The following is a 144,179-nucleotide window of genomic DNA, read 5'->3' on the forward strand; positions in this document are numbered from 1 at the left end:
TGAAAACACATTTTTTCAAAGCTTATTAAGGTGAATCCTAGAGTCTCATCCATATACAAGTATGAAGCAGACATTTACTGGACTGAAATTTAAATGGTTAGTGTCTTTAGATAAATTCTTGAAAATATGTTGAGTGGAACTATATTTTCCAGAGAACTATTGCATTCAAAACATAATTAAGTCATAAATGCATGCAAGGTTCATTTTTTTCAAACCAAATTGAAATACATACTTATGTATGTACCATACATGAGTACACACATGAACATCTGCTTCTGCTAGGCAGAAGAAAATGTCAGCTCTTCACTCTGAAGAATCAATCTAGAAAATCTAAGGCTAAAATATTAACCTAAAGCATGTCATGCTACATATTAGTGTTATAAGAAAATATGCTGAATCATAGTATGGTTCTGAACTGTAAGAGTATTTGGGGGGGTTATGTATGTTACACTATTTAAAAAATCAAATTTGTACTCTAAATACAATTTCAAGTGCACCCCTAGCATATAAAATCCTCTTTCTTTCATAATCAATTGCTTTCTTAAGAAGAAGATAAGAGAAGATCACTGGCAAGAAATGCTTACCCCAGGCAGAGGATGGGTCAGTGTTTAGTTGCTGACGATGTTTGTTGAAGCACTTACTATATTACTTCAGGGTTTGAGTGTGATCCTCTCTTTTACGGCAAAGCTAGGTGTGTTAATATACCCTGCAGTGATGTTAAAAGGTTTAAAGTGGTGATGCTGTCAAACTAGCTGTGTCACCACTTTCAAAGCTTTAAAACACAGTTACAGCTTGAAAAATGTTTATAAAACCCCCATATTCATAACCAGTAGATCTAATCCCCATATGTACATTATGTATATCTGCTTATTTTACTGAATAAAACAAAGGTTTTGTAATAGTACTGCACAACCAAGACAGTACTCAAAAGATTGCATGGGATTTAACTCTGGTTCATATATTGCCTCCAGACTTGACAGATGAATTCCAGCTGAAGAATATTTATTACTGATGATGATGCAGAAGAGAGGAAGTGCAGAATCCTAGTTTAATTAGGATTCTATAGACAGTTATAAAAATTAATCTTTTGACTCTCACATACACGCAGAAACCTTAAACAAATCAAAGTAAACAAAACCCCCCAAAATCAAAGAAAGAAATCAAGGAATCATTATGAGACAATGGAGAATATTTATCCCACTAATTTTGCTCTTGAATGTCAGATTTATTCAGAAGAATAAAGCAGGGAGCTCAAGCTCTCTCTCAGTCAATGACAGATTCACAGAATCATACAGAAACACTAGGCTGGAAGAGACCTTCAAGATCACTGAGTACAACCCATCCCCTAACACCTCAACTAAACTATGGCACTAAGTACCACATCCAGTCTTTTTTTAAACACATCCAGGGATGGTGACTCCACTACCTTCCTGGGCAGACTATTCCAGAACTTTATCACTCTTTCTGTACAAAACTTTTTACTAATATCTGACCTATATTTCCCTTGATGCAGCTTAAGACTGTGTCCTCTCATTCTGTCAGTTGCTGTTTGGAGAAAGAGACTAACCCCCACCTGACTACAACCACCTTTCAGGAAGTTGTAGACAGCAATAAGGTCACCTCTGACTTTCCTTTTCTCCAGGCTAAACACCCCCAGCTCCCTCAGTCGTTCCTCACAGGGCTTGCGTTCTAAGCCCCTCACCAGCCTCGTTGGCCTCCTCTGGACGCGCTCAAGTATCTCAACGTCCTTCCCAAACTGAGGGCGCAGAACTGGAGAAAAGGTAGTTGTCTGTCTCTGAAAAATATCCAATGTGTGTGTATTGTAAATGTGAATTTCCAGTTAGATATTTATACGGACCTAAAATGTGGGATGTGAATTTATATCAACGCTACTCTCCATCACTTCAACAGTCTTTTTGTGAAGTTCCAACACTGTTATGAATATACACAGGGGAAATTTCTCAAGTATAACCTTCCATACCAAGAGAACCGACACTTTTTTGGTATACTTAATGACATTTGTTTCTGGAGCTTTTTTTCATGCAGTAGCAAGTATTATTTCAATAACTAACCATCTACTTACCTACCAACCTACCTGTAATTTGCAATTCCTTCTCAGAACCTGTATCAGGCAAAAGCACCCTGCCATAATGGTTTTACTGGAGTTAAGAATGTTTATTACTCTTGCCTGTTTGTTCCTGCATGTTGAACACCATGGCCAGGTAAAAAGAGATAAAGGATATGGATGCTGTGCATGTCCATATGCAGCTATTTCTGAAACTCTGGGCAACAATGTACAATGCAAGTCTCAATACATGTTTGTGTAGGTTCCTCAAATTTGGGACCTCAGTGCACTGTACACTGGCTTTTTTTCATTTTGAACTATACCTCTGTACATTAAAAGAACCTTGATATATTTCATTGTCAAGAATCATGGCAAATCAGTAGCTCACTGTAGTCAAAAAAAACTTAAGTTATATGTATACAGTCTGCTCTGCAACCCTCCCTAATGTGATAAAGTGCAGCAAGTCTTTTCTTGGACTGATGCAATCCACAGCTGAGACCCAAGGACTTATTTTCTTCAAGTTACTTGATTTCTAACCAGTACCACTAATTGTGATATGAATGAGATTAGGTAAGAAAGCTACATAAGGCAATGACTCTTCCTTTTCTCTTTACAGTCATAAAAGAGATGCAATTTCTCAGTATAAACTTCTCTCTCTTAAGAACTTAAGAACACATCAAATTTCAATCTCAGAAGAAATAAAGTGCACAAAAAAGGCTGTGGACAACCAACGTTAGGAAGAAACCATGGTGCATCCTTAATCAGCATCAATTGCTTTATTTCATACTGTTTCCATGAAGATGTAATTCCAGCATCTGGAATTCAGTCTGAAATCTGCTGGTCTTTGGAGGGCTTTGTGAGATCAAATCTATTTCCCAGACATCAGTTCTCACAGTGACAGCAAGATCCCAGCAATAATGTTTTCCCACTAGAACTAATAAATTTGCTGTGCTGCAGGAAGAGGTTTGTGAATATGGATCACAGAATTTGCACAGGTGCTTGGCTGAGAAATGACCTTTTATTGCTTTCAGCACTAAATACAAAATTCATTTCTTTCAGCTGACACTAAATACAAAATTCATTTCTTTCAGCTGAGCTTTCTTCCATCAATTCTTCACACATGTAAATCTAATAACCCCTACCCCTTAGCTCCAAAGAGAATCAATCTTTTTTTCCCAAAGGATATAAAATAAAAAGGATTGTTCATTTCTGTTTTAAAATATTAGGAAGGTTTTACAGGGATCAGGACTCAAAAAGCATGAAGATTAAAAGAAAAAAAAGACACTGAAGCAAAGGCTAGAATCATCCACAAAATTTAGATGGAACTATATGTTTTCACAATGAAAAACAGAAAAGAAAAAGTGGTTGATGATTATTCAATGATTTTTATTTCTTCCTTTTCATTTTTCTTTGGTAAGCATCTGACTTTTCTACTCCCATTTTATAGATAAACAATGCACAATGTGATACATGAGGGGAATTCAGTGATTTATCTCTGGAAACCTGTCAGATCACACTTGACCTAAAGTCCAGTAAAATTAAAAAAAAACCAAACCAAAAAAACCCCAAATTTCAAAATGCAAAGCCTATTTCTTACTGTCCAAATTGGCTATTTCAGGACAATAGAGAATCTTGTGGGTCTGAATATGTGCTAGACACATGAAAAAAATCAGAAATAGTGTTCACACAATTCAATTTGGAAAAAAAGGTCAAAAATGTTTCCAGCAAGATGACATTACTGAGAAGTTGATACTAAATCCCATGTACAAGCTACATCACACCTTTCTTTCTGAGGTCTATTTCTCTGTTTTTGATTCACTTGCCCCAAAGCATCCATTTTGTATGGCACCATCCCTTAGACGAAAAGGCATGATTGTTTTGCTATGGGTGTCCTAATTTCGAAGTACATTCTGAAGCTACAGAAGGGCTTATCTAGAAAACATAAGGCAATCTGTAGAAAATTTAAGGAGAAGATTCTCCTTTCTTAGTGGCTCTGAAACTAATGGAGTGGATGACTGGTGATACCAGATGATGCTGAGATTTTACCAACTCCTGCAGCCACCATATAATTTGTCATTGCTAAAATCGACAGTTAGGAGCTTGACCCTTAATTTTAAAAAAAATTATCTTGTATTTGGGCAGAATTACCAGTAAAAAAAGTTAAGGTCATAATTTTTCTTAAGTTTTTGAGGATAATAATAATTGACAGCACAGTTAACTTCATTTTCATATTAGTTTGTATGCATATTCCCCACCTATGCCATGTTAAAAACACCCCCAGTGTCAGAAAATAAAAGTAAATGACAGACATGCAGAAAAAGTCACCTCTGCAGTGTTAATTCAGTGTTGTGCTTTTATTACTTGGCCAGTCCTTATACATGACCCCAGTTTTTCCTCTGTAAAAGGATGGATTACATTCAGGAAAGTAATGAGGTGCTCAATTTATTTTTCTCTTCTTTTTCTGTAAAGTATGCCCTTAGGTCTTGTTTGCACTGCATTATTCAAACTCTCCTTTGAGGCCATTTGTTTAGACTTCTCTGTGGTGCCCGTGACTATATTTTATGAACGGCAATGCCTTTAGTTTTACAACTGCCCATAAAGTATGACTGCAATATTATCCTCATTTTACACTGGGTAGCTAGAGCACCAAGGTTGAGAACCACTGATTTGGAGAACTCACTGTCTGGGATGACTCTGACTTGGTTGTTCTGACTTCTTAGATCTCACCTCCCAAAAACTGCAGCCTCCACATCAGTCCATCAATACCAGCTGCTTTGCCATTTGGGGAGCTCCTACCACCAAGTATCAAAATCAGGTCTTAAAGAAATGGGAAAGGTTATTAGTCAGCACTGTAAAAAATGTATTTTAAGCAGCTTGCCTAGCATCAGGCAAAAGTTCTGCAGCAGTGTCAGGGACAGAAATAGAAATCAGCTTTTCAATGACCTCATCAGGAGGTAACCTTTGTAGCCTTGCCTCATGCATGGTACAAGTTCCAGCTTCTGTGAGACAGAGGCAGGGGGCCCTGCGGAAGTAGCCTCCCTCATGCTCCAAGGCATTTCATTCCCAATTTTCAGTCTGCCCTCTCTGAGATTGAAGTTGGGTCCTGTGGTATCAAAGAGCACAGAGATGTGTCATTAAGTGCATAATGGGACCTGTGCTGGAACGGACCAAAGGTCACTCAGTGTCATGTCTAACAATGGTTAATAGAGGTTACTTAGAGGAAAACTGTAAGAAAATGTTGAAATATGGACTGACACGACTTTCTACCTTGCAAAAATAAGAAGCTTACGGTTTCTCTCGCTCATACACTCTTCTTTTTATTTTCAAGGCAGAAGTTGCATCCACGTTAGTGTATTTAATAGCCACCAATGAACATTCATTACATAGAGCTGCCTAATTAACTTATAAACAGTTTTGTTTCCTGCACAATATCTTACAACAAAAACCTTCAGAACTATAAAATAAATTTATCCAAAATAACCTGCAGACTTGTTTAGCACATCGTCCTTGTGGAGCAGAACCAAACATTTGAAACCCTTGGGTTCAGAAGTGAAATTATCCTGAATCCTGTGCATTAAAGGATGAGTGCTTTAACCCAAAATGTGCAAATCAAGATAGTGATTGCCATGTGTAACCTAAGACAGTGAATGTGTCAGGAAAGCTGTTTGAATGTATAGACTGTTCTGGCACCCCAACTGCTGTTAAAGGGGGGAGTTTCTCTGGTATACACTGTCTACAGGAATAACTCTTGATTAATGTCTTTTAGAGTTCCCAGCTAATACAAACACAAGGTGTTCACAAATATTCAAGAGGAATTACAGACTTGAAAGCAGATGATATCAAGAAAGCTTTGTTGATATTGTTTAATACACCTGAATGCCCAGTACAAATAGTCCTACCTACTTTCTCCCCTTGCATATATATACACAGAAATTTCATGGTCATTTTAATACTAAAGAATTAGTGATTTTGTCTCTGAAACAAAACTGGAAGATGTTAAAAAATCTTTAAAAATAATCTGTATTTTGTCAGTCTCCTCTGCAAATACTCTAGATACCACCATTTCACCATATGAGGAAATGTTGAGAGCTTCACCTTAAATTTCTTTTATGGAGTCCATGGAGGTTGCTAAAACACCAAACTCCAAACAGCTTAGGAATATTCAACTCATATGATTAGAAAGGTTCAGAATGTAACCTTGAAACAATTATAACTTGCTGGTAGATCACAGTAGTAGCCACATACCAAAACCATACAGATATCAGTTAAATGAACTACAAATCAAGGAAATTATAAATGACTGACCTTTGCCAGGTAGCCATAAAAAGGAAGAGCAATTATACATCACCCCCAAAATCTTTGTTTTAAAATTTAAGACACTGTTCAGTCCACCATAATTATCCTAACTTATAAGCAGCAAAATGATCAGTGGGACAACTTAGGGAAGCAGAATCTATGAGACAAATTATGCAGTTAATGGAGAATTGCTCAAGTTATAATTTACTAAATATTGTTCTAGATTCCTTGTGTCAAGCTGCAATAAAAAGAAAATGTTACTAAATTAATTTATATTGGTTTATTAACTCCTACAAAATAACTAACTATACTTTTATGCAACGCAAATCCAATATTTTAAGCCAGACACCTGAGATTAAACATCCAAAATCTCATAGTACCAGCTGTTGTACAGATCTTTAGCTTATGCATTGACTTAAATGGCTGAAAGCAGACAGACACATTTGAATATTGCTTTGTCACAACACTGCTGTACTGATTCAACAATTACTACAATTTTTTACTGCATTCTGATTGGTCCTTGTGTGTCTGACATACTTGCTAAAAAATTTGGTCCCTGAAAAATGAAAGAAAGGATGAAAAATGAAAACTGGGCTATATATGGGTTATTATAAACACTGCCCAAGAGTAAAGAGGAGCACAGTGAGTAGTTATTTATTTGAGTGGCACATATTTACTTGAGAGTGCTGGACATTCTTCAATAATGCATATCACCTCAAGCTATGAAAATGTGACTAGCTAAAGGCAGGGATGCAAATGATGCTGTGTAAGCTTTTTCTACCTTTCTTCAGTCTTTTATTTGCAGTGAGGAGGGGGGCAGAGAGAGGTGGGTGGAAAGAATTTATAAGAAAAGGCTTGGTGTGCTACATTTGCTGTCTGGACTTGCTCCTGCTGTTTGCCTTTAAAGTGGTCTTACATGGCTGTTGCTCTAAGAATAAATAAATAAAAATAAGTTTAAAAAGGCCACGTTTTCAAAGAATTTGTTTTGTGAAAGACCTCGACAGATTTTTAAAGCTACTATGGAAAAGCAGCAGGAAAAAAATCACACCTGCACCCCAGATTCAAAGAGAATCCGAACCAAATTATAGTTAATAGCTGAAAAGGTCAGTTTTATTTTTTGTTGGTATTTTTTTTTTTTTGGGCATTCATTTTCCTGTTCATTTTCCTTCCGAATTTTTGAAGAAAAAAGTCCCTGAAAAAGATATTATTTGAAATCCTGCAGGTAATTGTCTGTCCTAGTGCATTTTTAATAGTAAGACTCTACAAGATACAAACTAAAGCAACTCACTGAAGCTGACAGGCCTGAAGACAGACATCACTTAAGGTTTTTTTATGTTGTTCCTCTGACATATGGCATTCCCAGGAAGGGCAGTACCATGCCAGAAAACCTTACTTAGACCCTGACATTACAACATCACTCTCAGAGGAACTGGGCACAAAAAGTAATGACACAGTGCTACAGCAAGCAGGACATTTTAGTGAGTGACCACTGATAAGTTACACTTAGGACCAATACATTAGCTTTCATTTGTGAATTCCAGAGTCCTTTGGACAGAGTTAATATCTTTGACTCAAATCTCGATAAAGGACTTCTAATTCTATGCAGCATTCCCAATGCAGGGAAAGCCAATCCCAGAACAAGGATAAGAGCTGAGCTCTTCTCAATTTATGCCTGATAGGATTTAACCAGCTGGCTGGACTGTAGGGTTTTGTCAAAACACTATAAAACTTAATTTTCTTCTCCCCTAGTTCACTAGGGGAGAAGAAATTCACATTCTTGGTTGCTGTTTCCTCATACTTGCTGGGCATTTCAGATCAATTTAAGAAAGGGTAACACTGGGGTGGAGGCTGGCCCTTTATTTTCTTTGTTGTTCAGTGATAGAGCAAAAAATCTGTATGATTTCACAAAAGCCTTCACTAGTCACAGTGTTAAAATCACCCTGCTCTCTGCTCTCGATCCTTCCTGTGAGGTGCTGGTGGAAGGCATTTCTCTGCAAGCGCCACTTTGTGGCTTTCCAGGACAAGGATGGAGCCATCTTTTTCGTAAAGCAAAGGTAGTTGCTGCTGCTGGGCAACTTTTAACTTCCTTATTGCTCTTCACAGTACCTGCAGAAATGAGACCAATGTGTTCAGAAGAAAAGTCCATCTTTCTTTATTTTGTGCTTTCACAGTCCTTTACAATTTACTAAATGCTCCCTGGGGGTCAACTTGTGTAGCAGTGCTGTGCATTATGTGGTAACTGCCGTGGCAGTACTTACACCAGCACTGGAGAGAATTACACCTGAAACGCTCCCTTTGGTTTTATAGTACAGAGCAGTGCCCTCTGCAATGCCTCCAACTTTACAGTACAAAGAGCTAGAATGACTCACTGTCCTACTTCAGATTCAAGAGAAAGCAGACTTTGCCTTGCTATTAAGGAAAGAGAGAAAAAAAGAGGCTTTTAGACATCTCTTGTTGCAGCTGTAAAGATGTGGCAGGCAATGTAAATTGAGCATTCTTGGCAGGTAGCTTCTTCCTAATGTTTATGGGTCGGGTTGTCAGACATGAACAGCAGGGTCAGCCAACTTCTTTCCTACAATAAGTGACACATATTTTTACTTGTAGAGATCTAAGTGATTTTCTGCTCTGGCCACCTTTTCCCTGTTTTTGTTTACCAAGCAAAATTTTAAATGAACTTTTAAATTATATTTTAAATTACCTTCAATCAGATGGGTGTTTAGATGCAAAAGACATTTTATTTTATTTTTTTCTGCTTCAGGTACTGTGCCAATAATTTGTATTTTTTTAGCATTACTATATAATAACACAAACCAGCTACCACCAAATATATTTACTTCTTGTGTATGTAATTGAAAACAATTAAAACAATTAAAAGCATTAAGGGTAATGGAGTTTCTGAGGAGCCTGTATAGAGGTGTGAAATCAAAGTTCATTTTTTTTTCCTTCGACTAGAATTTTTTTTCTTCAGTTTCTTCTGAAATTATAGGATCAGGCTCTTAAGAGTGCAAGACACCCCTAGCATTCATAGAGAAACACCAATGATATGACAACTCTCCCAGCACCAAGAGGCAAACCTTTTTAAAGTTTAAAGAGATAACTTTTTCATCAAAAAACCTACCAAAATCTTCCTGAGAAAAATAATTTTTATTTTTTTAATCCAAGAGAGATGTCAGGTAGTATCACTTGATCTCAGTAACAGAAGAATCACTTTCCCAAAGCTTTCCTCTGTTACCAAAGCTTAATATCAAGCATTTATGAGAGAACCAACATCATTCTCAGAAAATATTATTTCCATAAGGATTTTTTCTTATTTTTCATAGATTTCTGTATCTGTATTTCATCTTATGTTTTTTTCATCCTTTTAAGTGATTATATTAGCAGAGATAAATGTTCATGTCTTTCTCTTGGACATTTATTTTATGGAAGAATGGACAGAACCATGGAAAACTTATGAGTGCATTGGTTGCCTCAGCATATGTGCTTTGTGCCTAAGTGGCAACTTAAAATATTCTAACTCGTGTCTAGTTGCACTCTTAAACAGATGTAGTTGTGAAACTGCTAACCTTATGCCAACACCTGGAATACTCTAGGAAACCTAATAACGCCAGTAGACACCTTTAGGATATGCAGCTGCATTGCTCTCCTGTTTCAAAGAAGTGTTAAAGAACCCAAGTATTGCCAGTAAAACATGCCTTAAGAGTCGTTACTTTCATAACCCTTGCTTGTACCTAGAGTGCAATGGCAGAAACAAGGATGAAGCTCAAAACACCTTCTGTTTGTCCTTTTAAAATCCATCTCACGTAGTCAGAGGAAAGCCCACTGCGACACAAGCTAGGTTCCAGAATTAGAGAATTATCTTGGACAGACATCTTTTCACTCTTCCAAATGCTGTATTAATTAAATTCTCTTGTAATCTTCTGGAGTGGCAGCAAAAAGCTGCTGTTGTGGCAACCCTAGAGCTGTCCCTCATGAACAGGCTCGTACTGAAAAATTCAGTTTAAAATATTTTCTCCTAATAGCTCAGATACTTGGCTTTAACTGGTATTGCAGTTTTCAGAGTAATTGTGACATTTTATTTGTATGACTACAGAAAAAAATATAAGTATTTCAACAGAGGGAGGGAGCCAGTTTCCATTTAGATCAATTAATAGTCTCAGGTTATTCTTCTGAAATTTTACCAAGCCCTTAATAAATAAAATTTTATTTTACTTAAATAGAATATGGAATGGTAGTATTCTACAGAAGGTAGAAGTGGTCCTTTTGTGTTAAAATGTCTGTATCTGCAATTTTCTTCAATTTTCAACAGATGCATTAGCTTCACATTTCTACTTTGTACTATTTTGTATTATGTCATAATATGATATTAAAAATCCCAGCCCTGGTTTCTCATTTGGCTGAGCTTTGCTAGCGTAATTATTCTTCAGGTTTCACTTAATTATATGCCCCACCATGTCCTACTTTTCAGCATCCTAAGTGGTACCACCTTACAGGTAGGAATATTAAACAATGAAAGGAACACGCTTTTGTTTGGTTACACAGCATGCTGTGTCTGACTTCAGTCTCCTCTTATAGATCCACCCCCCCTCCCCCGCCCCGAGTCTTCTGAATTATATCCTTTACAAGGATTCAAAGAAGAGGTCTTCAAGTCATACTTGCTCTAAAATGTTAGGGTTTGTGTGTGGCTTTTTGCATTTACTGTATCTCAGATATTACCCAGTTTTTCAGATCCAAATTTAGGAATTAAAAAAAAAAAAAAAAGAAGAATGAAAAAAACAAAGCAAGAATCTACAGCATTTCTGAAGTTTTATTTCAGGTAATTTTTTTTCTTACCCTCTCAAAATGACAAGCTAGCAATCATGGTAAAAAATAAAGCATTCAAAAAACTACTTATCTGCAAATGGTGTTTCTTAGATACATAACATTGTGTTTACCTTAAAGACTGGAAATACTTTAGAATAAATTAAAAAAAAAAAACCACCCCAGAGAGTGATTAAAAAGATATCAAAGTTCTTGATCCAGTTAAATTGAATCATATAATCACAGAATCAAGTAAGTTGGAAAAGAACTCTACGATCTGAGTGTAATCTAAGACCTAACACCTTCAAGTCAACTAAACCATGGTAGTAAATGAGATATCCAGTCTTTCCTTAAACACCTCCAGTCCCTCCAATGTTGGATGAGAGTTCTAATCAAGATTTTTACATCCCCAAAGTTTTTAAATTATAATCCAAAACCACAGAACCTTTTGCCACACAAGTGCTAAACATTAACAGTTTGCCTAACGAACCCAGAAATGCTATTTTTAAACGTGTTTTTTTCTGAAAATAATTTTAAAGAGTTTGACTTCAAGAAACATACTGACAATGTCTAAGTAAGTGAAACAAATGGAATTTTTGTATAGTCAACACTCTTCTATATCATGCAGAGAAGCTGTGAACCCTAGGCCACTGAAGTAACAAAAGTCTCCCATTAGTTAAATAATTGGCTTTTTTGTCAAAGTGAAAATGAGGAGGTATTAGGAACATCACAAAGACAGAAAGCTATTTTAATAGATTAGCCCAAATAAAGTTAATTTTGCTTTAGTTTGTGGCTTATTTTCTTTCACAACATTCCAAGTCATAATTCTAAAATATAACCTCTCAAAAAAACAAACAAAAAGAGAAAACCAACCAACTAAAAATCAAAAGCTCAAATTAAATCTTATTGATAAATCATCCTGAAAAACAAAGTAACTTGTCAATCATTTCCAATCAACAAATCTTAATATTCAATCACAAGCATATTCACACTTCAACATGGACCCACTTCTGTCCTTAAGCTTCTAATTAATAATTGTGTTGTCAAAATGCAGAATCATGGATAGTCCTTAAGGCTTTTCCTGTACAGAACATGATGAATACTTGTACTTAGCCAATCAAAAGTTCATTTAGTTGTTAAAGAATATTTGTCTTTAAAGTAAAATAATTTAATTATAAAATTATTATGATTGGAAAAAGCCTTTAAGATCATAGAGTCCAACTGTTAATCCAATCCTGCCAAGTCCACTAAACCATACCCCCAAGTAGGTTCAAACATTCAAAACATTCATGCCTCTTTTGCCATTTTAAATATAATTTTGAATGTTAAAGAAAGTTAATATCTAATTAATGATTATTGAAAAAGGCACTTCTCTCTAGGCTGTGGACTACTGTTCCATGTATCTTACTTAGTACAATGAATTTATTGTACCAGGCTGGATACTATGGGGCAAATTATGTCACCCATACTGATACTACATATCAAGGATGTCATTTTTTCTACAGAGTATAGATGCATGAAAAAATAGTGGAACAAGTTCTTTTCATAAAAAAATCCTTTTCTCAGTTTCACAAAACTGATTCACTGAATAATGACGAGAGAGAGAGAAAGAGATAAAAAAGAGATTGTTTCTACAGTGAGTATGTCTAATACTGGACAGTTCCTTTCTGCTAAAGCTCAGATGAAAATTAGTCTTGGATGGATTTCTGCTTACCAGCTACCTTTGAAAGAAAAGCTTTCCCATTTTGCAATGATCTCTGGAACTTCCAATTCCCTCTTGGCTTCTTGGTCCTGCATTGTTAAGGACCTCCCAGTTATCAAATTTACTTGAAAACTATTGTCTCATAGGCAGACAAATGCGGTAAAATAATGACCGAAGAAAAATGCTGACTCTTGCTTTTTGCCTCTCCAGAAAATTCCTTTCACAGGCTGAAACTGCTATGTTAGCTGTTTCATTGATCTATATAAAAATTAAAGCAAAGGAAATACCTGTAGTTAAAATTATGAAAGCTAATTTATTTACTCATAAAAATGGAATAATTTGGTATGTAAATATCTGAATCTTTGCCAGTGTTTTTCATCCTCTCCACTCTGAAGTTTTCCAATGTGTTGAAAAGGCACTATAGTAGGCATTTTGCATTGTCACTGGCTTACCTCAAAGGGATATGCAATATCCATTGTTGACTAAACAACCTATTTTATTTTGAAATTCTTATATTTGATCGCATCAGCAGCATAATGAAAGATTACAGTTTTATGAAATCAGAGCTCTCTCCCTTTTCGAGTTAAAGGTACTACACTACATTGGTTTATGAAGCATGTCTTTTTTTGTTTGTTTTTTTTAGAATTTAAAAAAGTGCATAAAGGTCTTTGGGGAATAGCTAAAAGGAATTGAATTATTTAGCTGAAAAGGTTTGTACATGTCTCATGTTTTCCTGGATAAATAATCAGGAATGGCAATCTTGTACTAGCTGATCACAGACAGATAATGATCAAATGGTACTTTTCACAGACTGTCATGTTTAAGAATTGCACTGATTGTCTCAGTTTCCAGTTTCCCAGTTTGCTGAGAAAAGTTGCAGTAATCTGTTCCTATCCTCAGCTTTCTCCTTCCTTAAAGAACTGTCCACAAGAGGGCTAGGCATAGCATAGACTAAAAACACAAAACTAAATTCCTTAAAAATTTAATGAAGACAGCAGTCATAATTTAATCTTGATATGGACTGAGATTTTTCTGAAATGCAACAGTTATAGTAGACAGAAATTCATAAGACTGTAATATGGTTAAATGTCGATAACTTGTGGATGATCATAAAGCTTAACTGACAATTGAAAATTACAACAAAGCAAAAATGACCATAGAGCATTGTTCATAAAGACTTATTTGACAAAGATTTTGTTCCAAAACCAAACAATCAGATGACAGATACTATGAAACAACAGAAGAATTTTCAAGTGCTAAATAAGGAACTTGTCTTGCAAGAAAACAGTTTTCCCTAAGGCTACTCTCTACCTTCATGATTTATTGTAAACCTTCACAATTGGAAGAAAACAACAACAACAAACAAACAAACAAAAAACAAAAAAAAACCCAAACCAAACCAAAACCACAAAAAAACTCCCAAAACCCACAACCAAAAAACCTCAAACAATGAACCCAAAAATACAAAGCCACTAAAAAAAAAATCAATAACCCCAATGTAACATCTCTTCTGCTTTCTTTGCTGCTTTTTCAGTGTGCACTTATACCAACATGCCCATGCCAGTGAAGACAGGGAAAGAAGGGGAAATTAACAATGTGAAAAATATAAATTCACCAGTGAAAAATATAAATTCTCCAGGGAAATTAGCAATGTGAAAAATATTAATTCATCCAGTTGTTACTCCTTTAAGGAAACTAAATATGCTATTTGAGCCCTATGACAACACTTTTTTCTTCATCAAACTGACAGGTTTTCCTAGGGTGACTTTATGACAATTTTATTTTTTTAATTTTTTTCAAAATGTAAAAATTTGTAAATCTGTAAATTTCCTCTCAAATTTGCTATAAACCAGGACACAACTGTTAAGGAATCAAGAAAATTTTGGAGCCAACTCTATACAAAAAAGAAAGTATAATTCTTTCATGGACAGAATGATGACAGTTTGCTTTAGTACTGTTCAAAGAAGTGGATGAATTTTTCTATCTGGCCAGCATGATAGTTGTCTCCTGCCCTTCTCATTTTTTTGGACATGGTGGGGACATCCCTCACCAACAGTGCTATAAATAGCAAGGACAAAACAGCCTAGTTATTGTCCTGCTCTCCAATGTGCCTTTCTTCCAAGTAATACCCCAAACCTCTATTTTGTTTGGGATACACCCTCAGAGAAACAAGAGCTAAAAAAGAAGGAAATCAAACTGAAATATCAGTTGAATTCGGAAAAATTGCGGTTAATACACATAATTCAGGCAATATAAAATCTTAACCAAACATTTCTGTATTTTTTTTAATTTGGTTTACTAAAAAGTTCTGTTCATACGATTCTAAACAACTTAGGAACTTCAGGTTTCAAAAATTTTCTTAAGTCAAAATGGATATATCCTACCTCTAAGATACTTCTACATTATTCTGGGTATGAAACTCCTGGCAAAAAAAAAAAAAAAAAAAAAAGTTGAAAAAAGTCCCTCACCAACAGTGCTATAAATAACATGGACAAAACAGCCTAGTTACTGTCCTGCTCTCCAATGTGCCTTTCTTCCAAGTAATACCCCAAACCTCTATTTTGTTTGGGATACACCCTCAGAGAAACAAGAGCTAAAAAAGAAGGAAATCAAACTGAAATATCAGTTGAATTTGGAAAAATTGCAGTTAATACGCATAATTCAGGCAATATAAAATCTTAACCAAACATTTCTGTATTTTTTTTAATTTGGTTTACTAAAAAGTTCTGTTCATACGATTCTAAACAACTTAGGAACTTCAGGTTTCAAAAATTTTCTTAAGTCAAAATGGATATATCCTACCTCTAAGATACTTCTACATTATTCTGGGTATGAAACTCCTGGCAAAAAAAAAAAAAAAAAAAAAGTTAAAAAAAAAAAAAAAAAAAAAAAAAAGTTGAAAAAAGTTTCACATGTTTTCTATAAACTCAGTGTACAGACTATGCTTAAAACAATTTTTTTTTTTTTTTGCTTTTCTCTTATAAAAGCTAAGAAAAACCAGGAAAGAGCATTTGGATTGATGCCTAAAGTCTCATTTTAAGGTTCTGTGAGCTTTTTTCCCAGCTGCCTAATGGTAGAGAGACAATGGTAGAGAGAGAGCTATAAAATGTTTTGCTATACGTAAAAAGCTGTAAGACTGAAAAGACCATTTTTAAAGTTTCAAATTCAGTACTCAAGAGACAGCAAAGCAAGAATTAACTCTCTCTCTTCATATTCAAAAGCAATGTAGTCTTTAAATATACCATGACACAGGGATTTTTTTCTCAATCCTTCCCCCACCTCATTATGGGTATGTGAAAAATGGAATTAAAATAATCAGCAGGTCTTCAACATTTGGCTTATTTTTATTTTTCACTGTGTGTCCCTAGGCCTCACCCATGCACACCACTCAAACACTGAGTTGAAGACAGAATTATTCATTCCCTTCTGGGCTTCCCTATGGTGCTCATCATGCAACACTCTGAGAGCTTCCTGAAGGTTAATTTATCTTAAAAAAACCTCTCCGAAGTGACAAGGTAATATATTCCACTTTACAGACAGGCAGCAGAGGCATACACAACAGCTAGTGCTGAGCTACCCAGGGTCCAAGTTGTGGGATTTTGTCACATTTTATAATAATCTGCATCTTCAGTCATGACATCCATTCACTTTAATTGCAACTGTGACTGCTCTATGCTTCTTCGTCTGAGCCATCAGGGTCCTGAGGTGGGCATTCAGAAATGAAAAGCACACTGTTATTGACCTTATATGAAATGTCTGATGTAAGGGACTGCGGAGAGTTCCTCAGGAACTCTGATGGCCAGAGACACACTCTGCTTCTAGGCAGAACTTAACTGTCCTGAGAGGAAGGCATTCATTCTCTTCCAATACTTATAAAGTATAAGTACCACATAAGACAGCATCCTTTACTTTTCAGGCCTAAGCAAGAATCCATTCTTAGAGTAGCAGAACTTTGTCTAATGAGTGAAGTATGAATCCAGGTTAAAAATGGGAGGAGTTCACTTGAAGTAATCATAATTGCCTGTAATGAAAGGAATGGATTAAGATAAAGACAAGCTATACATATGTTATTTTCTAACTTTCAACCTTTCTAACTTTCAACCCTTTCATTGATGCCTCATTTTGTTGTAGAATCTTTATTTTCTCTTACTTTTCTGTTTCTCCAGATACTAATTGCAGGGGGGATTGTGCAGCTAGTCCCTTTGCATGTCTGTTGACTCTGTGAAAATGTCATATATGCTCTCAGTCAGCATTCAGGGCTCTGAGGAATTTAGGCACCATGAATGAATACTGACTTCTAAGGGATGTGAGCTACTATTGAGCATATGCAATCCATTTTTGTTCACATTTTTGATAATGGCCAAATGCGCAGGAATTTTCACAAGAGTGAAATGTCCAAATACAAATGATACCTCTGTAAAATATTGTGTTTCTGATTTGAGGAGGAAGAGTGCAAGAGTATTTTAAATCAAAGATCTTTAAAGTAAAATAAAACTAATTTCTAACATTTTTCTAATCCTCTCCTCTTCCACTGCTGATTTCACAGATAGTTGATATACATTTGAATAAGTGGAGAAAACCCAAAGGTAACAACCACCACTTGAAACCCTGAAAGACAAAGCTAGAACAGAAACATTGCAACCCAAATGTATAGTTTCACAAAGTCCAGCCCTATAAACTATGAGTATGGCTTGTGTTTATGCAGAACATTAATCAGAACAAGCAGTCTCACAGAAGTAACAAAAAGCATCACTTGGCAAGTGCTTTTCAAACAGGCAATTGTCTCAAATGCTACTAGTTTTGAAGGATTCTACATTTATTCTAGGTCATGAGTAAGGTTATGATGCTGCTTTCATCATGAAATAGCAGTCAACTGTATTAAATTTCAGAGAGCCCACAGTGACATCATATATAAATGTGAGAAATTCTAGTCCCCAAAGAACTTTAGACAAAAATTTGTTTAGATTTTCTCTCTTTAATGATCACAAATTCCCTGAGCATAGACAAGGTTCTCGTTAGTTTGGGTACTAAGGATTCTATGTGTGTGTTATCTCCTTTAACTGAATAAATATTCAATTGTGCAAGAGGTCCCTGATACTATCAGGTTTGATAGTCAACCCTGCACAAGCTCTTTTCCAAATTATTACCAAAATAATTACTACTGAGTTATGGTGCTACTTCTGATATATAATTACATACTGTTGAAAAGAAGCAACAATGACATGCTGGGAGAGCTTTATATGAGCACTTGGGTTAACAAAACCAAAGAGCAATCCCCAGTGAGGAGAACCAGCCTCCATTTCAACTTTTATAAGTCACAAATTTAATCAGAAAATTAAAAAAAATGCCTTGAAACTGTAAAGAAATCATTGAAATAATGACGGAAGAGCTGAAAATATCAAACAGTCAACAAAAAAATAATATAAAAAATAATTTAATTTAGCTTGTTGGATAGCAACACAGTCATGGTCTCAAACATCAGCTGATCAGTTTCCTGCAGGGCAAAGCAGCTCATATCAGTCCATGTCTTTATGGGACCAAAGCACTCCAACCTTGTTGCTGATTAGCCAAACAGTAACTTTCATTTCTAAGCTTTACTGATCTTGGAATCTCCCCCTCTATAACCACTTTTTTCTTTAAGAGATGAATACACCTGGGATCTGTAAGCTGGGCAGAGTGACAAACATGCAGAGCAATTAATGATTTTGAAGGAGCATTTGATCTGGAATATGTATTGCAGTCGTAATAAGATACAAAATAGATCTACATAATTCAGCTCCAAGGCATTATAAATGGGTCTTCCATTTTTACATTTCATTGGCATGTTTGAAAAGTAATTCCACTGTGCATGGACATTTTTTTTCTGACCTGGGAGGATGTCCTGTTATGTCTCATCTGTTAAAATCATTAAGAGGGAGAAAAAAAGGCATCAGGAAGCTCACATGAACCATATCATTCATGTCATAAAGCACAACTGGTACTTCTCACTTAAGTTAGTTAAGTTACATTAAAAGTCTTTCTACAGCACAAAAGGCAGACCTTTCACACAAGGTAACTAGACAAATTCACTGTCCAGACTCATACAGCTTAGTTGATTGTGGAGAAGTCACACCCTCAGGATGAATTTTAACACTGATAATACTAGGTGGATTATTTCTTCTTTCTGTTTAAAGTATTTCTTAGAATCATATGGCTTGCTGCAGCACATGAATAAAATAAAAATAAAAAACATGTAACCAAGTTAAATCCATTGCCTACTAAATCCTCTGTTCTGATATTTTAATAACTATATATATTATTTTGTATGTCCCTGGGACATTAGGATTTCATTAGTTCCATTGACTACAAGTTATTTGAGAGAATTATTCTTCCTCTTAAATTAAAAATTGATAAAATTAAATTTATCTATAATGTGTCTTGAATTGGAAGAAGCAAATAAAAGAGAAAAAAGTGATCTGTTTTTGTTTTCTGCTTTTCTTCTAAACCAGGTGATACTGCTTAGATACTTTTTCCTCCTGTCTAATTTACATTTAACTTGGCTGCTGATAATATGTCTCTAATTTGTAATTTCAACTGATTACTGATGACGTACATGGGTTTGAAGTGAATCCTATAATCAGCCTTCCTTTTCAGGAGTGACTTAGGATTTTGGCTGCCCATCTGAAAAGGAACTGAGTTCTTTTATAGAAATTATTGAAACATTCACTACCTGAACGTGTAAAGATGTCTATTGTGTGCATTTAATCATTGAATAACTGACAAACCTTGACTATTTCAGATAATTTAGGTCTACCACCTTTAAAGACTGGTGCTTCTCTTTTGTTAAACAGGCTTTCTTTGGTTTTGAATATATCCATCATGACCTCCTTTAAAGTAATTAAATCTCTGTGCTAATAGGAAATCTTTCAAGTAACACAATTGTTTTCCCATTTGGGATAAATGTTAATAATTTAAATTATATTGGATTTATTGTATTATTTTTTTTCCTCAGAATTATTGCTAAGCTTAAGTTATAACATGAATGGAATAGGCTACTGCCATGGAGAAATGGCTCCCTTATTTTCATGAATAAAAATGGGAACTCACACAATTATGAAAAAGAAAAAAGAAAAAGCTAAAATTTAGACAAAAAGATTGTTCTCCAATCAGATATCATTAGTCCTGTGAAAGAGATCTCTGCAGCTATGTCAGATGTTTTGTATGCATGCAATAATTTGGCTAGTGCAGTGAGTAAGGTGAAAGTTGCATTTTGTGCCATTGTGCAACTGCTGCACTCCCATTGCCAGGAATGACAGAACTTGTCCTGTTCCAGAAAAACCTACTGCCTGTGCAGATAAAATTGTCTTAATTTGGTACCATCTTGTAGCTTTTTTTAGTTTGTGATTAGCAGTTAAGTTCAGCTATTTGGCTGTCTGGAGTGATTATCAGGTGCCCTTTTCAGTTTCTATTTAATCTTTGTCTCAGCCTTCAGAAGGTATTTGGTGATTGCTTAGTGCAACAAGCACTTTCTAGATGGCTCCTTACTGCAAGCAGCAGGGCGATTTCAGCCAGAGAACTTCTCTCAGTGCAGATGTGTTTCAGGGTGTTTTGAATACCTAACACAGTCAAGGTTAGTGTCGTATCTGAACATTATTAATATACATAGGCAGAAAACAGGGAGCAAGGAAGAAAAGATTCACAGCAGGAGGAAGCTTTCTTTAATATACTGTAAACACCTTCTCTGGTGTACATAAATATATACATTAATGTCAGTAATCTGTAAGATATTACAATCCATTTTTATCTAGTTAAATATTTTTCTGTAGAAATGAGTATAAAGCAACCTAAGCACACTCTAAGTATCATCCTCTTTATCTGCCTTTGAAGACAAAATGAAGTAATTTTAATGTAAGATGCTAGAAGCATAGTTATTTGGAGCAGGCAATAGCAAGTGCGACAGGATTACTGAGTAACAATTTTCTTCTCAGATCCTGTAAGAGGGACAGAAAAAGGAGAAAACAGAAACAGCTTAACTCACCAAAAATCAAACCACTGCATTGCCCTCTTAGCCACTGAGTGTTTTGGGATGAAAGACCGAAGATTACATCAGTACAATAAAAGCTCCCTCTGTCATAAGCAGTGCCCAAAGAAATAATAAAAAAAAACCAAACCCACCAAAAAACCTGCAGATTTAGCCCAGCATCAGAGGCAGTAGAAGTTAGAACAGGTAGAGGGGTAGAGTATGAGGAGGGAGAGTGAAGGGTTAAAGGCATTATCGCAGCCATTAGAAGGAAAAGTTGTAGCAATACAAGCACAGTAGACTTCTCTTTCCCCCCTGCCCCCCTCCTTTTCCTTCCCCTACTCCTCTCTTCCCAAGCTGGATCAGTGTGTAGGGAGGGCAGTCATCACGCCATCCTGAGCAGCAAGAGCTGACGTTGGACGAAGCTGCCAGGTAGCTGAAAAAAGGCACAGAAGGCAGCTGATACCCACTTTTCAACGGTTTGTGTTTTTTTTAGTCTGTATCTGGACTTCAAGCAACACAGCGCCTGAGACAGCTCATCTGAACCACGCTGTATTGCAATACTCGCTCTTCTCAAAGAAAAAGACTCCACTGAGCAGCAGAATGCTGCCAGTGTCGCAGCCAGGTCTACAATACAGAGCCTTTTTGTAACATTGCAAATTTCTTTCTGTTCAGATATTTGAAACACACATATACACTTATATATCAGTTCTTTGTTTTCTGAGGACACCTTTGGATTTTTTTATTTTTTTTCCCTGATGTGACTTTTTCATCTTGGAATGATGGGGATCTTTCTAGCTTATATTGGATTCATTTTCTTTTCAGTTATGTATATTCAACAAGGACTTTCTACCCAAGGTAAGATCACTTATTGTCAATATGTGTCTGTCTGGTTTTCTATGTTAGAACAGACTGAGAACAGGATTGGGGGGGAGGGGGGGGGGAAGGAAGAAAGGGGGAAAGAAGGAAAACAATGAAAATGTGTACGAGATGAGGACACCAAGCATCAGGTTTAGTTTGTACAGACAAAACTGTCTGTAAATAGGAAAAGAAGTGAGAAGTTTCCCCAAAGTAGAAATATAAAAGGCTTTCTTTACGCAAATGCAAAGAGGGAACCTTGCAGAAGAGTAAAGGGGTGCTGGGGAATGGACATGCATGTGTTTGAGTTGTGCATGCTGTTAGAGGGGCATGTTTGCATACAATAAACACCTACCCGTGCATGCATAATTATTGCATTCAGACCAAGTACCGGCTGGCTAAACCTACTGCTTCTCTTAAAATATTGAAGTCTGTGCTGCTTTCCCTTTCCTCTCTTATTATCCTGCAACGTTCACAGTCAGACCTTCATTCCTATTCCCTGACTGTGTGCATTTCTACCACTCTCCCCCCACCAAAAAAAAAAAAAAAAGCAGAAAAAGAGAAAATCGACTTCTTTGAATAGCTCCCCCACCCCCGTCGCCTTCCTCCCTCCCTCTCCGCCGAACGGCGCGCTTTGCATTCCAAGCAGCCCCGGCGCTGCAGGAGCCGGGTGTCCGGGACCCCGAGGCTGCGGCGGAGCCGTCAGCACCACGGACAGATCGCTCCCCCTGCCCCCGCCGGTCCGAGCCCGCCGTCCCCTCCCTCCGCCCCGTGCCCGCCGCCCCTGCCCTGCTCGCCCTCCCCTGCCCGCAGCTCCCCGCGGCTTGGCGCTTGGCCGTGCACCGGGGGGATGCCGGCAGCGCTCCCCTCCCGCTCCCCACGCCGCTCACGCGTACTGGCCAGGAGGGGAGGGAAGGAGCAAATCGAAAAGAAGCCCCAAAACAAACTTACTAGCACCGAACGCGCAAAATGCACGGTCCTTTTGGCAGTTTAAGTCGGTGACTAGCAATGGCTGGCTGGTGGGGGGTGGGGGTCTGAAAAAGGGGCACCGTGGAATATAAAGCTATCAGCTTTGAAAGTATTTGCCTCCAGGCACAGAGGCAAGGGTAAAGAGAAGTAACACTGGTTACCAAATTATCCCACCAATTCCAGGTTGGCTAGGAAGACTGTATAAAGAGAGGGGAAGGGGGGAGGAGACAATGAGCAATATTTCTTTCACATCACATTTCCTTCAGATCATAATGTGCTCTAGTCAATCTGTAGCAATTCATAACAGAAAGCGACATTGCAGAGTCTTTCCAATTTTTCCTCTTCTTGAAACACAGCATTTATTTATTAGATTGTTTTTCTGCAGTCCTCCTCACTTGACTATCATAATTCATTATGTTGCACAATTTTAAAGTGAGTGATAGGAAGGATGAGAAGGAAGTAAAGACTTAGCCTTAAAGAATCACTGATACCTTACACAATGTCTATCAGCATTAGCTCTTATACCTTGCAGTGGTGAAATGAAATGGGCAGATCTTGTTGAAGGACTGAGATACAAATATGAAGGTTAGTTCTAGAAAGTGTCTGCTGGGACTGAGAAACAGAAGGTGAATTGATTTTTGGTCCAATTATGCAAGTAGAGGTTCTCAGAATCTGAGTAACTAAGTCAGGTAAAGCCTTTGAAAAGGAAATTTGAGGAGTGATTGTAACACTGACTCAGAACAGTACCCAGAGGTGCTTGTGCCAACAGCTGCTTCTGCTGGCACTGGAAGTTTAACAATTTACAGGTCTACAGCCCAGCCCTACAAAATGCAAGAAATAAGTCTGATTTTTTCCTCTCCTAAAATGGTCTTGTACAAAATCCCTGTGTGTCTGGTGAAATACTGCATTCTGCCCAAGGGTATTTGGATCTAATTATGTGAAACTTCACCAGCTCATGGGAGCAAGCAGGGGGATCTATAACATTTCCCATGAGCAGAATTGAGAGTGTAAAGGATGGATTTGTGCATAGGGGAGGAAAAACATACCTGGATGTGAGAAAAATTGGGGGAGATAATGTGTGGGACACTTGGGAGAAAAAAAAATGAAAATAGTGGGAATAAGAAAAGAAAACAGAGAATTTAAAGGGGGGGGTGGGGGAGGAAACAAACAAACAGAAAAAAAACAAGAGTGGGAATAAGAAAAGAAAACTGAGAATTTAAAGGGGGTGGGGGAGGAAACAAACAAACAGAAAAAAAACAACACAAGAATCATTATTATGATTAGAAGGTAGCAATATGTTATGCATTTGTTTTGCAGCAAAATTCACAGAGTTTCCCCGAAATGTCACGGCCACTGAAGGGCAGAATGTGGAGATGTCTTGTGCTTTCCAAAGTGGCTCTACTTCGGTGTACCTTGAAATCCAGTGGTGGTTTCTGAGGGCAGCTGAGGACCAAGACGCTGGTGCTGAGGTGACAGGCACTCAGGTACTGATCCTCTTCCATGGAGTCTTAAAACCATCTGGGGAATGCTACAGAAAGGATGGGGAGGAAAGGGAGAAGGAAAGATAGGAAAAGCAGAAGGAAGGAGCAGAGAGAGGTTCTGCATCTCCCTAGGGACTTAATTTGAACTATGAAATGACAGAGCAGGAACCTGCAGAGAAAAATGCCCACCTCAGGGGTTGGTGCCTTTGGTGTCTGTCACTTCCACTATGCAGCTAGGTCTGTTCACATAACCATACAGGGTTTCCGAAGTCTATTTCCCCTTCCCCCTTTTTATTTATATGCATTATTATTAATATTATTATTGCTTTTCCTTATTTCATTTTCCCTTGGAAAGCAGCTGTTCAAAGATTGCTCCTCGTGAGAATCTTTTTATTTCCCATGTGGCAAGATCCTTCACGTGCCTTGCAATTTCCATCTAGCGCAGCCGAGTTGGCAGCCCTAACTCCGTAAGCAGCTGCCACAGGAGGGCACACGCAGGAGGGGGCGGGGGAGGCAGGGGGGAACCAATGCCCCATAGGAACTAAAAACCCAAAATCAGTCAACAGCGTGATTTCATCCTTCTGACTGGGACAGGAACAGCCATGTCCACTCACACTGCCATTCGGGAACGCCCTTCTACGGCCGCTGCTATCTCCCCACCGGGCGCGGCAAAAGGCGCCCATAGGAGGCAGGAGGGCGGAGGGTCCGCGGGTCCGCGTTCCTCGGCCGCCCGTGCCGGCTGTCCCCGGCTGTTCCCGGCTGTTCCCCGGCTGTTCCCGGTTGTTCCCGGCTGTTCCCGGCTGTCCCCGGCGCGGCCCGCAGGTGGCAGGCGCGGCGCGCCGCTCCAGGGGCTGCGCGGCGGGAGCGGGAGCGGGCGCGGAGCGGGGCGAGGCGAGGGCCGGAGACCCACGGCGGCGCTCCTTTCCCTGCAGGTGGAGTTCCTGCCCGAGCGGGACCTGGACAGCGACGGCACGAAGATCAGCGTAAGTGTCGCCGCAGGGCGCGGGCAGTCCCCGCCGGCCGGGGGTCCCTTCCCCAGGGAGCGTCTCCCCGCCTCCGAGCGCCGGGCCAGGTCCTGCCCCGCATCTCCTCCCCGTCCGCACCGCGGACTGCGGGTAGCTGGCAGCCTGCAGCTCAGCGGTTGGACTCGATGAGCTTAGAGGTCTTCTCCCACCTAAGTAGTTGATTCTATCATTCTGTGACCACTTCCTACTTACTTCCTTGACCGCCCTGGCAAAGGGTGTCAGGACAGCCTTTCCCCATGCAGCCCCCCACACCCTTGGACATGGAGGCATCGAGCAGTATGGTCGAGGCAAAGTCCATTGGCAGACCCTGCTTATACCCTGTGAAGAATTCAGCCTGCACCCATCGTTGCATTTCTTGTTTTATTTACCATGGGCAACTGCTGAGTCTGCCTTAGCACTCCAAAGTTGGTTTTAAGGCTAAAATTTGTCCATGAAGCTGCACTTTCCTTTAGCATGGTGTGCAGCTGCTTAAATGGGTGTTTTCTCAGGTCCATACATGCTGGCAGAAAGAAAGCTGGGAAAGGCTTTGCACAAAACCTCCCCATTGGGAGTAATCTCAACTCTTGACCACAGAGACTCAGTTTTACAAAAGTGAGATTCTGACACCAGTTACCAATCTGCTGCTTGGAGATTAAACCAGAATCTTATCTCAACAGAATTATAAAGCAGCGGTGCTCTATTCCCCCTGCAGCTGTTCTCTGCAGGGAGAAAATGCCTTCCACAGCCGACTCATGTCCTGAGTCAGGCCCAGCCAGAAGGCTGCTACTGACCTCAGAATAGGTCACATCCTCCTCCCTCAGCATCCCAAGAAATGTATGGTGGTTGGATGATGGTGTGGTGCTCACTGCAGTGGAAAGACACAGATACTTAGCAGATACTGCAGCGGGAATATTCCCTTTGAGCCTAGAGGGGTTTTCCCTTTCTCTGGCATAATCGCTTTGGAAGTGTTTTTTTAGCTGCAGACAAGGCTTTAAGTACCAGCAAAGCTTAAAACAGCGACAAATAAAGGACAATAATTTCTGACAAATCCTTTACTCTGCTGTTTTTTGATGCCTACAAATAAAAAACCAGATAATACATCAGGTCAAAGTATACATAAGTGTAGCTGAAGAGCATTTATAAATGAGGACTCAGGTACGTTGTGTTCAATACAATACATATTCTAGCCATACTTACATTTTCTGTGATAACTCTTACCATTGACTAGAAAGGATTTGTGTCATGGACCATATCTTCAGTTGCATTTGTAGACTATCTTACAAGTGAGGTTCACATGTGGTCCTTGGATACTATTCTGCTAGACATAGGGCTAGCAGATAATTCATTCCTTATCAGTACTGGCTCATTTGAAATCCCTGAAGTAATCCATAAGAACTGAGACACAATATAGACTGTAAAGTTTGTCTCATCTTTGAAGTTACAAATCTCTTTCATTATGTATAATAATAATTCATGAGAAGGTACGTATAGTGCTCCTATAAGCTTGCATAAAACATTTCTTTGCTATTTGTAATAAAAATAATCAACATTATTTAGATGTCTAAATCTACTTTGTATCTACTTTTTAGAAATGTAGCCTTTTTTTTAAGGGATACACAGCTCCATTAGTACTAACATAAATTATCATAATGAAGAGAAAACTAAAGTACATTTAATAAATATTTTTTAAAATGCTGGATGTGGGCTGAAATACACCATTTCTATCTGTTCTAAATGATAAAGTAGCACAAACTGAAAACATGCATATGTGTTCCCCGCAAGAATTTATAAATTTCAAATGCAAAAGTCAAAAACAATTCTGTTTTTCACCAGGGATATGCAATACTGTTAATTTTCTGGCTCTTGCATAGGAACAAATGAAGTAACAATATGACCTACCAATCCTCTTTCCATTCATATGAATCTTCTTTAATCCTTTTGCTGAACATTAATTGTTCAGTAGAGATATATATTGTTATTGAATATGATTTAAATAACTATCCAGCACTTTCTGTGCAATTAATATTGCATACATTATGTCTGTAAGTACATAATCTATACTTTCAGCTCAGTTTGCCAAGTATAAATTCAGATCTGGGTACAACACATCAGGCTATAAAGTCCATCCAGTACCTTGAAGCAATGACATATTCATGAGTATTGCTCTTCAATTTATCAAGAAGGCATAAAGGTGCCTTGCCAACACTGGTTACTACAGTAGGCCAAGCTGTCAGAAACAATATATTGTACAGTCCCCAGTAACATGTGTCTAGCTTCAGTCTAGTGGTTCACTATTCTTTTGATCTACCATGTATTTATTCATCATCTTGAGGTCTCCTTATTGTCACTGATACAACACAAAGCAACCTTTGCATCCATGTTTGTGCAATGATGGAAGCAAACCAGGTTCAGAAGTTCTTCAAAGCTGAAGATTTATATCCTGTGGAATACCTTCTAACTGGCTTCCTGTGGGGCACCAGATATTAATTCAGATAGAGAGTAATAGAAAATTAATTAAATATAAATTCTCTGCAGTGATGAACATACAGAAAGGAAACTGTGTTAACTTTTCCCAATGCATCTTAATACTGATTACACATTTCTGGATGTATAATTTACTCATGTGTGTTTTAATTATCAGAAATAAAAATATGTTATGTTGCCCTCAGATATTAGAACTAATTAAAAATAAATCAGGAGTCTTAATTTAGCTGATAACTTTAAAAAAAAATTCTGAACATGTGCTTCTAATAAATACACAGATAAACAAGACAAAAGAAACAACCTGACACAATATGTCTTGTTATCATTAACAGAAAAAAATACCAAAAATTTTGACACACTTGAAGGAGACAAACTGAATGTAAAATACAATTTCAATATAGTAAAGAGTACAAGCTAATCTAATAAAAAGTTATTTTTACATAGTTTAAATCTTCATCTCTAACAAAATTGTTAATGCACTAGTTCAGAAACTGAATTATTCAATAAAGCCAACTAACTGGAAAGGTTTAACCAATAAAGTACACAGATACTAGGTTTACATAAGAAAGCTCATTAAGAATGTTCATGATCTTAAGCAATTAATTGGAATGAACATGGTAGTTTGGGGTTTTTTTCTGAAGCTAATTAAATTTCAGAGCAAACTATCTAAGCAGACTTGCAAAGAAGATGTCAGGCATCCTTATAGACACAATTAGCCATACTCATCCTTGATGTAACTTCCCTGCAGTAAGCACAATCACACTATTGAGTAAATTGGTGCTATACCCATAGAATTTTTCATAAGAAAGAAGAATTCATGACAATGTTTTTTTTCTCTATTTTTTCCTGGAAAATTTGCAGACAGTGAAAGTACAAGGGAATGACATCTCCCACAAGCTGCAGATATCAAAAGTGAGGAAAAAGGATGAAGGCTTGTATGAGTGCAGGGTGACCGATGCCAACTATGGAGACCTTCAGGAATACAAGGCCCAGGCATTTCTCAAAGTCAATGCTAACAGCCACTCTCGGCGAATGCAAGCCTTTGAAGCATCCCCAATGTGGTTGCAAGACATGAAACCTCGTAAAAACATCTCAGCAGCTGTCCCAAGTAGCATCCACAATTCTGCCAATCAGCGTGTACGTGCCACCTCCAGCCCCGAAGCAGCAGCCAAAATCCCCAAACAAAGTCCACAATCAGGTATGGTAAAGCATTTTGAGCTTTCATTTGATTGCTTACCAGCATGTAAAAAGGAGGCTAAATCAACAAGGTAACCAGGAATTGTGACTAGGAAGAGTGTGGTGCTCATTTGTTCCTCCTTCTCTCTGGTTCTATTCTTCCTGCTATCTCTTTACTTCCTGAAATCTGAAAAAAAAAAGTTTCTGAGCAGAAGAAGCAAAAAACCTTAAACTTCTATACGTGGATTTTATCTCTACCAGTTTTACCCACCTAAGGCTAGCTCTCGAATCAAAGCTTAGTTTTCCCTGTAGTGTGTGTGGAGAGACAGGGGCATGTCACTGAATGACTCATCTCATTTTAAGATGTCTGTGCATGATAAATTAAATAAAACACTCATCCAGATGTGTTTCTTCCTAAGTTGTTTTACACCAGTCACCTAACTTATATCTTCAACATTTGTTAAAATTAATCTACTTTCACTGACAATCCTATTTTCATGAGTGACTTGATTTCTAAATCTAAACGGACCTTAGAGACACCAGATAGTTTCTCTGTTGTGTAGGCTTTAGAAAGACCATGGGTGTATCAGAGATTGTGTGTTTGTCATCTTCAAGTGCTTGATCACTGGCTTTGAATCAAGGATTAAAATGGCAGTGCTTTCATTTTCTGTCATGTAGAAATTAACATTTTATACATATTGTTGGGGGGATTTTGGTCACCACTGCAAACATAGCCTGTAATGAATATCAGCCTTAATTTTCTACATTGATACCATAAAATTCACAGTTATTCAAAAGGACATGAATATACAGGAGGTGCAGTTCTATATGATGGAAATAGAGAAATGGACAAGATAAAAAAATGATATGTAAATTATTAAATATTCTCTGGAAAACAAACTGTTCAAGTTTAAGGGTTTCTGAGTTGCTTCTGTTTAAACTGAGGGCCAATGTAAGGAGCAAAATCACAGCATACCTTAAAATATGTAATGGAAGCTAACTCTGATGCATCATTTTTCTGCTAGTATGTTGTTGAATCAAAAACTGTGATTACAACAAATTTCACAGCACACCTAATGTGAAATCACTTAAAAGTTACAGGTAAGAAAAGTTAAAGACTTTTTAATGAGGAAAATGCATTTCCTTACAGATTGGAACAATATGATTATTCATATAAATTCATAAGAATTCTTATTGCTGCTAAAAAAGGTGATGCATATACTATCAATATTTTACCTCTGTATACACTTTTTAAAATTTATGTAAGTTATATTCAGTTGTCTTTTCCTGAAATGGAGCCACTTTCATTTTTAAGCTCTTCCAAAAATATCTGAGCTCTTACAAGAAAATAAATATTTCACTTGATTTAAAACCACAATCTATCATAGCTTTCCATTCAGATAAACGTACACACTTCTTATTTTCCATTGGACTCTTACACTTCAAAGCAGCAGACTTTTCCATAAATAGAAAATTTTGCTTTCTATTCCATCCTATGTGAAATTAATTAAAATTAATTTATGAAATATGTAGTAACAGACTATACTGCATTGCAGCCGATGTGTGCACAAAACAGCTAATACACTAAATCATTTTGGATATATAATTTTCTCTGTAGTATTGTGTATGTCCTTAGTCCAAGCAATGTCTTGACTGATTACTGGACATTTCTTATTTGAGATCTTATAGGTGATTACATGGAAAGGCCCTTGTTAGAGAAAAAGAAATCTTTAATTTTTTACTTGAGCAAAGATTAATGCACACCAAGTACAGACAATCCTAATCAAAAGTAATTTAAAAATGAACAGATAAAATATAATTTAGTTTATTAGTTCATTTTTTATGACACAGCACAGAGAAGTGCTACATTCATCAGAGGTATAGTTTGTAGACTGAAGAAATAAAAGTGTACCAGGAATCACTCATATGCTTAATTTCAATTTAATTGTCACTTGCTACACAAATTATTTGTGTAGCATCAGATTGTATATTTTTGACATCAGATTTTAAACATCAGTTAAACTGTTGAGAACCAAGATTTGCTTTCCTTTACTTGAGAATATCTTGGCCTGGCCTGGAATATCTTCCAGCTGGGATGAGATTTGGATTTTCATTCCATTTTATAGTTATTCTACAGAAATAGAAATGCCCACAGGAGCACAAGGAAGTGGGGAGTTTTAGCTTTATCTAACTTAGAGGAGCAACTTCAGCTGAGGGAAGGGATATGTCAGTTTATGAGACCTCAAATAAAGCAGAAATGAGGTTTCATAGGTGTTGATAGTCTATCTTTTTATGATACAGAATCAACACAACTTCCTCACTTTATCAGAGTCTTCTCCTCTTTAACATCATGCTAACCATATTTATGCATGCACAAGATTGCTGTGTGATTACATTATATGTAAGCAATGTATTCATCCAGTCTAGAACTTCAAAACACGTTTGAATACAAATGTATCATAATGAGGTACATATTTGTACTTGAAAGACGTACAGGTTGTGATATTTGTTCATGTTGAGTAAAACATTGACTTCAGCACTAATGCGAGAAAAGTGCTACTAACCCTAGGTAATTTTATCAAATATTCTTCAGTATAAAGAGCTGCTATGTAGTTATTGGCAAACTAACAAAATAAATTTTACTGCCATCCTCACAGATTATTGTGAAATACATTTACAACAATAGGAAACATGTTGTAAATGTATTTCACATTTGTAAATGTCAAATTATTGGGAATTCTGTATTCAGCTACTGCTTAAGAACTTGACTACTAATATATGAAAAATTGACTCTGATTATATGACTATTTTGTCCCTAAGAATTCTTTTTAAAAGGAAGATAACACTGTACTCGACTTCTTCTATCCTGAAGTACACTGCAGAATTTATTTCTTAACAATAGATATTTACTGTGCAGCTCTGTAAAAACATTTTACAGTCACTACTATTTTAAAACATCAGCACTTCCCAACTGTACAGATATTTCTGCTATTCTCTTACTCTGTTCAAGAGTGAGAACATCAGTGATAACTGTCAGGGAGCTATATAGCCACAGCTGACAAATTAAAGTGCTACGAGGCCCATTCACTATTTTGCACTGCTCTGAAAAATATTATGTGAGTGTAAGAAATATATATATTTATTACTGTAAGCATAATGGAGATTCAATACAGGAAGAAATAGGTAATGAGAACATCTCACACAGAGTCTTCATAAAATATACTAAGAAGCACTAAATAACTATCTCAAAGTCAAAAAGGTCAGGCAAGCAGAAGGCAAAGCCAACACAGATTGACCCTTTCATTTCATAATTATGGGCTGCAGCAAATGAAGTAACCCATCACAGCTTAATAGGAATCTGAGTAATTTGACAGAGTAATCTGCATACATCCAAAAAATGTCCTGTGCAGGTGGAGTGACAGACATATTTTTTCCTGAATTATTCATAACAATCTATCTTAGTCCAAAGGTAAAAGCACAGAGTTATGACAAAGCTTTGCAATTCTAAGGAATTAAGTGGGGTCCAAGAGCTAAAATGAATTCAGGTGAAAGGAAGCTAAATAATCTCTAAGCTGCAGTAAATGTCATTGTTTCATGGATGGAACTAACTGCTGTCTGCATTCAAATCAGTCAACATTTATAGCAGCAAAACCAGATGAAGAATTTGTTGTGCTGAGAATGAGTATATCTCCCAAGGTCTTCCTGTTCTGCTGATACTCTGTTAAAGAACTCAAAGCCATTAGTTGCTTTTCAAACTCAAGAGGATCAGCCTCAGAGAATTACAAATTAAATCACAATTAGGTCAATTTTTTGCCTGCTTATATACAGACTCTGCACATTTCTAGCAACTTTTTGTTCTTTCGTGAAGTAACAAATTCATCTATTAAGCTATCTACATGACACAACTTCCTGTGGTAATGGCGGTGTTCCAACTAATGACTTGAAAAGTAACTCAAAGGAGAAGGTGGTACTTACCTAGGCAGAATGACCTGGATTCTTGGCATCATAAATCACCCTGAGAAGCTTATGATCAGGCATGAATGCAAAAAAAAAGAGGATAATTTTTTTTCTTCAGTCTGTTCATACTGATAAACTGAGGACATTTCTTCCTATCTCCACTTTTATCTAGAGAATCTAGGAAACTTTTGTCATCAACCTATTTTAAGCACTAATTTTATGTCCAGTTTGGAATCTTCTAGGATATAAACCAGTTTCCATGTTCGGGTTTTTTATTCTTTTTAATTTATGCTCCATCTCCTCTCAAAGCAAAGGAACAACATGTCTGCTCTAGCCTTCACCAAGGTGACAGCCACCATTACTGCTTTCTTCCCTCAAAGAATCCTTTGGCTTTCATAGTTACTGTTTTAGAAACTGAGTACCTGTAAGTCTGGGAAGCACCAACCATTACTGTGATTGTGGCATAGCAAAAAGTAATGTCTCTTTCCTTTGGACTTCATGAAAGCAAAAACTCAATGACAGTTTTGTTCTTCTTGTTCTGAACCTTATTCAGCTGTTCTCAGAAATGCTTGCAAAAACACAATTCCAATTTACACCTCTATACACTGCAAGCTCTGTTTTTACCTGAAATATACACTTTGATTCCCTCTTCATGAAAAGATGCTGCTCTACTTCTTTTTGCTTCTGAAAATAATGGAATCAATTCAAACCATGTTAGTTGATGTAACCCTAATAACTAGTTAGCTCTTGACCTTGAAACTGTAAACATCTTTTAGAAGTGCTAATGTGCTCTGAATAAATTAACTGACAAAGCAACACCTTTAAGGCAGCTAACCCTCCACCCTTTGAGTTTTTTTAAGGCCAGAATTTCCAATGCAAAATCAACTCAATAATGCCTTATGTTTCTTTTAAAAAACCCACATATTAATTTCTTATATGTGTGCTTATTGATAGAACAAAATGGATACAAGTACTTAAAATCCTGTTCCTAATGCTTAGTTCACCTAGACCCAGAAACAAACTCTTCTTGGTGTATCTGCAGTTCTAACTCCTGTCACAAGCCTATTATCTATTTTTTGTAAGCATCCCTCATTGCCTTTGCCAATCACTGATACTATACCACTGAAAATTTCTATTCATTTCTATCCCTCTTATAAAAACACAGGTTTGGGAATTAAGAAGAGAAAGTAATCACCAGCCACTATTTGTTCCTTTTTCTACAAGTTTGCGCAGTTGTGCAATCCCATGTGTCCGTACCAAACTGAGTACTTGGGTATGCTTCATTACAAACATATTCTTTCTTAAATCAGTGATATTATTTTCAGCCTTACTTATACCCATGTTTAAACACTAATATTGAATCACAAGAGAAAATAATGATTTTCGGAAATTTCTTGAGACAAATCCCAACAAAATTTGGGATTTGTTGTTAAATATATGACAGCATCCCTGTAACTCATATTTCTGTAAAAATGATGGTATTTGGATGCTGCATTAATTATTTTTTTCTTATGAAGCTGTTCATGAAACAGTGAGAACAGACACAGTTGAAACTAAATGTACAAAGTCTAAGAAAATAATTTTGCCCTTTATCCATCTACATTGTTGTTTACATAATACACATGTACTGAGATCTTTCCTATTCTTTTAGTAACATTACTAGTGTGTTTCACTGCCTGTCATTGCTACATATGCACTTAATCATATCTCTTCCTTTCTTTTAGCTGCTTAAAAATAAACTTTTCTGACTAACCTCATATTTAAAACAAAATTCACATGCAAAGGTCTTGTAAGAGACCACTCAAGAGCTCCCAGAGTAGCAGAATCACAGTAGTTCTGTTCTACATGCCTGATACAACTATATTTGGTAAATACTACTAGAAAGATTGCAGGAGGGCACACATTCAGTAAACAAAGAGAAGAAAATAAAGGAAGAAGAGGGGGAAAAAAAGGGTGGGGGAGAAGCTGTGTAAGATTTGTTTGTCAACTCACTCAAATTGGTTTTCATTACTTGACAATCAGACAGATTGCAGTGGGTCATCAGAGGTTGCAGCATATGTAACAGGGCCTGATCTTGAAATAACTGATGGGATTTCCTTGCTTCAGAACACAACCCATTTGTTACAAGACAGATATACAGCAAAGCAGAGGATATTTTCGCTTTTTTCAGATGAGAAGCAGGAAGTTTCCCTTCTATGGTGTCCTACTTCATTATGAAAATCTTTTGCATCACATAAAATGGAAAAGAATGGGTGCAATTATCTGCTGGCTGGAACGGACACAACTCTGCTGAAGTCGAAAGGATGTCATTCATCTAAAATAGCAAAAAATTTGACTAAAGGATGAGGATGAAGATTAATTCTCCTCTACTCTTAATGTGAGAGTGAATTACAAGAAGAATTGAAGCTTTGTTCAGCTTGTACCACCTGATAAAGTTTAGGACAGTGAAGGTTTCTGGAAACTGAATGAAGGGAAGGAAAACACCTGAAAACTGCTCCTTTCAGCTCGCAGATTCAGTGGGAGAGGACATGATTGATGGTGGGTTTTGCTGCTTCAGGTTTTTTTTCTGTGCTTTTTGTTTGCCTTTGATCAACCTTTTTCTAGTGTTTCTCTTTCAAACCTTAACCTAGACTAGCTAGAAAGCTCAACAATATCAGTATATTCTTATTCCCTAGAGAGGGATTTTTATTAAATCATTTAAAAGCTTCAAAGATATTCCAGAGACTGCTACTATATTTATGCTAGAGTAATAATCAATTCTTCTTCGTTGATGATAAAGCTAGATGGTATTTGAAGAGAAGATAATGATCTTGCTGCCTTCCTTGAGAAGACTACTCCAAACTCCATTTTACTGTATCATAAGGAAGTTGCCACTGTACTTTTTGGCAGTGCAAATTGTTATCCTGTCGGTGTGTGGGTGTTCTAGTCAGATCCATCTCACTGAAGTTTTATCCCCCACCTACTCACGAATGCTACTATCTTGGAAAAAAAGCTGCCTAATTTTCTGTGAATAAAATGTGAAACTTAGTTGCACAGCCCCATTTAAGTGCTTCAAACATTCAATCTGTGTGTTCATCAACCAACAAAAATACAAAGAAAAAATCTGGATGCTACTTCTGCTGCCATTGCTATTTTTAGTGCTGTTATTACCTCAGCTGCTGTTGTTTTGTGTGACACTGACTGAGGATTTTGGCCACCAAATCACAGCCATGGGCCAATAAGGATTATAAAAATGACTTCAACAAGGCTACAGAAAATGGTGTACCCAACTCCAGTTCATTCTGTGCTACTGAAAGAAAAAGTTGAAAAGACAAAATATTTTGTCAAGGAGCAAGAATAAATCAATCATGAAGGCAAAAACTAGCAGTAGGTCTCACAGGGAGCTATACATTCAGAGGGTGCATGGCCCTTTGGGAGAATTATAATGTTAGATAATATGACTACATAGGTTTGTGCCTGAAATGCTGACAAAATAACAGGTCAATTACTTATTTTGTACTTTTCTGAATTATTACCACACATTCAGTATTTATTATTCAATGACCATCTTTTACCTGAAGAGTCTTTGAATATTGATTAATGATATTTCATAGTTGTGATTGATCCCACATCTCAGATGTATTTGGCCAAAGACCTTGAGCTTCATTCTCACAGTCCACAATTTTCAAACTAGTGTACTGTGGCTGTAGGGGTGATTTTATTTTAATCATTTTTATTTGCATCTTTCTTTTTAACTTGCAAAACAGAAATACCAAGGGTGAAGGCTTTAGATTATGAACACAGATTTAGCTTTAGCAGTTTAAAATGATGCCAGACAAAGTATTTGTCATACTCCAATCTAAAGTTATTGCCCCAAATCTGGGTAGTAAGAGGAAATAGGTGTCCACTGCTCAGCTTTTCTAGTTCACAGTGTCAAGCCCTTATATTGTCATAAAGGCATCAATGACAGCTAATAAACTAAAGCAGGGCTCTTAAATTGAGATAAGTAAATAGATGGCATGGGGTTTGCTTCTACCACTTTTACTATTGGAGATTTAATTTCCATAAGAGGGGGAGGCAGAGAAGTGGAGGCACTATCATCTTAAACTGCTCCATCTAAACCCATTAAAAACTTGTGAGTCATAGCTCTTAGACAGAAGCAACTTCTTTTAGTCATTGTTCTAATTTCTGTAGCAACTGCATTATTCACCAGGCAAACAAAGGATCAGAGGAATGGTCCCTGCCTCAAAACACTTGCTATCTAGGAATCAGACAGAAGAAAAAACATACTCATGCAGTGGAAACATAGCTGAATTTAATGAAAATAGTTCTTATATAAATTATATAAACAGAAGGAGGCTGGGTTGACTGTATGTCAAACATAAGCCAAAGTGTCAAATGTGAAAAATGAGAAAAGGGGAACTGCATGTCACATATTGAAATATTGGCAAAAAATCAGATTTTTTATTCTGTCTCTGTTATAATACATTCTTTGCATATGTTTTTCATGACAGTGCTGTTGAAGATTATAGTGTAATATTTAGTAACACCCACCTAAATTTTCTTTCCAATAGATAAAAAAATACCAAGATACAGAAAGCAAAGGGGAAAAAGGACAAGTGCAATTCTCTTTTCTTCAAATAAAAGTCCAGTTGTAACGTTATCTTTCAAGAATGGCTCCATTTACTGTTTAATTAAATGTGGTGTATATCAAATACACACAAATTTATATACACATTACCAAAATGCTTAGCAGTTTGTGTTGGAGGCATGTTTAGTTGCAACAGCACAAGCTGGCTACTAAAACAATGAGTCAATACAAGCATTTTTGTTAACAGCCTAAATTGCACCTTCATTCAGTAGAGAGCATAACGACATGAAAGTACAGTAATGATATAAAAGTATAAGGATGAGTTACCACAGAACAGTCAGAAAAAACTGCATTTGCTTTAGAATCAGCCATTTCATACAGATAAATACAAATACACCAGTTTATATTTTTCTGTCACACTTATAAAAGGTCTAAGATATTTTTTTCTATGGTTTTGAGAGATAGGATGGAAGGAAAGAATGAGAGGGAAAAGTGCCCAGTGCTGATAAGAGCAGTCAAAAAACCTACTGCCAGTTTTTCTGAAACAATAACAATTGCATTTGGTTATGTTTGCAACCCTCCCCCTAAGCTTTGAAGGAGTGCAACAGGCATTGTTGCCTGGACTGCTTCTCACCTAAGTTTTATTTAAATAGCTGTATTAAATAGCTAACACTGATATTTCACAGACGTCTTTCATGGTTTTTTCAAACCAATTTCAATCACCTCTTTCAGCAACTATTTTCCCAAAAAGAACTCTCTCACTGAAATAGAAAGAGCTGAAGTCAATGCTTTACTTACACATTTGAAAAGATTTTAAAACTTTGCAAGTCCAAATACCAGCTAAAGGAAGGAAGAGAAATAGGGTGTCTGCTACAAATGGCTATTGTTTGGACATTTGTGACTGTAGGCAGAATATCGTTCTCCTGAGAAAGTCAGGGAAAATGGAGAAATTGGCTAAGTCAAGTACACTATCCATTTAATCTTTCTGAAAAACTGTGTTCAAACACGACAGTCATTTTTGGCTATTTTCATCAGAAAAGTACAAACAGCTATAAATGTTGATGAACTGCCCATTTTAATTATATGTTTAAGGATCTTACACCTCCCTCCTGTCTGTTCAAGGCAAAAGGATAACAGGGCTGAATAATTTTGGTGATCTCATTTTCATCTTTGAGAAAGACATTAAAGATTCTCTTAGCTTCTTCATATGCATGATGGCCCAATTAGGAAGCCTGGGTCTACTCATGAGGCTTAAAAATGAGATATGAACAAGAGCACTTCTTTAAGAATTAAACAGGGAATGATGACTCTCAGATATGTTCTAGTAGAAAGACAAAAATGACATGAATTAAATATTTCTCTGGGTAGGGGTTAATGTCAGGAATTATGTAGAAAGTGATCTGAATGTAAAATTCCAGTTTATTTTACACCAGTGTACCCTTAATTCTACTTCTGTCCATCTTGGCACTGTGAAAATGAAGTAATTCAAAGTCCCACTCCTTTTTCCTTCTCCTTTCAAGCTGCTATATGTTGTCCTTTTTTAGTTTTACTATGGCTTCTTCTGGACCGCTGTCTGAAGCCAAGTATAATTTTTCCTACAAGCTACCAGTATTTGAAGTCTCCTCTAGTTTTTTCTCTTGCAAGTATTTCCATCTCATGTTTGCATAGAACATGACCAGAGGTATAGCTGGCACCAGGATAAAGACTGTGACCTCCCTTAGCTCACAAAGGGCTCCAGAAGTTATTGTGGCTCAAATTTCTGGAAGAACTCTCTCCTCCATTTAGGGTTGGAAAGTTGTACATTTCTTTTGCCCCATTACAAGTCTGAACACATCTGGATGCCTTATCTAATAAAAGCTAAGGATTAAGGATCCATCTAGAATCCCATTTTTCTTTCTCATCTTCTCTTCTGGGCATCACTAACAGAAAAGGAATAGACATCAGATCAACAGAGATACATGCTGAATGCAAAGTCTAAGTAGACTTCAGGGAAATTCAATACATAACCTGTCCTAAGTTTCTTCTGGTGTATGAGGCAAATTCATTTGCCCTCTGCAGTGTGAGATGAAGACATCACATTACTTTACAGCCAATGGAGAAAGATGGAGTAAAAGCCTAAAGAAAGGGGTCTCCATTGAATATGAGTGATACTTACTGCTCATCATCATTCAGTCATTCAATTCCCCAGAATTAAACACACATGACTGAACCCTAAAACACAGTTGAGAACTCATTCCCCCAAAGAAGTAAAGGGGATTTTAGGTTTGTGGATAAGAAAATTTCTTCCTGAATGTGGGTATTTGTATCCCATCACTATAGAAGAGTTATACACAATTGAGATTTATGCAATTCAGATGAATAAGAATGATAGCAATTGGTAGACCAGAGGGGAAGAATCTATTTATTGAAAACCTGTGTGAGACATATTCAAATAAAGCTTCAAATAAAATCAGTCATACTTGGTTTTACCTGTAGTTATGGAAATAAAACTGCAAATATCCTCCAAGTAATCTTAGGCTTCATTTATGTCCCCAGTAAAATTAAGGCAGGTATCACATGAACTTTTACTTACTTTACCTGGAAATAATGCAAAATTATTATTTTTGTCTGGGTTCAACTGGGGCTGACAAGGAGAGTATTTAAAATCTAACAGTATAAAGCAAAGATAAATGTTACACAACCAGGCATTTAAACATGGAAAACCTCAGCACAAATTCCTGAAAAATGAAACTTCCAAGGTTTCAACAGCTCTGTGATTTCAGAAATCAGCAGAACAACAAAATTAACTCATACCCAGCAGAGCCCAAATATATGTCTCTGAAGTATATGTGTTGATATGTTGGCCTAATGCAATCTGTGCAGAGAATCTGGGATGAACTTTTTGTGACTGGCTGTATTTCTCCTGCACTGGTCAACACAAAGCCAGGACTCTTCTAAGGCATTACTCTTTCCTGTGATCAGTTGGTTACTACTTAGAGGAAACTCAAGGATACCCTAACTAAACCTATCTGTTTAGTAAAGCACTAAAGAAATAATGTTGAATTATCAGATTCCTTCTGTTATTTGTATGAGAATACACTGTGCATTGTACACACAACTGTAAGGAGACAATTTTCAGAGGCTCTGACAGCAATTGAGGCTCAGAATGCTGGATGCTGTTACATCCCAGAGAAATCCTAAACCTTACAAAACACAACATTGCTAAACTTCAATTCTGGCAGATGCAAACTGTTTGAGACCCAGGGTGGTTTACCGTGTAAGGTATTCTACAAATAGAAGATGCTAAAATATTAATTCCTGAGGCAGTTGCTTTGTTCTCAATTCAGTGTTTCATCCAGTTGTGAAAATAAATGGGCAAAATTATTCAACCATCCCTGCTTGCATCCCCAAATCGCATGTATCATACACAAATTTTGTCTGATCAATATCTTAGTGAAGGCAAGGGGTCATGCCTGTTTGCATTCAGGCATGAAATAAGTAACTAATATTTTGACCAGTTGCATTTTACTAAGAATTTATAACTTTTGGTGGCTTTATTTTATAATTAGTTGCTCTAAAATTAATTTCATTAACAAAGCAAAATTGATGTTTAGCTGTGGGGTTCATACACCATGAGCCTTGAAATACAAGCATTTGTGACAGAGACTTTTTTTTTCATTTTAAACACTAGGGTCACAATTATTTATCACTATTTTTTTTTCCTGTTCTTAACATTTAAGTAAATCATAAATTCGAATAAAACACAGTTTCAAACACTTTAATGTCATGAACTAATCTTTCATGCTGTTGCACAAAAACTCATCATCACATGCCTTTGGCAATATAGCATTTGTTTACAGGAGAAAGCTCAGTATTTCAGGGACATTTGTCCTTTTAGATATATGTTAGGAGCAGGAAATAAAAGACAACTAATGGGGATTTCCATATCACAAGAAGAATTTAACTGGATCCCCATGGCTGACAGGTGAAACTGTGAGAGTGGTGAGAATGTCTGACCTACACATCAGGTGTAGTTTAACTAATAATGTAGAAATAATACACATATACATTACTTGACAGCTCTTCTGAGTGAGTGTCTTTGAGGATTACATAATTGCAGTTCAGCTTTACCCAATGTTGTTGACCTTCAATAAAATTTCTTTTCTTTCTTCTCATTATGTTAATTAGAAAATAATGCTTGAAATGGTGGGATAATGAGTAATCAGTTTATCAAATCCACAGTCAGATAGACAGCTTTTAACTTACATCAACATGCTCACAGTTCAGGTGATACTATTCAAGTCCTAGTCAGAATGGTAGACTAAAAACACACCTGCATGGAAGCCTGAATTTGGATACAGTGGAATTGAGCCTCTGATTTAAGCACACTATGACTTCCAAATTCTAAGTCACAATGGGAATTTATGAATAATTTTTGTCACATTTTTTTCAAGATTAAAAACAAACTAATAAATATGAGCAAAAATGACAGAACAGGAAAAGGAAAAAAATATAAAAAAGCTGCTTTCAGCTTTACTATGTTCTTGTTCTACCTTTGCAGCTTTGACTCTTGCAAAATCTAAACAGATATTTAGGTTCATGAAAGAAAAAATACAATTCTTCTCTGGAAAAGAAAAAATGAAATCTGAGTATACTTAAACTTCAATTTTGTTTCATAAAGCATCACTAAAAAGGTGAGAGCACACCTAATAGCCATATATGTCACTGTATATTTCAAGTCAATTTTGTGTGGGCTGATATATGACTGAAAATTTCTCTGTTTGGATTAAACAGCATTTTGGAAAGTATTAAATCAGATTATGATCTAATAACCAGTTCCCAAAACCTTGCAGAGGATACAGTCTACTACAGTTTTTTTCTAATAATCCTAATAGTCCCCTTTTCACATAGAAACTGAAATTGTTTTAGCTGTTATTTCCCCTATTTTTTTCCAATAAGTTTAGAACTGCTTTAGCTTACACTTACTGTATGTACTCTAGTCTAAATTCCCTGCAAAATAAACAAACTTGCTGTTTAGAGAAGAAAATGGATGTAGAACATGTAAAATTAATTGGAGGGATGTAATGATTTAGTCAGAAACTGACCATTTTAAATAAAAAGGTTATGTGTATGCATTATATATTACTCCCTAATTTGGGAATCTACAATATAATAATATTGTAGATTAATAAGACTTATCTACAATAATAAGTCTTATTAAAAAAGCAAAATGAAAACAAAAATCAGAGAATATTTGGTCTGCAAATATGGTGCTGCTTTTCCTACTTTGACATATTTTAAGTTAATCTTATTTTATATTATACTTTTTCTCTTCTGCACAGCTTTAACATTCTCAAATTGTAACATCATTAATTGCTTTAAAAAACTCTTTTAAAATACATTAATGAGGTTGTTCCAAGTTCCATTATATGTATTCTGTGCAGACAAAATGTATTTCTAAAGACCTCTTTAGAGTTGCATTGAGACATATTTCCCTAGTTCGATCAAAAAGAAAAAACATTAAATGAAATCAAACAAGTAAAAATAATTCAATACATCAGGAAATGACCTAACACTAACAAAGATTCTAACTCAGTTTTGCTAACCTTGTTAGGGAAAGAAAAGCTTTCATAAAAATTTGTCAACTGCCAGCTTTTGCAGACAGAGAGAACAAAGTCATGCTGCAGTAAAACCAAAACCAGAAATTGAGCTCTTGGGTTCAAGATCATAAATAGTATCAGTGTGAGAACAACACACAGGAAAAAAGTTGCAGCAAATTTGCTTGTGCACCTGCTTGTTTGTAATACGGAACAAGTGTCCTGGGAAGCGCAGCAAACTATGACAGTGTGCTACAAGTAATGTTATCAGACGGGCAAGAGAACAGCAGGGCTTCCCACTCACGTCTTCTTTCAGTAGAAACTAAGCTCAAAGTTATTGGAAAAAATGGAAAAATGTTATTCATGTCTTTGAGACAAGTTTTCATTTAAAAGTTAATATTTATTCAGCAATTCAGTTCGCAAATGTATAATTGATATATCACTATTGCTTGGAAGTTCTTGTGTATGTGACAGACGACTAGGAGTGTTTTATGGAAACTGCTATATATGTAACATCTCACACCATATATTTAGCAAAGCAAGCTGTGTTTATCTAAAATCTGTGATTTAGTTTAATCCCCATTTCAAAAAGGAAAAATTACTAAAGACAGGAGCAGAAATACTTCTTGCTTCACTTATAGTTTGCAGATACATAAAACAGTGTTACATCTGAAAACTTTAAAAAAATGAGCACTTGCCTGGATTTCTTTTTGCTTTCATTGTGTATATTCTTTATGATAAGATAAATGTGCTTTTGGGGGCTGCAATGAAATCCATAATTTAGTTTAATATTAAGTTCTTTACAAAAATATCTTATACATGATTAATAGATTAAAAAAACCTAACAATGTATTACAAGTCCATCATTATGGATTGCTTATAACACCCTTGTTACCCTGTTATAGGACTGATGCCTCTAACCAGCAATAATATTTATTCTTTTCAAATACATGACATAGATATAAAATCTATTAATCATGCATTAACCTGTTATAAGCTCAACTTCTACTTACAGTGCTATCAAATTACATTTATAGTTTTTACCTTAAGTAATTAGTTTTGAATTCTGAATGTAATTCCAAATGATACAGGGAGTTATCAAGCACTGAGACTTGGCATGTAAGACAACTAAATACTCATGCCTTTGGTGTGTGAACATTGCAGTTTAGTCAGTCTAGCCCTGAAAGTTTTTATTCTGCTACCATACTAGTCATGGGTTTAGAAATAATTATACAGACCATTGTTTTCATAGCTTTTTAAAAAGAAAACAAAGATAATATAATTTCTCAAAAAATAAAGAGTCCAAACCTTTTGGCAGTCTGTTTCCCCCTTGTAAATAGCAATCATTTACCTGTATCTACTTCGGTTTACAAGAAAACACTTTTTAGCCACTACATGACTTTTTTGTTAGCAGCCAATGATGTGATGCTCGAAATTATTTTGTAAAGAACACTCTGAGGTGGAAGGTGTTTGGTTTTGTTCCTCTTGGTTTATCGTTTCATTGGGTAATATTGTTTAAAAAGACAGACAAGAAAAAAAAAAGAAGCAAATCAAAACCAAAAAAAAACCTCCCTGGGACTGAAATACTTTGTATGTGTTGTTGTTTGCAGTGCATGCCAAGACATTCATGGGCACCAGAGCCAACCTGGCGAGCTAATTAAATAAATAAATGTATATGTTTAAAACAGCCTTATAAGGAGCATTGGAAATCTGCAAGATGAGCGAATATCTTATAACTTCTTCCGCAGGTGCGAGGATAGCTACAAGCCATGGACTTTCTGTCCTGCTTCTTGTTTGTGGCTTTGTGAAGGGTGCTTTGCTTTAATCTAAAAGTGCTGACTTTTTCCAATATCACTTTCTCTTCTTAAAGCAAAGAGCAAATCGCCTGTAAAATCCACGGAGCGGACAGCAAAGTTGACCCTAACCTCCAACCACCACTCTGCACCCAATGTACTCTAAATCTCTACACAAGGAGCACCTTCTTCAGGAAGTACAAACAAAATTACTAAATAAATAAAATAAAATAAAATAAAATAAATATTATAAAAAAGAAGAGGATACCACATGTTTTCTTGATATATCTTATTTTCTTTGGCGTATCACTGATATTTTATTTGAAGAGAACTGGTGTGATGTAATCAAACGTTTTGTAACAGCAAGACCTAGTTTCCTTTTCTTTCGGCAAGGAGAAGCCTCATCCTTGACTTCTCAGGGGTTGGCCTGCGAGTCCTCAGTATTACAGAATTAACCATGGATGACATTTGGTTTCCTACGCTGAAAGAATTGTTCCAGCCTGGAAGCAAAAAGAGGCCAAATAATGAAACAAACTATAGTGATTTAAGATAAATAGAAAACACACAAACTTTATGAATTTTTTTTTTCTTTTTTTTGGTATTTTTTTGTTGGGTTTTTTTGGGGTTTCTTTTTTTGCATGAGGAATAGGAATATTCTACTAAGCAGCTCAGCAGACTAGGGGATGTTGTTTCTGAAAAACATATGAGGATATTTTTCTTTTGAGATTTTTTTTCTTTTTGCTTTTCTATATACTATTCTTTTCCCCCTTTGGGCTTTTTTCCCTGTCTTTCTGTTTGTTTCTTGTTCAGTGATGGCAAGTACCAACTTAGGCCAACCCCTGATGACTATGTGGAGGTTTATATATATACATCCTTTTTTTTTGTGTGTGTGTGCGTTCTATATTTCAGTGTGTTTTCTCTAATTTTGCAACTCCTGTATATGCAAAACCAACTTCAATTCTGTAAATTGCTTACAGTCTGTGTGATATAACTTCAGAGTAGACATACTTTGGTCCTCATGCAAGCCAGTTTTTAATATTATCTGTATGTCGTGCCACCAAGAAACATCTTTATTTTCTTTTTTGAAAAAACACCACTTTTTAGTTTTTAATTCAGTAATGTGTGGATTTTGTAATGCATATCTTCACTTTGACTGGTTTGATCCCCTTCAGCCCTCTGTTTACTCTGTAAATGCACATTAAAATTTGTTATGGTCTCTAGACAATGAATTATTTTAGTTTGTATGTTGTGTTGGAGTTCAGATGCTGAAAGCTCTTTGAACTTGTGATGTTTATAGAAGATGAAGTGATTCAATCACTAGAGACTGTAAAATGCAGGTTTGCTGTCAAATACTGCACATTAAGGAAGGTTAGAAACAGAAAACCGACAAATAAACCAGAACATGTCTTTAAGGATGTTCTTTTGGTAAAGAGTTTTAGGAGAGTGAATTTATTACACTGATAAAATATATTTGCATCACAGCTCCTTCTACATGGCCAAAGAAGTGTTTTCTTTGCTTTTTCTGAAAGTGAATTGTCATTACTCATTGATATTCTTAATTAAAATACTTTTTGTCTGTGAACTGAATGTGAGAATTTTGCTGTTGAATGATGTAATATGTGTTACATGAATTACATTCATTAATGCAGGAAGCAAAAATTGCTACCATTTGCAGCTGCAATCAGGAAGGTTTTTTGCTTTTTCCCGTCTTTCCACTGATGCTGAAAAATTCACACCCTTTCATTTATCAGCACAGACAATCACATACACCACATGCTTATTATGATCTATTTATAGCAGCATTAAGTAGCTGCAGTGTGGTCAGCTGTGTGATTTCTCCTCACTTTGTAAGTACTGCAGAAGAAATTTTAAAAGTATGTTTGTTATCTCACCAGTCTGTGGTCTACAGGCCTAACATTTTATTTCAAAATGCTCATAAGTCTGATGTCTTCCCCCATTACTTTAAAGGGATTAAGAACAAATAAAGGCATAGAATCACCATTTTGTTAACCTAATGCTTTGGAACAGGATAACATATTTGTGCAGATCTAATTTTCCATAAATTCTGTAGTATAAGCTTGACTGGGAATAGTCAGTCTTTCTTCAGTTTTAGACAAGTCTTAGCAGTAATAAAGAGAGAAGAAGTTCAGCATAATACAAACAAATCAGGTGTAACCATCAGAAGAAATAAAATTTTTATTATTTCAACATGACCCACTTAGAGTGTTGTATATTGAGAAAGTTTTTCTCCATAGTTATAACAGTTTATCAGGTTACTGACAAAGAAATTAAAAACTGCCCCTATTAAAATGTTCTGAATCCAAGCTAATATTGTGGATCACAGAGGACAGAAAGAGGAAAGAAAAAGTCAAGGGTCAGAGCTCTTTTGAAGTCTCACTTTCTGAACACACCTGTGGAACCAAACTTTGAGAGTTCTGTAGAAAGATCTCCATTTTCTTTCTGAAAAGGATATCTGTGACTGGATGATGTGAGAATCTGCTGCTTGAAGCTCAGAAACCTCAGTTTTCATTTGTCTTAACTGGAACCAAATGCTTAATGTCAAATTACTGTATTGTTTACTGTATCCATATATCTTGTATGAATATTCCATGTATGCACATAGAGACTACCCATCATGGCATATGGGATTTGACAGCACAGTTTAGCCTCACATTGCTTAAGTTGTTACTATGTTAAACTGATACTGTGTTTTGCTTTATGCTGTTAGCTGCTTGGATATGAACCACCATGTACTAGGAATTCAGATTAAAGAACGAGCTGAAATTAAAAGCAGAATTCTAGACGACTTGGATTAGTGTGATGCAAGCCCGAAGACATTGCCATGTTGGGATCTGCTATTGTACAACTGTGCCAGCAAAAAAAAAAAAAAAAAAAAAAAGAAATCTGTAGGAGTTTAGGAGTTTGAAAAGCCTTTACATTTTCCATGAGAAGCTAAGAGGACACAGAAATTTTCCTCCTTTCCCTCTTGAAACAACATACCCAAGTTCTTCAGATGAGGCTGATTGAGCCTTTCTGGTTGCAGATCTAGAGCACAGCTTTAGTTTCTGCCCATCTGTGTGGATGCAGCAGCAACAGGAGCAGGTATTACATTTCTAAATTTCTAAACTGTGTCTTAACAGCTATTCTTCAAATTAAAAATTTATCAAAGTGGAAGTTAAGATAGAGTAGACACCCTTGTTTCTAGGAATTCTGTTATGAACAATATTTGGCATAGGAGTGAATGATGTTAAATCCAAACAAGAACTGCACCTGGATTTTCTGCCAGGTGCAGTTCTTGTTTGGATTTAACACAAATAGTTTTTAAAAAAGCAGCTTATTAAATCCTGAAAAACTCCCTGTTTAGTAGGGTATTTAGAAGGGCAGTTTGCATCTAACAGTTGTAACATCTCTCAACTCAATGAGTTACAAAATGAGTCCAGTTTTGAGGTGGTCTTTTACATGACTCATGCTTCTCAATTTGTGTCCCCAACGCCTCATTGCATATGGTGACGTTCTTCAGGTCTTTCCAACAGGTTTTGCTTTTCATAGAAGAATAAACATGGGTGAGTATGAAACACTTTTGTATTTCAAGGTATATGCCATCTACACTCACACACTTTGAGATCTGGTGTATCATCAGGCTAAAAGAAATGTGTTCCAGTCCAGTGAGATGTCAATGACAGCCTTTGTATTATATGGAAAAAAGATCAATGGCATTTTGGTACTGCTACCAGGCATTAGTACTGCAAAAGAGCCTGTCTCAAAATTTCTCCATTTCAATGGTTATTAAATATTCTTTTAAGCTCTGGAACCTCGTGCATAGAAGTTGCTTCATAAAATATTTGAATGTCTCTTTCTTAATTGTATTTGGTAAACTTTGCAAAGAAATTTGTGGAGCATGAGGAGGGCTCAGACCATGGATTTAAAAAATCTTGACAGACTAATTTAAGATTGACAGTTCCTCAGAGCTCCTATTAAGAAAACTACTAGAAAATTCGAATGGTAAACACAGAATCTATCAGAAGTAATTTTTATTTCTTTTTAATTCTTAATATTGAATATTTATATTGCAGCACTACCTGAAGGCAAAGATCATAAGTAGGTATAAACATGAGACACCATGGCAAAAACAATAGGATTCTTTGGAGGTTTATACTTTTTCATCTAATTTAGTGCTAATGTGATTCAAGACCAGAACATGTGCTAAAACCCGTTTTTTTTTCACATTCAGTCTTTGAAGTGCTATCACTTTGTTCAAATAAAGTGAAGAAACAGTGACCAGCACAAAAAATCTGATTGGTTGCCTGATATTTTTCAGTGTTAAACACTTAACTTCTAATGAACTTTAATTTCTAATGATCTTAACTTCTAACAGTCTTAAGTGATGTCATCATTTAAGTCATCATTAAAAATAAACCCAACAAAATCCCCCTCCCCAAAAACACTAAAACTGGCACAGCTGAAAATCTTAAATTCCTTCCTTAAATAAAAATAAAAAAATATATAAAAAAAAATTCAAACCTTTGTCATTTACAGGGTATGGGAACATTTTTCCATGACATTACTGTTGGTAAATGTCAAACGTTGTTTATAGAGCTAAAAGCATTAGGAACCAAGATTGGGATCATCATACTTTGTAATATAAATTTTTAAAGGTTAATCTTCCATGATTAGCTCAGCTAAACAATGCTAAGCACACAGTAAATTGATTAATGCAACTCACTATAAATGCCTTCAGTCTTTTGTTCTAAGCTTCCTAAATATTGATTTATTTCATTTCACAGTCGTAAAGTTTGCACATACATTGACATAGATGAAAGATTATACATAGTTTTTCTACTGTTATTAATCCAAAGAAATGTAAGAAGAAAGTTAAATTTGTCTGTAACAATGAATTACAATCAATTGGTGAAGGTACTTGCAAAGAAACAAATGTGTTCTTTCTTGAGAGTCAAGTTTAATTGCAATTCATTACTTAAATTCTCCTTTTTGTGCTATTCTTTTTTGCAAGCACTTCAATCAACTTCTAAAACAATACTATATATCTTATTACTCCTTACAAGGTGACAGGACAAAATAATGTCACCATTTTTATGAAAAATCTAGTGTGGAAAACCAATTTTTTTTTCATTTAACAACATTTTAAACTCTCACTGTTTACAGTATCTTATCATCTCAAAATATCTTGAGATATATTAATATATATATATATAAAGAGAGAGAGAGAGGTAGATATATATAGATATAGATATATATAATTTGATTTCCAACTCTATCATGTTGATAATGGAGATGGTCTTTAGATGGGAGCAAATGAATTTTTCAATTATTGAAATGCTCTTTACACTGATATTACAGCACTGAAAGAGTTCTTATGTGTATATGAGATTATTTACTGAGTGACAGCTCATAAGGAAGCCAAAACATACATAATAGACTATTAATTCCTTTCTTGTTTTTATATGCCATGAACTTGAAAAACAAGAGAGAAGATTGCATCTGACAACTAGCTGCTTAAAATAAACCATTTCATTCAAATCTTTGAAGAAACAAATTCCTTATTTAAATGCCTTGTACAACTATAACCCTTTAAAATATATGGGGCTTGGATTTTTAAGAAAAGTTATATATATTATATATCTTTGTACATCAAATTTTGGAAGGAAGGAATTGCTACTTCTGATAGAAGATTATGTTCATTGCTGCTGATTGTCTTCAATACCAAATGATTTAAAAGACCCTTTAAATTACTGGCAACCATACTTTAAAAAAAATCCAATTTTTCTTATCACGTACAATACACTTTAGTTTCTGCATATTAACCAGCACTGGTTCAGATTTTAAAAATGTTGTTTTTTCATCATAATAGAAAAGACGTAATCCATACTTTATTAAAAATAAATGTCAACATGTTTACAAAACCACCTTAATGTCTTTTTCTTTGGTGATTCATGCACAAGATATGTTTTGTTCATGTATTTAATCTGCTCAATGGGGCTAAGCACTGTAAAAAAACCACAGAGGAAAGTAGTTCCTAGTTGTTCCAGCTACTAGTTGAAATGATGTGTAAGAGAGAAAACAGAGATGTGACTCTTTCTGTTTCCCTACAACAGCCAGAAAACAAAGAACCTTCACAGGGTCTAAGAAAACAAATCACTGCTATAAAAAAATAACAGTGGTAGTTCAACTTTGCAACAAGGTGAAAAACAATGGAATTGAATGCAATTTCTTTAGCAAAACGCAAAGCTTTTTCTTCCAAAACTATTACTCTCCCCACCAATATGAAAGAAGGTCTTGCAATTTGGGCTTTGAAAGGCAAAGTATTTGTCCACCTCTTGCAACTGCACAATGGCAGCCCCAAAGAGACTCAGCTGTCTCCCTTTCACCAGCTCTGTCCTACATATGATTATTAATCATGAGGGCACTTAGAAAATGAATATATATTACAGAATAATAACCTTCTATACTTACAGCTTTTTAAAACTATTTTTAACAGAAAAATCTTTTTGTCTCAGTTAACTTTATTTTAAAAATTAAGACAATGTTTATATAATTCATAAGCATTGTAGATAGTTTGTTTTATTTTTAAATAGATCCCAGCATTCAAGTTAACAGAACAGGTTTAAAAAGTCTCCCAGTAGTATTGTAAAGCTGTTTGTGTGTCAGAACTACTTGCATTAATGAAAAAAAAAGAAAAAAAAACAAAAAAACCCCAAACCATTAAAAAACCCCAAAAAATCACAAACAAAAATCTTCCTCATCTGGAGTTAATTCTAATTAGGAATGAAAATGCTGAGGGAAGGAGGAGACCAGAAAAGCTCTTGGAGTGATTCCGGAGATAGTGATCTGAACTTTAACCTTTCCAGTATGCTTCCTCAACTTAGCAAGGGAGTAAATTTTGAAAGAACTTATAATGCCCGTGCAGCGGCAGAAATAATGAATGCAATACTGGTGTCATTCTTGTGTGAACCACAGGACCTACTGAGTTTACACATGAGCACTATTCTCAAGGGCAGAATACCTGGCCTTGTCTGGATTCTAGAAATCTTAATGCCTGGAGCTGCTAGATACAGGCTACTGCCACCTCTGGACAGGATTTGTTTAACTAGAAAATTGGTTTCCTTTCTAAAACTCCCAACCCATAGGACAAAAAAATACAGAATATTGAAAAATAGTGAATATTGAACAGAGTTCCTCAGCAGTCTCCCTTACTCCCTGTGTTTGTGATTGACACTTCTAATGTAGAAGTCCAACAAAACTGATCTCCTCAACAATAACCTCCACAGATGGACTTGGAGAATACTATTTGACCTGAAGTTTACATTCCAACTTTATTTCTTTCAATTTTGAAAAGGATGTCAACATTGAAATCGGATATAGGCAAATAGAAAATAGCCAAATGACACACTGTGCCAAAATCCTCAGTCAAAAAAATATTAAATGTGATTTATCAATTATATCTAATATTGAGCTAGACTCTTTTATTAGACACTTTAAAGAATCACTGATTTGTAGTCAGGAAATTTGAGGAGAAAGGGAATTATGCTCTATTATGCATTTTGTTTCAAAAAATAGCAAACTTAGAGCTGTTTGCAAAATTTAATGCTATTTAGTACATTTACCTAGAGAGGTAAACTGTATAGATGTTTAAGCCTTTTGTCATGAAAATGTACATAGTAGACACAGAATTGTAGAGACAGACCTGCTAATGGTAACACAGCTCCTTTTCTCAGCAGATGGATGAAGCAGATGGAAGACCTGTGTTTTCTTCACACTTTTCCTACTGATCTGTAGTTGTCAGCAATAATGTCAATTCTATTCTGGAAATATGTATGCAGTGATTTTTTTTTTTTCCATATTAGCCTCATTTTTTTTTCATCAGACTAGGCTTTTGGTAGTTTTTGAAAATATGTAACACGGAATAAAACTGTGGCAGTTGTATAGAAATACATGGGCCTTTGAGTATATTCACCAGACAAATACAATCAGGTTTTTCTTAGGAAAAGAAAGAAAAAATATTGTACTGAAAGATGATTTTTTAATATAAAATTAATATTTGAGACACTGTTCAGAAAGATTCACCCTTACATATGTCAAAAAAAAGAAGGATTTACTTGAAAAATTCCTGCTGCAAAATTCTAAAACATTCTATTTGTCCCCATTTTCTTGTGGATAGCTCTATTGTAATCCGTATTCTGTTTCAACAATTTAGGATATTAAGTTGTACAACCTTGCTGAAGTAGATGAGAAACACTTGTAAAATCTGTTCCACCAGGTCATCTTTGAAGGCTCTGACTGCCCAGCTGTAAAATGGTAACAAGCAAGTGGCATAGCAGAAATGTTTTAAAACAGTCATAGCTGTCATGGGGGAATTTCAAATTCAGGAAGGTAACATGAGATCTACTAATGAACCAGCATACAAAGTTCCTAACATTGGAATAATTTGTTTCTCTACTAACTGTAGATATTCCAAAGGAAAATAAATGTGCTCAATGTGTCAGAATCAATGAAAACACTATTGTAGTGGTTAATGGGCAAATAAGCACAAAATATATTATGACATATATGAAACAAGCCATGTAATAAACTCTTAAAGTAATAAAAGGACATGACATATGTTTGTGTTGTATGCTGCTGAAAAAAAACTACCTGCAGGTTTAAACTCATTATTCCTGACAACACTGATACCAAAATGAGGCAGTGAGATAAAGATCTAATTCAAAATGAAGCTGTGATGGCTGAAGTCACTGTATACCAAGAACCAAGAATATGACTACTAAAGATAAATAGTAAAATTCTAAGTGAAAATAGACACTTAATAATAAAGCCTACAAATCTTGTAGAAGAGTTTATTAAAAGGCTCATGTGGTTGTATAGCAAGCAGGACTGAGGAACTTTCATGGCCCTGTATTTGGCACTGGTGAAGCCACTCCTTAAATCTCTCTGTTCAGTTTTGGGCACCTCACTACAAGAAAGATACTGAAGGGCTAGAACATGTCCAGGGAAGGGCAACAAAGCGAGTCAAGGGTCTGGAGCACAAGGCTAACAAGGAGTGGCTGAAGGAATGGAGCTCTTTAGCCTGGAGAACAGGAGGCTTAGGGAGGACCTGATTGCTCTCTACATGAACCTGAAACGAGGCTGCAGTAGGATGGGGGCCAGTCTCTTCTAATAAGTAACAAGCAACAAGATAAGAAGGAATTACCTCAATTTGTGCTGGAGGAGGTTTAGTTTGGATATTGGGAAAAATTATCTCACCAAAAGGGTTGTCAAACACTGGAACAGTCTACACATAGAAGTGGTTGAGTCACCATCCCTAGAGGTATTTAAAAGACAAAATAAATTTAGATTTATCTTGTAAGGATATGATTTAGTAGGAGATTTGACTTGTTAGGTTAATGGTTGGACTTTCCAAACTAAATCATTCTGTGACTCTGTGTATATAAATCTTCATGTTTAATAACTAAATATAACAGACACATACTGCTGGTGGGGAATGAAATAACCCTTAGACATATAATTCCATGTACAAATTATTCCAGGAGAATAGTTCTTATCTCTGTGAAACATATAGATATTACTACCACCGATACTGAATAAAGTGGACCTCCTTACATTCTGAAAAAATGGACAGTGCAGAGATTTCAGAGATTTTTCTGACTGGGAACATGGAAAAGACCATGGCAATTGCTAAGACTGTAATGCTGTACTATGTCTTTTTAAACTACTCTTCCAACAAAGTCCTGTTTCCAAATTTTCTTTTTTTTTTTTTTTCAATGTATTTCCTATTTCCTTTGAATAGAATGGTGAAAACAATATGCTTTTTCTTAGTCTTCTCTGTAGAAGTTTTTAATCTTCAAAAGGAAGACACTGGTGGTTTGTGATCAGTTTACTGCCAGCAGTTATTAGTACAAAGAAAGGTAGATATGGTAGTTACTTCAATGTATTACAAGTAAAGCATTAGTACTATCTCTTTAAGGCAGAGTAACTGAGACTCTAATCTTATAATTCATAAGATTTTGTAATGACGTTAATTGACAATATTATTTTGCTCCGGTTGGAAGTTCAGGCAGATAATTGTTACATGCCAAGAAAAAGTATCAACTTAGCCTAAGTTATTGGGTCATTCTGCTGACTACATATAGAATCCTATTTAGGAGAAACGTACCTTGTATTGGTTTTTAAACTGACTTCTATCCCCATTAACCAGCATGTATTTTGGAAGAGTCTAGCCTCAATCCTAATGCAGTTACAACAATCTTTCTGCTGATTCATTTGAGCAAGAGTAAATGAGACATGTATGAAAATGAATGAGTGTAGAAAGTAATGCAGAAAGTAAAAGTTAAATACATGTAGATTGGCATAAAATTTACCATCACTACTGGCTCATGTCTTTCTGGCAGGATCTACCATAGAAACATATTTTTGCCTTTTCCTCTCCTACCCCCTTAATTTTCTGGTTTCTTCTCATGAATCTATTGTAAAGGAATGTATAAATAAGATGTGCTCAATTATTAATCATGTATCATTCAAATCTGGCAAGCAGTTTCAGAAATAAAAATGCAGAGAAGACTTAAAATTATATCCCACTTCAGGAATTTTACCTAAAAATAGCTGGTTCCTATGTGAGCCACATCCTGTTGATTTTTATCGCAGAAGTACCAGGCTGGAATTCTAAGTATTCTCATACTGTAAGATATATTGACTTTAAAAAAAAATTAATAAGTCAAGCTAACTCAATCCAAACTCAAGTACTTTTCTCTGCTGCAGTGGTACAAAGAACCTAATAGGAGCAGAGAAAATGAAAAGTAAGGAGTGGCCAGAGGAAACCACTATGTACTGACCGTAACTCTCACATACACACAGACACACTCCCCCAGCCTTGCATGGTGCATTGCCTCTCTGTAGGGATGAGTGTAATCTATGGCAATAATAAGGTGGAAACAGGAATTTGGAGTGAAACGGAGTGTGGAAAAAACGGCAGGAAAGGTGTTTTTTCTAAGTATGTACATGTTTGGTTTATTGTCCTTTTCCTTCCAATGCCCAAATAAGTAATTCCATATTTATTTTCATTGACAATAAATTTATTCATCTCAAATAAAGTCTGTTTTGCTGACAATGATGATTAGTAAGTGATCTTCCTGACTCCATATTGATCCAAAATGTTTCTCATTCCTATTTTTTCCTTGTCTTCCTCTGTCCTACTGAGGAGGGCGAGTAAGGGAGTAGCTGAGTGTGAGACTGCCTACCAGCCGGGACCTACCTTTCCTTTTTCTGGAAAAGAAGAATGGAAATAGAAAAGAATTAAAGTCTTCTCACATATTTTTAGTTGCAGACTGCGTGGGATGATGTGTCTGATTTTTCTTTAATTTCAACAAATCCTTACTGGTTGTTTTCAATCTTCTGGAGTGGATTGTTGGATCTTGGAGGCAAGTGACTCAAAGGCATGTATAAGACACTCCATAAACTATGTCTCCCTGCCTGATTCATTCCAGGAAAATGTAGGAATTGTTTAAGCATTTCCAGAATTTACATTCAAATGCAGTCTCAGACTGAGCTAATTCTCATTCTGTCTGCAACAAAATGGGCAACCTCCTCCTTCGTCAGTGTCAGAGGTTTAGAGCACTCGGCTCTAGACCACAGAAAGGGAAGATGCCTTATATTCTGGGTTCTTGTTTCCTTACATTAAGTTACAACAGCTTGGGTGGGGGAAAGATAGCTCTTTTCATCCTCCTACAAAATCTCTATAATTTCTCAAATAGAAATTGCTGGTGTCAAAATATACAAAATATACAAATATCAGAAGGTGTAGAATGACAGTTAACACAGGTCATCTGTGAAACTTAGCCTTTATAAGGAATCATCACAGAAGCAAACGAACAGTGTTTCTCCAGATGTTCTTGCCATGTACTTGCCATGGGTGACTACCTCAAACAAGTAATTTATTTTTCCATGATCACTGCCTGCTGGTAAACATGATGTCTCTTTCAGCTTCCTTCTCTGCATTGTTTTTCTTCTGGGTGATTTGTTGCTGGATTCTCTGAATGCTTATTTATTAATGCATTTATTTTTCATTACAGTTCTTTATGTCTCATAGGAAGGAAGACAAGGAAAAGGGAAGAAGAAGATTTGATGTGTCTCTTGACTAGAAATATTTGTACCCAGATGGAAATGAGTAAGGTTCTTTGCATGGGTAGCTGGGATTAGAAAACAGTCAGTGCCAGGCCAGAGAGACAAATTAAGACTATTTTTCTTTAGAACACTGTCTTTTAAAAATTAGAGAGTAGCAGTATCAAAGAAACCTCTCAAGGACTAAGATTTGGTAAGCAGGGAGCTCCAAAGCCAGATACAAGCTGGAGCTTTTTATTAATGAGGGCACCTTGTCAATAAAAATCAATACCTGAATAAGATTTCACGAGAAGAGGAAAGATATGAGAAAGAAGAATTATGTTTCTATTCTTAAAAACATTAGTTACTGAAGCCCAAAAATATCACTAGTCAAGAAAGGGCATTCAGAAGAAATAAGAAACTGAATAGACTTAGAATTTGAAATGCATATTCTCATGTCTTTGAATGACTACTTGTGGTACAGTTTTTCCTCAGCTAGCTAAGGGACTTCAGTAGTGATAAGAGAAGTTTTTAGATCGTAGGAGGTTTTTCAGTGTCAAATTCTTCTCTTAGAACTTGTTCTAAAGCTGATTTTCTAGTGACAAATGAGAGGTTTTGTAAATTGTCTCCCATAACGCTTTAACAGGAGGTTCAACTTTTCTTCAGAGTCATTCTGAGCAGTGATAATGATGGTCTTAAATAGCATAAAGGGAAATCACTAAAACAGCCTCAGACCAACAAGGGTGAAAATATATGAAAAGAAGGAGTTGAGACTGTGTGAAACAGGGAAAAAAAAGACTGGTCTGCAGTGAAAAGACAAAAAGGAGAAAATAGAGAAAGTTCTCATAACAACAAACCTACTACAAATGGTTTAGAAGAGCATAAATAATGAACACAACATATTCCAGTTTATGTAATGAGAAATTTGAATAGCTCAACAATCAACTGTCTCTGTTCTGTGGCACTGGTTAGGCTTTGTAACAACAAAGGAAAAGAAAGATAAAGAGAAAGCATTCTTCATCACTTGCTCAATTCTGCATGGTAAAGGAACAGAAATTATCACATAAAACTACATACAACTAGTAAAATCAACAGAAGTATATTGATCCAGCTAAATCTCTGTTAATATATCACATCTCTCTATTATTCTATTTGGTGAGTGCTAAATTGGTAATCACACCATACAATTAATTATATTTTAAGTTTTCCCACACATTGGAAAACTTCAGCATATTATAGATATGTTTTTATTTCATTAGAAAATGTCTCAGTGATTTCTGTATACTGACCTATGAAATGACTTGTCACTTTTCCTTGTGGAAAAGAAAAAAATGAAAGGAGAAATTATAGAGGATAATAAAACTACAAGTGAGATAAAGTAAGATGGGCAGAAATTGTTTATTTTCTTTTCCAGTGCAGGAAAGAGGAGGTGTCAAATTGAGCCAGTAGGAATTCATTTCAGGATAGAAAAAAGCAGGTGCAAAAGACCTTGTAAAAAATAATGTGGATCCAAGAAGTTCATGTAGGTTGGTTGATTGGGAGACTGGAAAGGTTTATGGAAGAGAAATTTGTGGTGGGTTGCAAATTAATAGGACCACATAGACTCAGGAGTTTTTCAATGTGAAAATAGCTGGAGCATGAAATTAGCATTACACAGAAGTGTCATTTTATAACCTTGTCCTGCTCTTCTTTTTTCAAGCCATTCTCTTGTGGATGTTGAGGGATACAGAACGCAACTCGGTCTTTGGTTTGAGCCACTACAGCTGTTAAAAGTGTGTTAGGTTCTATAACTGCTGTCACTCATTGATGTCTCCAAGTGAAACTGTAAATGTGTCTTCAAATTTATTTGACTCCATTAACGTAATATAGTCTAAATAACTAATCTAGGAGTTCTTAAAACCCTTTTAATAACCTGCAAGCTTTACATATATTCCTACTTGATATTTATTTATTTATCACATTTTGTGTGTACTATCCACAAACTCTATTGTGATCATATTTCCTTCCCCTGTTTCTTCTGACAAAGTTTTCCCTTCCTATTATTCCTACCTCTTCCAGTTTCTAAGAGTTCCTGATCTACATGCATTGAATTTTACAATTGAGCTGAAATAACACTCTGGTTTTGTTGGTTTTTTTTTTTTCCTCCTACCTGTAAGCTGAAAATTGGCAGCACTTTTCCTGTCAGGTATCACTTTAATTTGTGAATAGTTACTCTTGGATTCAAATTCTCTTTTTAATCCTGTCCCCTGCATTATGTAGAATAAATTTTAGATAGGTAACTAAAAGGAGAATCTTGCCCATCTCTACAAATATTAGAGAAATATTTTAAAGGTTTGATAGCCCCTGAAAAGTTCTGCCAGTAAAATTTTAAAAACAAACTTCTCACTTTTAAAACAAAAATTTTATTTCCATAGTTTTATCTCCCAGCAGAAAGCACTCTACTGTACCTGGATTGTTTAGACAATAATGGTTAAGAATTTATCTCTTGCTGGGCATACACATCAACCTATCTGTCTTGTCAGTTCTTTCTCTTATGCAGTCCTAATGTATATATTCTTTATAAATTCTACATCAGAAGCACTTTATCTGACACTGAATTTTATTCACATCTCAGCTGAAGCTTAACTGTCTAGAAACATTCTGCAACACCTTCACAGCAAAAGAGATCAACAAATAAAGGTGAAAATGCAAGGATAAGTTTTCAAATATACACAACCTAAGTAATTAAATTAGTGTAATGATCAGTATACTATCTTTACACTTAAGGACAGCACCAAGAAAAAATTAATAATACATAATAAGCAGAAGGCTTAATATTATTTGGCATTTTACTTTTATCACTTAACATTCAGTAAACAAGTAATTTTTTAAGAGCAAATATTTACCACTCATTTATAAGATGTTATACTTATTTCCTTCTTCCATGTTGGAGAATTATGATGGTATTAAGATCCTGCCTTATGGCAACTGAAAATACTTACTCATTATGCTAACACTGCTACTGCACCACCAGTTTCAAAACAAACTCAACTTTCAACTTTAAGCAAGGCCAACTCCAACAGGAGTGGCAGGCAAGGCTTGTTTCCATTTGTGTCTCCCGAGTTCTAAGATCAAAATGAGGGGATATTTCTTTATTATTAAATTAGTAAATAAACTATAGCCTTGCTTTATACAGCACTTGTTTTACACAGTATGAAACGACATCCTTTTCACTGACAGGAACCAACTGTATGTATTGTGGAAAATCAGAGCTGCTTGCTACCTTGCCTACTTCTAAATGCTGAGAATCCAAATCAAGTTGTTATACCAGCATACAGTTAATAAAAATCAATTAAGTTCACCACATGGAAAACCAGCTATAACAATTTGCTCTTCCGTCCTAAAAAAAGGACAAGCTTTTACATAAAATAAACCTAAAACATTGGAATATTTATTAAAATTATTCAGTATGTCATTCTCTAAGAGAAAAAAAAAAGCAAAACCAAACTTGTTTCAAAAACCATAATCCAGAAATACTACAATTATAATTTATTTCTACTTCCTAATTCGTGCAATACTATGGTTTAACAGCATGTATCCATTGACTCCTCTGAATGTATTTTTCCATACTGTGTCTATGTATAGCAAGACTAGACATGGGTCAGTGAAAAGAGTGTGCAGTGTACAGTGAATGTTTCTCTAAGTAATTATTTACCTGCAGAACTTGGATAGTTCAAAGCATATTTTCCACAGTGTTCTTTTGTTTATCACTGATTTATTGAATGTGACCAGAAAATCTCTTTCATTAGAGGCTTTAAGAAACAGATTAGACAAAACTTGATCAGAAATTTTGTTGTACAATATGTCCTGTATGGGAGCAGTGAAATGAAATTGGTAGCTCTCAAGGTCCCTACATCTTAAGTGCTAGGCTTTTACAAAATTTAGCCACAAACTCAAAAGTGAAAAAAGACTTTGACATTTTTGAGCATGAACAATTGTCATGTCATATCAACAACAGCTTTTTCATTAAGTTCCAAATAATGCAGGATTAAGCAACACAGCATTAATCATTTTAATCCATGTTTTTACCATCTGTAATATCTTTTATTATTAGACCATAGGTTGACAAAAGTATGAAATTAATAGATATTACAAATACCTTTGAAAGTATTTGGACACACACATACATTAAAAGTATCAGACAGCAATGTGTAATCTAAATTGTGAAATATGTTTTGAACACTATGTTTATAGCCCAGAGAGTTGCTCAATGATTTGTAGAAGGGCAGACATCTGGATCATTATAGTATCTGTATGAACAGAAAATAGAGAGATGATTTCACAGCCATTTTTGACCTCTCTGAATAATTTCAATCTGACTATGCAAAAACTCTTCCCCGAGCAGACAACAGCATTGTACCCATGTCAATTATTGTAGGCAGTCAATGTATGGCTGCTGAATAAGTGATTCAGTCCTTACAGAATTGGTATTTAGATCTGGCATCTGTTTTTCTTGGCTTCTTTCACTGCTGATTCTGCCAGCTTCTTAATCTGAGTCCCTTGCTTTCTCTTACATGCATAGACATTTTTCCATTGCCTCTAAATTTTCTGCATCAGGCAACAAGTTGACCTGTCTTCTTTTCTGTGATCCTGTTTTGTTCAGACACAGTGTGCAACACATTCTATAATCCTATCAAGGATATTTCAACCTTTAGCACATTGTTTGATTTTGGTTTCCCTCTCCATTTGCTCTATACACAAAGACTGTGAGACAAAATGAAGAAAGGTCTGAATCCACTGTAAAAGGTAAAATACTTGAGGTAACAATAGGAATTTTTCCTCCCAAATACCTATTCCTTAAACAGAACAGAAAAAAAAAAAGTGCTAGGATACCACAAAAGACATCCAAAACCTGAAAGGCTGCAGAGAAATCAAAAGTCTTGCTGATAGCAGATTTCTAACAGTGTTTTCACAGCCATGTTATCACTTCCTTCTCTTTAATTTAGAGGCAGTAAAGCTCACTTCATCTCTTTCTATCCTGAGAACCTTAATAGCTACCAAAATTAGACCCAGTAGCTACCTAAACATTTATAGGCAATGTCAAATCTAGCCATGATAGAGAAAAATATGAGGCAAAACAGTGTGATATAGTGCAATATTTTATTACACAGTGTACATATTATAGAGGGTAACTCAATATAGTGCAATACTGCTTAAAGCTGCTCAGGATCTTCTGTTAACCCACCCATATTCAGGCATGGTAGTTTAAAATGCAAACACATTGAGAGTGGCCAAGGTCAGAGACAAATACAGTACTAGAAATCCCTCTGCTATCACCCTGAAGGGCATTTCTAATGTTAATCCAGAAATCTAATCAGGCAGCCTGACTAAAAAAAAAAAAAATCCCACTTGAAAAACCAGTTAAGGTCATTAAATTGAATAGATTCCAGCTACCATGTGGAACAACACTAATCATATGGAATGTTATTCACTGCTCACTTTAGCATTACCAAGCAAAATATTTGCATGCAATGTAAACAGAAAAAGAAAATAGTGCAATATTAAGTCCTTGGAAATGGAAAACAGAAAAACAATTGGTAATGATGGCCAATATGACCAGCATTTCCTGTACAGATGTACATGCAGGTGGCTCACAGACACGAGTAGATGAGCTTAGAGCACATTTTTGGGAGGCCTTTCAAAGATGGTTGAAAGACTGCTTTCCATGATAATGACAGGATGGAAAAGAATTTCTAGAGGCATCTGTTCTGCAAGGATCTTATGTAATATTCATTCCAATGCTATGGATCTCTTTCTGTCACCCCCAGTGGAAACAAAAAGGGACTTGGAGAAAAACAGAATCTTAAAATAGTAAAGGAGGTAGTTCTACAGAAATATTTTATTACTACTTATTTGGCATTGTTTCAAGAAAGGTCACAAAGCCCTTGAAAGTATGCCTAATTTTCTGTGAACCTTTCAATAATGCCAGGGCAAAAATAAGGAAAACCATGACCATTCAGATTCTTACAGAGACTTTAGAAAATTATCTCCTCATTTCAGTGCATGCTTGCCTCCTGGACTTTTATAAAACAAAGCAAAAATTAAAAAAAATAAAAAAGACAAAAAGGAAAGGAAAAAGCAACAAACTTATAATCAGCAGAGGTATATGGAATATATTTTATCTTCCCTGTAGTATTCATAAAATTTCACCTAATCAGTCAATTACTCATTAGTCCTTTTCAAAATCCCTTCTAATTTATTTCATATTGTTGAATGCTGAAGTACAAAGGCCTGTTGAAGTACAAAGGCCAATTGTACTTTCTTCTACTGGATGGCGCAATTTAACACCATTACTTTTCCATGTGCGAATAAAGGGATTATTTTTCTTTCATTCTAATTTTATGGAGTTTTTTGCTCATGTTTTAAAACTTGATGACATTTGAAATGCCACATCATTCAACTTAAGTCTGAAAGTAAAGTAGCAAGGCTGACTTTGGGAATCCCATTCAAATCCAACAATTGAACTCTCGAAGCCTGTGTGAGCTCTGCTACTCGACACACAAATGAGGAGAGCTTCTGCAGATGTCTGCTTCACACAACCTCATGTAGTAAAGGTGTGGCTTTCCCCTCCTCTTTCCCCAGCCAAGATGAACTTACGTTATTTGCCCAGGAACATTTCTCTCTCTGTGACTGGCACCCCTTGCTCCTTACCCCTGGTAACATCCTTCCAAGGAGCCCCAGAAAAACCTGTCTGTCCACATAGTGTGTCTGTCTGCCACATCTCAACTTTGAATATGGTTAGCCATAAATTCCACCACCTAATAGAACAATTTATAATAATTAGGGCATGCTTTTAGAGAAAAGTGGAGCAGCTTCAGGGAGGTTGGAAAAAGAGGAGCATCAAGTAGGCACATAGCTTGACAGACTTAAAAATTTTCTTCCTTCTGCCAAGATAGCTGTTAAATAAAATAAAGTTAATTCCTGAAAGTATATGTCAGCAAAATTTTCCAGGTCTTTTACATTCTCTTTAATAAAAACATTTCTTAGAAGCATGTCATTATTCCCTACCCTCTAAATGAGTTATTTACTGACTTTTACTGACTATGAGCAATGCTAGTAGAATATTTATTTTGTTAGCTAGCACTACCTTTTCCCATATTTCTACCGTATATCACCTTACAGGAAATGAAATAAGTAAAAAAAATATATAGAGAATTCTTTTTGAGAAGTCATATCATATTCAGATGACTGTACTCAGGAGAAATGGCTTTGAATTTAGGAGAAAATCCCTGTTCTCTTCAAATCTTTATTTTCTGTCTTATGTATGCTCCCAACATTCTTGTGATTCTGTACTGAATAATACTGATAAATTCTGTACTGAAATTATATTCACCTTTCATAGACAGTATACTGACAAGAAAGAGAGAAGGATCATCATTCACTTGCTGTTTCCATGTTATGATTTCTTTAAGGTGAACTCTCTAACTCCACCACGAGTGCTATTCATTTAATAACAAGATTAATTAATGAGAAGATCAGTCTGTTTTACTTTGGCTAACATTCATAGACCAGTATGGTTCTTCTCATGTTTATGAAAGTTTCATGTTAAAAATATAATTTAATTTAAAGAACTCAGACTTCTACCAATATGCAAAGTTTGCTCACCTAAGTCTCCATTTGAAATTAAAGGGACTTCAGTAGTGCTTGTTCAAAAAAAAAAGAGATTTTCTTGTAACAGATTTGTAGCTTCTATATGTGACAGCAATAGGTGAAATTATTTTTACCTCTAAAAATATACTACAACTATAATGTGTATGTACTAGTTTGTGTTATTTTTTTCCAGTGGTTTACACAAAAGCACATTGTTAAATTGATATTATGGTCTGTGAGTCCCAAGCCTAATTCTCAGCTATAAGCAGGAGCAACTCTGAATCCATTTGAACAATATCTAATGACAACCTTAGGGTCTCATTCTTTCTTAATCATTTAGAGTTTCGAGTGAGACTATCTCCTGAAAGTCCCAGGTTGATTTCAAGCTCTGATTTGCTTCTATCATCTCTGGTTTTTTGTGGGCTTGCAAGATTACAGCACCTAGATGCTCAGTTGACAACATCACTGTAAGCAAAGCCTCTTCTAATTTGGTTTTATATTTTGGATTTTGCAGACACTTAAAGTTTTGGTAACATTGACTGTATATGCTAGCACTAGCTGAGCCAGTTTTTAAGCCTACCTATGACTGTACATTATGAGGCTGTTGCCATGGGCAAGGTCTGCTGAGTTGCAGACATTTACAACTTTCCACATAACCTACCAGATCCTTTTTTAAAAGAATGAAATAGATGTCTCTTCTGTCACAGTACAAATACAGCCATTTGATTTTTCATGTTACTGAAGTTATATTATTCATCTTAGGCTATGCATCCCAAATCTTAGAGCAGTTTATATCTTGCAAATTCTGCCACTAGACCTACAACATATCTTCTCTAATCATTCCTTTCTACATCTTATTTTTATCTCTCCTTTACAAAGTGCTCAAAGTTTTGGTGTTTTTTCACTCCATTGGATTTACATATTTTAACTTGTTTAATTGAACTGGTATATTGCTGGTAAATCGGAACAATTACGATCAAGCACAGCAGGAAGAATATTCATTTTTTCTCTTGTGTTCCTAAACTTCAACACGACCTACTGCAACAATTAGCTGGTATGCTTCTCTTGCTGCCTTTTAATAATGTGCTAGCATTCCAGGAGCTTCACTCAACAGACAGACTCTTAGAAAAAAAGTCCAGCTCATTTTCACAAAAGCTTTCTACCTTTCTTCTGAAACTGTGAAGACCTCTTCTGTGTTGCTTTATGAAAAAAAGGAAGCACCAGGAACCACAGGTAAAATAGAATAATTATTAATTTTAAGCAACTGCCTACAGATACTACAGTAGAAGGATATCACAACTTCTTTTATTGCCTTGTAATTTCTACAGAAATTGAATGCATGTGGGTTATAAAAGTGAGTGTGGTATTTCCTGAACAGAAGCATAAATGGAAAAAGCAAGAGATTTTTTTAGCTGTTAGGTGAACTGTAAATTTATTATTTTAACTAGTAATAGATCTTGGGATCTGTGGATACATTTCACTTAAAAGAGTTTCTGTTCTATTGCAATAGAGGAAGCAAAATATTAATTTGATTTCTGTACTTAGATATGGCAATCACCCTCCACAGAAGTGCTGGACGGGTCCATACATGAAAACAAGAACCACTTTCCATAAGATATGGCAACTGCCAGTGTCATTTTGGAGGACGGCTTGGGAGAGAGACCCAGACTATTGGACCTACAATTGCAGAAACCTGGAAGTAAACTTAGCTAAAGAAATTAAATCTCACTGCAATTATTGACTATCTCACAGGAATCTATGTGAAAGATTTTCATTTATGGATAGCAGATGGTGAAAAAAGGGTTAAATTTCTTGAAAGAGATAATTTGGTTATTTGATATTGGCATGGAAGTTGCCTATTAAATTATACAAATTTGCAAATGGAAACAGACATCAGTTTTCACCCAATCTTTAAAAATTCAGAACTATTTTATAATTTTAATATATCTATTCTACTCATTCTAGCAGAACAATGAAAAATATGAAAGACAGAAAATGAAATTGAATTTTTCTTGGTCAGCTGACATATGGTGAATTTTCTGTTGACATTACATGCAAATCTGTCGCAGCCACCCTTGAATAGTGGTTATAGGAGCCCTAAGGCTGAGCAGATAACCTTTTAAAAAATAGAATATGTGAATGGATATAAAATAATTTATCCTACTATTTGAGCAGTAAGCCAGTACCCAATATGTCCATTACAGTCACAGTGAATATCTAATGTATAACAATCTCTATTCAAAACATCGGCTGAAGAACAATTCAAGAGATTGCTTTTTCTCTTCCTCAAGTTCTTCATGATCTCAAGCATTTAAAGACATTTAAACACTTCAGACAAAGAAGAAGTTTAGATACAGAAGCACAAAGTCTTTTCATAACTTTTTTTCTAAAAGCTTTGCATGAAATTTATATATTTGCTTGAAACTGCTCTTCTGCTAATCAGTTGCATCCATAGACAACATTTCCTCTTTCTTTGTTGTAAATGATTTGACTATGAATTACAGCTCTGACACATTCTATTCAATGTGACAACATTCTTAATTCTAGAGACAAGAAGCTCTGGCAGTCTTCTGATGATCTATTCATATGAGGTTCTTTTACATAGTTTTGCATTTTTACGGAAAAAAAAAACAACTGTTTGAATTGGAGTATCAACTCTCAAAGAATCTCCCCCTCAAGAGTTAGGTTACCCAAACTCTGATTCTTATTCTGGTAATTGTCTTCTCTTGGAAGAATTTCTACTCTTTTATAGAAAACACCCCCAGTCTGAATGGATATATTGGTGTGAAGGAAGAACCATCATACCCAGACTCCACTAAAGGCATTCACGGTCATCATCAGCATTATGTTATGGTAAGTAGATAAATGGATATCTGTTTCTTAAGTCTTGCACTTCCCTTGTGACCATCAGTATATTCAACTGGTGCACTTAATTCTGTAGAACAGAAGGAAAAATTTATATTGTGCTTGACATTTTTGCCTGTTTTTCTAGAGAGAAAACTCCATGTTGATGTTCCATTAACAGCTGTGGTATAAGATAGATTTTTTTTTACTACAATATATTAATTTTTTCAGGTGTTTATTACCACTCTTACAGACTTACACTCTGTGAATTCTGTGACTTCCTTTTTAGAATACCAACATAATTTTCTGGTAACAGCTGCCTGAATATGAACCACAAACACTAAGCAAATGAAAAAGGCTGTGTAATGTTTAAGAGAACCAGCTTTTAGATGATGATTAGTGAACTGTTTCTGCACAGATATGAGATAAATCACAGAGCAACTGCAATGTCTCAGCACCCCTCATGATGGTGTGTTTTCCTATTCAGAAATTCTGTGAAAACCAATAGTCATTACACATATGACAGGTGGAAAGAGCCCACAAATTTATAGTAGTTGTACAATTCCAGAAGCTGGTGCTCAAACTGGTAAAAGTAACAACTACATCATGTATTATGTCAAACTAAATTTTAATTGATATACTTCATTTTTCTTGAGAGTTCAACACACACAGGGTAGAAAGATCTAAATTGTTGTCTAATGCTTCTCTGACTCTCTAATTTTTGCCCCTATCTAATGGTTCCATAGTCTAATTAATATATATGATCTATTAGTAAAAACTAGTTTTCAAGTTTTCAAGATGATTGTTTAAACAAGGTATACATTGTATATTTCATATATATGGCAAAATCACATCAGTTTTAAGGGCTGTGAAGGGAAGGTGTGATGATGTGCATTTAACCCATAAAAAAAAATCAGCTTTGTGTACTGCACAGCACAGGAAAATCCCTGTCATTTCTCTGTAGGTGGCACATCCTTATCATGCCAATTAGCACAGGGGGGCTCGTGTGAAGGTGACAAACTGAGATGAGATATGTGAGATGATGTATCTTTGAATGTATAGGAAGCAAACAACACAGATGAGTCCACATGTGAATCATGAAAGTGAACTCACAGCCATCAGTCAACAAGCAAGTATAGCCTGTAATGACAATATACTCATAGCGATACTGAGAAGGAGCACAGCTCTCACAACTCTTTCTTCAAAGTCAGCAGATCAAGTTGTGAATAAAAAAAGAATACAATACAATAGTGGGCAGCAAATAAGTTATGGGGGGGAGGAGGAAGAATTAAAGGTTTTGACTCAGAAATGAAGATTTTAGAGTATTATGTAATTTTATTGAAATATGCTATCACATCCAAGCAAGGATCCTGGAAAAAAAAATTTAAAAAGGACTCCTACGTGTTTTCAGCACCATCATTCAAAGCCACCTTCACTGAAAGTGGATCAGAAAAGCAGGATACTGTCTAGATCAGCAATCACAATTACTAGAGTGCCAAGGAATGGAAGGTCATTGGGCAAGTTCCCCAATGTGCAGCATATGCTGTGGTCATGAAAGCTGAAGCCTCATGACCTGCTATGAACACAAGCTGTTCCCAACTAGCGAGCGATAATTTTCTGTATCATTTACAACAAATACTAAAACCCACCAACACAGTGTGAAACTATGCCCACCTGCTTTCTAGGACATATTTGCATATTTGCTAGTTGAACAGGCATCATCAAAGAATCACTCTGTAACAGATTTTATTGAGAAATTCTAGAAGCATTTAACCTTAAGAATTAAATTCGGACTTAAAGTTCAAGAAACATGGGTTTTTGGAATGCTTGTCACCCTTTTCTATAACAATTTTATTTCACATATAAATCATGGGAGTTTTGTCATTGTCTCTAAAAGAAGTAAAATCACACCCTACTTTCACAACCTTTCACAACTTTCACAAATATTAGACCATAGGAAATTCAAAACTGCTTTTCTCCTCATACATGAAATCTTCAATAATATATAAAACTCTATTTTCCTGTATACTACAGCTTTTTGACTTGAACACCTGTGTTTCAGAAAAACTAATTCTACCAGTTTGTATTGAGGTATATGCTTCCTTCTAGCTGGTTCCTGACAGTACTAGATCTTAAGAAAGTATCTCTCAAGTGATTCAGACTGGAAAACCATTGTATGTCAAATAGTGATTTATATAATTGTTTGAATGACCAAAAAGAGGATTTGCATCCACAGACAAGATCTGCACAGCATGTATTGCAAAAAACATATTTGGGGTCAATCAAATGCTGCATGAAAGCAGGAGTCCCAGACCCTGGAGGAATACAAGATTTACATGCTGTCTGCATTTCTCTTTTTACTTTATCTTCTTAAAACGGCTGGTTTTTTGAGCCATTTGCTGTCAGATCTGTCACTACCAAGATCCAGAAAGAACCCTGCACCATCTCCTTCATTCATAAACACCCTTTGCCTTGGTACAAAATTAATTCTCAGGGTTTCTCTTGACTCACCTGACTTTTATATTTTTCTGTTCTTCAAACAAAAATGGATTTGCAGTGCTATGAAGCTGATTAATCTTTTGCCCCAAGAAAATAGTCAAAATTGCTATAGTTGCTGAGCTTTAGTTCTGAGTAATTTACTCCCAGAGACAACAGTTTGAAGGTTCTTTCAACTTTTGGTGAAAATATGATTTATTACTACACTGTTGCTGAGGGGCTACTATATATTCCAGCCTAACATGACCTAAGCTACCTAACCTTACTCACTAAGAATCTTCAAAGACAAACTAGTTGAGAAAATACTCAGTTAACTGGAGAAAGTCTTGACAGCATAGAAGTTAACACTCTTTTGATAGTCAGTGGTTAGATGACAAAAAGATCAGGCAGTATAACAGAACACAGATTTCAAAACAAGTTACTAACTGGTTTTTTTTCTTCCTCAAAGACTCACTTTCAGCAGAGGGAAGATAGCTTAAGTGTCCAGATTCTGAAATATCATTGCAAAATGCACAGCTGACAAAGTTCAGAAGAACACAGATTTCAAAACAAGCTACTAACTGTTTTTTTTTTCTTCCTCAAAGACTCACTTTCAGCAGAGGGAAGATAGCTTAAGTGTCCAGATTCTGAAATATCATTGCAAAATGCACAGCTGACAAGGTTCAGGAAGGCTGGAGAATGAAGACTGCTAAGCAAAATATATCAGCAGACTCCTTCAGATTAACCTAGCACTCCATTAAAAGGGTTCCTTGGTTAGTAAAAAGACATTTCAAAAGAATTATTATTTGGGGAGCTTCACAATCAATCATGCTGATAGATGGTTTCATTTGTCTGAGAGAGGACTGTTTCAGTACTGTGACAGGGCAAAAAGGAACAACAGCAAATTCGGCTGTGAGCCACTTGGCACAGTGTTTCAGCATATGCTGCTCTGCATCACAGTTTTGGAAGGACAGAAAGCTCTTAGAAAAGTAAGTGGACAGAATCAATCTCATATGAGGCAGCCAAAGACATAAATGCCATTTTCATTTGAAGATTTCTTCTGTAAAAGAAAACTGATTCTCTCCATTAGGCAGTAGTCTTTGCTAATAAAGTAACTCGTTTTGTTCAAGCGTTCATGGAGTAATATTGAAGTGGCAGATTTCCTTACTGAGAATGTCCTGAGCAAGTAAGCACTGAATTAACTACAGTTACAGACTAGGCCACAAACTCTTGTGCACAGAAGGATTCAGAATTAAGCTACATCGCAACTACACAGTTTTCACTCAATGCAAATGATGATGGTCTTTAGAGAGCAGATATTCTTCATCTGACAATCTGCTCCATGGCCTCTGTAATGCTAGAGACACTGGTCTTTAATGAAGCCAGTGCCACTATAGGATTCATCTGGAGTGATGAAGGTCAGCTACATCACTCTCAACATGCCTCCTACCAGCACAGGACCCGAAGGGGAAAAACTAATGGCTCATCAGTGGCACAGATGTGCCTGCAGGAAAATGTCCCTCTGGTTATTTATGGTTCAATAAAGTCATTTACAGAGTCTCAGTGGAGCCAAAGGGCCATAACCAGTCTTGAGAATCTATTTTCTTCTTTAATCTCCACAGGAATTTCCATATACTGTAACTACATTGCATTCATAGAATGTCCCCCTCAAAGAAAAATCTGTTTCATCCAAACCCATTATTTGAAAGAGGTTTCTGGAGGGGGTTTTCTACAGAATATTTCCCACTAAAACATCAGGGTGAAATGAAAAATTGGCATGTGTTCAGTGTAATCTACCCATTTAGTTGGGGCAAAAGAAAGCAGGAACTATAAAGGAGAATGAGATAAAGAGACAGTACCCAATGCCTTCAAGAGTCATCAGAAATATCTGGTGAAGATACAGTTTAATAATAATGTTACTCAAGCAAAATATTCTAATGTATACAAAGGTATTTTTGAAACAATTTTCAATCAGAAGAAAGAAGGTTCTTTATTTTCTCTTTTGAAGAGATTGAGGACAAAAGAACATTATCTCAGCACTTCCCATGTGACAAAATTCCTTTTGCAGATAGTTTCTGCAAAAGACAAGGATTTGCCTTTGGATCCTTGGCAAGGATTACTCTTTGATGACTATAAGCAGAAGTTAATCAGAAAAGACTAGGTGAACCTTGAGATGGATAAAGCTGAGGTATTCAGAAGATGCAAAGCAAAGATGGAAAGAGAACATAGAGAAGTCAGCATACAAATGAAGAGCAGGGCTGGGAAGCAACTGAAAAAAGATGGTTAAAGCTTAAGTAAACTCTTCCTGCTAGTGGTCTCGAGTATTTTTTCTGTCCTAAACCTCCAAACATAATTTATTAAGTATTCTCATTACAGCTACATACTAGTCTAGTCCTAGTACATGATTTAATAATATTCTTTAAAAAATTAATTGCTTAAATTTCATAAGACTTTTTCCCCCCTACTTGAACAGTGGAAAATGATCATTCCCTAAATAGCTTCATATATTTAGGAAACTTTTTACACACAGGTGTACCATCATTGAATTAATCTATTTATCTTCATATTATTTGTCATACACAAAACAGAGTATCACTTTTAAATTGCAAAATATAAAATGTCTGTCTCAAAAGTGTTTTACACAAATTTAATCATCCCTGTCATAAAGTGAATCATCATTTCCTTCAGCCACCACATCATAAGGTTTATACTAAGAAATAAAACATTTTCCTGATTTCAGTATGGATTCTGCATTAACTTTCTCTAAAATGTTAAGATAGATCCTGACACTTGTGCCATATTATATAAAGAAAGGATTTTGATATTATTTATAAAGTTCTGTAATTTAAAACACTCTCCAAATCCTGTGTTGGGTAGTTTTAGCTAACTGTGTTTAACAGAAAAATGTGAACTCATAAATAAAAACATTTTGGTTTTTTACTATATGGTTAATCCACTTAGTGAGACAGTACTAAGTTGATCTATAGTCACAATGCTCCCCAAAATAAAACAACAACAAAATACAGCAAATAAAACCAAGCAAACAAACAAAAAGAAACAAAAATCTTCATAAGCAGGATATATGTGTGCATAATACAGAGGAACCAATAGTTAGTATTTTATATGTAGCACATATGTTCATGATAAACACTTTCATTCTCTACATAATTTCAATAAATCCTGAAGACTATTGTGATTTTCTGAAACAGTGATTAGATTACTCTATTGCAAAAATCAAAAGTAATTTAAAAATATTTTTGAACATTTGTGTGCAGATCTGAAATTTATGTTTGCATTTTAACTTATTAATTATTTACTTATGCATTCAAAAATAAAATAAAATATGGAAACTTTAAAATTGTTAATGATGACAAGAAAATTTAAAGAAAGTCAAATCTGGATCTCCTCCATCAATGAAAACGGTAATGAAACTTCTACATGATTAAAGCACTACCTTTAAATAATGATGCTTTTCAGAAAAATGCATATTCATATTAATGAATAAATTCTTCATTTAATATCTGATATAGATTTTTTTAACCAAATTTCCTACTGGAAAATATTGTGGTAAATGATAGAATTTAGAAAGCTATGAAATGGGCAGAAGAAGCGTGTTGAGCATGATAGAGAATAGGAGAGGTTTTTTGTCACCATTTCTTGTACCACTTATATGATATCATATGGTCTGCTATTTCAATAAAATGAAGGTTCACTGGCCCAATTCTAAATACAGATTTGAAAAACATAATGCAAAGTATAAAATACTAGTTAATATATTTATTTAAGGGTACTTTTTAGAAGTTTACACAACATTACAATTGTTCAGCACATGATATTTGACATAATGACAGGATAGATTCCTCAAATGCATAAATCACAAATGCACTTGCTCAAGGTAGGATACATATTTATACAGGAAAGTGAAGAGTCAAAATAAAGACTGTGCCTGTTCACCTTAACTTATTTTAGCTCTACCCCAAAATACATTAACAAGTCAAACAATCCAACTGCTGATGAGCAGCTGTGAGTTTCACAAACCGTCTCTGGACTTACTAAACTGGGCATAAAATATTGTGTACACTACTTCTAAACAAAAACGTAGGGGAGTCCAATTTTAATTAACAACATAGCTTTCCTGTAAGCACACTAAAGCAAATTCTAGCCACAGAATAACCTTAAATGAAATCAATAAGCATTAAAAATTTATATAGCTTCCAGGACTGGGGTACTAACAGTCTCAATTTGGCAAGGCCAGGGTGCTTTGCTGAATAAGGAATTCAAGATATACATAAAGTTTAGCTGTAATATATTTTACCAAATATGGCCCATAATGATGAATTAAGTGAAAATCAAGAATGTTTCAATCTTTCAAAACTACTTTTAGCTTAAAATTAATTAAAATTCTTTCACAACATTGTTAATGGCACAGATTTTAAATTTTATTTCTTCCCTTGCAATCTGTTCAGCCAATCAATAGACTGGGATTTTAATATTTGGTTCATGTCTTGTAAATTGATCTATGAAAAATCAAAAGTGTTAAAGAGATCAGTTGTAGCCTAAACAAAAATCAAATATTAGCTCCTGAAGAGCATTAGCTGGGGCTTTCTACGATATGAATTAAAACCTGCAGTACTGAATTCCTTGTAAGAAATATGTGGATAAAATTCTTGCACTTTTATAGTTTCCCTGAACAGTTTTCATGAAATCTAGTGCCTAGTCCACAAAGTCCTTCGTCCTTATTTAAAATGAATATGGATTTTGACACATGTTCACAGATGGTTACCTAGGAAATTTCAGCATGCTTTGGACATAACTGTAAAAAGTTATTCTTAGAAGCATTTGCAATTCTAGGTGGATGCTACTTGAGAAATACACATGCAAAAAGGTGAAAAGACTAGCTTTTCTCACCATGGATGTGTCAGTGTCTCCATTACCCAGATCAAATTTAGCTATACTTTGCATAAAGAGGAAGGGTGATTTACCTTGGGTCAAAGAGTCAGTGCTCAGTAAAAGGATAAAATTTTCAGTGACCTTATCTCTTGCTGGCACTTGTCATTGTGGGGATCAATTTAACTTTACAGCATTCAAAGCATCTTTAATTCCCTTTTGCTGCCGCAGCACAACTCCACACAATTCTTTCATTGAGTGCTCTTAGGTCCCCAGTGGGCACTTAAAACTCCCAGGATAATTGTGTAATAGAATACAGTCTGAATGGCTGCAACCTACTGCCTTTCTGGCACTCCACAACAAAAACAAATCAAAACAAATCCCCAGCATCCAAAAACCTCCTTCACTCTTCTACCCTGTAAAGCATGATCATAGGAGACTTCATGGGGTTTTTTATGAGGAAAAAAATGGAAAAGTGTGAGTAGTGTAAATATCTATGGAATGCTAACAAAAATCAGAAAAAAAAAGAGTTTGCCACCAGTATTCAGTACAAAATTGAATTCATTGCATACAGAGTAAAGACTGATTTAAAGTCACTCATAAAAGCAACATTAAGGAGAAATCTAGGTGTTCAGACAAGAAGTTCTGATGTAATATAAAATTGTATACAAGGTTATACCATCCAAAGTTTCAGTTTTTAATATATGGGATTTTTTATCTCATCTGGAAAATCTGGCAAACAGAATTAGATATGCAAGCCATCTACTCAACATATCCTCAAAGTCAAACAGAATAACTAGTTACAGCAGTTCTTCATCATATACTCTTTTAAAAAGTTACTTCTTATTTATTATTTTTATTGCATACAGGTGTTTGCTGGTATACAACAGCAAATTGAATATGTTTTATAAAAACAATTATAGCCCTTAAATATTTTTGAGTAATTAATAACAATTTCATCCATCTTGTTTGCAACCTAAAATGTCGGATTTCCAGGAGAAGCTGAAGGAGAGATGATGAACCCTTTAGTTCTAAAAAAAAAAAACCCTACAAAAAAGTCCTTATTTTGTCATTTAAATTATTTAGGTCAGGGGCTTAACACTAATAAATTGTTCAGTAAAATGTGCACAATTAAATGGCATTTAGAATATTTTAAATATGTATTTTCAAGCTTTCTTTTAAGAAGGTGTAGTCGCAGAAAAACAGGGCTAGCAAGCTAAGTCACTTTAATGCTTTAAAATTATTATCTTCAAAGGGAGGCAGAAGCCCTAAATAAGGCAATATGATGTTTTATCTGATTTGATTCCAAACCTCAAGGTGTGTATGTTCTCATGCTGCACCCAGAAATTTTGCAAACATGAATTTATTTCCCACATTCAGTGAGGCTGCTCAAGCATTTAACTACATATTTACATGTTTTTTGAGGAAAACATATAAATCATCCATCCACTGTTAGGTGACAGGAAAATTAAAGGAAATGTTACTGGTTTAGTATCTATATGTGTGTGTGTATGTATATAAATTTGTTTACTTTTTTCACCTCAACCCCCAGTTCAGAGACTTAAACCAATTCAGGGACCGAAATGGGTATGAAAGGTGTGTTACAGAGACAGCTAGACCCTGAATCAGCAGGTTACACATCACTGTACTGCAATCTAGATGAGCTTTCAAGATTAAGACATTTCTCTAACTAACAAGAATAACTAATGTACTGATTGTGGTGTTTTAAAGTACACAGTCTTGTCTTTAAGTATCTAATTACTGCACATGTTTTGAGATAAACCTGAAAGTATAAATCATGTGCTATTTCCGTCTAAAAGTCCAGCTCTTCTATTTGGGGCTGAGAACAATCTCTCCTTACAGCAATTATTCTGGCTAAACCCTCTTGTTAAAGAGATAGATGACCCAGACCCCTTAAAGTGTTCTTAATCTTATGGGTGGAATTACAAGGAAAATAGTGAATTTTCAATACTGATTATAGAGAGTGTGTCTTTCAATAAGGGAAAATGTATAAAATCAATCCTTGTTGTCTGTCTTTTATAGTGTATCAAATATTACACAGAAGACTTTTTTTACATGCAACATATATCAAAAACAGCAGCTTAATAAATTCGTGAGGCACCTTGATCAGAAGGCAAGTAAGGAATATGAATGCCACTGCTAAGAAAACAAAACCTGCTTGGTACTAAATATATCTCATCCCAATAAAAGAAATCCAGGAAAACTTCAGAAAGACAAACAAACAAAAACAACCCACAGACTTAAAAAATATGTATAAGATTTCTGTCTTTTCAGAGTATAAAAAGAGCAGCCTCTGAATGCATTACTGGAATTCAGAAATGGCATTCTCCCCCTGCAGGTGCATTACATAGAGGTCAGTATAACCCCATAGCCCACTAAATACAGTATTGCTAAGAACAGGCCATATGTTTTGTACTGATGTTGCAAGGCCTCAGAAATTAGCTTTGTCGGAATTACTTTGTACTTTTCTTGACCTGCTTGGAACTTTGGTTTAGATTGTTTAGCTATAAAAGACTGATTAAGTGTCTATGACTAGTTTGCTTTATTTTTGTACAACTGTATTATATAACTGTAATCCTGTATATACTTTTGCAACAAGTAGAACAAAATATTCATGGCTCTAACATAATAGTGTAAAGCAGAGAAATACAAACTTGGCATGACAGTGGAGGCTTTAAAAGCAGCTTGAAAACTGTGTGAAATGTAGAGGAACCCAGGCATGGGATGGTAAGATAAGTGACCCAGGGTTGGCTCTAGAGAGCCTTGACTTGTAAACTCAACTGTGGACAATTAAAGGAATGCAGGGTAACAAGGAGAAAAGCAAGAAGTATCCAGTATATGCAACAAGCTTTCTATGTAGTAAATTCAGCTTTAACATGGACCTACAGATCTGCAAAGAAAGAGCAAAGTTTGCATGGTGTGTTAGAAGAACATAGAAATTACCCTAAGCAGCTCCTACCAAGAGGGAGAGGCAGTTACCATTAAAGTCATATTGCTCTTGTCAATGCACTCAGGATCCTGAAAACTTGCATGTCCAGCTGAAAATGTCAACTGCAAGAAGCCAAGGAGCAGTAGAAAGGTGATATAAATGCAAGGAAAGGCATAGATAAAAAGAAGTCCATATTTAAGCTTAAGTTTAGATCCCTGAAAAATGGTACTGAAAGATTTGTTAGTGTCTCAACATAAGGAAATAACCTTCTAGTTCAGTTAAACTCATGCAGCCTGATGTTCATTTGGAACAGTTTCCCCCACAATCTTCCACACACTATTTTTCCTTCTACATACCCTTATTTCTGGTTTGCATGTACCAACATTTACATTAAAAAAAAAAAAAAAAATCCACAGGGCTGTATATATTTGTACAGGAATTTGAAGAAAAAAGACTTTTATGCTTTGCTGTCTACTTTTAAGATATTTAATCCTAACAGAATTTTATTGGAATAAAAATTTTTATTTCAATATCAAGTAACATGGAATGGAAGAAACACTTGATATAATGCATTTATTGCTATAACAACATACTCTGACAAGACTTCATTATACTTCAGGCTATCAACTGCAGCATCTGTTCACATATCCCTTAAACTGTGAAGTGGGCAATGTATCAGCACAAAGTGCGTTCTAAAACATCAGAGTGATACTAGGATCATCCCTTCTCAAGTGATAATGATAATTTAGCCAAACATTTGCATATGGCCTTTCAAAAAAAAGAAAAAAAGGGAGCAAAAACCCCACACATTACCAGAATATATTGGCTGCTACCTGCAAAAAAAGTAACATGCAAGTAAAAACATTAGAAGAGACTACACAGAATGTGGTTTCTCCATGGAAATATTTCTGCAGGACAAGCAGCCTATAGGCAAAGTAGGCGAAGCTATTCTAGCACCAGGTAAAAAAATTCAAAGCTGAAGGCATCCGTAAAGCTATTCATTTTCACTTTTTTTCACACATATTACAGCTACTTCAAGCAGATCTCAAAATCTGAAAGACTATGGCCTTTGATTGAAACAAGTGCTATTTCCTTACTAACTGTGCTAATTCAGCGAAGTGGTAAAGCTGAGCTGAATCATCATGCAAATCTGTGAGAAGCTTTAAAATACTAGCTGCAAAATGAAAACATTTTGTATTTATTCATAAAGCCAAGAGACTAAAAATCTGAATCTTCTTTATGTCTGCTGAACTTTGGAATAAATTACAGAGCAAGAATAATAATATTAAAAATTTAAAAATAAACTCCAAAGCTAGTATGGTCACAACCATTTGGAATAGAATTGGCTATCTTTTATGTCACATTATTATAATGTGCAGAGAGCACACATTTCCTGATAGAGCCATCAGTTGTGTTTATGTTCCAGTACAAGACATGCACAGCATACTTCCTTAAAAAGTAGCATGTAAGAGAAACAAGCACACAGTCTGCATCAGAATTCTAGCTGCAGAGGACCCTAAAAATATCTACAATTGCACTTCTACCTTCAGTGTAAGTAGAAGTGCAATTGGACTGTAGGTCCATGTTCAGTTTTCAATCTCCTATAAATCAAAACACCTGAATAATAACATGAAGTTAGCCACTATTCTGAAACCCATTGACCACCTTTTCTCACAAGAGAGTAAATGTGATAGAAGCTACACAACCACATTCAAGTGTTGTCCCAAAACAGACTACTACATGCAACCAGCAAGCTCCAAAGAAGTTCTGCAACTTTCAAAGCATGCAAAACACTGAAAAACACCCTCAGCCTTCCAAATGTCAGAGAGCATCCAGGCATAACTCCAGAGACAAGATATCCTTGTTGAACATACTGCTCCAGAAAACGATTCAGAGGAGGAACTTAACCTGTCTTCTTCCTGAAACTGATCCACGTAATTCCTTCTTCACTAACAGTACAAAGACATAAGCCTTCCTTGACTTTTGTTCCTAGAACTATATTTTGTATGAATAGGCTCTGCTTCAGTAGGGAAATATGCCCAGAATATTCAAGGTAAGCATCTTCCATTGCTGCAAATTGTTGGCCCAAAAGTCTTGACTGACCAGAAGGCACTATGATTACACACCAGCATTTCAAGGTTTGTACTTGCATACTCAGGTGCTGAGCAGGCTGGAAACAATGAGGCTGCATACGTCTGATCGCAATTGGCCCCAAACTCCTCAGTCTGCCCTTTCCGGTGTGCTATATGTCTCACTGAATACTCAAAATCAAGAATCAAAACAGTACAACAGAGGAGGGAGAAAGTAATTGTACCCAAATTTTTTTTAAAGGTAAGAAAAAATTAAAGTAAGAACAGTTAAGGAGTCAGTTACCAATTTTTCTGATCAAAATTATGGCAAATTTATTTTCTTCCAGGAAATTAAATTAAAATGTGGTGAGAGTTGATGTAAATGAGTTGTCATCTACAGGAGGACTCATTACTTCAGTAAGCCTAAGGACAAGAAGCTTAAGGACATCTATGGCCTATATTTTCTGGTAAGTTTATTATATGCATTAAGGAAAATAAAAAAGTCAAAAGAAAATATCTTAGAAAAGTGTAGTTCTCCAAAATGTATGGAGAACCCTATTCTTTCTAACAAGTGACTTATTTTCTATGTCTGAAATGTCTTCAGTTCATAATTTATTTTAGGGATTAGAAATTTCTAAAAGTTCAAATGAGTCCCAGTTGTCATGTTATGCCAATGTAATGACATTGTTATGTGCAATATATCATCAAACTGACAATTTTGTAGTACAAAGGGGAATGAAAGATAATGGATTACAATGAAGGACCTTGAAAAGGTAGGTTTCAGAGTTTAATGATTTCAGTTTAGGAAGAAACCCTTTCTGAGGGTTGTTCATCTTATTGTATTTTCTCCTTCATTTAGGCTTAAAATGTTAGTAACAATCTAATCACTACCAAATGTTTCCAACAACTGCATTTTTCATAATGGTCTTGCTTCAAAGCATTCTATATTGCTGCCAATACGCTGGCAAAGTCTCTGAAAATTACAGACATTAAAAATGGTCATTCTCTACATATAATGTTTTGGCCATTGTCCATTTTTTAATACTAAATGAACAAAATCCAATAAATGATTTTTCCTCAGGCTCAAGACATTCTTTCTCCTTAGAATTTATATGAAACCAGTATGCATGATAAGGAAAGTAAAATACATTTTTTCAATTGTGGCATGTACCCAAAATCATAACAGAATGCTGGAAATGTATAAATTTTCTAAATATCTTGGGATAATGCCTTTCCTTTTATTTGATTATATACATACACAGGCATATATCTTTAGCACAAGTGGAACTGCTACAAAAAGGAAGGAAGCACACACAGACTGATAAATAGCCCACAGTCTTGTACCAACTTCCAGCTGCATTTAGAGCTGAAGCTTGTACCAGACTTTCCCACATATCAAGTGCATATTCTAGCAATTCTGAGTTTGTTGCTGAATTTTTTAATCTGAAAATGCTCAGTCTGAAATGTTCCTAAAGGATAAGTTGATTCCTATTTTTAAACACATCTTCATAATTTTGTATATTGGGAAAAGTACTTGGGGGCAAACTGGATTGTCTCTGAAAGCAGTGAATGATCCATAGAATAGTGTTACTGGTAGAGCTTCACTCAATTTAAGAAAACTGTGCTCACTCAGTGTAGCTAAGGACACGAGACTGGGAGTACATCCAAAGTTCTTCCCCTTATCATAATTCCATTTAATTTGAAGTCATTATTTCTCAGGGATCAGTAATGGGACCAGTGCTGTTTAATATCTTTTTCAGCAATGCTGAGAGTGGGATTGAGTGCAAGTTTGCTGATGACACCAAGGTGTGTGGTCTGGTTGAGATGCTGGAAGGAATGGATGATGTCCAGATGGACCTTGACAGGCAGAAGTTGGCCCATGTGAACTTCATGAAGTTGAACAAGGCAAAGTGCAAGGCGTTGCATCTGGGTTGGAGCAATTCCAAGCTCAAAGAGATAGAGGGGGTGAGAATGGATGGAGAGAAGCCCAGAGAAGATGGACGTGTGGGTGTTGGTTGATGAGAGGCTCAATATGAGCTGGCAATGTGTTTTCAGCTCAGAAAACTAATCATGTCCTTGGGTGCATCAAAAGTAACATGGCTAGCAGGGTGAGGGAGGTATTCTTCTCTCTCTCCTCTTCTCTTCTGAGACCCCACTGGGAATGCTGTATCCAGCTCTGGGTTCCCCAGCAAAAGAAGGATGTGAACCTGCTGAAGCAAGATCAGAGGAGGGTCACGAAAGATGATCAGAAAGCTGGAACCCCTCATTTTGGAGGACAGGCTGAGGGAGTTGGGGTTTTTCAGCCTGGAGAAGAGTGGGCTCCAAGGAGACCTTTTAGCACCTTTCCACTACCTTAGGGGGACATACAAGAATGCTGGAGGGACTTGTTACAAGGACATATACCGATAAGACAAGGGGCAATGTTTTTAAACTCAAAGAGGATAGGTTTAGATAGATACTTTACTGTGAGGGTAATGGAACAGATTTCCCAGAAAAGCTGTGAATGCCCCATTCCTGAAAGTGTTCAAGGCCATTGGATGGGGATTGAGACACCTGGTCTAGTGGAAACTCTCCCTGCCCATGGCAGAGTTGTTGGAAGGAGATGATCTTTAAGGTCCCTTCCAAGCCAAAGAGTTCTATGATTCTATGATCAAAGGCATTGGAGGTCCAAAATCTATTGGCTGCAAAAAGCCTGGAAAACTAAACACATCTCTGAAATTCCATTTGTATTGTGTATAGGTGGCAAGATTTTGAGCAACATGAAAGCTACAGGGATGGCTGCTTTGGCAGGAGAATAAAATGAGTCTTGTCCCAGACTCAGCTGGTTTCAGTCTTCTCCACAATGGACCCACAACAGGACAAACTGGAGATTGTTGGTTATTTGTGCATTTCCTCTGGCAGAGCATATTTAAAGAGAGAGGAGAAAGGAGAAAGTGTGAGAAATGATCCTGCAAGAAACAAGGTTTCTCAAGGAGGGTGAAGATGTGCTCCAGGTGACGTACCAGACATTCCCTTGTAACTCTTGGTGAAGCAATTTATTTCCCTACAACCCAAGTACTTGACCACATTGGAATAAATATTCATCTTGCAGCCCTCAAAGGACCGAGCTCTGGCATGTTGTTATTTCCTTTTAAGATTAAGATATAAAATAATGTATATTTTGTGTATATATTTTCAGATTCCCAGACCTACTATTTATTAGTCATAATGTGTCAGAATGGGAAAAGTTGCTTTCTAATGCAAGATTCATGATGGTTTTTGAGTTAAATTATTATACTTCCTCGAGTTCTGAATGACACAGATATATAGCACAAGTTTAGGAAGATTAACTTGCTATCAAATATCATACTCTAATTCAAAAATTTATATATTAGGAGATTAGAGGATTGGACTCAAGTCAAAAGGAAGAGATAGCACTACTATTATATGTATTTTATGAAGAATTGCCTTTAGATTTTTCACATTCTTTATGTTTATTTAAATAACATAATTTCTGTACATAGATGTACAAATGTGAACAGGTATAGATACACAAGAGAAATGCTTTCATGCATTAAAAGTATTCACATGTGTCTAGCCCTTGACACATGGTGTTGCATGTCGGGTGCTGTCGCGTGCTGTCACATACTGTGCATCTGGATTTCAGATTACAGCAAGCACTTTTGATTATTTGCATGTAAAAAACTATATTTGGCAGTACATTTTAACTTCTTATAGTTAAGTGAGGCTCAGGTGAGAGATTTTTCTGAATGCTAAGATGCCATTGAAAATGTTAGTTCTCAACAATAAAGAGATTGACCCTTGACTTGCAGTGCTGCGTCATTCACTCTTGTCACTTCTGAACGAATGGAGCGTACCGGGAGCTCAAGACCAGTCCTAAATCAGACTGTTTCAGCCAACTCAGCCCACCTTTATTCATTCCTGTGATTAAACAACACACTAATTCTATCTGGTCCAATCCAGCAGAACCTATTCAAACTCAGAAGATTGCTTTATTGGCATATAGGTGTTTTCTCTCTCCCTTTTAGTCTTCTGAATATATCCACTAAAGAAACTTAACCAATAGCTACCCATTTGATCTTATCAAAAACTGATGTACTTCTTGAAGAAAAATAATATTAGAATATCCAATATTCTGTTCTAATAGAATATTAGAAACTTTGCCAACCTTCTACTGTCATTGTACCACTACAGTGGAAGTACTGGAAGGTAACAAAACTGTGTAGAAAATGTTAACTCTTTAGCAGTTGGGTACTGCTTATCAATTTAAGTCCATGCCACCACAAGAAAAAAAACAAAAACAAAAAAAAAAAAACCCAACAAAAAAAAATCCCACCACATTCGCCAAGAACTCAACTTAGCAATGATGTGCCTTAAATGGTATGAACACATATCAGTTTATGATAAGCGGAAGAAAAAAAAATGAACTGGCTTTCATTTTTCCATTTTTCAAAGTTTTAGTTGTCAATAGCACAACACTATTTCCACAGAAAGAAAAATATGGCCACCTGTTTTTTATTGTCACATGAATAAATCATGCCAAAGATTGACACATTCACAGAAGTGTGTGATTTCTTCTATTCTGTTTTATTTTGGCAGTTGTGTATACTTGTTTATTTCCTGAGGAGAAAATTTGGTCAAGACAGAAGGAATTTATTAGGGTAAGACTGAAAGGGACAAAATAACTGAAGAGAAAGAAATAAAAGGCCTATGAAAACACGGAAAGAAAGCAAATAGGGAAAATGGAGGGATGATGGTGTAAACACCCTGGAGACAAAGGTACAGAACTGAAGCAAGAAACAAATCCACACAAAAGAATGAATGCCCAGATTAAAAACTCTGAAAGTCACCTGGAATTGATGGCACCCATTTCCACTACAGCCAGTATACTCTGCTCATATCAGTTGAATTTCTATGTATTGTAGCAATTGTGGGTTTTTTCCCTTCTCTGATTTAATGGTGCCGGAGTCTTTTTCTCTTCTTTCCACCAAGACCAAAAAGACAGAGTAACTGTTGCAAGTGTTCTTGGTCTTTCATACAGAGGAAGTAAATTGAGCTTTAAAGCTATGCAACAATATTGGTTCAGTTCCATGCTCAATAACAGTTCCATCACAGTCACAGCCCTGTTTTCCTCTAAACATCCTAGTGATTTCCCAATCCAGTATTAGCAGAGCCAGGTATTGCTTGTCTGATGAAACCAGATGCAACAATATCTAGGGTACTGCAGCTGCTTGTGACAAACTGGTTTTTTGGCTGCAAACTCTCCCTGTCTTGTTAGTGACTTGAAGAAATCTTTTTTTGCATATACATATGATCATGCAAGTGAAAGAGTTCCATTCAACATGTTTTGTTCCTGGAATTTTAAAATGCTCAGAGAGGCCTGGCCCTGAGAGTACCTACAACATTCGTGCTATTACATGTTCCATTATATCTGATCCTGTTTAGCAATAGGCTACCCTGGAGTAGAACTAAATAGTTCTGTACTAAATAAAATATGCATTAATGAAAAGATGTCCTTGAAGTCACAATGAAAATTTGATAAATAAGAATACACCAAAAAAACCCCAAAAACCACAAAACAAAACAAACAAGCAAAGTACTTAGTTGTTTAATGAATAAAATAAAATCTATTTAATGAATTTGATAATTTTCCCACTGCAGTATAATGTGAAGTAACTAGGAGATTTTCATTTAATATAATATGCTATAATAACTATACAGTTCTGATTAAAACCAAACAGGGACCAAATTATGAATGTATTAATAATAATGCTTTCTTCATGAAATCCTATAGCATTTTTTTAGCTCCCTAAGGATGTCCCAGAATACATCAGAACTCTCTAGTTATCCAGTGATGTGTAGAAATGATACATTCTGTGTAATTTTTTCTTAGCAAATTAGCACTTACTAAAAATGACATGAATGAAACAAAGAATTAGAATTTAGGAAAATAGTACTCATCAAATTGAATGCAAAAGGGGAGGATGCCAGAGAGGAAACAACCCTGGGATATGTTTTCTGTCATTTCTTCAGCCATTCAACAGATATTTTCTGGATCAATTAAAATGGATAACACCTTTTTACAGATGCATGCTAATTTCCTCTTCTCTCTCAAGCTTGTTAGTATATTTTTGCAGGAAGACTGATGTTAGTGTACTTTTGCAGCATGACTGATCAACTGCTGTCCATGCACACTATTTGGTTACTGATATTTTCTCAACTGAGAAGGAAAACAAAGTAAGACTGGCTTGGTTTACCAGTTTTGCACTGACTACTCATTACTGACTAACATCATTAGCCGGGAAAGAAAGGTAAATTCAGGGAATGGGAAATACCACCCAAACACCCGAGCTCCTGAAAACTCTAATTCCTTCCCTTGGTTCCTAAGACAGAAAGAGTGCCAAAAGAGAACAAAGCAAGGTCAGCAATTAAATAAGCATTCACGTAAGCACTTGAGAGGAAGCACAGTATAAGGGACAGTTGCAGTCTCACCAATTAAAGATACCTTGAGGTCAATACTTACTAAACCATATAAAATGGGCTGAAAGACTAATGACTCAAATCAGCATAAGCAAACTTACATTTTAAAATGCTTGTCTTTACTGCTGTGACAGCTGCTTTATAGACTATTGCATTGTTAAATGGATCAGTATTCCTTTGATGCTGTGGAAAATCTGAAATACACTCATAATCGGAGACTGAGTAAGACATTAAATACAGAACTCATTCAGGCAACTGCTCTCTTTCTTTAAGGACTTTACTGTGAGCTGGTTAACTTCCAGTCCAATAAGGGAATATGATTACGTGTTACTTTTCTGTGTGAGTTATTCCCTGCTATGGGCATAAAAGAGAATGGAGAATGTAGATGCAGCAAATCCATTGCTTTCTCCACAATACAAACAATCAGAAAACAGTCAAATATATAGAGAAAAGGGAATAAGGAGAGTAAATCTCTTAATCAAAGGCAAAACCCATTACAGGAACAGTCATTCTTTCAAAGAAACAAACAAAGTTATGATGCAGTCAGGGAAAAAAATAAATTGTTCTCAGTATTCAAAACTGTTCTCAGTATTCATTAGCAACATACAGAAGAAGCAGGCTTAAATTGCTGTCCAGAAGTTATAGGACAGGCACTGCATCCTTGAACAAATAACTAGCTGAAGGTGGGCTAACAATATATGGGAATTAAAAGCCAGTTTTCACAAAACAAGAACTGAAAGCCCACTGAGTTTTGCTGTCAAGAATATTTATAAAATTATGATAAAATTCTGGTGAATAGAGAGAGAATAAACCCAATATTACATTATTCAAGGTCATAAAAATAAAGGTTGAACGTGAAGAGCTCTAGAAGAACTTTTCAAGAATGGGCAACATGATAGCAGATGAAATTCAACAATCACTGTCTATTAAAAAAACATTTATACATGCAAACTGATTCAGATGCTCCACCCAAACCTTTTATTTTTCTCTTTAGACCATGTTGCATCATCACAAAACAAATGTTCTCTGCCAATATGTAAAATCTGTAAGTACTTCTAGTAAGCAAGAATAAAAAACTCTTTAAAAACAAGTTTATTTTTTTTTTCTGACACCCTCAGCTTGAATTACTAACCGCTTTCCTGCTGTGAATGCAGCCCAAAGCCTTGTTCAGACCACTGCCCCTGTAGACAGAGGGACTCCATTTTCATATCATTCTCTCCTTCACTTGCTAGGGCTGAGGGAAGCAAATATCTATGGTTTATGTATATGCCCTAAAGTACTAGAGAGGATGCTCAGACAGGAGAAAAAACATTGCAAAAATAAGAACAAGAAATGTATATGAACATGAAAGTTTAACTATTTTTCAAAATCACCTTGGGTTTCAGTTTGGAATACACTGTCTAATTACATATAAAAGTATTAATTAAATGCAGAATGATGTTATCTTTTTAATTACTGAATAGTCTTAGAAAAGTAAACTCAGTATTTAAGTACAAAAATATAAACATTTAAAAGAATATATATAAAAATTATTGCAAGAAAGGAAATCCCACAGTTAAGTTTTTCCTGGTTAAACAGGATAATCTAGCAATGTTAACAGGAAAGAAATGCAGATAGAAAAATCTGCATTTTCCACTACTAGTGAAAAAGATTTTGGTTGATGAAAATGTTATTTAAAGGAAAGATTTATGTTTCAAACTATTACCTTTTAAATTACTTTCTTCAAATATATCTCTATTTAGGCTTGTACAAAACAGCAGGAATTTGAAGCATTCTGATTTCAATGGTCTGATTTAGGAGGAAACAGTTGCAGTGAATTATTAAAATTTACTGTAAGCACTTGAATAAATTAATATAGATTTGTTTTGATAGCAGCAGTTGAAATTTGGCAGAGACTATAACGATATGCTGATTTGCTTCTATAAGAGCTAATGCTGATTCATTTGAGATCTTCACAAGACCTTTTATATAATCTTTCTTGAGTATTGCATTTTTTTCCTCCAATGCAGTACAGTTTATTTTAACTATGAATGGATGGTGCAATTTGATAAAAACATATTCCATATGAAGTTGAACCTTGAGGTCTTTTTCCTTATTGTATTTTTGAATTACTGGCATTATGTCCATGTTCTGCTAGGTTCCCTGTTTCTGTTAGGACAGAAAGGAGAACTGATGGTTCTGATGTTGCATGCCCCCCACATTCTTTCCTTGTTCTCCACTATGATTTCAGAAATGCTCATTAGGCCTTGGCCTTGACAAATAGCATCAGAACTAAGCTCCTCTTGAGCCTCTCAGAAACACTGTCAGCTCCCAGGAGCTAGTTGTGTCTAATGAGCTCCTGATTTTTGACAAACAGCTTTGGTAACTTAAATTTCTTACCTGAATAACAACCCAAGTAGAACAACATTTTTGTTATTGAAATTTCAAAGAAAGTTAGAGGCCCAAATTGCTAGCAGAGTAGAAAATTACTATGACTGAATCCAGTGCTCTTGCAACCATATGAACAGCCATTCTAAGTGAGATGCTCTGAGCTCTCCTGGACCCCAGTGGGCTGTGACCAGCAACATTCCTCTGCCTGGGGCCTCTCGGAGACAGTGAACTTTAAAGTTTGCTGTGCTTGGAGGACTGAGCAATGGTGATAGAACCTGAGCTGATAGCCCCACTCCTTGAGGCTCTACCTTTTGCCCACTGTGGGGGATGTAAAGATGTGAGTACTTCACTGAATTTGAGGGGAATTTTTCTCATGGTATATATCTCATGAATGCTCCTTTAGGTCTGTATGTGTGTGGCTGTGAATATGTAAAAGAAAATGTATTATGATCATTGGTCTCTTAGATTCTTAAGTAACTTAGATTTCTGAGTAAGATAGGCTGATAAATGAGTTACTGTTGTGCTTATAATTCTATAAAATCTTTTGTTAAATTATTTAAAATAGGCTATAAATTTGGTACTTGTTAAGTTGAAATGCTGATAAAACCTTTAGGCCTAAACCATTGGTCAAGTCCAGGGCGAAGTTTGACAAAGAGGTCTAGTCTGAACCTTGTGACTCAATGGAAAATTCTCTTTTACTCCTTTTTATCCTTATCTTTTTCCATCCTCACTCTTTTTGCATCCCCAGACTCCACACAGATAATTTTTTGGATTATTTTAGTTCTATATTTATTGATTTTCCTCTGTGGTCTTTAATTATCTAGTAAATAGTAGAGTGAATTTTTACAACCGATCTTGTCACTCTTTCACTTTAATGCTGTATCTGGTTTTGCCAATACATTTGCTGGTCCTTTGAACAACACAAGACACTCATTTGTAACAAATGGTCAGAGAGATGATTCTTTCCACTCTAGCATATATGAGTTAATACTGGAAATATTTCAAGGAAAAACAATACTCAAAATTTTGATGGTTTTTCCAACACAAGATATCAGATAAGTCAATATTACTTTAGAATGGAATTTCTTCTGCAAGAAACATATGACTACTGTCTTTTGAAACACTAAGTGCTTTTCAAAAAAGCAGTTTCTAATTTCATAGTACATGTTATAAGAGATATGAAAACCTAAGCAAAATCATTACTTTGCAAACTGAGCTTTCAGCTTGAGGTGGTGAAGATGAAAATTGTGCTTTTTCTCTAGTTATTATCAGGGAAAGGTATAGAAGACCTCATCATGACAGACTAACACAAATTTTATCTGCTAAATGACTATTTTTCACGCAGTTGCTAAGCTTTGATGTGAATTTATGCAGCCTTTGTGAAGACGCCTTAATGAAATAGGACCTGAGTTGTATCTCTGTACTTTAGCAAGTAATGACATGTGCTACAAACTAGAGGGCATGCTATAGATCAGCAGTAACTATGACTTTCTTTGGTGCCAGATAATTCCTACATAAAAACACTGAACTCAACATCTGTCATAGGAGCTGAAATGGTGCGAAGACACTAAGGAGGAAGAGCAGATTTAAAGATATATTTGATCCAAGAGAGAATTATACTGTTGGAAAATAGCAGGCTGAGTAACAGCCATGGTGTACAGACTTCACAGAAAATAAGTAAATTTCCCCTGGAAAATTATATATAAAGCATACTGTCAGTATGATGGTGTACAGTTTTCCAAGGCTGAAACATTATGATATATTTTGGAGCTAGGGTTTGTCATTAAATTTTTATTCCATACTACTGAAAGCATTAATTTAACTACTGCTTAGATGACATGTATTTGTCAAATTATCATTGTCATTTCAAGTGCCATTTTGACACATACAGAAGTTACACATTTTTCTGCAAACAGTCATAATTAGGGAAAAAAAGAGGCATTTAGGATGATATCATGGAACCATAGAGTACTTTGTATGGGAAGGAATCTTTAAAGGTCATCCAATCCCCATATAATGATCAATGATATCTTCAAATAGATCAGGATTCTCAGCACCTCACCCAGATTAATCTTGAATGTTTCCAGGGATGAACACAATTCAAGATGCCACAGTTCTTTGGGCAACCTCTTGCAGTGTTTCACCACCATCATGATAAAAACCCCCATGTATATTCATAATTATTTTTATAATGAAAATTTAAATGTTTTTATGTTTTGAAAAACTAGAAGACCTAACTCTCCCTTTAAGTGCACAGTGAAAACTTACTGTGTATTAACTTATCCTACATTTTTACTAAGTTCTTCCTCATTTTACTCTATCTTTACTAAAGGAAAATAATAAATAAAATTCCTAATGAAGAAAAACAGATAACACCAACCGGCAATTTTTGTATAGTAACATAAATTGTTAAAAACCTCACTACTGCATCACCAAAATGCTGCAATCAATTATGTTTTTAAATAATTATGGCTTTTTTAACACCATAAATCAAATTAGTTCATGCTACTCTGCAGGCTTATCAGGAACACATGGATACATAAGATAACCATTAATGTTTTTTTTTCTTTTTCCAGCTTTTCCTAGATTCCATCAATTTATGGTTTTGAGAGGGAGTTCTCTTGATTCCCATCATAACAAAAGGATTCTGTCATTAGTAAGATATTTGTGTGACCTTCAGAGCTGTGTCTCCAATTTCTTCCTAGCCTCTTGTTGGTCTATTCAGCCTGCAGTCTTTTGGGACAATGATAAGTTACATATTTCCTGAGCACAAAATAGCAAAATAAGGGGCTACTCTCAGTTGGAGTACAAATATAATTCTAACAAAATTAATAAAAATAATGAACCCCAACCAATTATATAGACCATCTTAAAGGCTACAAAACTGGGCAAACTTTGATTTGCTCTAATCTATAATGGCAGATTATTCTATATAGGAATCTCCATAACTTATGCTTTGTCAGAGGCTCTCATATGCTTTTCCCTGGATTTACAACTTTTAGCCTTCCAAATAAAACCTATTAAAGCAACCAGTATGGAAACAGCAGAATTAATCTCTACCACAATTCTTCCTTGCCATTTATACTCCATAGGAAAACATTATGCTATTTCACAATAGTAAATTTTCTTTGAAAATACTTTATAAATCCATGACTCACTAAGTATTCTCCAAACTGATTGAATCTTGGAGCATGATCTGCAGGAATAAAAATATGTAAGAATCCAGACATAAGTAACATAAGTAACATGGGGTTTTTTATTTTTATTTTTTAAAGCAAACAAGAGAGAAGCAAGTATTTAAACATTTCTAACTTAAGTTGAACTTCCAGTTTCTGCAAATGGACAAGGCATGCATAATAAAAATAAAGGCTACATGAAGATGTGTAAAAACAAAATATTTAGATCCTCTTTAGTGTCTTACTATTGCTTCAAAATGCCATAAAGTAAAATCAAATTATGCTTTGTTGTAGCACTGATCAAACAAGGGTTTATAAAAAAAACAAAAATAAAAACAAAACCCAAAAAAACCCCATGTATTTTTTTTACTTAATACAGTAAATTGCACCTTTCCCCAATAATCCATTTTCCTCTATGGCCTTAATTGCTATTTATTTCATGGATCAAATAGGGTAAAAATGCTTTTTTTTTTTCTCTCACACACAATTATGCTGTTTTTCAAACCATATATATGTTATCTTATCTTTCATTTCTTAGTTTTTCTAGTTCCCTCATTATGAATCATTAACTGTGTTATTTACTTCAATATTATTCTTAGTTTATGCTTAGGATGAAATTAATGTCACCTAAGTTTTCTAATAAAATGCCCAATCCTTCTAAATTGCCCAGTATACTTAACCACACAAAGTCACATCCAAGGAGAATTTAATTCCCTGCCAAGATAGGAATTTTCCTCAAGTTTTAATTTTCTCCGCTACTTGTGACACTGTGGCTTTGGCTCCTTCTCTTCAGGTAATTTACACTAGCACAGCTGCAGTCTTGCCATCACTCTTTCCCCTTGTTCTTACCTCCTCCTTCCAGCAAACAAATAGGTTTGAGGAAACAGATCAGCAGAGAACAAACCACAAGGCACAGTCGCAAGGGGAACATGACAGCCTGGTTTTTGTCTAGCTTTTAAAGCACTGGTTTTTACTCTAGCAAATTAACTCTAGTTCTTGAAATTCTGTCCAGGCCAGGTTTTGAAAGGACCCAATCTCATCAGATCTTCAGAACTAATTATTCTAGGCTTATAAGCATTATTTTGCCAATTTTTTGTGTTAATTTTGCAGACAACTGTGAAACAGTGTCCTGTTGGCATTCCAAGAGTGGCTAACTCCACTTTAATCTGCTCCTGATAGATGTTATGTGCCTCTAGAACTGAAAACACATCCAAATGTTTAGTATTAATCATTTGCTAAAGCAGAATACCTTTCCAACTGCTTGTAAAAATAATGGTGCTCATACATTGTTGCAGCATACAATTTGTAGCATAAATCATAACAAGTTATTTTATTGATACTTATAGACAAATAAGACTATGAGGGGACTCCAACTTTCTACCTTGTTATGCATTGAGATGTCACTATTATTGCTGAAAAATATCTGTTTCTCTATCCATTCTAAGACCTTTTAACTTCAGATAAATATTTTTGAGGCATTTCCACAGATGTACAAATAAAATAGCTGATATGCACACTTAATTTTCAATGAAATAAAATTATCTACAACATGAGCAAGACTTTATAGGTTTTTGTCTCTCCAGAGGATTGCTATCATAGATAAGATTGCTAACATTGGGTGGTAATAATTTCAAGTGAAGAAAGGTGTTTTATCTCTTGCTGATAAAGTCAAGGTAGTCCGATTTGCAAGAATAACAGCAATGCCAGAGGAATTGGCAGTCCTAAAAAGAAGGTAAATTTGTCTAGAACTAAATCCACACATAACAGAACTTCACTTACCCCTACTCCCCACAATACTCTGACCAGTCAGGACACAGATCTCGATTCCAAAAAAATACAGATTCAAGAAGAACTTGAGAACACTGCCTAAAATGATGCTGACTGCTGCAAGATGTACTGCAATCAATGTTCACATCTATGACCCAGAAATGCTAGTTTTGACTGGGGTACAGATAATTTCTTTCACAGTGCCCAGCATTTTGGAGTTGTGCTGAACAAAGTGATGAAGACAAAAAGATGTTTTCCCTGTCACTGAGCAGGACTTACACAGAGCCAAGGTAATTTTCCAGCTTTTTGTACTGCCACACTACTGAAGAAACTGGGGGAGCATGGAATATTGGGAGGAGACATAGGTGGGACAGGTAACCCCAACTGAGCAAAGGGATATTCCAGACCATATGACATTATGCGCAGTATGTAAAGTGGAGAGAAGGAGAGAGGAGATTGTTTGGAGTGATGGAATTTGTCTCAAGTCACAGCTACATGTGATGGGGCCCTGCTTTCATGGGGTTGGTTGAACATCTGCCTTCCCAAGGGAAGTGGTGAATGAATTGCTTGCTTTTCTCTACTTGCATGCACAGCTTGTGCTTTCTCTATTTAACAGTCTTTATCCCAACCCCTAAGTTTTCTAGTTTTTATGCTTCTGATTCTCTCCCTGACCCCATTGATGGGGGAATGAGAGCAGCTCTGCAGGTCTTGGTTGCTTGCAGGTATTGGTTGGTTGCTGGGGCTAGACTATGACACTCCTTTTTGGAATCCAGTGCAGGGGCACAAAGTGTTGAAGATAATGTCAGATTTGTAATCTAACTGTTACCCCAAGACTTAATTAGAGTATCTTTGTTTCTCTATACTTAAATTTTCTTTTTCTGCTACCCATGCATGACTGAGAAACATGACTCAGAGTCTCATCTCAGAAGCAGATTTTGTTAGCTAATAACCTGAAGTTCCTTCTTCAGATTTATACTATGAAAATTAAACTATTAGGACATTTATAATGTATCTGCATTTGTGAATACGCAGAGGATATCTAATATGTAAAAGTGACATGCTCAAGTTTGAGTTAATGATCTTACATTAGTTTTTACCATCCTTAAGGAATGCTCATATAATATTATTTTCTACCTATGGTACAGTTAGATTAGCAATTTAGACTCACATTATTGAAAAGAGAACAACATCTGGGTAATGTCATTTTCCTTATTTTCTGAGAATGAGAAAAACATATAGAAAATGAAACTATTTGAAAGAACCTTTCAAAAATATGTGGAAGAGCATTTTTCTATTCCTTCTCCTTTTTATTCATTACTATGTCTACATAATTCATAAATGTTTAAATGGTAAATAGAATTAACAGTGAACTCAGATGTGTGTTAACCAGTCTGAGAATCTTTCTTCTTCTGATCTTCTAGTTTGTCTCATATGTAATCTCTGTAAAAATGAGCAAATACTAGCATCTTGCTTTCCTAATGGGTAACAGAGATAGATGAAACTCAGAAATTTAATTTTGGAGTTTAATGTTGTATTCTATATGCAAACCCTTCACAAAGAAGCTTCAGATGAAATTGTCATAGAAAACTAAACCTACCCAAGAGCAGGTGGAGTACTTTTGAAACATATCTCTTATGCAGGATATGGAAAATATGCAATTATGCTACAGTCTCTCCTCACTTAAGTATGTTTCATCAATAGACTTACACATCTTGGTATCTATCCAGAAACAACTCCAAACAACCCTTCTGTAAGAAGACGCCTTTGTATACTGCCGCAGATGGGAGAGCATGTTCTCCACAGTCAAAACACCTCCTACAATCATCTTTTAGTTTGTGAATATAGAAATGGTAGAAGATGAATGTAGCCTCTAAGGAAGCTAGCAGAAGGAAGAAAATTATCAAATGAGATGCATTTTTTTGTCATATGTTTATGAAAAGGAGAAGTATGAAAGAAGCAGCTGTAAGTAAGAAGTAAAAATAAAAAGAATGGGAAGATATTTAAAACATTTCAGTTCACATTTATTAAAAAAAAATCTTGTAAAACCTACAGAAAGTTGAAGGTCTATTTTGAACCAGTTCTGGATAAGTAGTCTGATAGCAATGTCTTGGGTTTTTTTAATCCATCCTGTAAACACTGTTGTGTTTGCTATTTGTGTCTTGCCTTTCCAGGTTGGACACCCACATTTACAAATTTCTGGCTTGTGCATTTACATCCTGCTAAAGAGCAAGTTAAATTCAGTGGGAATCTTTCAGTGAGTAATATTTCAAGGACTAGGTGTGCTGTCCACTTTTTGTGCCCAGGTCAGAGTGTCTGGCCTGAAGACATTTGAATGTTAACTGAAAAATGACTTTTTGATTACTGAAACATGGAAGTATGTATTTAAAGGCAAAAAAACCCAAAAACAAAAACAAAACCAAAAACCCCCCCAAAACAAACAAAACAACAACAAAAACCCCCAAACCAACAACAACTACAAAAAAAAAAGCAACAAAAAAATACCTCTAAAGGATCTCTTTTGGAAAAGTGTGAGAATGATGTCAGATGAAATTAAAAATCCACTAAAAAGTTCAGAGCAGCTATGCCTTGGTCTTGTAAAGAAGCAGTGAAGCGTCCCAAGGAAGAGAATGCTATGAATATTTATTTATTTGAGAACTAATTGTTCAAAGAGATTCAAGCAGAAACTGTACTAGAGTATAAGTTTAAACAATATGTTGCTGATAGTAGGTAGTATGAAATTACAACCTAGATTTATCTAAGATTATTATAATACTAAAAATCACAGCCTCAGGGAAATTTGTATATGTAGATTATAATATAATGAACTAGACTAAGATCAGCATTAGGAATTTTGTCATAGGCATGAGTGATCAAGCATGGGTATCCAATCACCTGTGTTTGTGAAAGCAGCCTGCTTTAGGGACAACTGGAATTTAATGCTGGGGGCTAGACTGAACCACAGCAGTGGATGTGGAGGTAACTGTACTGCCTCAGGAAAACAATTGTGTTTTTGAAAGGCACTTTTGTTCTTCACTTACCATTTTCAGATTCTTTCAGGGAATGAGGCAAAGTGAAAGAGATACTAGCCCCAGATTAATATTCCTGCAGAAGTAATCAGGTGATGTTCCAAGCCCCTTCTACTTGAATGCTCAAATAACCTGCTTCTTTTGTCTTTTAGACTGCCTAGGGAGCTGTTCACTACATCTCCCATCCACTGCAGAAAATCTTTGTTTCTCACAGAACTTTCCCAGTTTACCACATATCTCTGAGTTTCAGTTTTTCTTCTGCTCTGACTCTTCTAACCATAGCAAAATTTCCATTTCCTTCCCCTTCAATTATCCCACCTACTCCTTTTTCCCCATTTCCACGTTCCACAGAACAGACCCTCTGTAACAACCAATGCTGCTGAGCTGTCCTTGCTTGTTCTGCCTCCACCAGGGGCAGTTTCTGGCAGAGCCCATGCCACTACACCTCCAGCAGGTACCTATTTTTTCCTGGACATCACAGCTGGTGCACCCCAACCTTCTCCCAAACTTGAGCCCTGGACTCATACTCTGAAAGGCATGGCAGAAATTTCACACAGTGGAAACAACCTCCTCAGGTGACATTCTGAGTGCAGAAAGAATGACATACACAGAAAAAAAAAGGGTGTTTTCTGACCTGCCCTCCTTTCTATTTTATCAGTTAATTGAAGTGCTCTATATACTACTTTGCAGCAGTTTCAGGCCCCTCTTGATTCAATGTAGACATATTGGCTATCAGTCTTTGCTCCTTACTCTTTCTTGCCACTGTTTGGCCACTGCTAAGAGAATAAAAAATAGCAGCTAGACATTTACTGCTTCTATCCCATTTTCTCCTTCTGGTAGAAGGCCATGCAAGGAGACCACTGGCAATTTACTCTTCTAGGATACAGATGCTGAACCACAGTCTGTGCTCCACTTGGTATTGGAGCACATCACAAAAGATTTACAACAATACATTTTAATTAATCAGTCTCCAGAGTTTCATCTGGAATTAATACTACACAAAGTCACATTTAGAGTTATTTTTAAATCAAGTGTGCCAGTGTACCGTTTTCCCCTCACTCAGTCTTTGAATTTGGCAATGAAGCTGGATGAATTTTTGCCAAGGTGATTCATCTCATCCAGACCTCTAATTATATTTGGGCAATTAAGGAGAGAAATGGGGGCAGTTCAAAGAGTCAAGAGGATTTTATAAAAATTTCTTTTCGAGTATAATGGAAATCAGTAGTACCAAGTGAAATTATATAGAGAGCTAATATTTGCTGAAGGAAAATAAAAATAAAAACTGACCTTCTGCAATTATGCAGGTTGATTTGCTAGATGAGAAAAATGCAGAATCTGGGATGAAACAAGAATGGGATTTCAGAGTCATAAAATCCAAGCATACAGAACAAGTAAATTCTACTACTCCAAAACAACAAATACTGGACCTTGAGTCCAACACATGCTGAGAGACCACATTTGTCTTTAACTTCAGATGTTTCCCATTATGCTGCTTTACCTGGGTTCTGGTAACATAGCACAATAGGCTACATTTGGCAAGGGTGATCAAGGACCTTTGATAACCATCATTAGCTGGTTTAAGTCATCATAACAGTGAACTCTAATTTAAACTTTCTTTATCTTTACTTTTACTCTTCTATTTTTCTACTAACAAAATATCTGTGCTGTGAAAACCTCATTAATTTCTTATTATATCAAATTTTATCCCTATTAAGAACAAATTTCACTCTGTTAATATAGAGTAACCATTTGAAGAAATCACAGCAGAGCTCTGTGCAGACTGAGCCCTATATTCTTCAGGAAAGAAAAACAGAACTGAAAATCAGTAAGTGTTTAGATTTACAGAGGGTGCACAATTTTATATTTGTCATTCAAAAAATTAAACATGTTAATAACCATTTAGTTTTCTTTCAAGCACTTACTTCAAATAAATAATGCTAGAATAACAATTCACTTCCTTAACCTTAACCTTATTGATACAGCGCCACAAATCAGGTGTAACATTCTCTAAATGACCAGAGAAAAAACATTTTTATATCTGTCTTTCTGATGTTGTGAGTGATCTTTCTCCACATTTTGCTTGAACTATTCATTCTCACCAGAAAACATTTGAAGACAAATCTAATCATCTTCTGAGTCACGTTTAAAATAACTGTGAGACTGATTTTCCATTGTCCTGAAGTGTGTATAGTCATTTCGATGGTGCAGAGTGGTCCCACTTAAGCAATCTACTTAAAGTACATGTCTGACTAAGTGTGTGAATAGTTCTATTGATTTCAAAGGAAGTATTTATATCTTTAATGAGAGGCACACTTGGAAAAGTCTGACTGAATCACAGCTGGAGCAGGACTCAGTCTCTCTGCAGCTTGTATTCTGGCACTTCACGGCTCGCACCCACCTACTTGGTATTTGTAACACCTGCCTGGACTGAGTGAAAGGGTGACCAGGCTGCTGCTTCCAGGTCCCAAACACAACAATCCGATCTACAATGGGCTGCCAGACAGATGCAGTGCTCTTTTGGACAGATAAACACCATTACTCTAGCTGATGTTATGTGTATACTAACTCACCCCTATGCAACATGATTATATAAAACCTCTAAATGTACAATATTGTGCAAAACCAGTCAGCTAAATAAACACCAATATGAAAGAACAACTGTAATATTTTACATGTAATTAATAATGTAATACAACATTTATCAGTAAAGTGTAGAAACAGCTGAAGTATGACTAATCTTAGATTATATCTTTGGAACAACATTTCCATATTCAGAGCAGGATTATTCTGTTTCTACAACCAAGAGATGCTAAAGTTAAACAGCATTATATACCTTAAACACCTTGTATATCAGGTCATTCTGCTTTTCAAATTTGTGTTTAATCAGCTGTGTTCACTAAACTTACGTGCTAGTAATTCTTACAAGATATACACAAAGAGAAAAGACAAATGAAGAGTTGGTAGATAAAGTAGGTTTAAAGATATTCTAACAACTGAATCTCTAATAAACAATACTAATAGCATTTTACAGATTTATTTACTCTATAGTTTAGTTACATTTCTTTTAGTTTCGTCTCACAGGTGTTTTAATTTAATTTAATTCATATAAAGTAGAACATAGATGGAAAAAGATGTTAAAACTGTAATAAATTTATGAGTTTTGACTATTTTTAAACTAACTGTTAAGTAATCTTCTTGTAAACCTTTTAGAATTCTAGGTACACAAATGATGTCTTAAATAGAAGCCCTGTTTACCTCTCCACACCATTAAGTTGCACTGGTGTACACAGAACTATCAAATAGCTTTGACATTCTCTGCTCTTTTAATATTACTCTCCACAGTCTCATTTCTCTTTCATCGCTTGTTCCACCATGCAAAGACATTTTGCTGCTTTTATGTCATGGCCTCAGCCCCACAGAACTGAAAACAGGGAACCACAGGTTGGCTGAGGATTGTCTAGGGAAGGATCTCTGCTTCCACCTATTGATGAAATGCTGGAAGAGAGGAAGAAGACCTTACTCATTTCCCTGCTACCTCTATTCTCAGTGGGAGTTTTCTGCACAGAAGTCCTCTGGGTCCATAGTTATCCTTTTGTCCACACTTATGCCACAGAAAAAGTGAAGTGAGACCTTCTGAACGAGCTGGTAGTGTTCTCCAGCTGCTACATCCTAGTCCTATCAACCTTCTTGCCAGGGAGAAAATATCAAGCAAAGAACAGGTCCTACGGCACAGTCCAGACACCAGTAAGGCTGAGGGACACCAGGCAGCTTCCCTAGGACCAAAATCACAAATAAAGGAAATATCACCACACGGAGAAAACCGTATGACTTACAATATGCCTCTGAATGCAACAATCCACCGGGAGAAAAACAGAAAGCAATGCTCTACATATACTTACCCCAAGCAAAATAACCAAAGGTATTTACTATTCCCAAATTTTTAAGTAAAAGCAAAAGTCAGTGCATTGAACCCAAGAACTGCTAGACATTTAATCCTTGATCTTCTTGTTCAAATCTTACACCAATATAGCATTGGCTAATGTGAAATCAAAAGTCCAATATTATTTATTTAGTAGTACACATAAGCACTTGACTACACGTTGCTATTTCTCATTATGACTCTTTTTCCTTGTATTTATCATTGTCACTTAATATCTACATTCTCATATTTTTCTATTAATTTTCTTAATTGTCTTCCGGTTTTTATGTATTTTCTCTGTATTCATGTTTATTTATTCCACTTCAAAAGCTATTATCCCATTCCCATCAGTATTTCCTTAAATATTGTAACTACTTGCCTGTCACCTTATTTTCTCTCCTCAACCCACTATTGGTATTCTTTGTTTTTTTCTTCTTGGCATTAGTTATTTGCTGTTTCAAGAGTGTCCCTTCACACCCTTGGTCTTTTGAATCCCTCCCAATATATCTTCACTTGTTGGGCCACCAGGTTTACTTCAAACAGTCACCCACAAGGGCAGTAGAAATCTTTCTACTGCCAACAAAAGGAGTCTCTCAGAAGTCTTCATGTGGTATATGGATCTGTATTCAAGCTAATACTACACACTAAATTAGACAGAACATTCCTACCATCTGTTCAGAGTAGCTGTAAAGAGTGCACAGATGCTGGTTTGACTGAACAGCAACAAATTTTATTGGTCTTGGTAACCCCAGAGATTATACTACACAGTGAGCACCATCTACTGGCATCTAATTATTTATACATGTATGTAGATATAAAGCATTTCTCTATTCTTGAACTGAAAAAATATTTATTTTTTAAAGAATCATATTTTTTTGCAAATCTACAATTGGTTTTCTGTGCAGAACACTGCATGTTAATAGTTCCAATTCTGGCTGGAAGGAAAAAAACTCCATGATATTTAAAATACATTATTTTAAATTAATATAAACACACATGTAATTTAACACACAATTTGTAGATAAATAGACAAACAAACACACACATAGTAACAGTAATTTCAGCTTTAAATAATTCCTCTTCACTTTTATCCTAGGAAGCCTACCTAAAGGAAAAAAAAAAAAGATGTTTAATCTCACAGTAATAATTGCAGATATTGCAGCATGAATATAAGTACTGATATTCTGAAAATTTCTTAACTACAGAAAGATTGAAGAGGGAGAATTTTTGAAATACAAATTTAATTTGGACAAGTATTTTGTACGTATACATCAAAGGAAGAACTGGACATGAGTTTTCTAATCAGAATGATTTTGTAAGAAATGCACTTTTCACAAGCTCAGAATGTTCTGAAGAAAGCTTTGATTTTCTTCTAAGCCTTATACTTTGTGAGTAAAAACCAAAAAATTTATTGTAGAAAAAGAAATATATTGTATTTCATTTTCTTCTTATTTAAATAACATTATATCATGCCATTCAATTAGCATGGTTTAACATCAAACTGGCTTCACCAATTATACTTTTTTTACATAATAAAAGTAGTAGAATTTGAATTTGATGATGTTTGGGGTCTGTTTATTCTCAGTTGTTATTGTTTCACTCTGCAGAAAAATTGTTTAGTTTTTATTTTAGCAGTGAGCATACAAGAATTTTAGTCCAATTTTACTAATAGAAAAGTTAGAAAATACTCTTATTTAGATCTTGTGCTTTCTAGAAATATAGAGGTTGCAGAGATAAAACTTCTCTTGCAGTTTCTTGCATAAGGAAGGCTGTCAGGACAATGCCCATACTACAATATTTGACTACATGTGCCCAGTAACTTTCCTCAAGTACAAGTAGAATGGAGTAGTTTGTTGGATTTATGACATTCAAAAATTATGATCAAATTCTCTAAGTCTCCACCGCAAGACTTGCTGCAGGAAGCTTAACATTGGGAACAGCCCTTGGAGTGATACAAACATCAAGCTGTGCTAAGAAACTGTTTAGGATTCACTAATTTGTGTTTAGAAAACATAGGAATAGTTTGATGGACTAGGCAGTCATATTTCAGTGCTTGTTGATTAATCTGCTAGCACAGGCACAGCCTTAGAGGTTTAAAATATGTAACTAATCCAAGTGACATGCTGATTGAGATGTACTTCCCAAAGCTTCACGTTATGTCACAGGAAACCTGGAACAGGTTTAAGGTGCTCTAATTGTCTCATTTAAGGCACACAGGGGAGATCTACAGGGGTTTTATTCAGTGTTAATGAAAAATTACATATTGTGCTTGATATCATTGACATGTATATGCCAATCATCAAATTAATTCCGAGCAGTGACTCTGGACTTTATAAATATGAATCACAGAAGAAATACATTCAAGGATATTCTCCTGATATTCACCCCCAGTTAAACTGTGAGTTTCAATGTATTTTGGCATATCATCTTATTTCAAGAGATAATAAAACATATGAAACCAATTCTGTTAAAATTCTGGTAATAACACACTGACTTAACTAAAAACTTTTACATACTTTTAATGGATGATAACACTGAAAAGTACCTAACCTTAAGTTGAACAAAAGAATTCTATGTATTTTAGCATAATATCTGATCCAGAACAGTAAAGGCCACAGTTTGGGAATAAAAACAGCATACTGCATAAATATAACCTAGCTTTAAATATAACCTATATGCCCAGCTTTCTCAACATTTGTTTCAGGATGAAGACATTATTTCCAGAGCAAAGATTAGTTTTCTTCCCTCAATGCCAGTTATCTTCTGAACTGTGGAAGACTTTTGTGGGACAATATTCACAAGGACATTTGGACTAACCCCATGTTACCCCTACAGCTGCAGTCTTACAGCTATTCTTCCCCCCTGAATTGAGATAATGAGTTAAGCTTGCATCCTCTCCTGGCATTCTATCCTTACTAAATTTTCCTCAACATAAAATACTCTTTTAAGCAAAATATTTTGTTGGTCTAAAAAGCTATTTAATTATACTGCATTATACTAGATGAATGCAAATGAATTATCAAAAATGTTACTGAGATTTAGCAGTGAATTTTCATAAAGCTCTGTTACTTGTGCCAAAAGTAATGAAGGCTTTCCCTTTCCATTTTTAAGTTTATAAAGGGAAAAGACAAATGGGCATATATATTTTATACCATATCATACCTTTCTCAATTAGCTAGTGAGAATAAGCCTTCCTCAGACTGATAATTCTTCTGAAGATTCTCTTTCCACGCTTCCACATAAGATTGTGTGTTTTTAAATTGATTTGTGCATGCACCCCAAAGCTCTGGCAAGGCACATTAAAAAAGTTGCAGTAGAATATACATCAATATTTAGACACATTAGATACTCTTGAACTTTTACCTTGAGCAGTTTTTTGGATTTGCATAAAAATGTATTTCTTTAAAGGCTGAGAAGAGACTGGAACATACACATGCTAGATACAGGCATGCTTAATTCTTACTTTGAGGAACATTTTAGCTAGATAAAATGGTTCAGGTTCAGGACTTGAACTAAATGGAGTATTAGGGGCTAGTGCCTCAGTAAATGTAATACATACAAGAAGCAGAAAGCAAGAAGAATTATTTTATGAAAGTTTAACCTTTTAAATTCCCTCAAAATGTTTTGCAGCACTGCAATTTTTTTTAAAATTGAAAACTGCATTTTTCAGTTTTCTTTCAAAATTTCTGAGTGAAGAACAATAGTTGTGTGAGTATGAAAAATTAAAAGTAGTTGAGAAGCCTTGAACCTTTGCCCCAGGGGCACCATTACCTTAGCTAATCAATTCTATTAATGCTCAGGTAGAATGACAAAATGCCTGAGCATCAAGAGGCTAAATTCTACTTGTAACTCTACTGCTTGCCAAAATTATACAGGCTCCTGCTGGCACGTCCTTGCCATTTCTTGAACTACACCTTCTCATCTCCACTGGGACTGAAGTGGCTCAGGAAATGCTAGATTTCGGTGGAATGACAGTGTATAAATAATTTCTTAGACATAAAAAGTCCCTTGGTATTACCCATAAGCAATGACTGCAAACTTGAATATTACTTGTTATAAAACTCTCATAGAACAAATAGATATGTAGCATCAAGCATATATTGTTAAAAGGGAGAATCTGACTGGTTTTGTAAAACTGTTTTTCACAGCTACCATAATTCCAAATTTCCCCCAATTATTACTGCCAACAGAAACAGACTTGTGTTTCCTGTTGGAAGTTATGAGATAGTATCTTTTCATACCTCAAGACTCTAAATTTTATTTTTCATAAACTCTGAGTTTATGGAAAATATGGCTTCTGAGTTAACTTGTACACCTCAGAAACCCACAGAAGACAGTAACTTGTGAGAAGAATTAATTTCACTACTGATTCATGCCTGCTTCAGATATAACTGGGAAAGAATCAATACAAGAGCCACAATAAAATCCCCCAGTTATATTACGCAAAGTTGGTGCTTACAACATGGTTCAGCTATGCTTAACTCACACTATCTGGGGTTTCTACAAACTGACAAAAACTGGCAGTTGTTTAAAATAAAGAACTCAAAAAACACATGCCAGATGCACCTAAACTGCAGGTCAAGATGTAGTAAGATGATGTACCACACCTGACTGCCCCATAATATCTCAGGGTAGTGAAATAAGAAATTAACCTATCACCAGCAATTGTCTGGAGGCTGTAAGCTGGCAACAGCACTGCATCTTGATATGGTGCTGTTGGGAGGGCAGTGTGATCACGTAACACATTAAAAATTATCTTCTAAATTGCAAAAATGGAAAGCTGCCAGAAAAGAAAGATCTTTCTTTCCATTCTAATGTATTGCTTAAAATGCAATTATTCTCAAGCTTGTAAATCAGCTAGAGGATGCCCGCCAGATTATTTCATGGGAAATCCAGGTCTGTACTCGATAATAAAAATAAATACGTGAGACTCATGAACACCATAAAACCAGATTTTAAAAATTATTCTTATTTTTATTATTATCAATAATATTAGATTTAGTGACTAGTCTGATTCTGCATAACATGAAATTTGAATTTACTTTTTTGATCTACAGGTCTGTTATCTCTCTGTGGAAGCTGGATGCAGAACAAATTTATTTGCTACTTTGGTCAGTTTGTTTGCAGACACAGGACAGTTCCCTACAGCTTTTGTATTATGCAGCACTTAGGATCCAAATCAAAGGGCTTTCATTATATTCACAACACACATTATCTCAGCATTACAAATTGTCCCTCAATTGATACTCATTGTCTCCTTATTTTCATCTATATTTTGTAACAAACTCTGTACCTATCTCAATTTTCTTTGCACCAGGATTTGAAAGGTACTTGGTATAACGTGGTTGTTCTCAGCCAAATGCTACTAATACTCTCTGTAACCAAATTTCTCTGCTAAAGTGAGCTTTACACATTTTGTATTTAAATTTGTCAATGTTAGGAGTGAATTTTAAAGTAATTTGAGTCTGTAATGCTATTAGAAAACTGGGGCAATAAGAAGTCTAATTAACTTCAATGATTTGTGACTAAAATCTTCAGAATACAACTTTTTCTAAATGGCAATAGGATTTCAAAGGTTTTTTTTACTGAAGCTTGTCACAGTCCAGGTGGACAGATTGAATTTTTTTGAGCAACCACAAGTATCCAGCTGTCAGGTAATATTTTCTTAATTAAAATATTATGCCTAAAAATAAGAGTGAAAATCACTGCTATATATCAAATTAGAGGGGCAAAACCCCACAGTATACATTTATAATATGTGCACTTACTTGAGTGCGAAAGGAGAAACCTGAATTCACATTCTGTATGTGTTTGCTGAACAGCTTCCTACTGTAAATGCAGCTACTGTTTGAACACCCTAAATTTTAGAAAAAAATATAAAATTGAACTATATTTGTTAGCACATTAATAAGCAAGGTTTTGGAGAATACAGGACTTTTGACTTTGAAATAAATTAGAAAATAAGGCTCACTTAAAAGTGACATGGAGGCGTAAGTGGGTTTCCCATTGATGATGTCAACCAGAATCTAAGATAGCTGAAAAATATGCAGTAAGGTCATAAGCAAATGGATGAATCCAGAATAAATTATAGCATGTGCAATCCCACCAGGTACTAAGCAAAACAGAAGAGATGGAACAAATATTTATATTACTTATCTATCTTTATGATTGAAACTTGAAATTTGCTTACTGTTAACTAGATGATTGGATATGAGAACCTAGGGAAATTTGCTTGAGGAACCTCACATGTAAAGTACATAGCAGTAACCAAAATGCAATTAATTCTATAGCACAAATCCTAAGAAATTATAACTGCACTACACAAAAGCACATTTGTAAGGGATAGCACATCTTTCAAAGACTGCAAGTGCAATATCAGTGTAAGAAAAGAAATCAAAGCTCAAAATGCAAATTTTCAGTTCAAAAATCTCTCCTACTATGTCCTCTTCCCATAACTGGTGGAGAAGATCAGACCCTGACCCAGGTGCAGGATCTTGCACTTGACCTTGTTGAACTTCATGAGGTGTGCATGGGACCTTCTCTGAAGCCTATATGCGTTCCTCTGGTTGGCATTCCTCCCCACCAATATGTCAACCACACCACACAGCTTGGAGCAATTGTGAAACTTGCTGAGGGTGCACTCAGTCCCACTGACCACATGGCTGACAATAATGTTTAATGGCACTGGTCCTGATACCAAACCCTGAGGAACCTCACACAACACAGGACTTCCACTCTGTGTGTCTATTTAAGATAGCAGTTTATTGAGAGATGTAAAAGTGTTTTAACCCTTAATATTCACCAGCTCAATGGGTTCCATGTTTTTGGTTCCACTGGGGTCACTCATAGCAGAAGAGCTGGAACAGAGGAGCATGCAGTGTGTGTGAATAAAGCAGATAAAACATATTTCCCTGCTTGCAACTCTCTTTTCTCATCACATCCTTCTGCTGAACTCTGCTTCCAGGCATCACACACTTTTCTATGACTGAGGCAAAGAGCTTGAGCTCCATTTCCACTGCTTCCAGCAAATTTGTACTTCATGACAAAACTAAGCTCACCCAAATCTCGAGCATAGTGAGCACAAGGAATTTTACTGACAAGTGGTTCTGATGCTGTTTGCAGGTTTACTGATAACCGTGGCTAGATTTTCTGCAAAAGACTGAAAGGTTTCTAAAACCGGAAAGCCCCACAGATTATTTGAATTAAAAATTCTAAACTTTTAAATAGAGAAAATACCAAGCAATGTGGGGAAACAGGAGGGTTGACAAGTACTCCACAATGCAGCATTGGAGGGAAAGCCTTTTTCACAGTCAATTCAGGGATGTTTTTTCAGAGTTGCAGCCATTTGGATAGCTCATGTTATCCCTAGTATGGCTCTCATTTCCCAGTCTGGAAAAGTTTCTTGATATCCATGACATTCAGGCTTCAAACTGCAAATAGAAATTCTTCCCTAGCTTAACCTTTTCAATTCTTAAGTATTTTGCATATTGAGCAAGCTCAATAGCCTCTAAAAGAAGAACAATTTCCCATCTCCTTCCAGATGATTTTAATGGACTCTCTAAAAGAAATAGGAGGAAACAAAACCAAAGGGGTAAGAGGACCATAAGCCATATTTAACACGAGTCCTGGCCCTACATTCCCCTGCAGAGCATCAATTAATAATTAAACTCCTGAGCTGGAGCAGTATCTAATACTGGTAAATCTGAATAACTCTTTAGTACTGAATTTTCTTCTTACCATGAGCCAAAATAGGATAGACTATGTCATGTAAATTCTGATTCTTTGCCTATTACTCTGTCTCATTCAAGTGTTGAGTGCGTCACATTCTTTTCCCAAACAACACTGTCAAACCTTTTAGTGTCCACAAGTATTGCAACCCCATTTTATAAACTGAAAGTTTGTTCTGAGACACTGGAACACCTTTCCATCCCTCAGGATAAATTCTTCAATTTTTTGCCCCAAACAAGATACCTTTTTCTCCATGAGTTCCCAAGTAGCTGGCAAGGGATACCTTCACAGGTATCTTGACCAGACAAGGAGCTGCAGTTTCAGCTAGGGCCCTGCCACGAGCAATCTGTTCCCAGGCCTGGAACAACAATGTGGCCCTGATACACCTCAACTACTGCTTGCTCCCCATCTGAGCATGCTGGGAATACTTTTTGCTCTGTCTCCAACACCTCTGTCCACTCTTCAAATCAGAACAAGAAGGTAAACTTCTGACCCTTTCCTTCTTGGGGCAGGTGAGCAGCTGCACAAAGCCTAAATGTCCCCTGACTCCAGAGAGCTCTACCTCTGTGCTCCTGGGTAAAGCAGTGAATAAGTCAGTCACCAGAAACTGTAGCAGATCTGACCAGGTCACACCCTGTTTCTGCTCTTCACTCTGAATCTCTGGTCTCTGTGTCACTGTATAGTCAGATAGTACACATATTTCCAGTGATGATTAAACCTTTTTCATAAGGCACCAGAATGACTCACAGCTATAAATCCTATTTTAAGGATTCAGTAAGAGATAGAGATCTGTGCACCCACAGATTCACTTGAAAATATGCAGCTCTACACTTTTCAAAATGTAACCCACAATACAAGCTTAAATTACTGCAATTCATTTGAAAGTACTGGGTTTGAGTGATGACAATTTTACCCACCTGAAGGACTGGACAAGAAAATATTTAAACTTATTTATTGTTGCAAATATCATTGTGACAAAAACCTTACACACTGTATAAACATGTAATTCAATAATCAAATTAGTAGAAAGATTTTTTTTTATTCATCTGTAAAATTCTCCTCCATAGATAAAAGGAGGAGGCTAAATTGCATGACACAATACTGTCTATGTACTCTGAGACAAGTAGTTTACATCATTGTCCAGAGTCAGTACAATACTACAAAAGATTTGGGAATACCTTAGTCCTCTTTCTGTCCAACATTTATTTTTTCAATTTAACCACAAAATCTTTAAAAAAATTGTTTCCAGCAAGTTCAATTAAGAAATAAGAATCAGATATATATATCACAATATATCTATTATATATTAATATATAGTATTTATGTTTCTATAAAATTCATAGATTATATGATAATTTATTAGAATATTCTGTTTCTTCATGGGAAGATTAAAGTTAAATATGCCATACATGTGTTTAATTCATACGGTATGGTTGTATTGTGAAAGAGTGATCTTGCAGACACTTAAGAAATTTATATTTAAACAATAATGCACAAAATTAATAATGGAATGGAACACTTAAAACAAATTCCAAATCTGTAGCAGATTATTTAATATATTTTCCTCTGTTTTTTGCTTAAAGTTTTAAGAATTCTCTCATTCTCCAAACTATCTTATAAGTTTTGTTTAATTGATTTTGTAGGCAGATATTACAGAATAATTACAGGGAAATTCCTTCTAGAAGAGGTGTAGGTAACCAGAAAAAGAGACTTTGCTGCTTTGATTGAAGTAATGTTGTAAGTGCACAGCTATTTCCTCTGGCTAACAAACAGCATAAACAAAGAAAAAACTACATGTTGCCAAAACATGACTCAGGATTTTCCTAAGAAGTATGACAACATTTTAAGGTCATGATCCAAAGATTTTCAATATAACTCTCCTATTAACTTCAACTGAATAGGAAACAATTTTGTTATTAAAAAAATAATATTCATGTCTAATACTTGAGATAAACATGTATTTGACTTCAGCTAAGTTAGCTCCAAGCACAATACTCATGAATTTTATAATTTTCCTTATGAATTTCGTGGCAACATTTCAAGATGAATCTAGCTGAGAAGTAATTGTGACAGAAGGAAGGTATTCAAAGATACTCTTCTATCCTGGCAAGCCAACAAAAGGATAGAGATAGTGAATCAACATTTTGTGTTAATGACGTCTAAGACTACAAAGTAACTAGTCTTAATAGATGTAACAGATATGGCTCTATTATTTGTACAAGGATAATCAAGAATAAAGTACTAATGAAGCTGTAGGAATCTGATACAAAATCTTAGGGCCAGACCAAAATGTCTGAGAGTTCTTATGTTATCAGAGAGACTAATACTGGAACTGCTTCATTATGAGAGATTGAATTCGCAAAATGCTAATGGAATTTTCTCACCAGTTTATCACAGGGCCAAATTCCTGGAAGGATGCAACAACTGATTGTTAATTGATCTTGACAACATTTTTATCACGACTTTAACAGAAAAATAATACAAGCCAGAAGGACAGGTCAAGAGAGTTGACCCTGTAGTTGTGACTTCACTCCATGAGAGAAACCCCAATAAATAGAATTATCTTTGTTACCCAGGGCCTCAATCACATATCATAAGACAATAAACTAGGAAAGCAAGTCAGTGATGTGAGCTGGACAGAGAAAGAAAGGGACTTCAGGAATCAAGGAACCTGAAAAGTGTTTTCTCTTTTCTTAACTTTTCATTAACAGATAGGAACAAATCATCTGAGTTAACATGGCTGCTAATGGGGGAGGTGCAAACAATATAAACTTCTATAAACAAAAATTTAAAGTAAACTACTCCTAAGCAAAAGTGTCAACCTGAAACTCACACAGAAAAGACGAATTTGCTAAAGTCTGCACCAGTAACTAGAGCTACTTCCCAGTACCACTGTCAGATAATAAAAAGCACATCATCACACCTGAACTTGGAGAAGCATAGGGAGAAGTGTAATGTGAGATTTTGGAGTATTTTACTTAAACAGTGTGTTCATTAGGCCCACATTCATAAAATGACAATATATTTTGAGTCCTTCTCTCTCCGTTATCCTCACTGCCCAGTAGTGTCTGACCAGCATTTTCAGAGACTCCTTGCTGAGTCTTTACATATCCAGTCAGTGAGCTAGAACTACTCTTTAACTTCCCACAAGATATCAAGCACTACCCATATATTTTGGGAACAGAAGCTACAGTCTCTACTCCTATCTCTGATGATGAAATTTCAACTGTCCAGGGGTTCTGAAAGGCATAACTTGGCCCATTGTTTATTCTCAGTACACCTGGTTCATATATGCTTGAAATAATTTTACAAGATTCTGCAATGTCTAAGACTTCCCTTTGATGTCGTATGCAAGAATATTAAAGGTTTTTTCCCCTTCCTTCTTCAGTATTTATAAATAGTCTATATATCTAGGAAAAATAAATGAAGATTTGATTGTGACTTCTATGTTTTTTCTTTCCCTCTTATTCTTTTGAGATTATTTTTTTCTTATTATAAATTCCAGGAGTCTCAAACTCTGACAGTCATTTTGGCTAGTATTTAATTTTTAGAACAATCACAAGCTAATATTTTCTTGTTTTGGTTTCATTTTAATTTGTTTCAAACTTGAGGAAGTATGGCATTTTATATTTACTTTGCCATCTTGTATCTTACAAAAAAAACCCCAAACAACTATGGACTAAAAGACGCAAAGACATTGCAGCTAAATGTCCACAGGTCTGGCCAATAGTGAGGACAACAGTAAATATATGCAAAATTGCACTTCACCTACTACCCATATGTGGATACATGTACAGACACAATTGGACATGCAGCAAATGTTACTTTAGCAGAACACACAGGAGGAAAAAAAAGTAACATTCCCACAAATGTGAACAGCACAGATGGGACAGTCCTGTTCCTCCTCTCCATCTGTGCAGTACTGAAGTCAACTACTGCACAAAAACGAGCAGACAATATGGATCACTCCAGAGGCTGAGTGGCCTTAGGTACTCAAATATATCCAGTGGCTTTCCCCCAGACATCTTGAGTCTTCCTGGTCACCCCCACCAGGACATAGAGGAACTTGAGATTTGGAACCCAACTGCAGTTGATGGTATTTGGATTTCTTGTCATTACACACATATAAATAAGACAGAACATTTACGCTCCCTTCCCTCAACAATTCTCTCTTGCAAGTTGTCCAGACTGATGATCTTTGTATTGCTGACCTTCAGGTTCCCTTGTCTTTCTGGGAGCTGTTTTGGACTTATGGTCCCTGCAGCATCTAACTCTCACCTCTGTCTCTTCATTATTTCACTAATGCTGTGCAAATCCAAAATATTCCACCCAGGAAAAGAAGGATAGGGTTTAAAAAGAAGACATGACACAGTACAATCACAAAATCACAACCACAGGGCATAATGTGGATAAATTTGCTGGATAGCCATCTGCTTACAGTCAACTGGCAGTAACATTTTCTTTTCTGCCTCTTCATATTCTCGTTCATGTGCATGTTTTCATGTGCTTGTTCCTTCTTGATCTACCTCTGGTTGTCCCTTTCCCTGTCTTTGCTCCCCCACTTAAGAACCCCATATTCAGTTTCCCACTTAAAATAACCTCTAGTGAATTTTACACATTCCCCGAATCTATTTCTGCCCTATACTGGCTACTGTAGTCTTCAAGGCATTCCAGAAAAGAAGTTTCTTTGATGGAATCCTCTTGGTGGGTCACAGTGGGGCTGACTGTTCTCCTCTGATAGCTTTAGGAGAAAGGTACAAGCATTCTTTCTAATGTGTCCGATCATCTGATCCTCAATGGGTCTTTTTCTTTGTTCATTATGAACAGACACTAGACATACAACCTAATAAAATCTAAAAGTATTTTAAACTAATAGTACAGATGGTAATATCAGTCAGAGAATTACTGAGAGAAAGAAAGCCTTTGTCTTCAGCCTTCAGAGAGAAGTCGAAATGTAGATACCAGAAAATCTTCTGTTTTCATTCAGTTGTCTCTGGGTATAAGAAGCAAAAATTTTTAGGTTTTCCTTGAACTATCAAACCCAGGTATTGCCTGGCTTAGATTAATAAGAAAAGATGAATTATAAATTAATGCGAAAACCTCAAAGACTATTAGAGTTTGATTTTTTTTTCTCAGTGAAAATGTAATTGAGTTTATTTAGCTCAATGTAATTTAGCTTAAATAAAATGTAATTTAGCTTATTTAAAAGAAATTTGCACTCACATCCTTTTCTCTCTTTCAACGTTCAAAAGCAAAAAATGAGACTACTTGTCCCACAGAAATAAAATCACTGGAACAAGTAATAACTAACCATACAGCCCCTTTCACATATATTTTAAAGCCACTGGCCAGTTAAAAAAAAAAATTAAAAATTGTAAGAGGGAAAAATTATCCATTATATAAATTGTCCTAAGTCATGTTGCATCTGTACATAAACTGAGTGCCATTTCAGAGGGAAAGGACACACTGCTCTGGTTAGTACTACTTAAGTAGGTGAAGAACACAGGGAGAGGCTACTCTTTCCTCAGCCATTTTTACATTCCTGAAAATGTGATATTTTAGTCCTTTCAGATGTAGTTCAGCAGCTGATGTAAGAACTTTAAGCAGCTGATGGAGTCATAAAAGGGTCTCTGGAGGTCACCTAATTTGATTTCTACTTGAAGAGAAACTTTTTGCGGAACTAGGTCAGGTCAGCCATGGCTCTGCCTACAAAAGTCTGGGAAATCTCCAAGGAGGTTCCATGACATCCCTAGCTAAACTGACACAATTCTACATATACACACAAACACACACACACATATATATATATAAATACATATATATATATATACATACAAACATACCAATATATATCTATATATCTATAGATATCTGTACTCTTATTTGCTTAAACTTGGCTAGGAAAGGATAATATCTAATATGTCCATATCTAATTCCAAGCTGCAGCTCAGGGCCATCGTTTTATCACTTCTTCTGCCACTACTGGGACAGAGTTGTCTGTGACCTTTGTAATCCTCTTCAAGTAACTGCCAATTACCCTTAAATAAAAGGTGCATCAGCTTAAAAAAAAGTCCAACCTTCTCAGCTTCTTATTCTACTTCATGTTTTCTTGGTTCTGATTATCTTGATTTTTCCACCACTGGACTTTTTTTCCTCAACAGCTTTTTGAACTGGGAGAATAAAAGGCATAGGAAGTATACAGCCTCAGTAACACTGAACAAAAAGAGATAATAACTTCTTTTGATCTGTTAGTCATAGCAACGTAGTTCAGTATGCAGTCTGTCTTCTACAGTGAACACTGTCCACTCACATTCAGGTCAAACTCCATTACTTTTCTGCAGGACTGCTAACTCACCAGTCAGTCCCAGTGTGCGCAGCTGCGTGGGGTCATTCTGCTGCAGGTGTAGAGCTGTGCTCACCTCCTTCTTGACCTACATCATATTTCCAATGTCCTGATCAACCTGCTGCTGTGCATGTGTTAAAATAAAAGTACATTAAGGAAAAAACCAACACCAAACCACAAACAAAACACCACCTTTTTCCTTCTCATGCTCAATTCAAAATTTCAGGCTAAATTTCTCTTGGTGTCTGTGCAGAAGAGCTGTGGTGTAGTCAGAGCAACTGGCCAGGAGGAGTTACTGGGTAATCTACTTGCAGTCCCATATCTGGATATTCAACATAATGAGCATTCTGCATTTATCTACCATTGCATTCCAGTTACTAAATACCTCACTACTTATCTGTGGCATACTTTATTGACACAGCTCTGATGGCGTAGCATTTTGCTAGTGGCAAAGCTTTCTGCTATGCACTTCTTTAGAAGGAAAAAGTTCTAATTTTGGTGCCCACATCTCACTGAAAATCAATGGTGAGCAGACTCTAAACAGAACATGGGCACTTAAACAACTCTGTCAATTTAGTTCTTATTAAAGGGATTGTGGTCAACAGCTTTATATCCTGATGGACATTGGTATCATGCTGTGGACCTGATGAAGCAAGTCCAGAGAAGGGTAATGGAGACTGTTAGAGGTATGGAAAGGAAAGGCTGAAAGACTTGGGGTTGTTCATCCCAGAGAAGAGAAGGCTCCAGGGATACATTATAGCAATCTTCCAGTACCTAAAGGAAGCCTGTAAGAAAGCTGGGGACAAACAAACACAACTCAGAAAAATCACAGAATTACTGGAAGCCTTCTCTTGAAGAGGAAAGTCTTGTCTGTAGGCAGGCAGAATCCATCAGAGACAATTTCAAAGCAAAATACATTATCATTTTTGTCATGCTGTAGAAAAAAATACGATTTTGTCAGGTTATTAGGGATAAGTTTTAGAGTCTCCACATCATTTCACCTTAGTGTTGGCCTTATTAAAAGTCTCATATCTTCCTGTATTAATTTTAAATCCCATTCACATATAGGACTCATGGTTTAAATTAATAGAATGAGAAAGATTTAACCTCATAACATTATTCACAGATAATTCTTATATCAGCAAAAGTATTTTAATTCCTTTCTCTTCTTTTAAGTTCCTTAGAGATTCCACGCATACCCTTAATCTATGAAATAGTACAGTAAAACCGTGATTTTCCTCTCAGAAGACCTGTATATTTCCTATTTTTACAGGTGTATGAGTTGTAACCTCATGATTCTTTATTGAATGTGGATGATTGAATTTTGAGTGCAAAAAGAAGTTCAGAGTGACATAAATTGATGCCTCATACTCCATGTTTCTCACAACTTTAACACCATCTAATGCAACTCTGCTCTGCCCTTCCTTCCAGCTGTGACCAGGCACATCCCTCAATTCATATCTTTAGTTACATGGCTTGCAAGGATAGAAACCCCACTTCTCTGACAGTGCTTCTAAATGATGTGGACCATACAGTTATGTCCTTTAGCACACACCAGATCAAAAACATCACATCTGAACTGCAGCTAAACGAAACCAAACTTGCAATTTCTATCTCGGCAATGGCTCAAGCAGGTGAAATGTCAGGAAACAAAATCCACTTATTCTTCTGTTATTGTATTCCCAAGCTTCCTTTAATAAAGTTTAGTATTGTTTGGCACTGCATACATTGGAGATTATGGAAAGGAGTCAATTAATGGTTTGCACAGGAGTTACTAAATATTAACGAAATTTGCCAAGATATATAGATTACAGTAATTCAGATGGAGAATAATAAATGACAGAACATATTTTCAGAATTGTACTTCCAGGTTTTGATATTGATGATAATGTACATTGAAACCCTTAGATGTCAAACCTGGAAAATAGACACTTTTTCATTTCAGCTGTGTCCTAGCTGAGCTCCAAATGATGCTTAAATCTTGCCACTGATAGCAGCTATGCAAAAGTCAACAAATTTCTGAATACCACCATGCCCCACAAAGTTCTTACTTTCAAGGTCTTATGAACAAGTGAACGACTACAGATTTCTGCATGAAAATGCTGCCCTTCAGAATGGCAGCATTTATAGTGGAAGCAGGTTTAATTCATGATGAGTCAAATTTGAATTGTATTTACAGGTTACATAAAAATTGAAAATTCTGTATTGAACTCAAGGAACATTCACATTGCTTTTTATTTGAACAGCTGAGAGAAAAAAAGATTGAACAGGGTTTTATCTTTCACATTTTGCTTAAATATGACCTGGGAAAAAAAAAAAAAAAAAGAAAAGAAAAAAAGCCAAAACCAAACCAAACCAAAACCAAACCAAACCAAACGCAACAACAAAAAAAGGCAACAACAACAACAAAAACAAAAACAACAACAACAAAACCAAAGCAAAACCAACAAAAAAAACCCCAAAACCACAAAACAACAAAAAAACTAAAACACAACCAAAACCCAAACCAAAACAACAGGAATTTTACCATTTTAGTGCCCCTTTTTAAACAGACCTTAAATGATTTAGTAAAAAGGCTTCTATGTTCTCTCCCTTTGCATGCATTATCTTTCAACGTAAACGAGACATCACCTTTAAGGTTCAATTATTTCACTGTGTTACTATAGCAATTCCCAGGAGAAGTCTATTAAGCAACCTTCAACAAAAAAAACCAACTCTACTTCATTTATAAACACTCTCTAAATTAAGCAAAAGATCTTCTTACTTTAGTGGTTAAATACCTGATTTTAACAACTACATAAAGCAAAAAAAGATCTTTGCCTGTATCATGAAACCAGTACTGCCTGTAGAGCTCAGGGAAAGGACAGCCAAGGCTGGAGTTAGGGCAACATTCAGATGAAAGAATAATTATTCATTAAACTTTGTTATTAAAGACCTCTTTGAACGTAACCTATTTTGTAAGTTAAAATGGCCACATTTCCAGTCATGGAAAACTGACACAGTTTCACTGAATTCAATGGAGCAAAGCCAATTTACACCTGCTGAGGCCCTTCATATTGTGTGACATGAATAGTACATTTGTTCAGGATGAGAGAACTTTTTGATCACACTCTCTGAAGTGAATGGGCAACTCTGAAAGCAAGACGATGGCAAATGTTTAAATCAATATTAACCCAAGTAAAATTGAATTTGGATCATAGCATTTTTTCCTTTGAATGTTCAAGATGAGGTCCCTGTCCTGATATTGATGTGCACATCTACACACTCAATTTTCAGACTGTGATCTAAAATATTTTATGTCAAGGTTTATTATTGAATATATATTTAAAACAAAATTTAAAATAAAAAACCCAAAACAAGCTAACTATTTATTTTACATTTTATGTTGAATTGATTATAATTATCCTGGAACCAACTTTCCTTCTAACTGGTATTGTGACACATTTTTATGCTTTGCTGCTAAAAATAACTTTCCTTGGAAAAAAAAAAAATCTATATAAGAAGTGGGCTTTAGCATCACCTATGGATTTTAATTCCAAACACATAGTACTTCAATTACAGATTTGGGATTGGTTTTCAAACTTCTGGCTGTCCAAGTCCAATGCAGAACTTTCCAGGATTACCTTCAGTGGCCTAGGAAAACTGAGGCATGTATATACCCACAGATGTCAAAAGTGGTTAGGCCAGATACTGTGCACTCTGTCTTCTCAATTTTCAGCTTTCTTCCTCTCTTAAATATAGTGGATGATATCCAAGGTAAGAAAAAGAGAGCTGGAAGGATACTCATGAACCCATCCATTTTCACCTTCTGCCTGAAATTGTTTGCAATATTTAATTAACATTTTTATCATGTGCCTTCTTACCTGTATTGGTTTGATCTAAATGTAGCTGAGAGATGACAACTTATTTCTTTTTCTTTTTGAATACAGTGTTTAAGAGAAAGAGAGATGGGATGAGTATTATAACAGTACAACTTCAAAATTTCATTAGCAATGTATTTTCTACTTTAGTGAGAAATTGATGCAAAATTTTTGGGCACCAAAATAGACAGGGGGTTTTGACCAGAGTAGCAAGTTAGGAAGAATGTTTTACATTCACAAGTTTATATGCACTGAGGAAGACAAAGGGTCTGACATGAGCTTTTCATAAGGACAGAAGCAGAATACAATGGGGGCAGGAACAACGAATGGAGATAATGCTTTCTGAAATTTAGGCAGATATGGTGGTTTTCCCAATGTATTATTGGTTTCTCCTCGTATTGTTATGAATTAAAAATCTTCTGGCTGCCACAAAACCTTTAAATCAGACAACACCAAGTCTCACTGCTGAAACCCTATACAAGCCAAAAAATGAAATTCAGCATTAAATGACAGGGATTTTGTTCTGAAAGTTCAGTCATACACTAGATGAAATTTAAGAAGCTAAAGACTCTAAACCATTAAACAGTCTTACAGGTGAAATCACAGCTTCTTGAAATCCCATCCAATTTCTGTACTTTCTGAAGGCACTGCAACTGCAATAGTAAAAAGCAAAAAAATTTAACATAATCAATTTAATAATTCCATTAGCAACAAACAAATGAAGGTTGGCTTTCTCTGTGGAATACAGTTAATCTTCCATATTATTTAATTTTTAGTAAACTTGTTATGCACGTAAGCATGTCATTTAGTAAGCTTACTCACTTCTCTCCACATCCCCCAACCTGGCGGGTGGGGGGAGAATGGGGGGTTAATGAGGATAAAAATGTAACATCTGTGGGTTGAGACAAGAAGAGTTCAATAACTGAAATAAGGTAAAATATAATGGCAATACTACTAATAATAAGTGATGCACAATACAGTTTCTCTCCACCTGTTGACCAATGTCTAGCTTGGCCCCAAGGAAAGATAAGCCCCTTCTGGGTAACTCCCCTCAATTTAAATTTTGGGCATGATATCCTATGCCATGAAATGTCTATTTGGTTTGTTCAGGTCAGTCTCTTGCCCACCTCCTCACTGGCAGATTATGAGACACTGAAAAATCCTTGTTTTCGGTGCATTACTGCTCAGCAAAAGATAAAACATCAGTGTGTTATCAACATTATTTTCATACTAAATCCAAAACACAGCACTGTACCAGCTAGTAAGAAGAAAATTAACTCTATCACAGTTGAAACCAGAATAAAGCACCAAGCTCTGTCAGCAGTATTTCTGTTGAAGCTTCTCTGACATCCCTTTAATAAAATGTGCTGGAACTTAGCCTTCAAGATCTTTATCCCTTGTTCAATTCTATCCAGACTGGTTACTTTAATTGAGAAGTTACAGAAGAATAAGTTCCATGTCACAAAGAGAGTGAAATAAAATTCATTTATTCAGAAAATTTTGCTGTAGTAACTTCTTTTTCTATATATGTCCAAATATTTAAAACCATGTGACCAAATTTTAATTTTAAATGCAGAGCCTTCTGGAATTTTGCCTTGCAGAAAACTTTTCTTCTGTTTAAAGAGAAAATTTTAAAAGCATATGCATGTTCAGAACTTTTCTAGGGAGTATGAATGCCATAGTTTCCACAGGTTTTTCTACAAGAAAAATCCTTCTGTCTTGCTGCAGAAATTCTTTTAGACATTCTTTTACTTAAGTCAAATTGATTGTCTTAGTCTAAACTTATACACAACACAATAACAGCATTATCTCAGTAGCTTTCCTATTTCCTGTTAAATTCAAAATATGAAGCAAAAATATTTCCTGGAGTGAGAGCAATATTCAGATTTATGCTAACCACACCAACTGCGGTGGAAGCTGCAGGAGAACATTTTTGACCTAAGTGAAAGAAATGAAAAGCCAAGAAACAAAGTAAGTGAGAAGAAAAAAAAAAAAAAAGAAAAAAAACCAACACACTAGAGAACTGAAGAATAGGATAACTAGTGTTTTCTCCAAGATGACTCGTAAGCAGATGATTTCAATACTATTGAAAAAAAAAAAAAAAAGAAAAAGGGGAAGACTGGGACAAGGAAGACAGAGTTCCCCACAAACTATTTACAGAAATTCCAAATCACAGGTAGGATCTCAACTCTTCATAGCTCGAGTGAGTTCTGTTATTTTCCTACATAATAGAATTTAAAAAACACAGTGTGCTGGTTTCAAGGTTAATGAGCAGGAGGAATTATCCCCACAAAAATGCCTTCAAAATATTCCAAGTCAGAGCTACAATTTAATAGGACAATTACAAGAAATGCAATAGTACAGAGACACTGGCTTAAACTGCCCTAGCCAGAATATGACCTGACAATCTGTTGGTCAGGGTGGTGGTAGCAGTCTGATTGAAGGATGGCTGCAGTCCTGTTGGAGTGATGGAATGTGGTCTTGTTGAAGCAGAGATTCTGTAGAAAGATCTGGTTCTTCTCTGGATCTCCAGTGGTGGTTGTCAGGACCTCTTGCCCTCTGGGTATCCAACGATGGGATCCTGGTGTCCCAAACCCCAGATTACCTACAGGTGGGAATGTTTGGTATCTCCCTCAGAGTGGGGAATTTTACAATAGTGTGGCACAATTCTATGAGCTGTTCTAGGGACTCCTTGGTGGTCCATTAGCAGAGATGGCCCCCTCAGGGTGGCAGATGCTTTCCCAGAGGGAGTTATCACAGTTGAGTCACAGTAAAGATAAAGAAGCAGTTCTCCACCCATTTTAACAGCTCATCAGAAGGTAATAAAGATGGTGGTAGAATACTTTAGTTACACCTTACACTATATCTGAAGACCAAAAATAAAAAAAACCCACAAAAACAACCAAATGCCAAAACCCCAAAACAAAAACAAGACCTAAAAAACTAAATAAAAACAAAACCAAAACTGAACAAAACCACCCCCTACTCCCCCCCACCCCCACAAGTAACACCACTTCCACTAAAACTGGTAATTTTATTGCTGATGTAAAATTCAAGTATTTGAAGCCCAAGTGCTCCTCCATAATCTTATAGGTTGACACATATGTGAATTTCTGTGGGACTCCTATCTCATTCAGAAATTTTTTCAGAAGTTAATTATAATTAGAAATTAGAAATTAGCACAATGTCCATGTGTACATTTTGAAACGAGATCACTCTGAGAATTTTGTTATTTTCTACTATGCTTTTTAAACTTAGTAGATATAATTCCATAGTTGTCGGTTGATATTCTTCATTATGTTTGCCAAACTGTCATAAGAAAGCAAGACAAGTAAGTGGATTTTTAAAAGCAGACTAGTCATCTATACTTTATGTTTGAAATGTTTTATAAACATTGCTGTTATCAGATCTTTTGCTGCATGGTGCAATCTATAAAATCAAAGTTACAGCTGGCAAGTTAGGCAAATGTTTCAGCATTCAAAATTTGTTGTTCATATAATTCTTTAAGGAACTAATATTTATTTACAATATTCTGTTTTTTTTTTTCAAATTTTCAAGCTACTCCAATTGTGTCTTTCCCTTCTATATCCAAGCAAGAACATTAAGAAATATTGCTTTTATATGTCCCAGTAACCTTTTTTGAAACAGTTCCTTATTATGTGTAAGATAGATGCTTAGCAGATAGAGTTTATTAAAATTAAATACTTACATTACAAAAAGAAAGTTGCTTAATAGGAGAACAGATCGCTAATGGGCTGTGACTAGCCACAAATGGATTGTGAATATTACAGCAAGAATCTATCAACAGATAGGAAAATTATTCTGGACAAGGACTGATTGCCTGGAGTCAGAACACAATCTAATTTTAAACCCTTTCATTTTGATTTTTACTTTTTTTTTCTTTCAAATAATACGGACAATATGATGGAGTCACTTTGCTGGAAACAATTGAACAGAACTGACAAATTCATAATGCTTCAGACCATGAAATCCCAATTGGTCCAATCACAGATACATTTATCATGCCTGTAGAGATATTATTACAGTTACAAGTTATAGCCTTTCCCACTGTGATAACTATTTCTTTGAAATTGGCCAGTTTTTCAAAATAATCCACTCAACTTTCTTCAGAAGACCCAGCAAAATAATTTTTAAATCAGAAAGTTCTTTTGTAACTTATTTTTTCTTCTTAAAAATGCACTTGAGAAGCACTCTAATAGAGTTTTTAACATAAAATAGTTAACATAAAAGCTTTGTTCTCTGTGTCTGTTTTGACAGTTTTTTGCACCCAAAGGTCAAAGCAAATGTGACTAAATTCACACATAACCACTATCTGCATAAAGCGCTTTCTTTTATACAATGAACCCCAGTCTGCTTTGTTCCTATAAATTTTTGTAAGAATGTAAAATGTTGCCACAGGAAACCCTGACTATTTTATTCTTTCTCAGTTGTTAGAACCAGCCTAAGATATAAAAGCTGTCCAGGACAATATAGTACCTAACACTAAGTTAAACAGCTAGATTTATTACAAATATTTTTGTGAATTTATTTAAGTCTAATTGGGCTGAATATTTAATTCCTGGTCTTATTTCAGAAGCTATCTTTCACTTTAGAGGTGTGAGAAACTGTTAATATTTTTCTAGTACAGAGCTAAACAGAAGAGTTTCTGTAACAGGAATAAATCAGAAGTAATTTTTCTTTGGACAAAATACTGACCAGCAGAGGAATATCCCATCTTTAATTATAGAATTCCAATGATGGGAAATCCACAAAAATCATACTTAATCAATGATTCACAGTTAAAATATTCACATCACATTTATATTTCATTTCTACTCTGTCAGTCTAAGTTTAACTTCCAAACATGAGCATTCACAATATTTTATTTCTATCTAAAAGATCAGTTCACACTGAACTACCTATAGATCAATCACTGAGCAGTTATCTCTCAGGAAAAAAACAAAAAACCCAAAAAACAGGCAGTTTGAGCTCATCAAGTTCTTTTGTTGTTTTTCTTTTTTTAAAATTTTTTGACTAATGCCTCTTCACTGTACCTTCTAAATTTTCAATAGTTATTTTGAGCATAGACATAAAAAAATAGAATATTTCCATTAGAACCAGAATAGCAGGCTACACAGAGCACTCAGTTTTCTTACTCAACTTGCCCTAGTATAAACTGTTTTTTTAAGAAACAGTTTCATAGTACAAACTGCCCTTCCAATAAACATCTGACTATCTTCAAAACATTGAGAGTTGGTTTGGTTTTGTTTGTTTTTTGTTAAATATTCACACTTATATTTTGTAAATGCGGCCTGTAAAACTTTATTGATATAACTTTATATTAGGGAGTAATTCAGCTGCATATCATTCTGCACATTACATAGTCCAGGGAAAATATATTAAAACCAATATTTTTGTTATTATATCAAATTCTATTCACACCTATTTCCCCATATCCAAAATTTGGGTAATATGCCACTACAGATATCTAATACAAAAAAAGTCCTTAATTACAATTACATGTTTGAGAATTTGAAATTTGAAGCTAAAAAAATACTGAATTAGGATTTTTTTCTCTAAATTCCTTGTCCTCAAAACTCCAATTTGTCTTGTGTGACACCAGTATTGCAATGTGAACTGTCAGGACATTAAGTTTTGTCTTTCTTTAAATCCTTGAAAATCACTAATTGCATTAAATTCTGCTAGCCTGCAAAATCAGAAAATGGTGTTAAAATGAAGATGTAATAATGAGGCTTGAGTGCTTACACCTATGGATATCACCTGCAACTTATTTCTTCAAGGGTATGAAGTCCAGTCTAGTAAAGAGTGCTGAAGTTTAAAAGACCTTCTACTGAATGAATCACAAAATTATAGTTAGGTAGTTTGCTTGCAACAAAACCCCTATTAACAAACAAAAAACCAACCAACCAACCAATCTTGTGAGTATCATGTATATCAATAATCTGGATCTCTTTTTTTCCACACAGAAATGGAAAAATAGCACATTTAATTTAGTAAATGATGATCCAGAAATGTTATAACTTCATTTGAATTTGTGTCCCTTAGCTGGGTTCTTTTATTTTCTAAACCATTTCTAATAATTCCTTATACTCATGGGAAAATATTAGATAACCTGCTGTTTAGGTCTTTTAGCAACCAAACAAAATCTCATGAACAAAGTAAAATATATAAATAAAAATATATATAAATCCACTCCAAATAATAATAATAAATCACACAGTTCTACTCATGAGGGAAGGAAGTCCTTCAAAAGTTTCTACTAAATGAGGGATGGAAGTCTGTCAGAAGAAAGAACGTGGGCTGTTTTGAAAATTAGATAATTCAAGCCTTCTCGGTATATACTTGGTACCTGCCTAGTTAATCACAGATGGAATAATATTTCCTATCCACCAAGTAATGTAATCTAGTTTATAGATTATATATTTATCCTTTTAATATTTATTCCAGAGATACTGCCATTCTATGTCCTTCATCTTAGAACCCTTCTCATTCCAATAAGATTATCAAGAGGTCCTTTTCCAAATATTTGTTAAATGCAGTTCTTAGGTAACATTCTTCTATACTTATCCAAAAAGTATTATTTGGTTTGCCCATGGTTAGCAAACCTGCAAAAAGAAGGTTTCTGTGAAGGCCAGCTGACAAACAAGGCTTTAAACTTTATTATCCAGAATGTTCCAACATGGTCCAAGGAAAAGGAGGATTATACTAATTGAAGGTAGCATTTAACAATCAAACTGCTTCTAATCTTCAAACGTGACCTCTGGTTCTTCATGCTTATCCATGGGTTTAGGCTAAAAATTATTGCACCCATTGTGTCAATGATCTCTTTCTTATAAAGAGTAAAGGCACATTCTCATGAGTATTGCAGCACTGCCCTCAAAGCAGGAGCCTTATGTGAAGTATGGGATGGAGGAGAGAGCACCTCCTTTTGAAGACTTAAGGGTGAATCATGTGCCTTTCTCAGCTCACTTGTCTGAAGCAGCACAGTGGGAGAGGATTAACAAAACCTAGCTCCTCCAAACTTTCTCTTTGAAATTCTAAGCTGCTTACTGTAAGAACCTTAGGAGTAGTCTTGCTCTCCTTGATCTTCGGTACTCTGCCCCCGGATGCACACACTCAAGTAAGAGTTATGAAAACTTTGGCCATAAGAATACCTCAAACTTGGAGCTACCTTGACTTTTTCTCACTTAGATCTCTCTCAATAGGGACTCAGAGTTCAGATTAGTAGTTGCTTTCTTCTACAGTTGCAGGTGACTGCTATAGCACACAGAAGTTGAAGAGGATGTTTCCATGTCATAGAGTAAGAGAACTCTGACTAAAATAGAAAAGACAGGCCAAGGGTTACAAGTAGAAGATTAACTTCCCTTTCTACACCTGACACTGGCCAGAAATCATGAGAGAACAGATTTCTACTGTTGATACTAGGTGCCATTCCCTGCTCAGAATTACTGTAATGGAGAAATACTTTAGACACACAGGGCATCATAAGGGACAGGTGTGGTAGTACTATGAGCTTGGTTTTGGATTTCGGTTTGGTTTGCGTTTCTTGTTTGTTTGGGGGTTTATGTTTGGGCTTTTGTGTGTGTGGGTTTGGGTTTTTTTTGTTGTGGGTTTGTAATTTTTTTTTTTTTTTAATTTATAAAAAAGATCCTAAATCATGTGATATTCCTGCTTTTGGTATATCTGGCTAGATTTTCTGGATTTACTGGTTCCAGACTCCCATATGTGATTTTCATAGAACATACCTGCCTGAATAAATTTGTAGCAGGACTTTGACTCAAATTCTCTGATCCCTGTATGTTGAATTTTGTTCCTCCTTCATAAAAGAAATATCACACACCCAAAATGTTGCTCCAAGATCCTGACTTCACAAAAAAGGCAAAATATCCTCCATTGCTTCATGTATAAAATGTCTTAACACAAAATGTTGGCTTCTTTGCCCTATGGACAGACACCCAAATTAACTGCTCTAAATTAAATTCGCATAATCTGATGATCCATTTCCTTCCTTATTCTTTTGAGACCCGTTTTATTCTGTTGACTGAAAGCTGAAGCTTGTGCTAGAGGCCCCAATCTAGAGAAGAAAGAGGTCTTCATCATTCTCAGTATTTTACATCTCAGGGATCTATGTTTCTTTTTTTGATCTGTATATCTTTTTATATCAATTTTATAGCATATCATGTGATTGTTCCCAATGAGCTTCATGTATTAATCACTGTCGACAAGTACAGAAAATCAGGTTGTCTTTTCTGTCTAGCTATATTGATGCACCATAGATTTCTCCTTTTTTTGTAGCTCTATAAGCTGCTTTTGTTATGAAGTCCCACAAATTTTGGGGACTTTTATGAAATTTTGCTAAAGGGTGGTCAAAAAAGGTTGGCTTGATAACTGTTTCTCTTCGCATAGTTTTTTGAAAACTAAGAGAGTTTTAATTCAGTAAAAATTTTATTAAATACTTCATTTTAATCACATAACAATAGTTTGTTCTGTATGGGTGTCCACCCATGTGAAATTGTTGTTCAGAACTCTTGCTCATCTCTTATATAAAATATAAAGTGGGCACATTTGTTCCTGTCAATTGATAAATATTTCAACAGATTAATGTCAACACTTTAGCATAACATATGAAAATTAATTGAAACATCCCAGGTGGTACAATGCAGGTGACAGATGCAAAAGTCACATTGAATAGGAAGGGGATAAAGAAGACAAATCAGGAATTTTACACTTCATGATTTTGTTTTCAGTTTTGATTGGATGTTTCCTAAAGATCTAAAAAGCTAATTATATATTCATGTAATACAATACACTTACTTTAATTAGGTCAGAAAAAAAAAATAAGTGTAGCCAAAGGATTCATTGTTCAAAAATCTATATTTTCAGGTTCAGAATTTATCTCAAATCCATTTTCAGCCTATACCACTTGCAAGAATTTTTATTTCTACAGTACAAAAGTTCTCCAGGTGCAACAATCACTCTTCTTAGCATTAGAACATAATCTTGGCTACACTTCTCATTAGTGAGCATATCACGCGTGATGTAAGTCTCTGATGTCTCTTTCTTATTATATGAAACTATGTGAGATATATTTACTTCATTCTGAAAAGCCTGTTTAACTTGGGAACGTTGGATAGCTGCAATATTTTATGATGTCTCTTAAATTAATAGATGTCTACTGTGACTATTACCTTTGCAAGTTCATTTGCATTTTCATCTGATAGAGTTACAAGATAATATCAGACTCCAAAGTAATCTGTTTTTATAGAACAGTGGAAAAAATGTGGTCAGTTTTTTGACAGCTGTTTTAGAATGGATGTTTGTTGTTTTTGTTTAGGGGTTTTTCAGCACAAATATTGAAGTAAATGAAGTAAAGAAGAGAAAGTAAAGAAAGTAAAGTAAAGAAGAAAGTAAAGAAGAAATATTTGAAACTGTTTTACGTGGTGCAGACCATTTAAAATAGTGAGGAGAAGAAATCTTACATCCTTCTTGAGCAGTTTTTGTGGTTACCCCATAGGTTCCATTGATATTTTTTCATCTCATGGTCCTGTCATGTGTATGTTTTTTCAGGATGGCTTCTTAGATTTTTTATTTTTTTAATTAGAATGGATGTTCTGTCAAAAGCTACTTTTGCATGTTCTCTTCTCTTAGGTCGGCCAAGTATTATCTTTTACTAAACCTTTTCCTATTATGGTTTGGAAAAAACAGTCCATTGCCCAATGCAAGATATAAATGTTCCAATCCTTTAATGACATCCTGATCCATTTTTATTTAGGATACGCATTGCATTAACACTGGCAATGCAGCTCAGAAGACCTTTCTAATAAACCACATTACTTTAGGATTGCATGATTTAATGATTATCTTTTTTCTGTGTTGGTAATTGGCATATACCAAAGTGACAAAATAAAGGATTATAAAAGGGATAAAAAGGATAAACTATTAAAAATAACCCCAGTATTTTGGAGACTGTAGCACACACTATAGAAAATCAAGAATGCTGTTTTTAGCATTTGCTAAAAGCAAGGGAGCTTTAAGCTTTAGAGAAATAAGAGAAATAATATGGTTGTGAACACTTCTCCTTTTGACACATGGAATTAAAAGAACAACAGTGGCACTGAGTTTCAGCTTTAACCTCCAGCTATAACTTGCAGCTGCCTAGATCCCACTCCTACCTCTCTACAAATCCACACAATATTCACAGTGCAAGTCACTTATTCATTTCCAGTACTGAAGCATGTAAGTGATTACTTTATTTTCACTACCTGGTAAAACAAATTATTTACCTGATAAAACAAATAAAAAATTTGAAAAAAAATTACCTGGTAAGACAAATTAGACAGGAGCAAAATGTTTCCATTCTTGCTTCATCTATGTGCTTTTTTTCCTCCCCACTGCATTTGCTACAGGCTGCATATGTGAAAATTATCAGCCTGTTACTTTAGAGTGACATCCAATCCTTCACAGTCCTCTCCCTGTAATGGAGAGGACTTCAGATTCTTTAGTCACTCCTTTACCAAAGACATTTCATGTCTGTCACCTTGATACTTTTTCACATGCCTCTAGAATTTCCCATATCACTGAAGATGAAAATACCTCTATAAATACACTCTACAATCTCTGCCTCTGGTGAATGTTTGACTATCCTTTCTGCCAAAATGCAGCTCTAGGTATAAGGTGAAGCAGGATTACTGTGACTTCTAAGAAGTTTATTTTGGATGAATAACATTTCAGAATGTATTCCTGACAAAGGGTTATCTGTGAATTATGACTAGCATCCACTCCATATATCATTTGAGTCTGTTACAGTTCTCAACTATTGTAGCTTGACTTCAGTTTCCAATTTTAGTGGCTCCTGGGTCTTTTTATTTATTTTTTATTCTCACTAAGTGTTTGATCTGTGTCTTTTGTGTCAATTGAAACAATTTTCCTCCCACCAATGTTTAGATTAGATAGCTTTTGCCAGTTTCTTATTCATTTTATTTATTAAAAAATTAATTTTATTCTCATTACTTACTTATTGACAGCTATATTAAGTGTAAAACATCTTGGGGTACTGGGGTTTTTTTGATTTGCAGCTTAAAAGTCCCACCATATAAGAGATGAAGATTAGAAGAGTGGCCTATATTTGTATTCTATTATTGTTTTCCTCTCTCTAGTAAAAGTATAGTAGCTCCACTTTCTATAACAAATATATTTCAAAAAGCTAAGACATTCTCAGGATAGTACAATATAATGTTTGTAATAGAAGAACTAAAATAAGCTTCTATGATCTTACCCAAAATTCTGTGTTCCGGGAACAATTTTTTCATCTTTACCTTCTGAATGGAAGATGTTCCGTTATGTCATGATGACATTCATACTTGTAGCGCAAGAAGCACGTAAATCAGTTTCATGATTTATATCAGAATGCAAGTCTGTTCATATAAAAGTGTTGATAACACCAGAGGGGAAATCACTATCCATTTTTTTTTATGATGTTGACAGAAAATCAAATGGAGTAGGACACTTTTTATCCTAACAAAGCTGTTGAAAACAAACACTGATTGACTGACCTACCAATTCTGCTTGGAACCTCTTCCAAAAAAACCTCAAAAAGGCTTTGGGAAAATATTATAATATTATACCAAACATATGTACAGTTTTTTAAAATCCTTTAAATCTTCCCACTAAAAGATAGCTGGAAAGCTTTTGTGAAGTGTAAGCAAGAACAGGGTAAAATCCAGACTGATTACTTCGTTTTCTATATTTTGAAAATATTTTGCCGCATGAAAAGAATTTTTACTAAACTCAAGACATTTTAATCTGGAAGCAAAAAACCCAACATTATTTTGATTGTGATAAATTATACAATTCAGATTTAGAGCAATGTATCTGTATAGAAGTGCATGTCAACAAGCCAGTAAATTGTTCTCTAGTAAAGTGAAAATGTGGTCATCTATATACTTATCTCCCAAACCTGCTTCATATTCTCCTGTGCATTCCTCTGAAAAGAAGTTTAACATTGTGTTAATGTCTTCTTCTTCTTCTTCTTCTTCTTCTTCTTCTTCTTCTTCGTCTTCTTCTTCTTTTTCTTCTTTGTACTTATCCTGGTAAAATGGCAATAGCTAAGATTTAGGGCACATCTAACCTAAGCAGGAGTCAGCTGTTTGGGGTAGATGGATGATGGATGGATGTAGGCTTCTGGAACTACCTCTCTTTGTTTGGGGTTTTGGTTTTTTTTGGTGTGTGTGTGGTTTTTTTGGTTTTTTGTTTTTGTTTTTTTTTTAACAAGCCCAACACTGTTCTCATATTCTGTTAGGCGCTGTAGACAAATGTCTCTACCTCAGGGCAGATCACTTGGCAGCCTAAACCTTAGCAACCTTCTGCACAAAATTCCACTAAAGGCTATTGGCAAAGCATATTTCCGGGGGTCATACATTCCAAACTTTAAGTCTTACATTTTCTTACAAAGTCCTAATTCTTCCATTCTTTCTCAATCCTATTGGGCATAGGTTCCTGCCTACTTTTGTATGTTGTGGCTTAGTGCTCATCTTAAAAGCAGAGTTTTTTTTCACATTTCTTTATATAAATTACTGCAACTAGCATTCCATTCAGAGAGACTTTCTATTTCTTTCCACGGTTAGGTGTAATTTTCAACTTTCGATTTACAATCCACACTTCTTTTTGATTTTTGAATTTTCACTTGAATTGCTATTTTGATAGGCTTCTTCTAAAGATAGTTCATACCTGAATCTATTTTGTCAGGATTAGTCACTGAAGACAGTTAAAAAAAAATATTTCTCTGTCCCTCACCAAATACAATGACATTGTTTGACAATTCTTGGAACTGGGAAGTGCCAACAGTGGAAGAGACCTTTTGTTGCTAAATACCATGGTGGTGGTAAATTACAGGAGAAGACAGGGACTCCTTGGGTTCTCTTAACTGGTTTTTGAGCAGAGTTGGTCTTTGTCTCAAAGGCAACAGACCGTATTTTCTTTGGAATCGGTAACATAGAAAGAGTCACCGATCTTAATACTCATGTCTCAAGTTACTACGGATCCTACTGTTAGATGCCTGTTCTGCTTTTCCATTTCCTGCCTTTGGCAATTCCACCATAGGATATTCTTGAAAGCAAACAGATGCAATAGAAACAAGCTTTTGAAAGTGCACTATACAGAACAGCTCTAGCAAAGAGGTCGCAATAACAAGAAATCCTAGTCTTCATAACACTGAAATCAAGTGCATCTTAAGCACAAGTGGCTTTCCAATCCTGATCTGTAAGGGTGTAGTGTAATTGCATCCTCTTAATACCATCTCAGAACCTGCACTAAGGTAGTTTCTGAAATGGGAAATATAAGAAAATAGTTGGAATAGTGACAGCAGTAGAATAAAACTTCATTCAGCACTACTTTTTAAAACAGAGCCAAATGTGTCCAAATGGTAAGTAATTACATTATGAACAAAGCTTTACTTAAATAATATTTTATACAACAGTCATATTTAGTCTTGTGAGTCTTAAAGTTCTTAGAGGTCATTCAGAAGCGTTGAATAAATATTTGGAGGCACTGAATACCACCGCATAAGAAACCAGCTCAGCAGGAGATAATGCAGGTTCATACTTGCTCTCATTGAGAGCAGCTTTGCTGAGAAGAGCTTGGAGGTGCTGCTTGATGAAAATCTCAACATGAGCTCACAATGTATGTTTGCACCCCAGAAAGCCAATTGTGTCTTGGGCTCCATCAAAAGCAGTGTGGCCAGCAGGATAAGGAAGGGAATTTTCCTCTTCTACTCTGCTTTCATGAGACTCCAGCTGGAGTGCTGCATCTGGCTCTGGGTTCCCCCAGCACAAGAAGGACATTGACCTGTAGGAGATCGGTCAGAGAAGGGGCACAAATATGATCAGAAATCTGCAGCACCTCTCCTATGAAGGCAGGCTAGGAGAGTTGGGATTGCTCAGCCTGGAGAAAAGAAGGACCCAGGAAGACTTTAGAACAGTTTTCCAGTCCTTAAAACCGGTTATGAGAGAGAGAGGGACTTTTTGCAAGTTCATGTAGTGATAAAAAAAGAAGGAATGGATTTGAGCTGTCAAAGAGCAAGTTTAAATTAAATGTCAGGAAAAAAATTCTTCACTGTGACAATAGTGAGACACTAGAACAGGTTGTCCAGAAAAGCTGTGGATGCTCTATTCCTGGAAGTGTTAAAGGTTAGGATGGATAGGACTTTGAACCTCCTGGTCTACAAAAGGATGTGCCTTCTCTGTCCACGGCAGGGCGTTTGGAACTCAATGATCTTTAAGGCTCTTTCCAAATCAAACCATTATATGATTCTATGATTCATTTTTAAATATAATGGAGATCTTAAGACAGTATTCACTAATATGGAAAATCTAAATTATTCTATCATAGAAAAATAAAATCATAGAATAAACTGAGATGGAAGGGACCTACAAGGATCATTGAGTCCAACTCCTGATCCTACACAGCACACCCAAATGCCCAAGAGCATTGTCCAAAGAATTGATCTCTGTCAGGCTAGTGCTGTGACTACTGCCCTGGGGAGCCTTTACCATGTGAGTGAAGAACATTTTCAAATATCCAGCCTAAACCTCCCCTGAAAGCTTCATGCTCATTCTCACAGTCCTGTGCCTGATCACAACAGTGAAGAGATGGGTGCCTGCCCCTTTGCTTGACCTCATGAGGATGTTGAAGACCACAATGAGGTCTCCCCTTGGTCTCCTCCAGGCTGAACAGGTAAAGCACCCTCAGCCACTCCTCATATGGCTATCCCTTACAGCCCTTTGCCATTATCATGGCCCTCCTTTGGACACTCTCTAATAATTTAATGCCTTTCTTACAGTGTGGTGCTCAAAACTGCACACAGAACTCGAGGTGAGGCATTCCCAGCTCAGAGCAGAGCAGGACAATCCCCTCCCTTTTCCTGGCTGTGATGCTGTGCCTGATGCTTCCCAGAACATGCCTGGCCCTCCTGGCTGCCAGGGCACTGCTGATTCATGTCAACTTCCTATCAACCAGAACCTCCACATCTCTTTCCACAGCACTGCTCTGCAGCCTCTCATTCCCCAGTCTAGGCACACAGCCAAGGCTGACCCATTGCAGGTGCAGAATCTGGCACTTTCCCTTGCTCAACTTCACAGGGCTGGAGATTTCCCATCTCTCTAATTTGTCCATGAAAACTTAAATCCTACTTTTAATCACTCTGGCTAACAGCTTCCTTTTACTTCCAAAGAAATTCAGCTTTAAAAGACATTAAATATAATCTTTTTTTACCAGATATCTCTGCAAAATCTTCCTATTTGTCTTCTTTTAGTTACAGGATTTTGATTAAAACAAAACCCCAAACATCTGATACTTGATACCTACCAAGGCTTTCAAAATATTTCTCTAATATTTTTAATTAAAACTTACATAAATTCTCTAAAAGGTAAATGTATTAATATGTTCCTGATATAGATTAAGAAAGAGAATTAAAATAAATTTAGATTAAGTAAAAAATAATCATAAAAAAATACCATACCATGTTTCTTTACAGATTAGACTTTTGCTCTTTTAACACTGAAGAACTACCCAAAGTCATTCTTCTTACAGGCTGGTATGGCTGAAACCTGCTATTAATATAAGTTTATTCCAGCATAATGAGTCACAGACTAATTTAGTCAGTCTTGGGCTGTATTCAGATCTCTTTCAAAATCCAAGTGAACAAACGCCCATCATTCCAGGATGAAGGTAAAGAAAAACAGAAATAATTTTGAGGGTTGAACAGAGACAGGTTTTACTCACCTTTATACTGGGAAAAGCAGGGACAGGTCTCATTATTTCTACTGCACATAGAATATGTATGAACCAAGAAATCCCTATGGAATTTTAGAAGTAATCTTTGCAAATTTCTGAGGAATAAGAGAATTCATTTAAGACACTGTCCAGTTAATATTTTTAATGCAATCATGAATAAGATACTAGATTTTGTTTTAACAAAAGTGTAGTTAACTCAAATGTGTAATACTCAGAATCAGGCTGAGAAATCAGTGCATTATTAGACCAGCACAAGCCATATATACATCCAGACATTTAATAAGATTATAAAGTACTGAGGTATTGTCATACCTAACCCATAACTTTCTAGTATCTATGATCAAAGGCCCTGCTAAAATTTCCTGTGGGTATTTCACCTTACGCTTGCTTATTGTTACAGACAGACAAATCCCATTTTGTCCTGCTCTCAGAGCCAAATTCAATTCTAAATCTGTCCATCTTATCATTCATATCAAAAGTTCATAAAAAATGAGGCTGAAGAACCCTCAGCAACCCTAAGCAACTGTTGCCTTATATATTTAGGTTAGATGTCTCATGATGCGTTCTTGGAGGACTCTTTACACCTACTTGTCACACTGGCTAATGATATTGTCATGCAGCTCATCGTTCAGACTAGCATAAATCAAATAAAAGTAGAGTTTTTTGTCTACTTAAAATAGTGCAGCTAGATTAAATTATTCTATTATTGAGTTGTGCACTACCTTATAGTATATAAAGGCTTTCCTCAGAACACTAATTTCCATAAATCTCAATTCCAATGAACATGTAAAGATTTCAGCTATTCAAAACAAATATAATTACTATTGTTTCATTAGAGAATGTGTGGAAGATCAATTTTCCAAGGAATGTTTTGCATTTTAACCCCATTTTTAACACATGTAATTCATACATGTGCCAAAAAAACCCCTCATCTTCATTACCAGAAAACTTTCCTGGTATTTCATGTATTTGTTTTGAAAAACAACCTTACATCCAATATTAAATCAAGAAACACAAACATCAGGTCAGACAACTTTTTTATTAATTTTTCCAATTTGTGCTGGGTTTATCACTTTTAATAGTCAAGTCACAAAGAAGGAAAGCTTTGCATTCTGACTGTATTTTGGTCACACTATTTAGGTAATTTCTATATATAAAGTCTAGAGAACATGCAAAGTATCCTTTGGCATGATTTTTTCAAGAAGATATTTATGAATCCACTAGGTAATATAAGTTGTTTATAGAAAATGGCATGAGATATGCTCAAAAATAAGAGCAAGATGGTAAGAGAATAGCAACTTAACAGATGAGACAAACTTCTAGACAGTCATGTTCATGTCCAGTTCTTCTTTACATACTCTAATAGAGAAATTATAGAAAACATCACCCAGAAGTAGTAGCCAGCTTTTTCAAAAAGTAGAGGTATGAAAAAATCTGTAATGACAAAATAGCCCACTTGTGTTTATATAACATTTCTTGCTGGGATAATATTAACATGGTGTTTTTAAAAGATAAAAGTATTTAAAAGTATCAGTAATAAGAGACGGATTTTGCTCCTAGACAGTGTTACTGTGGTATAGAGCCTGAATTTTTGTGGATGGCAATCCTGATTATTTATCCACAATACTGTGCAATATCTTAATTATTTTTAAACCTTTGCTTGTGACAGATTAATCTCTTTGGAATGAGTTTTCTGGAGTCACCTTTTCCATAGATCTTGCAGCTTTTACTCGGGAATGAGTTTACTAGTAAGTAACGTTTTTTGTGTTCATACTTGCAGTAATGATCAGTCTTTCCTGTTTAAAGTTAGGCTTTAAAGCTCAGAAATAATTATTTTATTATTTTGGGAGATGAGTGTAATAAAACATCACCTCTTCTAGCCCTAGTGTCTTTGATTTAGTTATGATAATGTCCTACAAATAGAAGAACTATTTCTGGTGAATAACACCTAAACTACAAGTAATGTGCCAAAGAAGTTTAAGGAGAAAATGGAGAGTAAATAATTTGTTTCATCTACAAAACATGGACTTTACTTCAGTTATAAATAATACCACTGAAGTGCTTGGGGATTGCTTCTGGAAAACCATTCTCTGACATGCACTTAAAAGATTAATTTGGAAAAGAGCATTACACTAACAGTCAGTTCTTCTGTCCAACAGCCTGTGATTTTTCCACAAAGTTCCCAGCTTTAGCATCTTTTTCCTGAGTGAGAATCCAATCCTGATTTAATTCAGTGGGTTTAGTTCACATAGCACCAATGTACAGGTATTTTAAATAGTTATACAGTTTCACTGCTTGAAAGCTTATTTTGAAAGTTTCTAGCATTTATGTGGTTCAAGCACTCCCATCCAATAGCAGAAGGCTGAAAAAACAACATGGCCTAACCATATCTTCAGCCTGCTATCTCCAGTTTCTCTACATACTGCCCAGCTGGCAGTATGTAGAGAATTTAGAGTTGAAATTGTGGCCATCAAGACAGTTGTAAGATCAAAACCAAAGCCTTGGGAACACAGTCTAGAGATGAAAAAAAAAAAAAAATAAAACCCAAGAGGTAAGAAAATTTACTTATATGAGGTCTCAGTAGGGCAACCTCCTAACTAAAATACTAAGCTAGCCCCACAGCTCACTGGCTTGTGGAAATGCTTCGAGGTAGCTGCAGGATTGCCAAAGCCTCATGGCTGGTCTGCAACCAGTTCAGATTAACATGAATGTCTTAACACTTATCAGGGTCCCTGGTTTGCCTGACTTTCTCCTACTGGCCAGCCCATTAGCCAATGCATCTATGTGGTAAACTTGGAAAGCCTCTGACAGAGTCTCCTCTGGAAATAAGAGTTGCCTCTTTTCTATTTATTCTCCCACTGATATTTACTGTATTAAAAAACAGCTCTAGCTTGAGTCCATATTCTTCCTATCTGTGATCTGAGTTCCTATGGAAAGCTTGATCTTTTGTCTGGTTTTTTCCCTATACCTGATGATTTCAGAATACCTAGCAGAGCAAGCAGGTATTTCAGAAAGAAATGTCATGTGAAAAGAGGTGTTCAAAAAAGAAAGAAAACAGTGCAGAGTTCCTAATTATTTTTGCTTAATGACTTGAATTTTCCATCTGCATAAACAACTCCTACTTTTAAGACTACAAGCTAATATACCCTGCGGTTATATTTGTCATTACAAATCTTAAAATAATATATTTAGAAGGATTTTTTTTTTCATTATGATATATATTTTTACTTAAATAGATTTACTAAACCCCCAGATTTTGTACATTGTTTGGATTCAGGAGCCCAGTGAGGAGGCTATGGCAGTGAGGAGCTATAGGACAGACCTCTGTAAGGAGAAGCTAGGACTGCCCTGTGCTGGACACAGCTAAATCCAGACAATTCTATTGTCTCTGTAATAGATCCAGTGCATGACAGGATTGAGTCCACCAGCTCCGTGTGGTGCCTTGGGGAAAACACATAAGAAAGGACAAAATGTAGCACATGGTGAGAGGAGGAGAGAACATAGGGAGATAGAAAAATAGGGAGATAGCACCCTGCAAAGGCTAAGGTCAGAAAAGGAGGGACTCCAGGAGACAAAGTAAAGATTGCTTTCTAGTGTTTGGAAAGGACCCCTGATGGGTCCAGTGACCATTTCCTCAGGGAACTGTGACATCTGGAAGAACAGACACCAGAGCAGGAAAAATGTGTGAGGAGTAGGAGTGCCAGGGAGAAGCTGTTGTGAAATGACTGCAGCCCCCTGTGCTTTTCTAGGGGCAGAATGGGCAGAGGAGGCAGGAAGAAAGGTAGAGAATGAAGAAAAATCTGAAATATAGGGAAGACATTTTCTTTATTATCTTTGATTCTTACCTTCCCAAACTCCTCTATTTGGTATTAATCTTATTTTCCCCCAAATCAAATCTGCTTTGCTCTGACAGTAACTAATAAGCCATCACTCTGATTTTATGTTGACCCACAAGCTTTTTCATCATACTGTCTTCCCCTATCCTGTTGAGGAGGGAAGATGGGTGACCAGATTGGAGTTTGATATTTAATCAAGGTTAATCCAGGAAAATCCGTGCTAACCGCCATTTTAGGAAACAAGAAACAAAATAACTTTTTCTAAGTAAAGTTTTCAACTACAAGACACATGTTCTAGACTCATCTTGCTAAAAAGCTATGTACAAACAAATTTTTCCTGCTTTTTGTCAAGAAATTAACAAATATTATCAATTCTGTTCCACAAGTACAAGAAATCTGATAACATCATTCTTGTCTGTTTCTGAATCTAAGATAAATGGATTATTTTAGTTTCACTCAATCTAAAATGTATAAGCAAAGTTTCTTTGAAGTCTGTGGGGGTGCTTTTCTCAATATTGCCTAAAGTTACTTTAGAAAAAAGTGTTTGAAGTTCTACAGGATTGGATCCAGAGGGTGCTGTCATTTAATGAGAGAATATTCTTCACCAGCATATATTGCCTTACTGAATACTTTTTTCTGACATTTTGCATGAGTTATGATAATGTTTTTTAGCAATTGAAAAATAAAAAAAATTATTTTTCTTTAGAATTATTGAACTTAAAACATGTATCATTAAAGAAAGCATAACTCTAAGTATACAATACTTATTTCTGTTATGAATTATCCATTGCACATATTATCAAGACCAGAGACCTACTACCTGAAGTATGCTAATTTGACAGAACTATGTCCCTGATTAGCAACTAAATAAGCTTTTCCTTTAAAGCTCGCCTGTGTAATTTGATTATTCACTTAACATAGTTTTTACTTTCCTTGATAAATGTATAAAATCTTAAAAAAAATCTCAGTTAATGTTTAAATTCACTGAACAAGTCTACCATGCATTGCATCATGTCATTTTTACAATGTAATTTAACATTGAAAATTATAAACAGAGAACTGATTTTTTTACATGTAGCTCCCTCTATTTATTCCTTAACGGTGTTTTTTCATCATTTAAGCTGGCTTATTTTGTCAGACACTTGTATTTTCTTGGTTGTAGTTAAGAGGTGAAGAAACAAGATTATTTTTCTGACAATTGAGTTATCTAGCCACTAGGAAAATATAAACAAGTATTTAAGGAAACAAAACATACTACAGTAAAATTTACCATTTTAACAGTAGCAGATTTAGATTTCAACAAAGTGTTTTCCACCCTTAGTGTTAACTACGTGCCTTTCAGCTACAGAACATAATGACGTTAAGTCTAGAACATAGATACAATTTTTTTGTCAAGTAGAATTCATTTCAGGACCACCTGGAGCCCTAATAGAGACTAGAATAGAGACTGGAAAGTCTTTAGACTGTTCTGGCCATTACAGCAGAAGAACTTAAATGAGTAATTTACATACTTGCCAACATCTGTGAGGTAAACATGCATGCCTGTTTTGGAAACATAACACAGTTCAGAAAGAGAACACAAGTTTGACAGCTTCCAGATCTTAATTCCAGCTTCAGTTTTATTAAATGAGATTTAGATTCTGCATTACTTACACATTTCAATTGCCTAAATCTTCCTTCATGCTTCATATCATATTTTATTTGGTTATTTTCAATAACTGTGAGGAAAAAGGATAACAGTACATACAGTGCTGTATCTTTATTTGTCTAATGGACAAATCTTTAAAAAATCAGTTAAAGTGAAACATTCACAGTCTTGTGAAGTTACTTAGGATAGGCCTCATTTTAACTCCTTAAGCTTCAATAAAGTTCATTGAAGCTGTAATGAAATGATTAATGATGAAAGAAATTAAGATGTTGAAAAGCCATACCTGAGAGAATAATTTATAAGGCATACTTCCACGGGCTTGACTAGCAGGAAATCTAAACAAATGGTGAGGCTAGAAAAGCGGTGAAAGGATATCTAGACTTATCTATGGCAATGTCAGCAGGAGCTGCATGACACAGATATTTAATATTGAGGCTAGAGAGGTCCAAATTTTAACTGTCCCATCATCCTGTGGGATACTCAAACCAAGCTAAACACACAACATGAAAAAGCTTAATAACAGAGAAGAAGGTGTAGCTGGTCAGAATACAATCGCATAATATCACCACATCACTGTATTCTTTTGTTATATGTATTTAAGTTGAATTTTCTTACATACATTACACACTCCTTTACGATATTTCAAAACCTCATTTTTTCTTCATTGCACTTCCAGCCCAATAATCAGTAGTTCATATCATTTTGTTCCGGCAGCGTTTTTGTTTTAACGGCTATTTTGCATCTTCAGCATTAGACTCTCTTTCAGCACAGGTTTACATGTTTTCTCTCTCAGTCAGTGTTTTCATCTTTGGTTAGCTCTTTGGTCTTTGCTTAAATCCACCATTGCTTCACAAACAGGCTGTGTCTCTGCCTTTTGGCAACTACTGCCTCCCACTTCCAGAAAGGATGGTCTGGCTTGTTCAAGTGAAGTCCGATCACAGCCTTGCACAGTACTTTTTAAAAAAGGTGTTATTTTTAGACACATGAAGATCTTCTTTCCATGTTTGCAGCAGTTTCTTTATAACAGGAAATTTACACATCCCGCAGTATTTCAAGCACTGTTGGGTTTCACATCATTCAGTTTTTCCACTATCATATTCTGAAGGCCTCAGTAACAACAGTACTACCAAGCTATTTTGTATGGACCAACATCCACTTTTGCTGCTCTGGTACCAGGACAATCTATGGAAAATAGCTGCTTGCATTTCTTCTTTACAATGCTTTCTAAAAGACTGACACACATTCAAGAATGTCCAGCCTCTGGAGGATTAAAACAATGCACCACAGTATGAGTTTTGAATTCAAACTCTTGCTCCAAGCCTTTTGGAGGAGGAGTCAAAACACCCTAAAATATTATCAAGCCTTCGTCCCATGTCTTAGATATCAGGCAAGACTTTTTGATCACTTTTCTTAAACTAGCTAGAATGTTAATACTGTTTTCTCCTCCATACTAAAAATACTTTGTCAATGGTAGCCTGGATCCTCTTGGGGTTTTTGGTAACAAAAAGGAAATATTATATTGGATAAGGCTCTGTGAAAATACTTAGTCTGGTTTGATGGTCTGATTTCTAGACTTATCCAGTATCTTTGCCTAGTGGTCACTGAATCATGTACATAAACCAGCTTGGGCCAGCAAAAACTTAGTTATCTTTACAGTTCATCCCATTAAGAAGTACAGACACATTCTAACAGTTTCTAGATTTAAACCCATATTCCCCTTAAATTAGGCCTAAATTAGAGAAACTACATGTTTAATACAACTGACAAAATTCAAAGGTTTTACCAAAATATCAGCTTCTTTTACTTTTCCTTGATCCTTCTATTTTGATATCAGTCAATTTCTAAGTTTTTTGTGCTTTTAAACATTACACTGACAAAATTGTGTGGTTTTGTTCTTAATTCCTCATATTCCTTCAGTGATTTATTATGTTTTTGTGGTTTTAGTTTCCTAAATGCTTTCATAATACTTTAATACAATACCTAAAACCCCCCCAAGATAGCAGAACCCCTCAAACCAAAGTTAAATAAATGCAATCAACATGCAAATACTATATAACATTTTAAACACTTTAATAAAATAATTGAACAGACATCTGTGGGGATGTTCATCTAATTGCCCTTCCACCTATCCACCTTACTTTGTAAAGCGAAAAGACAGCAGAGACTATAAAATCACATTAGAGCTGAGATTGCTTTTGTTTCTAGAGTTGTCACATGGGATAAATTTAAAGAATAAAATCAAAGTGACTATCTCCAGCATGATTAAAAAAACCCATATTCTCAATATTCAATTCTTCCCATCTGACTCTCACTGATAAGGCAACACCAAAATAAATTTAATTAAGAGCAAGAATATATATAGTTGATTCTACTATAAATAAAAAAATAAACAGACTCCAATTCTTATAGGCCCAGGGGAAAAAGCAAAAGCTTTAGCTGTATCTTCATTGCTTTCTTATAATCAGCTTTCAAATTATAAAATTCAATGTCTGAATTCCTTATAGTGATTAACACATTCACACCGATTTTCTGCTTCCTCCCTGCAGATACATTGCAGCAATGAGTCTTTTATTGTTCATTTGACTAACTACACATCGAGCTATTACAGATCACTTTGAAGCTTTCATAAAGTATGAGAAGAACATTCTTTTAAAGTACTTTCAGTGCCTGCCAATTTGATAAATACATGCATTTACTGTCATAAATACAGGCAAGGTTTAGAAAATGAGGGGTATTATAAAATGTGTTGCTACATTTTTGCAAATTTTTTGATAGTTTTATTCAAGGGATATGTCAGAGTGTGACTGAGGTGTTTTACACAGAGAATGAGCATTCCTAGAGAAACAGGGATCCTTTATTAACCTTAAATATTCTCAAAAAAAAAAAAAAAAAGAAAGCCAGTGCTTTCATTTTAAGAATGAGCTGGAATGTTTTTTTTTTTTTGTTTTCTGTAGAATAAAAGTTGACTATACTACTTGGATTTTTTCTAGTTTAAAAGCAGATAATATCCTCATTTGCATTTACTTTATCTCAGCTTTGAACAGTCCATTACATTAATGTGTTTGCTCATTTTTTTTCTCAAGTCACCTTTAGTTCTTTTTCATTCCTTATTCATACTTGCCTCTTGATATTCAATATGCAGTATAAGGCCAATCTCAATTCTTTAGTTCTGAAGGGGAAAATTAATTCTGCGTTACACACGTGTTTTCTCAATAAGGTTGTTTGCTTTTAGCTTTCCACTACTTGAAATATTGAGGGTTTTTTTGTCAGCTTATTTTTGCTTCTTCACTTTTCTGGCTTTCTATTTTGTACAAAGGGAAATCTAGTTTCTACCAACTGGAATTTGCATCTAGAAGCTAGTTTTCACCAATCTGAATTTTTTTTTCCCTGCTTTGAGACTGATGAAGTGTAAAACAAAAAGTTTGAAACCAGTTCATGTCATAATATTCCACTTAAAAGATAATCAAACTTTTAAAAAAGAAATCAATTATTATTTTTAAAACTGAGGAGCAGACCTCATTTTTAAAAAGTCAGTGACAAATTTTCACTACCCTTTGCTGGAAAGATATTTTGTTCTGTGTTGCAGATTAGACTGATCTGAGGACAGTGATTTCAAAAAGTCTTAGTGTCCCAACTGAAAGACTCGAGACCTTTTGTTGCATTTCTCAGCTGAAAATTCTGGGTGTTCTGCATGAAAAGTAAGTTCCTTATGGGTGGTACAAGTACTATGTTATTGGCAAGTATTTGACATCTCCTTGGCTCTTAGTACTCTACTAAGAAAAGTTTCGTAGCTTTTTTCCTTTTATTTTCATATTTCCATAAAAAAATTACAGAGACAATTTTTTCCTTTGCCTCCCTAACTGTATTTATATGGCAAAAAGTCCTTTATGTTCTACTGGGTAAATTGTGAGATGTCATGACTGTTCAAATATGTAGTTAATTGCAGATAACAATGGCTTAAAAGGAGTTTTTCTAATTTATAGCTCAAACAATTTCTTGGTACATATTTTATTTACATATACTGCCTACAAATAAGAAATAAACATATTTTTTAAATAAATAAACAAGATCAGGTCTATACCTAAAATTTACAAATGTCTGGTAATAGTACTGTCATGTTATCATCTTGGTCCATAGCTCACATGTGGTGTTTTGATGCTGAAGTGTATAAAGTGAACAGATTAGAAGAAAGATTTCCTACTGTTTGGAGAGTCCTGAAAATATCTGTGTCTGGTAGGAAATGTGAGGGACAAAGTGCTCCTCTTCAGAACAACTCATCTTGATTTAGTATTTTAAAGTGTGAGCTTTAATTAAAAGAAAAGAATCTTCAATGACTAATTGCTATTGACACCTAAATATATTCTTACTTAGTAAATAAGTGACTAAAACCAGCTTTTAAAAAACACCTATTTCTTACAGCATTGCAAGGCATTGAATGCATCTCCCAGCAGGCGCTGATGTTTTAATGATATAATGCCATACCTCCTATAAAGAAGAGCAATGTCAGTAAGCATTGTAGGAAAAATAATT

General features: G+C 35.6%; 1 protein-coding gene and 1 long non-coding RNA gene across 5 annotated transcripts; both read left to right on the plus strand.

The window, feature by feature from the left end:
* Nucleotides 1-21,210: 21,210 nt before the first annotated feature.
* VSTM2A (V-set and transmembrane domain containing 2A) lies at nt 21,211-46,314 on the plus strand. 3 transcript variants are annotated; one of them, XM_039714895.1, is made up of 5 exons: nt 21,211-21,717; nt 24,004-24,170; nt 25,100-25,150; nt 28,517-28,853; nt 44,683-46,314. In XM_039714895.1, the coding sequence occupies exons 1-5, from the start codon at nt 21,639-21,641 to the stop codon at nt 44,757-44,759; spliced, it is 711 nt and encodes a 236-aa protein (XP_039570829.1). In that variant the 5' UTR covers nt 21,211-21,638; the 3' UTR covers nt 44,760-46,314. The 3 variants fall into 3 exon arrangements, with proteins under 3 accessions (XP_039570829.1, XP_039570828.1, XP_039570830.1); XM_039714894.1 differs by having other exon boundaries at nt 44,805-46,314; XM_039714896.1 differs by having other exon boundaries at nt 44,545-44,824.
* Nucleotides 46,315-66,831: 20,517 nt separating this feature from the next.
* LOC120504933 lies at nt 66,832-83,491 on the plus strand. 2 transcript variants are annotated; one of them, XR_005628145.1, is made up of 3 exons: nt 66,832-67,314; nt 79,776-80,153; nt 81,447-83,491. It is a non-coding gene; the product is annotated as an uncharacterized LOC120504933 (long non-coding RNA). The 2 variants fall into 2 exon arrangements; XR_005628146.1 differs by lacking the exon at nt 66,832-67,314 and having other exon boundaries at nt 70,394-79,948; nt 80,034-80,153.
* Nucleotides 83,492-144,179: the final 60,688 nt, after the last annotated feature.

This window comes from Passer montanus, unplaced genomic scaffold (assembly GCF_014805655.1).
Source record: "Passer montanus isolate IOZ18808 unplaced genomic scaffold, ASM1480565v1 scaffold31, whole genome shotgun sequence".
Classification (NCBI taxonomy): Eukaryota; Metazoa; Chordata; class Aves; order Passeriformes; family Passeridae; genus Passer; species Passer montanus.

Excerpts from the sequence above, each read along its gene's own strand:
- VSTM2A (XM_039714894.1), top strand. The coding sequence starts at position 21,639 with ATGATGGGGATCTTTCTAGCTTATATTGGATTCATTTTCTTTTCAGTT. Across the intron at positions 21,718-24,003 it reads ACAAGGACTTTCTACCCAAG|CAAAATTCACAGAGTTTCCC; the intron begins GTAAGATCACTT and ends TTTGTTTTGCAG. Across the intron at positions 28,854-44,804 it reads CAAACAAAGTCCACAATCAG|CAAAGAGCAAATCGCCTGTA; the intron begins GTATGGTAAAGC and ends CTCTTCTTAAAG.